Source organism: Mytilus californianus, unplaced genomic scaffold (assembly GCF_021869535.1).
Source record: "Mytilus californianus isolate M0D057914Y unplaced genomic scaffold, xbMytCali1.0.p SCAF_6, whole genome shotgun sequence".
NCBI classification, from domain to species: domain Eukaryota; kingdom Metazoa; phylum Mollusca; class Bivalvia; order Mytilida; family Mytilidae; genus Mytilus; species Mytilus californianus.
Window position 1 is genome coordinate 52861995 of NW_026262712.1, and position 144179 is coordinate 53006173.

The 144179-nt window shown below is 32.4% G+C and overlaps 5 protein-coding genes across 7 annotated transcripts; 4 read left to right on the forward strand and 1 right to left on the reverse strand.

Moving 5' to 3' along the window:
* Window positions 1-6354: 6354 nt before the first annotated feature.
* On the reverse strand, window positions 6355-16616 carry LOC127706224 (fucolectin-6-like). The gene is made up of 3 exons (XM_052210706.1): window positions 16382-16616; window positions 13336-13554; window positions 6355-6668 (listed from the first exon to the last, which is right to left on the reverse strand). The coding sequence occupies exons 1-3, from the start codon at window positions 16551-16553 to the stop codon at window positions 6451-6453; spliced, it is 609 nt and encodes a 202-aa protein (XP_052066666.1). The 5' UTR covers window positions 16554-16616; the 3' UTR covers window positions 6355-6450.
* Window positions 16617-29530: 12914 nt separating this feature from the next.
* On the forward strand, window positions 29531-31007 carry LOC127705820 (cysteine-rich, acidic integral membrane protein-like). Its single transcript, XM_052210175.1, has 2 exons — window positions 29531-30884; window positions 30994-31007. The coding sequence occupies exons 1-2, from the start codon at window positions 29531-29533 to the stop codon at window positions 31005-31007; spliced, it is 1368 nt and encodes a 455-aa protein (XP_052066135.1).
* Window positions 31008-31018: 11 nt separating this feature from the next.
* On the forward strand, window positions 31019-109692 carry LOC127706219 (zinc finger protein 883-like). Of its 3 annotated transcripts, none has more exons than XM_052210699.1 (3): window positions 70965-71049; window positions 94060-94398; window positions 106217-109692. In XM_052210699.1, exons 1-3 carry the CDS (start codon window positions 71025-71027, stop codon window positions 107647-107649), a joined length of 1797 nt encoding a protein of 598 aa, XP_052066659.1. In that variant the 5' UTR covers window positions 70965-71024; the 3' UTR covers window positions 107650-109692. The 3 variants fall into 3 exon arrangements, with proteins under 3 accessions (XP_052066661.1, XP_052066659.1, XP_052066660.1); XM_052210700.1 differs by lacking the exon at window positions 70965-71049 and adding an exon at window positions 89631-89668; XM_052210701.1 differs by lacking the exons at window positions 70965-71049; window positions 94060-94398 and adding an exon at window positions 31019-31307.
* On the forward strand, window positions 42059-48986 carry LOC127706221 (microfibril-associated glycoprotein 4-like). The gene is made up of 6 exons (XM_052210702.1): window positions 42059-42222; window positions 42803-42874; window positions 43387-43514; window positions 45275-45371; window positions 46657-46821; window positions 48687-48986. Exons 1-6 carry the CDS (start codon window positions 42114-42116, stop codon window positions 48938-48940), a joined length of 825 nt encoding a protein of 274 aa, XP_052066662.1. The 5' UTR covers window positions 42059-42113; the 3' UTR covers window positions 48941-48986.
* LOC127706223 (fucolectin-6-like) lies at window positions 56764-61801 on the forward strand. The gene is made up of 3 exons (XM_052210705.1): window positions 56764-57071; window positions 59121-59354; window positions 61474-61801. The coding sequence occupies exons 1-3, from the start codon at window positions 56855-56857 to the stop codon at window positions 61680-61682; spliced, it is 660 nt and encodes a 219-aa protein (XP_052066665.1). The 5' UTR covers window positions 56764-56854; the 3' UTR covers window positions 61683-61801.
* Window positions 109693-144179: the final 34487 nt, after the last annotated feature.

Below are 144179 nucleotides of genomic sequence, written 5' to 3' on the forward strand. Positions count from 1 at the left end.
TAACAAAATAAATGTGTATTGACAAATTTAGTATGGTTTTGTTTGGAATCCTGCATAAATATCTCTGATTGTGAAATAACGAATTCATAAGTTTTCTCCCTTGTTGGTATATGAGGACATACGTCACTTCATCTTCAGCTAAAAATCTGCAGAGAATTTTGAAAATTCATTTGGACTTTCGTTGTCGGGTGTGTGTAGAAGGAGATTATTTTTGGTTTGGACTTCTTCAAAATTATATTTGACGTTTGGGAAGAACTTAACAGATGGATGTATAAAAAGAACAAATTGGACTAAGGCATAGTTTTATTTGAGATATTAGAAAAAAACTGGAAAAAAACATAAGAAACCCCATTATGTTGTTAACTAAATATCATATATACAGAACAAAAATGAAAAGCGGACAAGTAAATATTGTAGCTTTAAAAAAATATCTTAGAGAAAATGTGTTAATTGAAAAAAATCATATTTATAAAAATAAAGCATCACAAAGAGCGTCCTCTTGCAGGAACCCCTGGCTCTGACTAATAGAATAATTAAACAAGTAAACTTTTAAGAAATAAAAATATTCTCCCAATCCGGACTGTCTGGGTTTTTACCATTTATTTATTAGTTTGTCAAATGATTCAAAGAACCAACTATATGTATTTGTCTTGATTTTGCCGATGTAACTATGGATTATATTAATTACCGTAAAATTATTTATAATTTATACCATTAATATTTATACATGTATTTTTGCCAATAAACACATTACAATAAAAAAGATTTTATTTTTTATTACGGTTTATCTCTGATATCTCTGATATATTTTGATATCATAAATCTACCACACAAATAAAACAATTCCAATTGTTTATACATGTATATTAGATACTTGACTGGTATTAATAATAATACATTCATTTCAATGCATTTTACTGAATTGATACTGTAAAAATATAATTCCATTTTTTTTTTTTTTATGAACATGGATATTGTAGATACATACCTTAATTAACGGACTTTTTCCGTTTGAATGGTTTTACGCTAGTAATTTTTTGGGGCCCTTTATAGCTTGCTGTTCGGTGTGAGCCAATGCTCCGTGTTGAAGGCCGTACCTTGACCTATAATGGTTTATTTTTATAAATTGTAACTTGGATGAAGAGTTGTCTCATTGGCACTCATACCACATCTTCCTATATCTATTTGATATTCAGAGTGCCACATTCATTCCGAAATTTATATCTTTATTTACTTCTCCATGTTTCTTTTTTTTTAATCATCCCCAATCTAATCAGTTTTTATATCCCTTATAATGATTCCTTGTTAGTTTTTTTATAATTACACTTTCAAATCAACATTCTACTTGTCTAATTTTATAAGTTTTATATGTGAAATATTCGAAATTTTTCCCATTGGGTAAATTCTAATAATCACGTTGTGAAATAATTCGTTTCTGTTTAAACTTGAGACATTTCTCTTCTTTTACTTCTTTTTCTCACTAAATACATCATAAAGTTTGGTAACTATGTTGAACGCATCTATACTATCGAACTTAACAAAGAATGCAACAGATACAGTTAAGTTTGCATCATTTCTTGACTTACGTCTAAAAATTGACAATGAGGATCGATTGAGAACAAATCCTTCTGACAAAAAAGATGATTTCAGCTTCCCAATCGTGAACTTTCCATTTCTATGTACCATATGGAGTATATATCTTCCATTTGATACGTTCCAAGTTTAAAGTTAAAATCATTCCTTCGAAAATTTTACGGGCGTCATCACGAGTTGGTTGACTTTTAAGGAATATCTGTTTCACAGATAACGACAGATATGTTCCAATTGTCTTGACTACAACCCCGTCCTCCTTTCCTCGAATTTGATCTACCGAGCCCCCGAATTAGACTTACCACCTGGGGTGTACTCATAGGAGCAACACAACGGGTGCCATATGTAGTACAGGATCTGCTTACCGTTCCGAAACACCTGAGATCACCCCTAGTTTGCTTAAAAGGGGTTCGTGTTGCTCTTGCCATAGTTTTGATGTTGGGGTTCGTGCTTTTTAAGTTTCAAATGTCTGTGTTGTTTATACCGTGTATCATATGTCTTGAAATACGTGTTTCTATTTTAAAATGTCATAGTCAGTCAAATTTCAGGGATAGGACATTTACTTGAGAGATGATTTATTACTTTGGAGATGTCTTACGGAGTCAATTACCAATCCGCTATTTTGTGATTCCTAATAATTTGATAAAACTTATAAACGTATTTTATAGAAGTAACACGACGGTTGTCGTATACGGAGCAGGATATGCTAACCCTTCTGAACACCTGAGATCACTCCCGGTTTTTGGTGGGGTTCGTGTTGCTCAGTTTTTAGTTCTCTATGTTATGTTTTGTGTACTCCTGTTTGTCTTTTTGTCGTTTTTCGTTTGTTTTTTGCATAGCATTGTCAGTTTGTTTTTGTTTAATGAGTTTGAATATTTCATTGGTATCATTCGCCTCTTTTTCACGTTTCGTCGAATAAGACTTATCACCGGGTTTATACTTGCATAAGCAACACAACGGGTGCCACATGTGAAGCAGGATCTGCTTACCCTTCCGGAGCACCTGAAATCACCCCGGTTTTTGTTGGGGTTCGTGTTGCACAGTCTTGTGTTTTCTATATTGTGTTGTGTATACTGTTGTTTGTCTTTTGGTCTTTTTATTTTTTTGCCATGGCGTTGTCAGTTTATTTTCGACTTTTTAGTTTGAATGACCCTTTGATATCTTTCGTTTCTCTTTTACAAAAAAGTCTTACTAGTAACATGAAAATGTAAGCAATACACCAGTCACTTTATGCTCGCGTGGGAAATCCAACTGATAATATACGCTTTGACAATTAGCTATTCTTAATTGAATAAGTCAGTCAGTGACATATAGTGGAGATATATTTACATTTACTTCCTGTTTCACAGTAGTTGCAAACTCTGCATGAATTGTCTTGAAGTGAAGATCTTAGACGACTATTTTCAGCCATTTTAAAATGATTACAAATTCAAGTACGTCATTAGTGTGCCTAAACCTAAAAACCTAAAATCTTGCCTGGGGTAGACAAAACCTTAGTAATTCAAATTGTTTAGAACTTTAATATTAGCAATAAATATACAGAAAATGATGTATCAGAGATATTTCATGCCAGCAAGGAAGCGCTGAATAATGGCATGGACAGGTGATACTCTCGATGACAAAGCGTCCATCAGCATGCAAGTGATTCTAAATCTCATGAAAGATACCAGATTTATAATTTAGTACGTCAGTAGATAGATATAAGAAGATGTGGTATGAGTTCCAATGAGACAACTCTCCATCCAAGACACAATTTGTAAAAGTAAACCACTATAGGTCAAAGTACGGCCTTCAACACGGAGCCTTGACTCACACCGAACAGCAAGCTATAAAGGGCCCCAAAATGACTTGTGTAAAACCATAGTGTAAAACATACGTTTCGTCTACATAAAAGTCATTAATGGCACTAGAATCAACATTTGAAGGGCCAAATCAATAACGAAGTTAAAGGGCTTTTAATTGTGAGTGCTTGCAATTCAGTTTGTTACATTGTCTAACTTTCTAAAAACAGTTGAAATTGAATATTTCAACACTAACTGAAAGAAATGTTAAGTTAAGTGTCCCGCGGACTTAATAAGCTGTGTCACAATGTTCCTGACTTTTTAAAATTTTCTACCGGAAATGACTTTGAAAACGTATGATATATCAGGAAGTATGAGTGCTACCATTTCGTTTCATCTGGACTAAAATTCTGTTTAGAATTCATGCGATTATGATTTTTACCACCATATATCCCCCTCCTAATTACGTTTCTATTTACATTTGTATACCATCTTTTTATAGATAAATGCACTTAAATGATAATACACTTAAAACACTTAAATTATAATATTACATTTTAAAAATAACATGACGCTAGTTCAGGTATACATAATAATTAGATTAAAGATTTAGGGTGCATGTGTTGTTTATTTTTGTGTTATATATTTGCCATTTGTCATTTCAAAGGTTTTTCAGCTGTTTTGCCGTTATTTAACTTGTTTCGTCTAACTACTGTATTTCGAGTTATATTTGCGTTGTGTTTTGTTGCAGTTTAGGTCCTACGGTCCTACACAGGGTAGCTACATTCTTGCTCTTGTACAAAATATTTAAATAACTAGTGAAATATTTGCATTATTTTGAGTTAATATCTTGATAAAATGGATACAATAAACATAGCGAAAATTTAAAACAAGCGGAATTTCCGGGTAATTAAAAATGCACCGTTATATAAAAGCCATGAAATCATAATTTTACATTATTCAGTATTGTGCTCAGCCTTTATTTGAAGATAGCATCATTCTTCTCATTGTCATTGTGAAACTCTTGTAGCCACCATTTCCCCATCACTTTCTTTCATTCTTTATTATTTTTTCAAATTAAATTTTTAAATTTAGTCTTCCTTTAATCATAAGAAAAAAACACCATCTTAGGCCAGAATTTTTTAATTTGTTGGTTACGGATCCGCCGACCCTTTTTTTCCGATTTTCAGGGAAAAAATATGCTTTTTTATTCCCGCCGACCCTAACAAATACATTGTCCCTGAAATAAAAATATAAATATCTGTAGCAACTTTTTCCCGATATTAAGTGCATTATTTTAGCATGTTAAAACGTCTTAAAAAATATTAAAAACTCTAAAAATAATCCGATGTGTTTGTGTGCCTAAAAATAGACAATCAAAACTGACCGTGAAATGTTGTTTACGCAAATAGTTTTGCGAAACGGAATCTATGTTAAAAGCCAATTACACATGTACCATAAGTTTGGTTTCCCACTTTTTTCATAATTCCGTAAAATTTTTCATCTCATAGATGAAATGGACAATGGACCCGTCCAAACGGGAAAGACGTCAATTTAAAAGTAACAACCAATTTGGAATCTTCAAGTTTTCCGTTTGGATATCAAAGCGAAATTGCCTGCCAACGGATGAAACCGGTATCCTCGTTTTTCCATTGGACGCGTCTACTTCGTTTACGACATGGATGGTCAAGTTTTACTTTCGTGCGACGTGTTTTCAACTTTTATTTCACATGTTTTCGTGCTTGAAGTTTATTAATATATTTCCTGAAAGTTTATAAAAAGCAACCAGTAGCTGGTTTGAACTTTTTTTTTCGTTCGTGAAATGACCATTTGTTTCCTGATTGCCCGTGGACATACCCCCTTTTTACAAATTTATGTGGCGGTGGTATGCATTGTACGTTTGAAACAGCTGTGCAATAATGTTTGGAACTAAAAATTAAGAAAAAGCGTACCAAAACTATTGTTAGTAAGCTGAAATATTTATCAAATTTATACATATTTTTCTGCCTTGAAAGAATTTTTTGTTTATTTTTTTTTCCGACCGCCTGACCCGACATTTTCACATGAAAAATTCGTAAACCAACACATTAAAAAACCCTGGCCAGAGAGTACAACATATTATATCAACCATCAACACTGGCTCCTACGACAAAATTCCAGAGAGTACAACATAGGCAACCAACAATAATAAAAGATGGTCTATATAATAATAAGGAGATGTGGTATGATTGCCTATGAGACAACTATCCACCAAAGTTCAAATGAAGTGGATGTTAGCAATTATAGGCAACCGTACGGCCTTCAACAATGAGAAAAACCCATACCGTATGGTCGGCTATAAAAGGCCCCGACATGAAAAATATAAAACAATTCAATTGAGAAAAATAACGGCCTAATTTATAACAAAGCAATTTACGAAAAACAAATATGACGGACATGAACCAACGACAACCACTGAACTACAGGCTCCTGACTTGGGACAGGCACATAAAGAATGTGGCGGGGTTAAACATATTTGTGAGCGCTCAACCCTACCCTAACCTGGGACAGTGGTGTAACAGTACAACATAAGAACAAAATATAGCTTGCTTTTGGACTGGCAAACATGAGGTGGGAATAAACCAGTTTTACGTGCACACAAACCTTCTCGTTTTTTTTTCTATCTAAAACGTGTGTCGTAAAATAATAACACACTGTAAAACCTTTAATAATGAAATGAAAGTGCACTTGTTTGAAATGCGAATTATAATCAATGCTTCTTTTGTAATAGGCAAACTAATGTCCTCATCAAATTATAACACGTCAGATATATTATATCTATACTTAAAAGGCTTCTTTTTTACTTCAAAAACACATTTTCTAGGCAAATTTTCTCATCAAAATATAAATTCACTAGATGTTTTAGATTGTAGACCAATGTCCTAACCTAGATCCATCTAATCAATACTCGTTTAAGCTTGAATGATAAACTCAATAACAAATGCAAAGCTGAAATAATTTTATTATTCTAATGGACAACGTGATTTTTCCAAGATCATGAATATGCAGCTACTCTGTTCTTTGTATTTCTAGATCTTATTTAGCTAGATCTGTCATCCACTGCATAAACTTTGACCTCTGCGACATGCAAGTAATCTCTTCTTTTCAACATCAGTTTTACATAACGTGCATTTTCGTCATGTCCACATTCAAATCGAAGATGAGCTCCGAGTAGTGCCGGTCCAACGTAATGGGCACATAGATGCATTTCATTGTGTGATCGGCCAACAATAATGTCCAAGTTACGAAGACGTTCTCCTAAAACAAAATAATATATTATACATGTTATAGGAAATTTTTAACTGAAAAAAAATAATTATGCAACATCTTGTTTTAACTGCTTATATACTAATTTACCCAGCATTAAGTAATGTGTTCGACCAGCTTGTATTAGGATATGGATTATATAAAGGAGTACACATAAGTGCCATGACTGGGTTACTTTTTTTCATTTGGTATGTCAAATATATCAATTGGGTGCAATTTAACGGATTTTATATAACAATGCGTAGAAATTAATATGTCAATGGGTCATAATTTTTTTTTATGAGATGTCTGTACAAACTGTGTCCTGACCTTTTTATGTAATTAATAATAATGACCCCGTGTGGTTAACATCTTATTATGTCATGTGCAGATTGTATGTCTATATACATATATATATATATATATATATATATATGAATGGGTTATGATTAAGTCCCAGCTGGACATCTAGATCTGTTCCCACATTTGTATATATATATATATATAGATTGCCTAACAATGTAATTTTAACACACTATTTAGTATGTAAATATAAGAATGTTTAAAATATTTACAAAATGATGAAAATAAACGCAATATTTCGCTAGACTAACTAGCTTCATCAAGCGTGCATCTATCCAGGTGAAATCGGATGTAGATGATAAGAAACGTTTGCAGCTCAATGTATATGTTGCACTTGAATTTAGCTGCCTTGAAAATAATACATAATTTGGATGAAGTTCAAGATTTTTACAAAATTGGTAGTTGAAGTTAGCAACGTCCATTGGCCAATATTACAGTATAAAAAGGACGATGCTGTGTACTAAATTATTCTTTATCTTTCCTGTATCTTTTCTCATCTTTTTCGTTAAGACCATCAGGTTCTAAAGTGTGGAGTTGGTGGATCCAAAAATTTTCTCTTCTCCTTCTCGCCGTGGTGTCCCACTCGGTGTTGACTTCTATGATTTGGAAGGTAACATTATCAAAAGAATGTTTCGTTGAACGAAGATGTCTTGTGAGAGGACAGTTTTTGTTGGTTTTGTACCATGAACGATGGTTATTGAGCCGAATATTAAATTTGTCCATTGTTTCTCCCACATACTGAATGCCACATGTGTCACATGTTAATATATAAATTGAGTTCTCCGTTTTACAGTTGGAATTTGAGTAGATGGTATAATTTTGTTTAGTAACGGAGCTGATGAAAGAACTGCTTGTATTGGCAGCTTTACAACACAAGCAGTTCCTTCGACCACATTGTTTGTAGCAACCGGGAGATGGAGTAGGCTGCTTTGCTAATACAGATGTCACTAATTTGTCACGGATGTTTTTAGGTCTTCTGAAGGCCATGACTAGTGGTGAGGAAAATACTTTTTTAAGATTTGAATCATTTTCTATAATTTTCCAATGCTTCTGAACAATGGAAGACACAGTTTTAAAATCAGGATGGTAAGTGAGTATAAGGGGTGTTCTGTTAGCCGCTTTATTCTTATCTTTGTACTCTAGAAGTTCTTGGCGACTAGTTTTGTTTGCTCTTTCGAAAGCGCTATCAATGATGTTGTTATTGTATCCTCGAACAACTAGATGTTTACGTAGTTGTCCAAGTCTAGCATTTTGCGTATTTTCAGTAGAGCATATTCTCTTGATTCGCAATGCCTGGCTGAATGGGATGCCACGGGAGCAGTGTTTAGGATGGCAACTTTTAGGAGAAAGGAATTGATGTTTGTCCGTTTGTTTGGTATGAAGGTCCGTTATAATGGTTCCATTCTTGATGTAACTCGTAGTGTCGAGGAAGTTTATTTTCTCCATAGATGATTCATATGTAAATTTTATTGAATGGTGGAAAGAGTTACAGTGTCCTAGAAATTCATTAAGATGTTCTTGTGAATCTGTCCATTTGAAATCAATATCGTCAATGAATCGGAACCATGATAAGGGCTGGTATGGAGCACTAGCCAAGAGGCGTTTTTCAAGTTGGCCCATAAATATGTTGGCATATGACGGGGCCATTTTTGTGCCCATAGTAGTACCGTCTATCTGGAGATAATGTTTTTCATTGAAAGAGAAGTTGTTGTTCTCTAGCACTAGTTTCAGAAGTGTAACAAGGCACTCAGTTGGAGGATTTTTTTCACTACGAGTGTTCCATACCTCTTCACACGCTGCTATTCCTTCGTCTTGTGGAATGTTGGTATATAAAGAAGACACGTCCATGGATGCAAGTATAGTATTGCTTGGTAGAGGATTGAGGCTTTCCATTTTCTTTAGATAATCAGTCGTATCTTGGATGTAAACTGTAAAACGGAGAACTCAATTTATATATTAACATGTGACACATGTGGCATTCAGTATGTGGGAGAAACAATGGACAAATTTAATATTCGGCTCAATAACCATCGTTCATGGTACAAAACCAACAAAAACTGTCCTCTCACAAGACATCTTCGTTCAACGAAACATTCTTTTGATAATGTTACCTTCCAAATCATAGAAGTCAACACCGAGTGGGACACAACGGCGAGAAGGAGAAGAGAAAATTTTTGAATCCACCAACTCCACACTTTAGAACCTGATGGTCTTAACGAAAAAGATGAGAAAAGATACAGGAAAGATAAAGAATAATTTAGTACACAGCATCGTCCTTTTTATACTGTAATATTGGCCAATGGACGTTGCTAACTTCAACTACCAATTTTGTAAAAATCTTGAACTTCATCCAAATTATGTATTATTTTCAAGGCAGCTAAATTCAAGTGCAACATATACATTGAGCTGCAAAAGTTTCTTATCATCTACATCCGATTTCACCTGGATAGATGCACGCTTGATGAAGCTAGTTAGTCTAGCGAAATATTGCGTTTATTTTCATCATTTTGTAAATATTTTAAACATTCTTATATTTACATACTAAATAGTGTGTTAAAATTACATTGTTAGGCAATCTATAATTTTATTTGTGTAATTGAATTAATCTCTGTACTGATTATTCCACACTCCCATAGATTTGTATGTCATGTGCTGCTATTTATAGGCACTTATATTATTATCTTCAGTAGTACGCATTTCACAAATGTTTGTGTAATCCATTCAAATCTATCGCTATCTTTACAACATGGATAGAGCACTGCATTTCAAGAAATTAAGATCTTTAACTAAAAAGAAACTACAAACTGAACATCATTTATCAAACTTAAAAAAATATATTCAAAGTAGAACTGTACCAAAAGGTTTAAACATCAAAGTGAGTCCCCAGGCACCGGGACATAAATCCAAAAGATTCATGAGCCGTTGGAATGAAATTCTGTTTAACTGTTCAATCCAGCTACTTCAACTGTTACTTTCTTTTACAACCACAAATTACAAACAAATTGTAAATGAAATATCAGATATCATCAACAATAGTAACATTTCACGTGACGATTTACCAATAATTAAACGTCGCCTCGCAGATATTGAAAAAATTGAACTATCCAAACATAAAGAAAAACAAAGGAATAAATTTCAAAGAGATAAAATTCACACTGTCTATTTAAATCAGGATATGAATGATATCAATACAACAAACCATAAGGTCCCTAGAAAAAGAAAATTCAAAAGACGGAAACAAAAAACTGAAAGCATTGTTGTAAATTTGTCATCTAAAGAACTTACACGTGCTGAAGAATCTCTTTTAAGTAAAGGTTTAAACTTCTGTCCTATCCCATCAAATGTAAATAACTTTCAGCTAGACGAGGACTTAGACCAATTCGCTAGACGTTTACGCTTGAAAGATTTTTTCTACAATAGGGGCAAGAAAAACCTTGAAGAAGCTGGATTAACAGATTCAGATACTGACACCAATGAAGAAGTCACGCCCATCCCAAAATTTAAGAAAAAAAGTTCATGGAAACCACCTAAGAGTAAAAATGATAACTTGGAGTCATTCATTAACTACGTGAGGTCTGATATAAAGTCCTGTATAACAAATACAAGAAATTATAATTTATCCAAGTCAGAAAGCATTGCTTTGAAAGCGTTAAAAGATCAAGAGGATATCGTAATAAAACCTGCCGACAAAGGGGGCGCTGTGGTTGTCATGAATAAAACAGATTACATAGCAGAGGGAAATCGCCAACTTTCAAACTCCATTTTTTATAAACAATTAACCACAGATCCAACACTAAATAATATTCGAAGGATCAACACCATCCTTCAAGAGATGTTCGACAAAAAGCATATAGACAATGACACCTTTGATTATCTCCGACCTCTTGAGAACGAAGCAAAGGCCGGAAGATTCTATATGTTGCCTAAAATACATAAAACGGGCAATCCAGGTCGACCAATTGTTTCAGCAAATAGTCATCCAACTGAAAAGATATCAGAATTTTTAGACCATCATCTAAGACCTCATGTGAAAGAACTACCCTCTTACATCCAAGATACGACTGATTATCTAAAGAAAATGGAAAGCCTCAATCCTCTACCAAGCAATACTATACTTGCATCCATGGACGTGTCTTCTTTATATACCAACATTCCACAAGACGAAGGAATAGCAGCGTGTGAAGAGGTATGGAACACTCGTAGTGAAAAAAATCCTCCAACTGAGTGCCTTGTTACACTTCTGAAACTAGTGCTAGAGAACAACAACTTCTCTTTCAATGAAAAACATTATCTCCAGATAGACGGTACTACTATGGGCACAAAAATGGCCCCATCATATGCCAACATATTTATGGGCCAACTTGAAAAACGCCTCTTGGCTAGTGCTCCATACCAGCCCTTATCATGGTTCCGATTCATTGACGATATTGATTTCAAATGGACAGATTCACAAGAACATCTTAATGAATTTCTAGGACACTGTAACTCTTTCCACCATTCAATAAAATTTACATATGAATCATCTATGGAGAAAATAAACTTCCTCGACACTACGAGTTACATCAAGAACGGAACCATTATAACGGACCTTCATACCAAACAAACGGACATACATCAATTCCTTTCTCCTAAAAGTTGCCATCCTAAACACTGCTCCCGTGGCATCCCATTCAGCCAGGCATTGCGAATCAAGAGAATATGCTCTACTGAAAATACGCAAAATGCTAGACTTGGACAACTACGTAAACATCTAGTTGTTCGAGGATACAATAACAACATCATTGATAGCGCTTTCGAAAGAGCAAACAAAACTAGTCGCCAAGAACTTCTAGAGTACAAAGATAAGAATAAAGCGGCTAACAGAACACCCCTTGTACTCACTTACCATCCTGATTTTAAAACTGTGTCTTCCATTGTTCAGAAGCATTGGAAAATTATAGAAAATGATTCAAATCTTAAAAAAGTATTTTCCTCACCACCAGTCATGGCCTTCAGAAGACCTAAAAACATCCGTGACAAATTAGTGACATCTGTATTAGCAAAGCAGCCTACTCCATCTCCCGGTTGCTACAAACAATGTGGTCGAAGGAACTGCTTGTGTTGTAAAGCTGCCAATACAAGCAGTTCTTTCATCAGCTCCGTTACTAAACAAAATTATACCATCTACTCAAATTCCAACTGTAAAACGGAGAACTCAATTTATATATTAACATGTGACACATGTGGCATTCAGTATGTGGGAGAAACAATGGACAAATTTAATATTCGGCTCAATAACCATCGTTCATGGTACAAAACCAACAAAAACTGTCCTCTCACAAGACATCTTCGTTCAACGAAACATTCTTTTGATAATGTTACCTTCCAAATCATAGAAGTCAACACCGAGTGGGACACCACGGCGAGAAGGAGAAGAGAAAATTTTTGGATCCACCAACTCCACACTTTAGAACCTGATGGTCTTAACGAAGAAGATGAGAAAAGATACAGGAAAGATAAAGAATAATTTAGTACACAGCATCGTCCTTTTTATACTGTAATATTGGCCAATGGACGTTGCTAACTTCAACTACCAATTTTGTAAAAATCTTGAACTTCATCCAAATTATGTATTATTTTCAAGGCAGCTAAATTCAAGTGCAACATATACATTGAGCTGCAAACGTTTCTTATCATCTACATCCGATTTCACCTGGATAGATGCACGCTTGATGAAGCTAGTTAGTCTAGCGAAATATTGCGTTTATTTTCATCATTTTGTAAATATTTTAAACATTCTTATATTTACATACTTAATAGTGTGTTAAAATTACATTGTTAGGCAATCTATAATTTTATTTGTGTAATTGAATTAATCTCTGTACTGATTAATCCACACTCCCATAGATTTGTATGTCATGTGCTGCTATTTATAGGCACTTATATATATATATATATATATATATATATATATATTGAGACCCTCCGTGCATCCTAACTGACTAAGTTCTGTCGACATTTAAAAAAAAATGTGTAGGTTGTAACAGGTTTAGCAGCTCGACAAACATTACCGTGAATGGAAGTCAATCAGTTCCAATTCTAAATGAGTTTTAGAGTGAATGGATATACGTGTGTAGGGGTCCTTCATTTTTCTATTCTTTAACTTTTTAGACCATTTTTCTCTATTCTTTGTCTATTTTGCCCATTATTTTCCATTCTTTGTATTTCTGCACCCCATTGTTCTCTATTCTTTATTTGTTGGTATATTTTCCCTTATCTTTTATTTTTTACTCTTTAAGTTATTGTTACATGTTCATGTGCAGGTACTTTTACTCACCTGTTGATTTGGATCCTTCATTTCTGTTGAAGATTTCAATCCACTTTATTTGATAATTTTTGCCCAAGTCAACCATCCAATAAGGGGATTGCTCTATGTTTGTGTGCATATATGTGTTCACACTTCCATCAACAGCTTTAGATGCAGACAGCCCGGAATGGACTGAACTTTGTTCAGATGGTTTTCCGTAAGCAACTTCCCTTAATATAGTCCTGCTTTCTGAAAATAAACCAACCGCTTCATTTAGTCTAGAATAAATTACATTGTACTGAAATCTACTGCTCACAAAATATGTCTCGTTTTTCGTCGTTTCCTTTTTTGGTCGAAAAACAAACATCAATATAACTATTATTATGTATTGAAATGTATGAGGGTCTGTATGGGGGATCTTTATTTCTGTATTCTTTAATTTTTATGCCATTTTTCTCTATTCTTTATACTTTTTGCCCATTATTTTCTATTCTTTATATTTTAGCACCTCATTATTCTTTCTCTATTCTTTATTTTTTTATCCATTTTTCTCTATGCTTTTTTTTTTGCCCATTATTCCCTATTCTGTTAACCCCCATCCACACTCTCATGTATCAGATAAGATAAGATCAGATCAGATATTGTATTAATAGTATAAAATCCAAACAATCGGATTGCTACTAAATACAAACACAAATAAACAATAAACTATACAATAAAATTGAGGATGGAAATGGGAAATGTGTCAAAGAGACAACAACCCGACCAAAGAGCAGAAAACAGCAAATATGTTACATTTACAAAAATATTAAAATGTTAGACGACATGCCTTCCCTTTAAATTAGCATAAAATCATTAGCAGAAAATGTGTCAAGCAGACGAACAATATTTTATTTATACTATTAACTTATACCAGAAGTCCATTACTAGAGTCCTAGTAATGGACTTCTGCTTATACTGATTCATCAATGAAAGAGTCTTCAACGTACACATCATGTAAATGTAACATAAATATTAAGGCCGATGATTGGGTGATATATTAAAAAGTTATTTGATTATGCTTTATATAAGCCCAATAAACTAAGTCGGCCTTTATACGTGTACTTGTTCAGATCTTTAGGAATATTTTTATTAGACAATAACAGTCGAAGGACAACTATAAATGGAGATATTCATATTTGAATAGAAACACACCCAAACAGAAACATACATGAACAAATTGCTTTCAAATCGTGTTCAAATCTCTTTCAAATCGTGATTCTGCGATTGGTTAGTACCATTTTCTTGCGATTCTTTAAAGAAATTATAATAAACAAATCAGAATTCGCCAAATTCCTCCAACCTGATTTCTTTGTGATTTCTTTCAATTTTATGATTTGTAAGCAATTTGTTTCTGTTTTGACGTGATTTCTTTATGATTTGTTTACTTAGAATATCGTATGAAATGATTTGAAAAAGATTTGTTAATTTTGTAAGCTATGATGTGTGATTTATTTATGATTTGTTTACTTAGAATATCATATGAAATGATTTGAAAATGATTTAATTCTGTTAGCTATCATAGTGTGATTCATTGATGATTTGCTACAATGAATACAATTTTGTTGGATTCTTATTATCATGATTAACTTCTGATTTGTTAAAAATTTTCTGGGTTTATGTATATCTCTGACTTCCGGTTGAGCTCAAATTCAAATTACAAATACTGTTCTACATTAACTGAACGAAGAAGACTGCAAGATGAGGAGTAAGTAATACTATCAATGATGACAGTGGTAAGGAATCTCAGTTATTTATTTATAATTTCACACATTCAATTAATACTATTCAAACATGTCAAAGGTGTTGACCTTTTAAATTCGGAAACTGTGTTCGGAAAATTTCTTGTAATCATTTTGTACTGCCAGGAATTAATTTTCAAAATTAAAATGTGTAAAAGAAGTGTAAACAGATCGAGACATGCAATTAAAGACTAGCTCCCTGAGTCAGAAGACGAAATTCACTGGCAAGTTCTATGTTTTTATTTTTCATGATGTTTACTGGCGAGGTCCAGGGCTGTAGGGGCACAGCTACATTAGCAGATTTGGACCAAGACTAAGACCCATCGCCTATTCGATATCCTTCTAGTAAACGTGGTTGCCCATGTGTTTGTCAAATCTCGTAAGATTAACATTCGGGAGAAGTAAGAGAAACCTTTCACAAAGGGAACACTTCGTCCCTCGTGGCAACCAGAGATAGTAATCCCTTAACAATGAGAGGAGGAGCTAAGGTAAAATGAAGACAAATGCACTTCAAAGTTTGGGGGTCTCAGAAGCAGAACATATTTTGATCTAGATGTAAATAATTTAATCTGTAAATTGATTATTGATGTCAATTTGTTGACGATCTGCTTGTGATTTGCTTGAGGTAGGAAGATGATTTACTTCTGATTTGTTTAAGATTTGATAACAATTTGTTGATAATTTCTTCATAATTTGAAAACAATTTGTTTGTGACTTGCTTGAGGTATAAATATGATTTACTTCTGATTTGTTAAAGATTTGATAACAATTTGTTGATAATTTCTTCATAATTTGAAAACAATTTGTTTGTGATTTGCTTGAAGTAGGAAAGAAATTACCTCTGATTTGTTAATGATTTCAAAACGATTTCTTGAAAATTTGTTTGTGATTCGCTTATGAATTGGAAACAATTTGTTTGTGATTTGTTGCTGTGATTTGTTAGCTCATTTGCATGTGAAATTTTATCACTTTCAAATCATAAAGAAATCATACGATTTGGTTATCATTTGTTACCATGATTTGTTCCTCAATTTTTTTTTGTTAGGGCAGACAATTGGTATGGATACTAGTTTGTGTGTATTAAAATGATATCTACGGAGATTTTTAGAAAGGTAGGAATTAAATCATGGAAGATCCGAAGCTGTACCAGCTGTCCACTTGCAGCGATATCGACCCAGTGCTAGAAAATGAAAAGAACAGGTTGTAATTGTGGTGTATCCGGAGCTTTTCCCTCTTTAAAATGAAAGAAAGCAAATCATATACAATGCTAAAATTGTTTAAACAAATATAATTACCTGTTTTCATCTTCCTAAGAATTTCATGTAAGATTTTAGTATTCTGATCTATCTTTGCTTCCAGATTTCCACATACACCATGTACACCAGAATGAAGCGCCAATACATTTTGAATCAAAAGTAAAATGAACAGTAGTGGAAACTGAATTACGACTGTTTTCGCCATCATCATTCCAAGAGCTAGATATTTTGATTAATTTTCTATAATTTTATATCATATGTATGTACGTGTTAGAAATACTTTTTGACGGAACTCGCGGATTTCCGACTTAAACTGCGATGTTATGTGGTTTTGTTGTGATAATTTGAAACATACATTTAGAGAAGATTGATACAACGAGTTTGATCTCACCATTGAACTTTTTTTCCGTATTATTTGTTCGTATTCCCGGCCACTTGGTAATATTGAACGAGACGTAAAATCGAGCTCTATTCAGATCGTACAGATTATAAGGGAAAAGATATATGCGAAGGGACATAACTCTTAAAGTTCACATGTCAGGACTGTTAGATTTGTGTCTTCCTTTTTCATAAACATATATTGTAACTTGCTAAGAATCGCAGACAATCGTAATTCTTTCCTTATCAAATGGTCATATTCCTTTTTTCAATCCGAAGAGCAATGATCAGACTCTCTGTGTCCTGGTTGTTTGTTATTCTGTCTCTTGTAAGTCTATGACGTGCATTTTATTGAGAAATACAATTTTATTTTGGAATGCCTCGTGACTTTTTTCAGCCAATCAAAAGTACGGATTCTTATGATGTTATTATAAGAAATTATTTTTAAATTTGTATAGTTTGCAATTTTTAAATTGTTCTGCATTGAACATTGAAACTTTTTTTATTCTGAGCTTTGCACAACATCGTGGTTTCCCATACTGGTTGTTCTGTTTTAATGACACCGATGTAAGAATGTAGAACGGTGTGAGTTCGTATCAGCATATATGCAGGTCACTATACAAATAAGGATTATGTGGTATGATTGCCTATTAAACAACTATCCAACAGTGACCAACATGCGAGGCTGTTAACTACTATAGGACACCATACAATCTTCAACAATGAACAAAGAAACCTATACGGTATAGTAAGATGTAAAAGTACCCGGCATGACGCAATGTGAAATGATTCAAAAGAGAAAACCGTGTTAAAACAAAAAACAGATATAACAGACCGTAACCAACGACGATCACTGAATTACAGGCTCCCGAATTGAAGAAGTCACACAAAGAATGTGGTAAAGTTACTATAAACTATGGGTTTATGGCTAGGTTTTGACAATAGAGAGGCGCGTTTCTAAAAAATATTGGGCACTTAAGCGCGTGCAAGCAACTTAGGAGCCTTTACATATTACTTGTATTATGAAAAGAATAAAAAGAACCATGATCATATCTTTCTAAACTTAATGTAGAAGGTGTGATCAGTGCTCATTATGATATATTTTTACGATGGAAATTATTGTAAGTGCAGTCTAATGCGATGTGGTATCATTTCAAATGAGACGAATGTTCAACATAGTCCAAATAGCGCGGATTTAAGCAACTATAGGTTACCGTACGGCCTCCAATAATGAGCAAAACCCGTATGTCGTTTAGTCAGCCATTAAAGGCCCCGACATGACAAAACGTTGAACAATTCAATTGAGAAAAAAAGACATCCATATTTATTACAAAACAATTACAAAACAATAAACGAAAAATAAAAATGACAGACAGCATCCATCAACAACCACTAGGCTTGACCTTCTCCTAACCTGAAACAGTCAGTGGCGGATCCAGGGGGGGGGGGGGATTCCAGGGGTTGGAATCTCCCCTTTTTTTGACGATCAATGCATTTGAATGGGGACATATAGTTGGAACCCCCCTTTATCCTGGGTTGGGACCCCCCCTTTTAAAAATGGCTGGATCCTCCCCTGAACAGTGGTGTTAAAGCACACCCTCCCCTGAACAGTGGTGTTAAAGCACACCATAACAAAACTGTAAAAATCAGTTAGAAATGGGAGTGGCTTGACTCATTAGATTGGCACGAAGCACGACAAAAAAAAAAACAAACCCAAAACACATCTAACACAAAGACGAACGACACTATAAGTCTCGATCTTATAGTCTAGTCAATTTAGTGAACAACCTGCAACTAATTGCAACACAAAGTTTTTCTCTGAAAAAACAAGTCTGTTACTATTTATGAACAACATACTAAAACTATACAAAAATATATTTTGCGGAAAGTGGTGTAATTTATAAAAATGTTTTGTAGTAAAAGTAAGGTTATATGAGTTGCTTCCCCTTATTTGCCAAAGTTGGAAAAAAAAATTATACAAAAAATGTTCTGTATTTTTTAAAACAGTTGAAATAATACAATACAATACATGATTATTTCAATTTAAAAGAATAATATTACAAATGAATCACTTTCCTGTCTCAAAATTTGTATATTTGAATAAAGATATAGACCGAGATTGTGTTCTGCTATTTTACAATCCAAGAATCTAATTCTCGAACATAGTGTTGGTAAGTTACCTATAAATGGAAAACTGTACTGAATTAAAGTAACCAATTTAGTCACATTCTTACTTGGTATTTGAAATAATTCTGCTCCTGTGTTAAAGGCACAGACAGTTTATATTTTGTTGGAGGAGGGGTTCCAGAAACACATGTTTTGTTCTTTATAAAAAAAAATGTTATTGCAAGATTTAAAGTCTTTAATGTATTTTTTCTCCAGAACTTTAGAAAGAAAACAATATATTTTTTTCATTTACCTTTTGGAACAAACATGTTAAGGTTAAGAATCCAACAATGTTTCATAAAAAAATAAGAATGATGAGTGTTAAAATTTTTTATGTTAAATATGTTTTCACAAATGAAAATTTCAGGCTCCTCGAAGCAAATAGCTACTCATGTAATTTGAGACGATCTCAGTACTCACACACCATATAAATAAAGCTTTGACTGTAACACTGAATCCACTTTTCTTTTTGGTTACTAATCGGATGTGTACTTATTTATATTTTAGTCGGTGCCAACAGTATTTATTCATCAACTGTAATTACTAAGCTTTGAACTAGCTATGAGAACTCAGTGTCTTTTTGTTAATTGGTTATATACACCGTGCTGATCTTTTTTAGTTGAGCCCTTTCCAACTGGGTTTTACAATTTGTTCTTACGTTGTTTGCAATTTAAATCAAATTGAGAATGGAAATGGGGAATACTGTATGTCAAAGAGACAACAACCCGACTAGATCAAGAGCAGATAACAGCCGAAGGCCACCAATGGGTCTTCAACGCAACGAGAAAATCCCGCACCAGGAGGTGGTCCTCAGTCGGCCCCTAAATAAAAACTGTTCCTGATTATTGGAGGGTTGAGTGCTCACAAACAGGGTTAACCCTGCACACTATGAATATGATTATCACAAGTCAGTGGCCCTTTATTACATGGTTGTTATTGTTTGCTGTCTGTCATATTTGTTTTTCCGTTTATTGTTTAAACATTAATCAGGCCTTTGAGTTTCTCGTTTGACTTGTTTTATATTTTGACGATGAGCTATAGTTGTTTACATCCACACCCACATCATTGATATCTCTTGTGGAAAGTTTTCTCATTGGCAATCATACAGCATCTTCTAATGTTTTTAAAGTGGGGAGGTTTTATAATAAGTGATGGTTTCATTGGCAAGCGATCAAACTTACTATCAAGAGATCACTGATAGAGTGTTGTGGTCCTTAAAAGCTAAACATTTATATATTTAAATATTTTTATAGTTTCGTTCAAATGAGTTGAATACAGGTCAGCATCCCGGAAGCAGAAAACAGCGTCTTTAACATTGATATATCTGTAATAGAGTATATTTATAAATAAAGAGAGATTTGAGGTTTTTAAAGTCAATGAGAAAGCAAGCCAAACGACTAACAAAAACCAACAGACATACTTTCTGATTAGACTTGACTATCTAACCGCTATCTCTGGCCATCAAAGTCGCCCACAGACACTACAAATTTTAATTCATACACAGATGATGCATGATCATTTTGTTACAGTTCTTAGGCTAAAGCTGATTACCTTTTATTAAATTAATTCAATGAGATATATTAAATAAAGAATTTGGTAATGCTTTTCTTTATATACTAGTAAGTATATATATATATATCTTTGACCATAATATTTTCATATAGCAGACAACCCATGTTAGTTCTTTGTCATTACCATTTGGTTGATGTTTCAGACCACCATGCACATACATGCAGGTTTATAGGATACACACATAAGGCGCTATTGCTATTAACACTTCCTTCAGGAAGTGATCCCATTAATACATTCAACAGTGCTTATCTCATTTTCAACATCCAAAATTGGACCACTTTAGTACAATTACTATTAAAATTCAAGCTCTTGATGTAAACGTATAATCGTATTGACAAAGCTGCTCTTGAAATTGCCTTAAACAATATCAGATCTACATTCAATTTTCGATCTATGAGTTTGACTGTCCCTCTGGTATCTTTTGTCCCTCTTTTAATGCTATAATTCAGTGAACTAGTATATGTTCCTAAATTTAAAAAGGTTATATATCTGAAATTAAACGTGGATATTGATAGAGCTTGCTAAATAAAATTAGCAACACATTAAGAGAAATCTGCATTCACATCGTCGGTGTTTAACTGTGACTTTATGCAATTCAAATATTGTAAAAGTAGCTAATGAAAAAATACACAAAAAGGACTACAGTCAATGACGATGCAAGGACACTAGAAAAATGACTTTTCCAGCAATTAACATGACAAAATCAAAGTCAGTAACCAAACTGATTTACAGTTATTTTTGAACACAATCATTTTTTGTATACTATTATACCTACACGTATAATTACTATAAATACATAACCGAAACATAAGATAAAATTTCAAACTTCCACAAAATGCACATATTTAAAACTGAGTTTTACTGTGTGTTTGTTTATTCTATATTGTCTAGAGAAACTAGGGGAGGGTTGAGTTCTCACACAACATGTTTTACCCCTGCCACATTATTGCAGCTATCCCAAGTCAGGAACCTCTAGCCTTTGTTTTTCTTGTGTGTGTTTTTTTTTTGTGATAATTTTGGTTCATTTGTATGTACTGGAGTTTAGGATGGTGTCCATTTTGCTGAACAAGTGTACAAAATAAATAAGGGGTCAGCTGAAGCCCACCTCCGTGTGCCGGATTTAGTTGCTATGTTAAAGACCCATTAGTGGCCTTGTTTTCTCTTTGACACATTCCCTGTTTCCATTCTCCATTTTTTCGTTTTTAAAAATCAAACTAGAAATAACCAAGATTTTAAAATTTTCATTTTATATGCCCCTCACTTAGTGGCATTATTTTTTTTTCTGTCTGTGCGTCTGTTCGTTCGTCCGTCTGTCCTGCTTCAGATTAAAGTTTTTTGTTAAAGTTTTTGGTCAAGGTTTTTTTTTGATGAAGTCCAATCATATTGAAACTTAGTACAAATGTTCCCTATGATAAGATCTTTCTAATTTTATGCCAAATTAGAGTTTTGATCCAATTTCACAGTCCACTGAACATAGAAAATGATAGTGCGGGTAGGGCATCCGTGTACTATGGATATATATTCTTGTTTTGAAGTTAGTGTGTAAAACAAAATATTTCAGACAACAAATTGATTATTATTGATATCGATAACTAGAGGATTACATACATGCATGTGATAAACATAAGATAATATAGTCTGTCTATAAAGATCCTATGTTAAAAGTTTTAGCCATGAATAATCGAGTTTTTTATTTCCATTTTTTCACAATTTTTCTCTACAAATCACATTTTACACAAGAATTACAATTTTTTAAATACTTATTACTATAGGACTTCTTAAGATAAACATCAGATAGTATTCTCTATTTTCTGTTTAGATCCCAATTTGAAAGTTTTAACCATCAATAACCGAGATATTTTCATTTCCAGTTTTCCGGGTTTTCGGTCTTAAAACATATATTCAACCAAAAGTACCCAAATATTAATATTGATAACTAAAGGACTTCACAAATAAAACATAAAATAGTATGTTCTTTTTTCTATATAGATCAAATTTCAAAAATATTAACCATTAACAACGGAGATTTTCTACATGTCCAGTTTTCAGCGTTTTTCACTAAAAAATCACTCATTTTACCTCAAAATTACTTCAATATGAATAATAATAACTAGAGGACTACATAATACTCTATTAAGATAAACTTTCCTGTCTTCAACAAGCTTTATCCTCGATGATTGGAATTTCATTACCCTTACTCGAAACGGAAGAAAAAAATCACAACCTTGGAGCAAATATTATCCACTGTGAATGTAAATATTCTTTACTTATTTGCAAACAGTCTGATACATTTAATTGATGAATAGCTTCAGAAACATGGTCAATCTGTATATGTTTCATATTGTGACCCGATTCCGTAAAATAAGTAGACATGCTTGTAAGTTCGTGACCTTTGTCTTTGGCGGTGGCTTTTGCGCATGTGCAACAATATATAGGTCAGGCCTATTGTATTATGTATTTGAACATTACAGAATAAATTTGAGATCAAATAATAAATGAATATCTCGAAAAAAAGAGAAATTAGGACATACTAACTTTTTATTCTCCTTTCAAAGATTATTCTAATTTTTACTCGTGATTTCAATGGTCAATTCAAAAGTCCAGAATTAAACACTTTAAACACGTTAAAGATAACTATAACGATGTCACAATGTCATTAATGCATCAAATTATTTTTTCATACAATTTGCATTCAATGGCATAAGATTAAATTACATTTACGAGCCAATATTCGGCAGGTTTTGTTTTCATCAAAATATATCAAATCATTTTCTGATCTTAAAAAATCCACTCACATACAGACTTTAAAAAATACTACTCTTGGCCTTAAAAAAAGGAATAAGAGGCCACATAACCTAAAAATAGATGATGACTCATTGTTGAGATGTCAATAACATTGCTGAAAGGATTTTCCCAAGAATTCAACGAAATTCTAGGAGAGGAATAAAACAGTAGTAGTGGAAATAGACGTTTAAACAAATAATATGCTTGAACATACACAACTTTTCTTTTTCAAGCCGATATTAGTGAAAATGCATTGAAAAATATTCGGTTAAGTTTTTTGAAGAAGCACGTTGCCGATGATAAATACTTTTGCATGACGTCACGAATAAAGTGGAAATCCCCAAATGTCACGAACTTGCAAGCATAACGAACTTGCAATCATCGACGATAAGTCTAAAAATGTAACCATAAATAACAATTTTTCTTCTTTTCCAGCTTTCAGCATTTTTTCTCTTAAAACCACATATTTCACCCCAAAATAACCTTTTCCGCAAATTATATCAATGTATAGTTTTAGTATGTTGTTAGTACAAGTCTATATTATAATTTGCACTAAAATAACCTTGTGTTGCAATTAGTTGCAGGTTGAGCGATTTTAGAGCTAAATTGACTACGCTAATTAGAGTACTATCAGTGAGTCCGATTGGCAGGCTAGTGCCGACTATGGGACTTACTGATGGGTATTCTTTTGTTACATCTTTAATTTTAATCTATCAAGTTGGGATTCTGTGTTAATTGCAGATCTTTGAAATGCAGTATGAAATTCATTCACAAAGGCCCTGTTGGATAGCTGCTCGGTGCCTATAAAAATATGTTATATCGATAAGATAGTTATATTTGCTTTCTTGATGACATTAGTCGGATGTGCAGACCCCATTGATTGATTGATTGATTGATTGATTAATTGATTGGTTGATTGATTGACTGATTAAATTGCATATGCATATAGTACGACATAAGGTACGAATTAACATTTATGTGCTCCCACTCCCAAGAGGAAGATACAGAAAGAAGAAGAAGCTAACCACATAATCAGTTACTTACAAGTCCTTCCCCAGACACTATATCGTATATGTCCCTTTTAATAACAAAGAAATATCTGGGTAAACTGGTCAAGAACGCCTATGGTAAATGCCGGCATGTCTTACGGCCTTCTAAAGTAGAAATCCAATGGCTATTTCGAATGACTGGTCGTGATAGTTGTCACTAGTTTATTATAAGCGTATTTTTTTTAGATTTTGTTATACATCTCAGATCATCATCTGATCTACCCTGTGCAAAGTGATGAACAGGGTAAAACTTTCAACAATAGTTATAAACTCATCTTTTTTTCAATTGATGATTAACTGGTCAGGCTATGAATCATCACCAGGGGCTGTTAATTATGTGCTTTGGTATATCTTTTATTTTACAATGTTTTACAAAGTCTGTGTGTTGGGTTGGCATGGTGTCCTAAGCTTATTAAGGGGAAACATTAATTTCAACGCTATTTAAAAAGTATTCCCCCAACAATGTTAATTTAAAGACATGCCTCCCCTACAAAAGATGATTGATACCATAAAAGATATATCATTTATAAAACGTTGTTGTATTTTTTGTAAGACTTATAGGTTACTACATGTAAATTATATAACTAACATGTAGGTATATTTTTTGTTTCAATTGCCAATATATATAGAATAATGACATTTTTGTTTTTGATACTAACTTTTATATATTCAAGCTGATGAAGTTAGTATCAAAAAATAAAATTTATGCCATTATTCTTTTTATCAGCAATTCTTTACAAAAGTTTTTTGTTTGTTTAGCATGTTTAGAATAATAAAAAAATAAATTAGTTAGTAAAACAACTTTTACGGGTACAAAATGTGATAGCTGTTCGGTTGTATGAATAAAGTCACGTGCATTTCATTGATAAATTGACACTGATGGTTTGAACACGCGACGCTGCTGCACTGATAATTTCAATGGATATGTGACATGATCATTGCCTAGTATTTTGAGTATCAAGTTCTGTCCATAATCTTAATAGAAATTAGTCAGTCAGATCAAAGTAAAAATGTGCAAATTGCCGATAATAAGGAATATCTAGTCATAAACGAGTGCTACAATATAAAATCAAGTTGGTACATCAAAAAGTTACGCTAAAATATATATGATTGTTATAATGGAGAAAAATGCAGAACTGCAAACCTTCCCCCTTTATCAATGATTATGCGGGATATCCACCATGAGAGGTGTTGACCTGACCCTTATAAAACTCAATTATTTAATTAGACTAAATACTTAAGCAAAAATTAAGGCATTCAGAAAAAATTTGAATACATGTATACATATTCAAAACACAGATCTCCCCCCCCCCCCCTTGTCAAAGAGGTTTTGATCCACCCTGTATGTTATAAACTTTTAATTTTATTACAATGGATATGTTGTCACAGTAAAGATAAATCATAAAGATAAAGATATTTCTTAGTATTAAATCCATACAATAGGATTGTTTCTAAATACACAATGACGAGTAACATGAATAAACAATAAACAATACAAATATATATATGTATCATTGACAAAAAAACCCAAAAATCTAAGTTTGTTTGTTTATTTTTTCATTTTTCCTTAGATGCTAGACAACATGCCTCTCCTCAAATAAGCATAACAATTATTATATTTAGAAAGAAGAAATGCTGCTAACCTCTATTATGTATTTATTCATATACAAGAGGGTGTGCATGAGGGTTTACAGAATAGAGAATATTAAAATGGTAAAAAAATATAAAGAATAGAGAAAACTGGACCAAAAAAATAAGCAATAGAGAATAATCATGGTAATGAGGTGCTAAAATATAAAGAATTGAAAATAATGGGCAAAAAGTATAAAGAATAGAGAAAAATGGCCTAAAAAATTTAAGAATAAAGAAATGAAAGAACACCCCCCCTCCCATCATACAAACTAAATTTAAATTAACTAAAATAGAAAAGATATTCATATAAAACCGAACATGCGACCATGTATAATACACATATGTAAAATTGTAAATATTTGTTTCTGTAATTATACATTTCACTTTAAAGCGGCATTAGCTGTCAAATTCATGTTCACCAATTTGACTCAAATTCTCATATTTGATTTATAACAAGCTAAAACATATATAAAAATTACAAAAAGTCTAAAATAAACAATTAACAATGCATGGACTCGATAATATGTATCAACATTGCGTGTGTGTTTTTGTCTAGATGTCATCTAATTAACCATCGAGATGACCTACGAAGACTGCCAACGGTCATATAACCCGATAAAACATAAACTGATAGCGACCACTTGCAATTGAATTGTGTTAGGTCTGTTTGATTTCATATTGTAGGTTAAAAAGTATGTTTATCATCGTTTTTGCCTGTGTTAGAATAATTTTTTTGTGGATAGAATCAGTCAACCAAATAATTCATCCTTGTTTCACTTTCAATGTTGACATTCTTTTCCTTTTGATAGCTGAATACCTGTATAACCCATCTCCAGCTAAGGGGTTAAATTAAAGGTCACATGAATACGGATTTAAAGAGGTCGAATTATTCACTTGCAATTGAATAATTTATCAGCAATAATAGTTATCTTATATTGACAAAATTGAACTAAATTTGCTGCTAAAAGCAAATTAGTATTTTACTATATCACTTTCATTAATGATTGAACCAAAAAAAAAATCGATGTTTTATATTTTTGTATATCAAGTAGTAAATGCACATTTAATATGCCATTTACAATAATAATCAATATGTCAAAATTTTCACAAGAATATTATTTTTTTCATTACTCTTTTGAAATAAGATTAGGAACAATATTAGACTTTGAGAAATTTCATTATTCATAAAATTTTCATTCTTGAGCTATTGAGTTGTCAGTCAGGAGTAATACTTACACAAGTGTTTTTAATTTACTGGTGCAGGTAAATTATTTTGGAGGTAGAGTTATATCCCTTAGACCATGTAGACAGTAAGATTTTTTTAAACTTATTTAAGTAAAAGGTCTTATTTTTTTCTATTCTTGAATTTCTCTTGACTACATCAATTTGCTCTAACAGAGTGTTTAACTGTCTGTCATTAATAGTTGTCTTTACTATTCATAAAAGTCCATTGTAAATTTCATGGACAATGAAAATTTCATTTGTCTGTTCCCGTACGAAATAAGTAGTAGGATTCCACCTAGACACTAGTAGGAATGTAGTAGGAATCCACATAGAATCAAAGATTCTATATAGAAAGTAGGCGGACATGGAAAATGAACAAAATTCTGACTGGATTTTTTATTTTCTCCACTTGCAAAATCCTACCATCTAGCTGGAATTTTAAAAGTCTGTATGGATTTTTTTCTGTTTTGAAAATCTTAAATGGGAATTTGGACAGAAAATATGATAGGATTATTCATTTTCCTACTACAAGATTCCTACCAGAATTAATTTTATTCCTACTAGAAAATCTTTCTACATGGAATCTTTTTAATTATCTTAAACTGGATTCCTGTTTGCTAATGACACAAATTTTGCTGTGTTAAATGCAAACAAGTTCCAGTTCACTAATTCACAAGTTGGAGAGTAGAAATATGAAAAGTTGTGTTGCACCATATGCTGCAAGGGTTAAACAACTACAATATTGAAATATGGGAAAATATGGCCCATGTAAATTGAAGGTAAATTTTATACTTTTAAGATGAAATTTTTGATATGTTTGCCAATATATTTAGTAATCAGTTAATTCAACAATAGTGCATTATTTTACATATTAATTGTTCATAACTCTTTAACTTCATCTTAGAATCAACATTTTTGCCCATTTACATATATGTTTGGATATATCACAGCTTCCTCATACATTTCAAAAGTCAACTTTTTTTAAAATGAATATATTCCATGCATTTCCTTTGTTTTTTGTTGTTGAGATTCAAACTTAAATGATTGACCCAGTTGTGTATTTGTGAATATACACTTACATTTTGTATATTTTTAGATTCCTACTAGAAAATATTTTTTTCTATGTGGAATTTTGAAAAATTCCTGCCAGGTTTTCTAGTAGGAATTTTATTTTCCTACCAAATTATTCCTGCTAATTTAAATATTCCTGGTAGGAATATACAATATTCCTACTAAGAAAGTCCTGCTAATTTAAATATTTTGGCTATTTTCCGTGTGGATTCCTACTTCTGTCTGACTAGAATATCACTCTTTTCTGGTAGGAATTCAATGCAATATTCCTACTATATTCCGTGTACATTCTGTGTGGAATATTTCATACATTTTATCGTCAAAATACAACTAAGCCTCCAGAGAGCAATTTATGAAGGCCTTGTGCAGTTACTTAACATCGCTGCGCAATAGATTTGTTTTGCTTTGTGTTTGAGATAAAAGGTTGAACTGTACTTAAAAATTAATAAGCAAACCAGAAAAATTCTCTTAAACATTTTAGAGGGTCAAAAGCAGTCAAATTCATGATCATTGATTTTACTTATATTCTCAAATTTGATTCATAACATACATGACATATTAAAATGTATTTATCCAAATTACAAAAAGTCCAAAAGAAACATTTAACAGTGCATGGTCTCTGTTTATACTTCAGCATTTCATGCATATTTTAGTCTAACTGCCATCTAAGAAACCATTGAGTTGACCTACGAAGACTGCCTATGGTCATATGACCAAATATTAACATAGATATAAATAGACAAGCAGTGCAATGGTTAAATGATGATTTTCTAGGTCTGTTTGATTGCATGTCATAGATTAAAAATGTGTAAATAATTGCTTAACCTGTATACATGACATATGAATGATTTTTTTGTAAAGCCTATTCAGCCAAAAAAATTGGTTTTCCTGGTGGCTCCCTTGTATCACTTTTCAATGTCGATATTCTTTTCTTTTCAATAAGTTATAAAGCTAAGCACATGCATATTCCATCTCCTGAGAAGGGCCAAATTAAACGTTGCAAGAATATATGCAGAGACGGATTCAAATGAGGTTGAATTATTGACTTGCAAGCCAATGATACATAAGCGATGTATTTGAGCTTATGTTGACAAAAGTGACTGCAAATCATGCTAATATTGAAAAATTACACTTTGATAATGCTTGAAAAAAATTTAATTCTATTCTGTCTAAATAATAGTTTATTATATTAAGCCCCTTAAATCTGGTTGAATTGTAGCATTAATACATGTACATGTATCCATTAAGTGTTGCATTTCTGCACACTTCTGCACACTCTCAGTCACTGAAATTTGTGTGCATTTTTTGTGCTATGAAAAACAATAAAAGTTTATTGATTTCATATTTAGATTTGTCTATATCAGAAGTGGATGAAAAACATCCTAAATTTGATGAAGGTGGTAACCAGATGGATGATTGTCACAGTCAGACAGACATGAGACCACATTTAGATGGGAATCAGATGGATGATTGTCACAGTCAGACAGACATGAGACCACATTTAGATGGGAATCAGATGGATGATTGTCACAGTCAGACAGACATGAGACCACATTTAGATGGGAATCAGATGGATGATTGTCACAGTCAGACAGACATGAGACCACATTTAGATGGGAATCAGATGGATGATTGTCACAGTCAGACAGACATGAGACCACATCTAGATGGGAATCAGATGGATGATTGTCACAGTCAGACAGACATGATACCACATTTAGATGGGAATCAGATGGATGATTGTCACAGTCAGACAGACATAAGACCACATTTAGATGGGAATCAGATGGATGATTGTCACAGTCAGACAGACATGAGACCACATTTAGATGGGAATCAGATGGATGATTGTCACAGTCAGACAGACATAAGACCACATTTAGATGGGAATCAGATGGATGATTGTCACAGTCAAACAGACATGAGACCACATTTAGATGGTAGTCAGATGGATGATTGTCACAGTCAGACAGACATAAGACCACATTTAGATGGGAATCAGATGGATGATTGTCACAGTCAGACAGACATGAGACCACATTTAGATGGGAATCAGATGGATGATTGTCACAGTCAGACAGACATGAGACCACATTTAGATGGGAATCAGATGGATGATTGTCACAGTCAAACAGACATGAGACCACATTTAGATGGTAGTCAGATGGATGATTGTCACAGTCAGACAGACATGAGACCACATTTAGATGGGAATCAGATGGATGATTGTCACAGTCAAACAGACATGAGACCACATTTAGATGGTAGTCAGATGGATGATTGTCACAGTCAGACAGACATGAGACCACATTTAGATGGGAATCAGATGGATGATTGTCACAGTCAGACAGACATGAGACCACATTTAGATGGGAATCAGATGGATGATTGTCACAGTCAGACAGACATGAGACCACATCTAGATGGGAATCAGATGGATGATTGTAACAGTCAGACAGACATGAGACCACATTTAGATGGGAATCAGATGGATGATTGTCACAGTCAAACAGACATGAGACCACATTTAGATGGTAGTCAGATGGATGATTGTCACAGTCAGACAGACATAAGACCACATTTAGATGGGAATCAGATGGATGATTGTCACAGTCAGACAGACATGATACCACATTTAGATGGGAATCAGATGGATGATTGTCACAGTCAGACAGACATGAGACCACATTTAGATGGGAATCAGATGGATGATTGTCACAGTCAAACAGACATGAGACCACATTTAGATGGTAGTCAGATGGATGATTGTCACAGTCAGACAGACATAAGACCACATTTAGATGGGAATCAGATGGATGATTGTCACAGTCAGACAGACATGAGACCACATTTAGATGGGAATCAGATGGATGATTGTCACAGTCAGACAGACATGAGACCACATTTAGATGGGAATCTGATGGAAGATAGTGAAAGTCACACATGTATAGGAATATATCCAGGAGGCAACCAGATTCCTGATTGTCACAGTCACACACACACAGAAACACAAAAAGATGGTAGTCAGATGGATAATTGTAACAGTCAGACAGACACAAGTACACTTCCAGGTGCTAAACCTTGCATAGGTAAATTTTGTAGTAAGAACCTAAGCATGTTAAAGAAGACAGAACGTTAACCTATAGTTCTTCAAAAAAGTTGACAGTTAAAAATACTTTAAGTACATCATTTCATAGAAAAAGGAAATAGTGTTTGGTCTTTATGTTAGGATTAATGATATATAAATAATATTTTACCATAAATTATGTTAACATGGTTAATGTCCACTTTAAAACAATGTTTTGTAACATTTTGGTCATCATTACCTAAATGTAATCCATGAGCATGTCATGATGGGTGAGTGGCAACATTATCCCGTTATGTCACCCAAGTGGCTTTATGTATTTGTATTTTGAATAACCTGGTGGTACAGGTAAATCTACAGGAGGGAATCTAGAACAAAAATGAGAAACATGTACTAGGGGTGTCCTGGTGTCTAAAAATCTCAAAATATTACAGCTCAGATTGATTGAACATTGTTTGCTTAACATCCATTGGCAAATATTTCCTGCATATTGTGAAAAATTTAAACAGCTTTTGAGTTATGGAAATTTGTAAATCATTTATACACTCTGGCTTCCTCCACCAATAAAAACTGGCCACCACCAATTAAAACTGGCCACCACCGAATAACCAATAGTGTTTAAGTGGCGTTAAAACGCAAAAAATCAATCAATAAATCAGTTATAATTATTACATAACTATTTATTTGTGTCTATTACGTCAAGTTAGCGCTACCTTTTAAAAATACAATGATGGTGTCATTAAAAGGCTTGAAACTGGGTATTAACCACATAAAATCCGTGACATGCTATTTATTAGTCCAATTCCTACTCTCTATACAACAGATTGACAAAACTTCTTGAAAATAAGGTTTATATTTTGTGTACTTTGGTCAATTTCTTCAACATGTCTATCAATGAACAGTATTTTGGGCGACAAGTTTTATTACATCTTGATGGATGGATATTATTTCAGTATATGTCCGTTTCAAAAACAAATTGGTCATAAACTAACAACAATATGGAAATTGATAAACAAAGGAAAACGCAAGTATTTATTTAGAAAACAATGACAATTCTTTAAAAAGTTGCTATCATTTGAGCAGTAAAATCAGCAAACACCATGAGAATTAGAAATATGGCAGTTTACAAATACTAATAAGGAGAGACAAATAAAACATCTGGGGAACGCATAACAGTATAAATACAATTCATGCATTGATCAAACAACTTTTACTCATTAAAACTCCCCTAGACAGGAGTTGGCCTGGATCCTAATGTTGAAATGTTGATGGAAGTTGACCAAAGATTTACACCCCATGCCAATCTTCACTGTTGGCCCATGGCAATGACAAAATCCGCATGAGCCTGAGTGTATTGTGGAACATTTTTTTTAACACAATTTATCTTGCCATATCTGTAGTTGTGGATTGAATACTTTTCCACAATATGTAAACACAAAGCCATAAATGCATTATTAATTGTTAGGAATTTCATTACTCATAACCCAAATAATTCAGTCGTTATATTCCGATGATCTACGATTACTTCATTAACGCCTGAATTAATGCATAGACAATGAAAAATCTTCGATCGATTATGGAGAGGGACTGAATTATTCGGGTTACATTACTCATATCAATTCTAACTTGTATGGTAACAATATGAAGACAGATAACAATATTTAAATCTCTGCCATAAACAGTCTTGTCTTAGTTTTTTGTAGTTGTGATGATTCTCTCGTTCAGCAAATTCAGACTCTGTTTACTTATTCAAAATTTTCTATTTGTTTTTTATAGTTAATTCTAAAGAGTATTCTAAGATTGATTTACATGGTAAGGATCATCAAAATGGTGGCTCTCTGATGCAGCTTGATGAACACACACGTGAGTATTTCTTTGGCTAATCAACCTGAGCAAATATCAAGATTATTCCATATTGAAGGTCTTACTGTGACTTTGAAATGAAGGATGTATGCCCCCTTTGATTTGAAAATATATGATTTTTAGCATGAATTGTCCGAAAGTTGTTGTATCGCACCGCTTGGCAGTATACATAAAATTTACTGATATTATTCCCCCTTTAAAAAACCTGGATACCCCTGCTTTTAATTACTATATTCATCAATTATTGTCAAATCAAGGAAATATTTTTCTTTTAGGTTATTTTGAGCAATAACGCCTTTAAATTTTAAAGCAAAGATTTAAAAAAATGAGGCCTTAAAGAATTTGTGTGCTTAGGGCTTTTTCCTTCCTAAAAATTATAGGGTTGGTTAGTCAGAAAACTTTTAAATTTTGTATACAACATTTTTGTTGTTGTTGTTGTAATCTTGGAATTTTTTTAATTTTCTCTGAGCCTGATTCCTGTATTAAACCCTTTAATAGAACTCAACCGTTTGTAAATTGTCATAACACATTCAAGTTGTTTTATTAATTCTGTCATGTATTTTGATGAAATAAGTTTACTTAGCAGTAGCATCAACTTAAGTGTTGGTGAACAGTTTTTGAAGGAATGCTCATAAAAATGTTGGGAGTTGATCAGGAAACCCACAGGCACTTGTCTCAGAAAAAAAATTTCCTATATACCTTAATATAACAGTGTTATATTAAGGTATATCGGAATTTTTTTTTCTGAGACAAGTGCCTGTGAGGAAACCCCAAACACATACCTTTCTTTTGTGTCTACAGATTTTTTTTTTTTTTAATTTGTATTTTAGGTAAAGTTGCTGAAACATTGGTGATTAATAAATTTGGAAATTTGTTACCACAGACTGGAATCTCCCAAGCAAATATAGACAAACCATATAAATGTGATGTATGTGGTAAAGGGTTTGGCAAAAACGAATTCTTACAGAAACACACTAGAATTCATACCAGTACTAGAAGTTTTAAATGTGGTGTATGCGGAAAAGGATTTTATGAAAACAGTGACCTAGAGAATCACATCATAAAACATAACGGTGAAAAACCGTATAAGTGTAAAATATGTGGGAAAGCGTTTGTTCATTTTTGCCTTCTACAGAAACACATCAAAACACATAACGTTGAAAAAAGTTTTAAATGTGATCTATGTGGACGAGGGTTTGTTGAGAATAGTGACTTACAGAAACACATTAGAATACATACGGGTGAGAAACCATATAAATGTCACAGTGGTATTTCCAATAAAGATTTTAGCCGAAGTTGTGCTTTACAGACACACATGCGAATACATTCTGGAGAAAAACCATATAGATGTGTCAATTGCAATAAAGAGTTTAATGATAGTAGTAGTTTGCATGTTCATATGAGAACACATACTGGTGATAAACCTTACATATGTGAAATATGTAAAAAGGGGTTTAGCACTAGGAGCAATTTAAAAACTCATGAGAGATCACATACAGGGTTAAAACCAGTTCATTGTGAGATATGTGGTAAGGGGTTTACTCGTAAAACCGTCTTGGACAATCACATGAAATACATATAGGTAGAAAAGTGTTTACGTGTGATGTGTGTAAGAAGGAATATACTACAAACAGTACGATACAGAAACACATGAGAACACACACTGGTAATAAACCATATGAATGTGAAGTGTGTAAAAGGAGAGTCCAGGACAAAAGTGCTTTCAGTCAACATATGAGAACTCATACTGGTGAGAAGCCTCATAAATGTGAAGAATGTGGCAGAGGTTTTAGCTGTAGTAGTAATCTTCATGCTCATATGAGAACCCACACTGGTGAAAAACCTTATAAATGTGATTTATGCATCAAATGCTTCCGTTACAAATGCGTCTTACAGATTCACATTAGAACACATACAGGTGAAAAACCCTTTAAATGCAGTTTTTGTGGTTAAGGTTATAGTAGGACAGATGTTTTGTATGTACATATGAGAAATCACACTGGTGATCATGTACACATGAGAAGTCACACTGGCGATCAACCTTAAGAATGTGAATTTTGTGGAAAAGCTTTTGTAACAAAAGAAGTTATAGAACACATGTAAGAACACATACCGGTGATCATCCTTACAAATGTGATTCATGTGGTAAAGGGTTTTGTCAGAATGGTACTTTACAGAAACATATGCACTGACATAACATTGACAATTTACCTTCAGAACCAGTGTACATGGTTGAAGTTTGTAACAATCTTGTACAGAATGACATAAAACAAGAACCACTTGACATCTGTTAAGTGTATTGTGCAATATCCATTATGATTTGATTAAACACAATTGTAGGTCAATGTCAGAAAAAAATCAACTTTTTATATGAGGCATAGAGACTGAGAAAGTGTTATGTTTACTTAGCTCTTCAACAGTTTCCTGCTGAATAAAGTTGATGATATTTTTCTGACATTGATCAAAATTGATTTATAGTTTGCAGCTTAAAATGGCTACAATTTTAGGAATGAAAATGTTAAAACAAAAATAACACTTATTTTCCATCCCTAAACGAGCTCCGAATTTTGATAAAAAAAAATGATGTGACATAAAATTGACATTGCACAAAATATCCCTTTGTTGCTATATTTGGAAGATAAAACAATAGGAAGTGTTCTAGCTGCAGTATAAATAAATGTATATGATACAAATATCTGAATTGGCACTACAATGTATTTAACATGTTTAAGACTAAGGAGAAGTGGTATGATTGCATATGAGACAATTTTCGACATTATAGATCATAGGGTACTGCACTGGCCTTTGAACTGAACTAACGCCATACTTTAAAGTAATGATATGTGAATGACATGTTTCTGAAATAACCTTGAGAACTGTAATCATGGTATTGTGGTATATTTAAAAAGGAATGTTTCTGGAAAATAGTCCGTTATTAGTATTTTTTTCATGTTTTTGGATAATCAGTCTGTTATCAAGTAAATGATCAGATGTTGTACAGTTTGCAATTTTTTTATTGTTTGCAACATGTGCATTGTATTGTAATATATGTCTAAATGTGCATTGTATTGTAATATATGTCATGTAAATGAAACTAAATATTAATGTTAAGGATATCTGCTGCTAAAATTCAAAATGACAACATTCTTTTTTAATTGATAATCACAGATAGATAGTCATAGAAAAGAATTTTTGAAAATTTATCATATGGAACATGTACACAAATAAACATTGAACAAATGAGTTTTAAATTGATTCAAATAGATACGACTTGGATGGAGAGTTGTCTCATTGGCACTTATACCACATCTTCTTATTTCTACGAAATTCAATGTATTTGTACAAGCTAGAATTTGAAAAGTTGTAAAATAATACTGAGACATGTAGGGATAATGCCCTGTAACATGTAAATAAGTCCATGAGAATGTGATGGACATGTTGATCTGAATGAAGTCCTTCCTTTTTTTTATTTTTTAATTGTTTAGGTCATTTTTTTATATTCTTAAAATTTTTTGCTCATTAATCTCTTTTCTTTATGTTTTATAAGCACCCCATTATTCTCTATTCTTAATTGTTTGCCTTGTTTCCTGTATTCTTTGAATTTTCTACCTTTATTTCACACTTTTTGCCTTTTATTTTCTATTCTGTAAACCCCATTTAGACTTGAGACATGCCTAAGTAGATTGTTCCCCTGAAAAAAAGTGTCAATTTTAAATTTGTTGATTTTTTTGCCAGATTTTTGTTTAGTACAAGAGGGTAACATTAATGTTACTCTTGTATTTATCAATAAAAATGACATTTTGTCATGTAAATGTTGAATGTATATTATTGTATAAGGTTGCAAACATGCATATTTGGCATAACACTACCCTGTCAACACTGAAGTTGTGAGTTTGAACCCCGCAGGTGGCAGGTGCGTTAGACTCCAATCTTATGACTAGGAAAGTCAGTTATCTTCCGAATGTTTGTGTTTCTCTCTGGGCACACATGTATCCTCCGCCAATAAAAACAGACCCATTAAACATGTGTTAAAAGGCCAATAATGCTGAAAGTGGTGTTAAACAGCATGGTTTTTTCCTAAAAAAATATTCTGATCCCCTATTTGATGAAAAAAAATATTGTGGTCAGGCATTCTGAATCCAGATTTTCCCCATACCTTATAGTGTTAAATTTTGAAAAAAATAGTTTGATTGATAGCGTGGAAAAACTAAAAAAAATGTTTGCACTTTGTGGGAAAAAAAATTCCTGCCTCAGGCAAAAAAACATACCCCCCCCCCTTGAAATTAAATGGTTGCTCCCTAAGCAATAGCTCAAATGTATTTGGTGTCTAAATAAGTTGTAAGGTGTATATGTCTGTCGGAAAGATTTATCTGACCATGACCTCATTCTCATAGATCTTTTAAAATGTCAAGTTTATGAGAAACTTTTAGTAAAACCTTTATCTTTAAGACTTCCAACATAAAATCAATGGTCAGTAAAGCAGGTAAGACATTTCAGCATGTGCACTCTTGTGTTTATATATATATATACATATATATATTGACGTGACGCTTGACTTTTTAATTATTAACATTTAAAAGAAGAAAATCTAGTTAGGGCACTTCTTTCCTTCAGCCCAGTGTAGCCACAGGACACATTCGAACTACTACCATCTGTTGATGTCAATCTTGTATGTTTGATACTTTTCTTTCTTGTGACAAATTTTAAAAAAAGTTGTGAAAGCAGGACCTAGCCATACGGGTACCAACAGAACAAGGGGTGCACGTGCGTGATTTCATAATTTAAAAAAAGACGGAGACCAAAATGGACAGTTGTGTTGGTGTTGCTCGCTAGGAAATAAAATAAAACTAACTTAAAAGTAAGTTTACATTTTTCAATTCATTTTTAGCTCATCTGGCCCTTAGTGCCAGTGTTAGCTTTTGCCATCATTTGGGCATGGCGTCCGTTGTGTGTTGTCGTAGTCGTCTGTTGTCGTCATCGTCTGTAAACTTTTACAAAGATCATCTCCTCTGAAACAACTTTGCTAAATTTAACCAAACTTTGCCACGATCATCAATGGGGTATCTCGTTAAAAAATATGTCCGATGACAAACAATTATTTTTTTTCACTTTGCCTATTATCTCGAAAATTATAAAGATAGACAGAAACTTTAAATAGCAAAAATGATCAACAAGACAAGGTCTAAAAATTAGTCAACATGATCGAAATCGTCAGTCAACACCTGACTGAAGTTATTGCCCTTCAATGATGATTTTTACCAATTTTTGAAATTTTGCCTATTAATATCTTGAAAACTATAATAGATTGATAAAAAGTTTTAGTAGCAAAAAATTATCAGCAAGACGAGATCTACAAATAAGTCAGCATGACCGAAATCGTTAGTCGACTCCTTATTGAAGCAAGGGTTTGCATAGTATTACTACATGTATACAAATCCTTGATTGAAGTAATTGCCCTTCACGTAGAGTTATTTCCAATTTTGTCTTTTTTGTCAATTATCTGTAAAATATAATGATAGACAGAAACTTTAAATAACAAAAATGATCAGCAAGACCAGATTTTCAATAAAGTCAACCATAATCGCTAGTCTCCTCCTTATTGAAGTTATTGCCCTTTAATGACTATTTTTCCCAATTTTTGTCATCTTTTGCCTATTATCTTGAAAACTAAAATTGATAGATAGAAACTTTAAATAGCAAAAATGATCAGCAAGATAAGATCTACAAATAAAGCATCATGGCCGAAATTTCCAGTCGACTCATATTTGGAGTTATTGCTTTTTAATATAATTTTCACCATTAATTTGCGTTATTTGCTTATTATGAATTTATCTGGAAAATATTAAGATTACATAGAAACTTTACAAAAGGAAAAATGATCAGCAGGATAAGATCTATAAACACGTCAACGTGACTGAAATTGTCAGTTAATTGTTGATAGAGTAATTCCCTTTAAAAGATTATTTTTACTAAAAAGTGACCAAGATACAGGTGAGAGACACAGGCTCTTTAGAGCCTCTAGCTTTATGTGAAACAGTTGGTTTTCTTGACTGACATGTGTGTTTTATCAAGTCAAAATAGCTGCCTTTCAAACGTGAATTTTGAGTCTACTTCGACCTTCAAAAGTTCTAAATTTTCCTATAAGAATCTTATTAATTCTATCATGCCAACCTCTGTGCTTGTATTAATATGAGTAGGCATTATATTTGTCAACATTTTACAGCTCGCTAAAGCTCTGTATAAAGATAATGATAATTATAATGCCTACCCTTGTTTATATGAACAAAGAGAATGGCACGAAATAATTATTTCGTAAGCAAACCCCATTCCGTATTGTAAGCTTTATAAGAGACCTAGAAATGACAAAATGTGAAAAAAATTCCAAGGAGAAAACCAACGGCCTGACTTATGATAAGAAAACCAACAATAATTACAGAAAGCAACCACTAAATAATAGGCTAATGATTTGGGAGAGGCAGATACAGAATATTGCGGGATTAAACATCTTTGTTAGATCAAGTCCTCCCCTATCATGCCATGCATATTTAACTCACAATTTAATAGTCCAAAGAAAGACAATCGCATGAAATAAGAGATAATTTTGACACAACTGGCAATATCAATTGTTGCTAACATTTCGGAGAAGCTGCGCAAATCAATTTAAAGGTAAATTAAACCTGGTTTAAAAGGCCGCGAATTGAACCGACGAATCCCAATGCTTGAGATGAGCTTGCTTCAGTTAGAATTCAAATATGATTGAATATTATCTTTAAACTTTAACGGACTCGGGTCCTTTTTTTTCGTTTTTCGTCATTTAAAAAAGAAAAATAAGGTAATTAAAAATTAAACCTGGTTTTATAGCTATCTAAACCTCTCACTTGTATGACAGTCGTATTGAATTCCATTATATTACAACAATATGTGAGCAAAACAAACAGACATAATAGGTAAAAACGTTAACAATTGGGATATAGCAGTCAACATTGTAATATAATCTTAATCACTATAAAAAATAATAACTGTTTCAACAAAGAAAAACAAAATGGCATATAGACAAAGTACATAATTAAGCAAAAATGAAAAACAAGAAATACAAAATTGACCATAGCACATTAACACAATGGCGGGATGTATAAGTACCGAACCACGTCATAAGTATATATTAACTAAAAATGGACGAAACATTAAAGGTTAAATATATACAAGGACAAATAAGAAGAACACTACAACACGTAAGTAAGATGACAAACAACGCCAGTACCTGAAACTATATACATGTATCAAGACCATCATGTATTATTTGAATTTCTGAATGAAAATTTCCAATGTCAGAATCAAAATGCCTAATATTGTAAAAATGTATCAATACCTTTGTCAAACCTTCATGGAATTTTAGGAAATTTGGACAAAGGCTTGTTTATGACCAAAAGACAGTATCCAGGGCAAAATGTTGAACATATTCATTTTCAATTTTCCGTATTCTACTGATAAATGGACTTAGTTTTGTATAAATTTGACAAATTGATACAGTCTGTGGTTAAAGTTTGTTGCACATCAATTACTTAATCAAACCTTCATAGAATTTTATGTAACTTTGGCAGAATCTTTTTTATGATTAAGAGATAATGTCTCAAGCAAACTTTTGAAAATGTATTTTTTTCATTTTCATTTTTTTTCTGATAGGTTGACTTAGTTATTACAGTTTACATTTACAGACAGTCTGGGATTAAACCTTTTCGACATGATAAATTTGTAAAACTTCATGGATTGTTTATTAATCTAGGCTCAGCTATAAAACCCGGTTTAATCCACCATTTTCAATATAAGGAAATGCCTGTACTAAGTCAGAAATATGACAGTTGTTTTCCATTCGTTAGATGTGTTTGGGCTTTTGATTTTGCCATTTTATGAAGGACTTTCCGTTTTGAATTTCCTTTGGAGTTCGGTATTTTTGTCACTAGTATTTTAATTTTTGGACAGAACCTAATCAATAGCATCTAAAGAAAAAGTTAGATTTTATTTTTAAAAATCTGTATTTTACTGATAAATGGACTCACTTTTTAGCTCACCGGGGCCCGAAGGGCCCAATGTCAGCTTATGCCATCACTTGGCGTCCGTCGTCGTCCGTCGTCTGTCGTTAACTATTTCAAAAATCTTCTCCTCTGAAACTACTGGGCCAAATACCTTCAAACTTTAACTAAATGTTCCTTAGGGTATCTAGTTTATAAATAGTATCCGAAGTTTTGATCCATCGACAAACATGGCCGCCATGGCTAAAAATAGAACATAGGGGTCAAATGCAGTTTTTGGCTTATATCTCAAAAACTAAAGCTTTTAGAGCAAATCTGACAGTGGTAAAATTGTTCAATTGGTCAAGATCTATCAGCTCTGAAATTTTCAGACAAATCGAACAACCCATTGTTGGGTTGCTGCCACCGAATTGGTAGTTTTAACAAAATTTTGCAGTTTTTTGTTATTATTTTGAATATTACTATAGATATATGTAAACTGTAAGCAGCAATAATGTTCAGCAAAGTAAGATCTACAAAAAAGTTAATATGACCCCTTAAGGAGTTATTGCCCTTTAAAGACAATTTTACACAATTTGTTCATCAAGTTTGCTAACATTTAAAAATCTTCTCCTCTGAAACACAGGTGAGCGATTCAGGCTCTTGAGAGCCTCTTGTTAAGTCAACATTACACTTTTAGACTGACAGCAGCAATAAAGAGCGAGACACAGGGTTCCACGGAACCTTTTCTCAAATTTTTATTATCTAAATCCCGACAATATGATTGTATATATAATTAAAGATGATCTTTCAATCATGTAATTGGAAAACCGGTAAATTTCATTGTCGGAAATCATGTTTTCCGATTATGTTGTATACATAATCTACGCATTTTCAAATCTGCGTATAAATGCTACGTGTTAAGAAAAGGCTATCATATGAATGAACCGAGAATTCGAACTCAGACCAAAATGGTCCTGATGAAAAAAATATACATATGTGTCTTCCTTGTTTCGTTTTTGGTTGGTGAAACTACTCAAGAACCTGGTAAGTAATTATTACATAACAAGTCTATACTTTGTAGGCATCTAATAAGGAAATGATAATTTCAAAATTCAGAAATATAGCACGGTTGGTACTTGACGAGAAAAAATATTGAACAGGCAAATTATGTATTGTTAGATAGAGTGAATAACATGTTCGTTACATGTATTGCTTTGAGAGACGTTACTTGCAACCTGTATGACTTTATGTAATGCATTGTATGCGTGACAAATGAAGAATAAATATCTTTACGTCCAAACCTGCGTTTTCGACAGCGACACAACAACACGTACAACATATATAATAACGAATAAAATAGCAGTTACTACGGGCCCAACTCATCAGGTCGGTACTGTAATTGTGTTAGCCAATTTTCTCCATTTTTAATTATATCTGATTAATTATTCCCTAATCTTTCTATTCTAAACCCTACTTCACTCTATTCTTGATTATGTTCACCCATTTTTTCTCTATTCTTTGTTCTTCTTTCCCATTATTTCTATTGTGTAAACACAATCCAGATCCTCATAATGTAAGTCTAGGTAAATTCAAATATAGATTCACATAAGGTTTTTATTTTTAGGGATATGTTTTTATGGAGAAGAAGCATGGACACAGGCAAAGGATTATTTCACACAACCATCAACTTGCCATGGTAATAATATTTATTAACTATGGATCACAAGGATTGTTCCCCTTAAAGGTCTATTTGTATTTCTAAAGTATGTTTCACTATAGAACAGATACAGGGGAATTTGATGTTTAAATGGAATCTTCTTTTGTTGTTTATTTTCTAACTAAAATAACGAATAAACAGTGCACCAATCATAGCTAGCTATATATTGTGCTAATTGTTGGCATTTAGAATGGGTTTTGGACTCCGTCATTCCTAATAGGGGTTGTGGTATACATGTAGAACATTTTTCGTCCAAAGCCAACAATATTAAAGATTAAATTAAAAATTAAAATGTGTGGCATGATTTATATCATTTCTTTCACTAGTATTTTTTCTGAACAATGCTATTGATGATTTCATATTTTATCTAATTTAAAAAATTATAATTGATTTAATACATAAAGATAGCAGTGCATACTTTAAGCTTCAATAAAAAATGTAAGGTACAATTTTTCTATCAATTTTTTTTTCTTTATTTTATCTCCCTTTAGAAGGAAGACCTATTGACTGTAATGATATTCCTGGCAAATGTCCAAGTGGAGTATATAAGGTGTTTCCAAAGCAAACACAAGGAATTGATGTTTATTGTGAAATGAATTTAGACGAAGGACACTGGACGGTGAGTTAGATTTAAAAAAAATGACAAAATAAAAAGCATTTCACAACAGATCCTTTTAATGTTATAATAAAATAACTAATGAATTTGATAGTTCCAAATATTTAGTTTTCCCATTCCCCTCACTCAAAAAAATATATAGCATTTGACATTTGGTTTTTCCCAGAACACTAGGCTTTTATGTGTAAAATGCACAGATCACGATCATGATAATCGTAGATTAATTTATTTTCATGGTCTCAGAAATCTCTTATCCTCTTTTTTTTTAGCTATTTATTTTGGTCATTTGTCATTTTTTGTTAAACAAAAAAAAGTATCACACTTCCGGAAAAGATGTATCGAGCTTTGTTTACCTTAAAATTGTCTGAAAACAGACTGGTTATAAATGGACTAAGAGAACAAAAAAAAAAAACCCAAACCCACAAGTCAACGAAAAACAGAGAAGTCAAAGGCCTAAAGGAAATACAAAGAAAGAAACACCTTCAACAGTACACCTGAACAAATTCTTCTTTCAAAAAATAAAGATTGAACGGCACCAGGGAAAACTCAAAATGGTCTGCAGTTACTGTTTCAAAAAATTTTCAATGATATCATACTCTGATCAAATATAAAATAATACTCTTCTTCATTGACTTTGAGGCAATAAACTTGCTACTGTCCGAATAGCCAGTAAGTAAGTTTTAATATCATAAAGTACGAGAAAATGCCTGCTTCCATTAAGTATTTTTTTAAACTATAAACTGGTTAATAGTCTTTTTATGGGACAGTGTTTGCTTCCAGTATATATTTCATACCCAGTTGATAGACAAGTTCGTGAAAATAGTAAAGGAGAATGTTCGGTAAGGGTCATATTTGGCCCCGAATATAAAGTTCAATGTTACTGATTTATACAATAAAATGATGCTTTAAGTTGACTTAAAGACATGCGAGAAAGTTATATAGAACTATTTCTGTCAAAGTTTTATTCTAAAGCGTTGGTTTTTACATCCCAATAAGGTCAAAATAAAGGATTTTGGCGAAATCTGATAAAATCGGCTGGATTTCAGCCAGAACCAGGAAACACAGAGCGCAGGCGTCGACAAACTAAACATTCAAGTTAGGCCTGTAAAATGTCATTACAATCATTATTTTCATAGATCTTTTTTTGTCGACGTATGCGCTCTATGTTTCCTGTCCAATAATCAATTGAAATTTACCCATTTTTATTGATTTTTCATGGAAAATCAAAATGAGGACTATTTGTGACGTCATGAATAAAATGCAGGAACGTAAATTTTCAACAAAAAGACTTATTCCTATCTAGTCACTGTATTAGCTATGATTCATTGTGATATTTGTCAATAAATCCTAATTCGAAATTTAAGCTAAAAAAGGGGTCCATTTCAGGGCCTTATCGAACCTACTCCTTTATTCATCTATAATTCAATAAAACAATCATATACTGAGGTATAATAACTACAGCTAAAAAATTGCAAATTGAACATCGAAAATTGAAAGACAAAATACTACGGTTGTGTAAACAACTAACGGTATCCTGCTAATTTTGTATTGTTAGAAATGTAATTTAGTGACAATATTCAAACGTTTCGCATGAGTCTTTCGATTGTTACTACATTTCAGAGAACAAGACGTATTTTGATATTGACATGATATAAGTTTTCACATATTCTTACTGAGAAATGTAAACCTTTGGTTACCGAACCTCTTCCGAAATTTTGTATTGCACTGCTCCTCGTATTAAATTGTCATATATCTTTTTTCAGGTTTTTCAAAGACGAGAAAATGGCTATGTTGACTTTTACCGCGGATGGAATGACTACAAATCAGGATTTGGGAACCCGAAGAATGAGTTTTGGCTCGGTTAGTTTGCATATGATTTAAATGCATTTTACCATTAACATAACCACCAGTCAAAAGTTAAATCAATTGTCTTTTTTTTTCAAATCAGGTCATTTTTTAGTTTGCGTACATTGATTGAATAATACACCTAGTCTTTACCAAACTACAGTCGGGAATATCCTTTGGAATATTACCGACTTTTGAATCCGGAGTTTATATTTTTTCGACAGGTTACCTACTCTGTGGAAGAACATCCTGGTGCTGGTCAAGTAAATGAATAAAATTAAGCTTTCACTCGGTACAATTTATGGGGAAAATTAACTGCTTTACATTTTCACGAAAACTGCTTTATATATATACATTTGATCACGAAATCAAAATACTTTAAGCAATTAATATATAAAATGTTTCATTGAAGTGCATAGGGTCATGATTTAATCTTCAATTTAATGAAATTTTGAACTTTGTTGCATTATAAACAGCTACGCCACGAGCGCATGATACGCCCGTCGTCTTGTGTGTGACGTTTTATGCAATAATCATAAATCGTTTCTGATATACGGCGCGACATGTGAAAACCCCCCTTTTTTATAAAAAAAGTATACAGATCCCGCTGTTTTAGTTACAAAGCCCCGTTACTCAGGAAGTTTTAATCTTATCTTCGCCAAAAAGTATACAGATCGTTTGACCATCTTAAGAAACAACTATGAAAAGTTTCACGGATAAGACGTTCTCAAGTTACGGTACGACATGTGGACGCCGGACAGACGGACAGATGGACGCCGGACATTTGTATACCATAATACGTCCCTTCAAAGTTTTATTTTGACGGGCGTATAAAAACAAACATTAGGTCATGGTGGTCTCTTACTTGTGTGCTCACCTCCTGTGGGAGAGGTGTAGGTTTTATTTCAGACAAGGTGAAACCAATTACTGTAAAATTGACATTTGCGCTATGTTCACAGCATCTGGGAATTAAGGTATAATAGCAAATTTTTACTGATCGGCTAGGATTCAGACAATCATGTGTCATTGTAGGGTGTGACATGTCTATCCGAGGAAAATAGAATATTCCATGCAACGGAAGGTAAAAAATTACGGCAATTACGGCAAGGTTTGAACTATAATGCATGGACATGTACGTCAATTTTACGGAAATTTTTGGAGTACTTTTTTGGAGAAGATGTTACTAAGTTGTCAAATTTGTGTCTGATCCAATATATTTGTCATTTTGAACACAACAATACCGATATATTTAAACTAATCATCCCATATCTTTTTATATTTTATTTTGTGTTATTTTTAGGCAACGAAAATTTGCACTCTCTAACATCACAACACAACTATGAAATGAGGATCGATTTAATCGATTTCGATGGAAACGCGGCATTTGCAAAATATAAAGTTTTTGCAATTGGAGATGAGAGTTCGAAGTTCAAACTAACCGTAAATGGATATCATGGCACTGCAGGTACAAATTTGATCATATTTCATGTTTAAGGTATTTTGATATTCTTAGTTTTTTTAGTTGTATGGGTTCACTGTACTTAAACTCGATTTGATGAATACGAAACGTGAATAACTTTATTTATTAATAGAATGTCGATTTTTTTATTAAAGTTTTACTTCATGGTTCTTAATTAAAGTAAAACAAATAGCTTGGGATTAAAAAAAACCCAACAGTTAATTATATGGGCGCATGGCATTCAGTGCGCCATTTTTTACAAAATCCAATCTGTCATTTGCGCCACAAGGTTATATTTCATTTGCACCAAAAAATAAAACTACATTTGCGCAATTTTACAGGTGATATAGCGAAAAAGTTTAAAATATTCATTGCTTCATCGTGAATAAGATTTTTTTTTAAGTATTCCACCAAGTACGTAACTATGCAAGTTTAAACTCAATTTCTAATATTGAACTGAGAGTCACTTAATGATAACATGTTTTATGTGTCAAGATAGACATTATCAATTCTGAGACAAACAAGCCGTTATTTTTTCAATTGGATTGTTTCATATTTTTCATTTCGGGGATGTTTATATCCGACTATATGGTATGGCTTTTTTCTCATTTTTGAATGCCTACAATTGCTTTCATCCACTTCATTAATTTTGGTGAATAGTTGTTTTATTGGCAATTAAACCACATTTGGTTATTTTTATGTAGAGAAAATAAGTCTGTATTTTTTATGACCACACATATAGGTTATCCAGTGTACATGAGTACGTCCGAGCCGTTGCTAAAAAGTCTTGTTTCAGAACGAACTTTTGGTTTTACTCCAGTGTATAGCGCTTACTTTTAGGTTTTATGATCTCTTTAATTTATAACAGAACTGTGTTTTAACATTATCATGAAAAGTCTCTTATTATAACGTATCAGTATATATATATATATATATATATATAGTGCTTTCATTATAGTTAGTAATACGATGATTTCAGAGGAATATGTTTTATTATGTAATCAAATAATGTGTTTTAAAGTTATTATTAAAAGTCTCTTTTGAATAAAACTAGTTCTTATACTATTTACCTGTATTATTGGCGCAAATGAAATGTTTTATTTTGGCGCAAATGAAAAATGGTTTGTGGCGCAAATGAAAGATTAGTTTGGCGCAAATGAAATGCAAAGCACTGAATTATGTAACAAGGTGGGTACTGACATATCTTCCTAAAGAATTTATACCTTGATTAACTATTATTATAAGAATACTGAATAGAAAATCAAATATCAAAATTGAGCAATACAAACCCTAACAAAACGGGTTTTTCAACCAGCTTCTAGCTGTATAAGCAACTGATATTGATTGATAAAAGATATGCATGATACCGTTATATTGTTGTTCTGTTACTACTCGTTCTATTCTGATTAAAGTAATCGACCTACCTAATAAATTGGTATGTACTGATTAACTGTGAAGGCTGATGTTCCAGAAAACCAACAAAAAATCGTATAAACATTAACAAAAACCGACTACTAAGCACTTCAATGAAACGGAGTTTATATGAAATATCATACATTTATTGTACATTTGGCTCTTTTAATGTTCTTCTAAAAATAAGAGCAAAAAGATAGTAACCGTATAAACAAAACGATTATCAGCAAATACTGCGCTTTTCCTTGCTTCAATTTGTTTTTTCTATATCTTATTATCGTGTTTACGGAACATCCGCACTCTATGCATGATTCTAATCATACATACTTCTTGGAGACAGAAAGCTGTAAAGTTCAGGAGATGCTTGTAGCATTAGTACAATAAACTTGATAACGTTAATCATGATTCGTAAGAATACTTATATGGTTCAATTCTTGATAGAATATTTGTATTTTCAGGTAACAGCATGGAATACCACAGCGGCCATGGTTTCTCAACAAAGGATAGCGATAACGATAACCATTCTAGTCACTGTGCTTTAGTGTATTCTGGAGCCTGGTGGTTTAATGCCTGTGTAAAAGCTGATCTAAATGGTCAGTATTTTCTGAAGACACCAGACTCCGCCCATCGAGGTGTTTACTGGCGTGCCTGGAAAGGATCAAACTATTCTTTGAAAGGCTCATTGATGATGATACGTAGAGTGTCAATTTAGAATTCACACATTATAAGAATTTTGAATAAATTATTAGTATTGTGTATTTCCCCCTCTTTATATCACTTTCACAAAGCAGTAGTGAGTCAAGTGGACTAAGACTTGAAATTATTTTTTTTTTATTTCTTTTCTTGTGTCGTTTTATAAATACAGTAAGAGAGTGTTTTAACTTATGATTGTGAGTCCCCGAGGGTATCACTAGCCAAGTAGCCAGTGGCATGAAAAGACGGGTAATTTTTTAAACCCCCGCAATTGAAAGTTGAGGGGCATATTGTTTTACCCCTGTATGTTCGTCCTTCCGTCTGTTCTTCCGTCCGTCCGGTTATGGGTATATAGTAATTCCAGATAACTCCTCCTACAGTTTGAATGCTAGGAAGGTTTTTCGTTGCTGGATGTATGTACATTTATTGAAGGTGTGCATGTGGTCAGGGGTTTTATTTTTATTGACATTTGCTCCTTTAGGAGATAGTTTAACTTTGTCATTTTTGCTCTTTTGGTAGATAGTTGAACTTAGTCACTTAGAATTTACTTTCATAGGAGGTTCATAGCGTTTTCGGATAACTCCTCCTACAGTGAACCATAGACTTACCTATATGCTCCAATACTCAACTTTGTGTATTTAACAATAACACTTTGCATTTGTGGGTGCATCATATGTGTCTCCAAAACACAATATTATCTCAAAGAAAGTCCTACGTTGGCTTTGTTATGATATAGTTATTTCAGAGTTGAGTGCGGGGGCATTAATTTGTCTAGTTTTAATTTGCCTAAATTAAATGTCGAAATAATCTAAAATAAATAATTTATCTCCTTCATGCATGCCTCTGATTCCTTGTTCGTGTTTGGTTTGATCTTTGGTCCTTTTAAGTTTTATCAGCACTTCGGCGTTTGTATTAGAACATACTCACCCATTCTTGTCCAATGGAAAATCAGAATTTTTCCTTTCTATTTATCATAGTACATGGCTTTCCATGCACTATAAAATGCTATACATTAATGACTTTTCATTGTTCATGTGTAGATTAGTTATGAACGTGAACTCTTAAAAACTGCACTAACGAAATGTACAATCCCCCAAGGCAATTTCCAAAGGAAAAGAGTAAACGAACAAAATAATGAGTAGTGTTGTTTGTCTAGTATATACTACTAAAATAACGAGGTCCAATTTGTTAGCCAGCATGACATAAAAACGACGCATCAAAGAATCCGACTTTAGATTTAACTAATATAGGATAACGGTGTTGGTTAAAAATTACACCAAACCAGGCCCTTTGTTTTCCACATTATTAATACGACCAATAATAAACAAGTTCCGGGTCGAATCCGATACAGATACCAATAAATGCCAGTTATCTGTTACCTAATCTGTACGTTCCGCCTCTGTCAGGCGTACCAGCAAACGGTGTATTTGGGATTTGTTATATACACGTGTCATATTCACACATGAACTTCGTCACAGGGATTCCCGCTACTAAAATCAACCATTGACAAAAAAAAATATATGTCACATGAAGTGTCTAGGTGTTATGAGCAAACCAGGACGGATTCAAACAGAAAGATTCTTTTAGGGTTATTTAAAATTTTGAAATCAGAGAAAACTGTGCACCTAAATATGATCAGCATGACTTTATCAGATGACAATACGAATACTCAAATCCAGACTAAAAATAAGGCGTAAGTACTTTAGTTCAGTCACGGACCCGTGTGTGTGTTCTAGTCATTATAAATGAAACAGAATAGAACTATAATAAATGCATTTTAAGTTGAGATTTTAACATTATTAAAGTTATCTAATGGTAAATATATAGAACCCCCCCCCCCCTTCCCCTAGAAATAAGAATTGAAAAGGGGACACAGATGTGGGTAAAATACATGAAGTATTTAATCTAATTTTTATAAGAGACCTTAAAAATCAATGTTTTTAGAAACAGTGACTGTTGATAAAAAAATCAAAGAAAGTTTTTGAAAATAAAACACAATATAAAAAAGCAAGCATCTGATGTTGAAACGATTGTAAATTAAAATTTATTGATGATGATTCAAGTAACATTGTGTGATTTTTAAAATGAAGGATTTCTATACATTAAACTGTGCCTGTAGCAGAGAAATTACCATTTTTTAATAATTTATTGTTTTGTTATCACAAAACTATATCTCATTGCTCTTTCATTTCATTAGTTGAAATCACCATAAATATTAATATCCCTTTTACTAAACATGTTAAGTTAACATTAAAAATTTGAGTATTACAATGAGATTATGAGAGGCTTATTTTGTTATGTCATTCGAAGGTGTGAATATGTTCTAAATTTACCAGACAATACTTGGTCATGTTTTATGAACATTTAAATCACTCGGCTAGGTATCGGGCTTTAAATGTTCATAAAACATGACCAAGTATTATCTAACCTATAATTAGGTTTTTGGACTTTTCAATATTTTGGCCTGAAGCAGCACTGAAGATTAATTGTCGTAATGTGTTTTTATTATTAACAGTGTGGTAGGAAAACACAGGTCGATATTTTAATCATTTTCCCAGATTAAATAATATAGATCAAGATTTAAGAAGGAATGTCAAAATTTTGGAATTGACAATTTTAACTTGCGGTAGTATTCAAAGCTATCAAAGTTATCGATTCTACTGTAAATCTTTTAGTTTTCTTAACGATCCATTTAAAAAAGTTTTTTTTTTTAATTATTGAGTATGATGATTTTTTTTCAACTCGCTAATTTTAGCAAGACCAGTGGCGGATCCAGAACTTTTTATAAGGGGGCCCACTGACTGCAATAAGAGGGGGCCCGCTACAGTCATGCTTCAGTGATTATGTATATAATCAACCAAATGTTTCCCACGAAAGGGGGACCTGGGCCCCATGAACCCCCCTCCCCTGGATCCGCCTATGAAGACTAAAAGATTCCGTATGATTTTCTGGATTGAATTCTACTCATGAAGGTGTTTTGGGAATTAACAAGATCGTGTACCGTTTATATCGTTGCAGGGTAAAATCTACTGAGAACTACCAACTGAGTATTGGACGGCACAATTTTATAAACCCAATTCATCCTATATAGAAAATGTTCTTTCACTGAATAATGAATAATACATATTTTGTTCGTTGGACTCGGTGAAAATCATATCTCTGGGGTTGGTAATCATTGTATCAACCTGGTCAAAAGTCCATAATTGTATAGTATCGTCCTGCATACGCAGTTTATATAAGCAGCTTGACGTTAAAAAAAATCTGTAGACATCAATCAATCATAAAATATATCCATATACGATTATAAGGATTCATAAAGATGTGTATTTATAGAAAATAGAAATAAGCATACTAGTAGTATAAAGTAAGTGCAATGTTCATATACCCCGGCTCCTAAATTCCCAGTTGGTGTGCTCAGTTTAAAACGTTTTCTTACCTTCATCACAAAATTAAAGTAAGTACGATTTTGAAAATAAAGGAAAAAGTAAAATAACAAAAAGTACCGAACTCCGAAGAAAATTCAAAACGGAAAGTCCCTAATCAAATGGCAAAATCAAAAGCTCAAACACATCAAACGAATGGATAACAACTGTCATATTCCTGAATTGGTACAGGCATTTTCATGTAGAAAATGGTGGCTTAAACCTGGTTTTATAGCTGGCTAAACCTCTCACTTGTATGGAATCAAGAGAACATGTTCATTATCAGTGCTGTTACATTATAGATAAGACTACTCGTTCAAAAAGATATTGGATTTGTATAATTTGATAAGATTTGAAATGATTTCATACCATTTTGTATGTAATGTAAAGAAATATTTTAATTTTAAAAATAAAATTATGACAATATTTGATATGCATGACGCAGGGGACACAGATATATTTTTGATTGATATACAGTTAACAATTTTGACTTTCTTCGTAGAAAAAATACATTTCGTTGAATCTTGATTTTAAGTGGAAATATTTTATTTTATAAAAATGTGAAATTTTGAATCACAAGGATAGATAAGACCACATTCGAATGTAAGAGTATTAAACCTACGAGTTGATGTCGTCTAGATCATATTTTAGTCTCTGATGCATGATTGTTTATTATTAATTGTGTTTTGCTTTTCACTAGCTTTCAGTAACTGCGTGTACTCTCAAATCGTACTTTCGTGTTAATTTGACCTGTTGATACAATGTGTAATGCATTTTTGTTATTTTTGTTATTTAATGTTTACTTATTTAGTGTTATATCTCGTCTCTTTATTTTTTATATTATATACCAGCAAGTGTTTGGTATGAATATAAATTTTCACTTCTGTTTTCTTACTATGAATAACAAAATTATTTATTTTGTAAAACAATATTTCCGTACTCCATGACTGTATATCTTACAACAAAATTATTTTTATTTACCTGTGTACGTTATTTTTTTTGGCGGCATTTTGTCCAAGGTTATGCTTGTCTTTCTGACATTGTTTAACATCTCACCCCTTATTTTATTTATTTTGTATTTACATTGTGTCATAGATCAGATTTATTCGTTCAGTGTATGTTCACTTGTTTGTTAATTATATGTCTTTTGATTGAGTAAAGCCATTTCAATTGATATTTATTAGTGTGTCTTTCTATGTTGTGATGTTACACTATTGTTTCAGGTTAGTACCTATTAAAACGTTTAAACCCGCTGTTTTTGTTTGGACCTGTCCTAAGTCAGGAATCTGATGTTCAATGGTTGTCTTTTGTTGATGTGGTGCATACGTGTTTCTCGTTTCTCGTGTTTTATATAGATTAGACCGTTGTTTTTCCTGTTTGAATGGTTTTATACTAGTCATTTTTAGGGCCCTTTATTGGTTGCTGTTCGGTGTGAGCCAAGGCTCCGTGTTGAAGACCGTACTTTGACCTATAATGGTTTACTTTTACAAATTGTGACTTGGATAGAGAGTTGTCTCATTGGCACTCATACAACATCTTCTTATATTATCAGTAATAGTATATTTTAGTTGGTTTTCTTACATAATTGATTAAGGCTTTGAAACTTCTTTGATTAAAGGGAAAATTACAATGTAGTGTAAAATTACTTAAGTTTAATCCTTTAGCAGAACATTTTTCACAAATAGTGTCTATTATATCACAGAGAATTTGTTGGTAAGCAATTTGAAACTTTTTAATAGAGAACCTTAGGTTTTTGACGTACTTACAGCTATTTTCCTAATGCTTGTAGTGTAAAAGTTTTGTTGGCTTGCTTTGTTTGTATGAATGTTTGCTCAAGTGTTGTAATTAAGATTGAAATCTGCAAATACTATAAATAGGCAGAGTAAGACCTGTCAATCAAATGATCAAATCTAACGATAATGTATGCAGGTTTAACACCGCCTATTTATAGTGTTTGCAGATGTCAATCTTAATTACAAACGTTTACACCAATAAAGCAAGCAAGCCAACCAAAGTCTTATTCTACAAGCTTTAGGAAATAAGCTCTAAACGTAATGTATCTTCTGCTGGTGAACTATCAGTCCCCGAGGGTATCATTCAGCTCAGTAGTCAGTACTTCGGTACTGACATGATTTATAACAAATTTCTAAAATTGTCCGTTTATAAATTTCGAAATTATTAAGAAACTAAGGTTTCAACTCTCTCAGGCAAAGTTGACCTTAGATGAATTTGGCTATTATTTTAGGTATTTTTGTCATAAAGCTCTTCAACTGTTTCGGTACTTATACATCTTCGGATTTCAAATGTTTTGCTTTAAACAAAAATCGTAAAACGCCTAAGCTTGATCGTTGTAAAATTGTGTTTGTCTCCCTTTCTCATTATTTATTTTAAAATAGCGTGTTCTACGATGGAGAGAGTTTTCACTTATATTTGAATATACGAAAGTGCAAACTTTGTTCGCAGGGGATACAGGTATATTTCAAATGATATGCAGTTAACAATTTTTCCTATATTCGCAGAAAAAAAGTTTCTTGTCAACAAATTTGTCAATATAGCTTGACGCGTTAAAAGAGTATACTGGAATAGGAGTTTCTGGGCGTATTTCTTCAAAAACAGATAAAGTTGATCAACGTTAATAACACAAGTTCAGTAATATAAATAAATATATACCTTTCGATTATTAAGCAATCAAAATACCCTGATTATTTGATTTTCAGATCGTTTTGGTTGATTATTTGATTGCCATTAAGTGTTTTTGTTGATATTTGTAAGATTACCAAACATGAGTTTTTTTTGTTTGTTTTTTTTTTTTGGTCTTATTGATAACTCAATTATTCTTTGTTAGAATGAATGATCTGTGTCATGTGTGTGGAATTAGAAATAATCTGTCAAATCTATCAAGAAAAGCAGTTTGAAAACTTTAACCTAGGAAGTCTAATTATGGCAAGTGAAAATAGAACATCTCGCCGGCGGTGTGATAAATTTGCCATGTTTAAAATCCCTGGAAGGATGCATATTCAAGAGTGTCAACAAGGGTGTAACGAGCGGACGGACCAACGGACAGGCAGAAGGATTAAATCAAGCCTTGTGTCACTATTACCTTTTGAAGCATTGCTAAGGAAAGATAAGAGCTCGGAAAAAAAGAAAGTTGTCACGGGAGGATAAACGGAATGAAAATATTGACTTTCAAGTACCGAACACGTTTGTGGTAAATTACTTTTTATATAAATGTGTTATTTTCTAATTCTTTTTTTATTTTATTCTCTCTTTTATGAATTCTCATGAATTCCAGTCCTACCTGTTTATTTCAAATTTATTCTAAGCCCCCTCCCCAAAATATCAAATGATTGTTGTCTAAGGTTTATTCAAATAGATATGATTGTATATGGGAGAACCTTGTGTTTTTTGGCAAGCTTCGCGGGCCAGATTATGTTAATATAAGAAAATTTTGTGTTGAACATTATCTAATGGCAAAATGTGGGCCATCTCTTTTTTTAACTCAAGTGCTGGCCAACAGTGAAATTAATTTCATTTCAGTCAAAATCAGGGCTAAATTATTTTCATCTTAAAACCCCCAGATTTTGTTAATTGAATACGAACATCAGCATTACCCAATCAAATCCCGGATTTATGGCTTTCTAACTTTCGCCGAAATCAATATGTAATTGTACAAGGTTTGGATACCTTTCAAGATAACAAATGATAGCGCTTATCATACACCATCCTGTCACCTCTGTGTTAAAGTATCGGTAACGCAAATATGACTAACACAAATGTGGTGTAAAATTCAGTATCCCAGCTACATAATAAAACAAAATACATGTTAGTACATTGTTTTGTTTCAATAATAGACGTGTATGAATACGATATTTTAATCTTAGACCCTAATTCTCCTGGAAACTTATTAGGTTGTCAATAAACTCCACAAGTAAGATAAAAGAATAACACTAAGGTTAAAGCAAAGCCACCTCTCAAATGTATTTGAAAGTAAACATTTATGTCAAATGATATACAATTATGTTCTTATTTCTGTTGTATGGCAATGCGTGAACTTTTGGGTTTAGTGTCCCCCTTTTTGGTATCTTCTAATTCTTTTTAATTTGTTTAATAATACTTTAAGATGCCTATATTGATTTTGTACCAAATGAGAGCTAACAAAAAAATAAGTAATACGGTAATTTTACCATGATGCAAAGTAAAGGTATTGTTTACTGGTCTTTTGTTTCACAACATATTATGCGCGGGGAAAAAAAATCAAACCCGAATAGATAGATTAATCTATTATTTTACAATTTGGAATAAGAATTTAACTTTGTTTGCGTTTTTGGCAAACAATATAGTGTATGACTGTATTTAATCAATATTGTAACAATATATGAACAGTTTGTCACTATAGAATTAACTATTCGCGTGTCTTTCCGTTTCAGTTCGTATGTTATTTCAATCAATCGATTGGAACAAATTCTCCTGGATTTTTGTCTTTGAAGTGTACGTAGAAATGTAACAAAAACATGTTCTTGAGAAAATCTAGTTCAAGTCATATTTCGACTACTTTTTTACTATTTACTATGGGAGAAGTTATTGGCAAAGAAATGTATAGCCGTTTGGAATTAAGACTTGATAGCAACACAGAGGCATTAGAAGACAACAATATCAAGTTGAACAAGAATACCAAAAGCATAAACCGTAATGCTAAAATACTGGAAGATATTCTAAAATTCCTTAAAGGTACGGCTTAATCTATTGAAGAATATCATGTCGTGAGGGTAAAAAATCGGCATCATATTTGTTAGGATCACAGGTCAACTTTGATGCTTGTAGACTATGAGGGGTAAGAGTTCAATAAGGCACCCCACCATACTAAAAGAACACAATAATGTATTACAGTTCATTCCGTTGGGGTGCAATATGAAACTCTTTCCCATAAACTATCTTATTGTACTTAATATTATCAATATAATCTAAGGTTGCAACTCTATCAGGCAAATTTTACTTTATGTAGTTTTTGGCTAATCTGGTATTGATAGTTTTCATTCTGTGAAACGTTTGATATAGACAAGGAAGCACTTCTCATGATTTAGTTGATTATGATTAATCCCGCTGTAAATAGTTTGCCACATAAATATTATTTCATAATGATGTATTATCGATTTTATATCAGAATTAGTATATGATTAAACGCCCTTTAAAAGGAATTTATTAGTGTTTAAACTGGACCAATTCACTCACAAACAAATAGAAGTCCGAAGGACTTTATGATTTGTTTGTGAGTGACTTGGTCCTGTTTATACACCAATAAATTCCTTTAAAAATGCGTTTAATCCTTTTATTTCTTTAAAATTGGAGATTAGGAATTTTAATTTCCCCACTCGTAACATCTATCACACGTAAATTGTATATTTGTGTCATTTAATTGGCCTTGTGTATGATTTATTTATTTGGTTAATGCATAAAAATGTACTCCATGAAATTTGCTATCTGATTAAAAGTAAACTACAAAAATATCTTATTATCATTCAAATGAATGTTTGTGTTTATTGTTTAATTTAACGATGAACGAGAAGTGAAAATAAATATTTTAAACGTCGAGCCGGTTTGTGTTACATGTATTATCGCCGCCATCTTGTTTACATTAGTTGCGAAAAGTAGTTCCGTCAACGTCGTCTATCGAAAAATAAATAACGTCAAGAGCCACTTCTGGGAGCCCTTTCTACCAATCATATAAACGTATTCCGTAATATGCAAATCATATAAGAATTATAACAAATTACCTCACAAAACAACAAATGATATATACAATAAAAGGTTCTAATACAAAACTCCTCCAGTAGGGTAATCAGGTACATCAGCTAAAAATCGTCATTTCGCAAGTAATTCGGTGAAAATTACTACAATTTAGGTAGTCCAGAACATACAGCCCATAATGTTTTGTTTATTTTTTACGAGCAGCTGCCTTACTCTATCAAGTATCAAGATTTATGACTTTCTTGTATCTTATGTTTTGTAGTTTTTATTCTATTCAACGTTTTATATCTTTGTCATTCTACTTTCTCGTAGTTTGGTGTTCTGACCCTTTTAAGTGGTATTCTCTTAAAGTGGATTAACTGTATACCGCTATCTGTAAAATAGCAGTACTGTACACAATCGGTCTAGTTCTTTGCTTCAATCGGCAATTTTTTTTTTTTACAGAATATCGATTAATGTGTAAAATTGTTTATTCAATAAAAAATAGTGACTGTTTTACCAATACCGAATATTTGTTTTTGGTTGATTCAATTTTTCAAGTCATAATACTTTTCAACCATATAACGAAAATAACTTTTATAGTTTTGTTTTTATTAAGGAATGTTAATGAAGTTTTTATTTTACTCTTTTAGAAAGAAAAAGTTCTATGACACCATTTTTTCTTATATAACTATCTATCTATCCCATTGATTTCTTTCACGAATACAATGTGTATGTGTCGAAAATCATTAGCGACATAACTTCGCAGTCTTAGATCTTTAGATACCAGAATAGTCATCTGTAATTTACCGATTATGTACATATTTCTGTGTCTGAATTGACATGTCTGGTGATGCATGTATAGCAGGAGTCGTTTATTTTATCGAAGAAACTGGTCTCGGTTGTTTTAAGTTTATTAATTCCCTTTGTTTTCGTAAGTTTGTTACCTTAATTTGTAACAATTGTAATGAATTTATGAGATTTGAACATCGGTACACTACGGTTGCCCTCATGCATTCATGTTTACACACAAATATCATTCTTCATTTGTAGATTCAAACCTGTCTTCTATAAAACAAGAAAAAACACTTCTGGAAGTGGCCCAAGGCAAACGAACATACCAAAGTTCAACACATGACTCTATGTATGCTTCTAAATTTGCTGTCGACGGACGTTTGAATACAATTCAGCACACAAAGAAGCAACATTTTCCGTACTGGGTAGTAGATATTGGCACCATATATAACATAGAACGAATCGAAATTTACAATGAACCAGACTGTTGTGGTAAGTCAATTCTTATAAACTTTTTGAAAAAAAAGTAATGGTTTTGTAAAACTAAAGAAACAATTAAATAATTAAGAATTGAAATGTACCTTAATGATATTGAACTACTTTAAGCCCTACAAAAAGTTATCTTCAGTATGAATACTTATAATGCAAGGCATTGTGTCACTGTTAGAGATTCTATACAATACAGAAACACTACTAAATATGAACAAGAATAGATTTGCTGTTCAAACACATGCATTTTCTTGCAACTTTTCACGGAACTAAATAAAAAAAACCTCATGCTTTGTATTTCCTACTACTTCATCTATTATATAAAAAATGACCGCCCCTCAAACGTAGACACGGAATGTTAATGTTTAGTTCCAAAACTGACTAAATCGATAAATATTTGATAAAATTGAGAATGGAAATGGGGAATGTGTCAAAGAGACAACAATCCGACCAAAGAGCAGAAAACAGCCCAAGGCCACCAATGGGTCTTCAACTCAGCGAGACAATTCTGCAACCGGAGGCGGACTTCAGCTGGCCCCTAAACCAAAATGTGTACTAGTTCAATGAAAATGGACGTCAAACTAAACTCCGAAACATATAGATTAACTAAAATTTAAAAAAGCATACAAGACTAACAAAAGCCAGAGGCTCCTTACTTGAGACAGGCGCAAAAAAGCGCTGGGTTAAACATGTTTTGTGAGATCTCAACCTCCCCTATACCTCTAGCCAATGTAGAATAAACAAACACACAGCAATACGCACAGTAAAACTCAATTTAAAGGAAGTCCGAGTTCGATGTCAAAATAGGTAACAGAAGAAACTAAGCAAAATGACAATGATACATAAATTAACAAAGAACTACTAGCAGTTACTGACATGCCAGCTCCAGACCTCAATTAAACTGATTGAAAGATTATGTCTTCATCATATGAAAATCAAGCATAATCACTTCCGTTAGGGGTTTAGTATCATACGATCATAAAATATATGAGAACAACATAACCAGTATTATGCCAACAACTGGTTTTAGAATAAATGTGTTTATGTTCGATGCAAAGACCTTATGAGTAAATTTAATATTAATTCCAAAAAATGCCATCTTTAATGACCTGACAACAGTATCGTAACTATATCCTTTCTGAATAAGTCTGTTAAAAGGTCTTTTTTTTTAGCTTTTGGGGTGAATGACGACATTGTTGTGCTTTGTAAAGAATATTACCATAAAATATAGGATGTGAAATGCCTGAACGTGTAAGATGTCTGCATGTTGATTTATATTTACGAATAATGTCCTCGTACCGATAATAAAATTTAGTAAATGTTTGACTAGTTTGTGATATCGAAAACCCTGGTGTAATAATTTTTCAGTAATACAGAGATTTCTTTTGTTAAAATCAAATACGTTGTTACATACACGAGCGAATCGAACAAGTTGAGATATATAAACACCATAAGATGGTGACAAGGGAACGTCACCATCTAAAAATGGATAATTAACAATAGGAAATGAAAATATCATCTCTTTTGTCGTACATTTTGGTATAAAGCTTTCCGTTAAAGATATAGATATCAAGTTCCAGGAAAGGACAGTGTTCATTGTTAGTATTAGTTTTATTTAAAATCACTTCCGCAGGATAAATCTCTTTAGTGTACATACTGAAGTCGTCATTATTGAGAGCCAATATATCATCCAAATATCTAAAAGTGTTATTAAATATTTGTATCAAATGTTGTTTCGATGGGTCTTTACTGATTTTAGTCATAAATTGTAACTCATAACAATACAGAAATAGGTCCACAATAAGTGGTGCACAGTTAGTCCCCATTGGAATTCCGATAACTTGACGATATACGGAATCTCCATAGCGAACAAATGTTTTCTAGTAAAAATTCAAGTGCAGTCATCGTATCAAAGCAGGTCCAAATGTCATAGTTCTTAAGTTTATTTATAAATCAACTTTCAAGAAACAATAACGTGGAGCCTGTCTGACCTATAAGAAAATGTACGCTTTTGTATATTCACGTACAATGTTCATGGAAAACAAAGCTAAATAGTACTGGAGAGCAAAGAGATTTATAATACAATATAAATGTTTATATTCTAACTTTAATTGTTTTGTAGGAGAACGTCTTCGTGATTTAGATATCTTAATTGGACCGTACCATAATGCTATGAAATTATGTGCACACTATGCAGGGCCAAGTCATACAGGAGATCATCTTGTGTTTAAATGTGGTGGAATCTTACCAGGGAGATATGTTAAACTTATGATGAGGAGAACAGAATATCTCCATGTAGCTGAAGTGAAAGTGTTTGCTAGGATAGAATGAATTGTTGTTTTCTTAATATCATTGTTATCATATTATTCTGATAAGAGTTTATATACGCACTAGAGTAATACATGTAAGAAAATAATAAAAAGGCATATCGTCTTCAAATTTAAAATTTAGGGCATGTTTCACAACTTAATCATTGCTGTCGTGATGTATCAAGGTAAGAATTCTCGACCCAACTTAAAAAGGCTTTTAAATGGTTCCATTTTCCCGCATTTTATTCTTAAAATGTTATGTACCAAGTCAGGAAAATGGCTATTGTTATCTTATTGTTAGTTTATGTGTGTGTTGCATTTTAGAGTTTCTGTTGTGTCTCCTCTTATATTTAATGTGTTTCCCTCAGTTTTAGTTTGTAACCCGGATTTGTTTTTTCTCAATCGATTTATGAATTTCGAACAGCGGTATACTACAATATAATGTGAGTGACTGAGGATTATGAGATCTCCAGAGGTCATTGACGATCAAAACTGTAATCACCAATTTCATCACCTTACCAAGGCCACAACAAGAGACACCATCTTGAAAAATAATTGAAAAAATTACATTTTCGTAATCCAGGTTGTGCAAAGAGACTTTTAATTTAGCTCACACACTAGATAATACACATCCACATTGAGCTCACGTTCGACAGAAAAGAGGGACGAAAGATACCAGAGGGACGGTCAAACTCATAGATCGAAAACAAACTGACAACGCCATGGCCAAAAATAAAAAGACAAACAGACAAATAATAGTACAGATGACACAACATAGAAAACCAAAGACTAAGCAACACGAACCCCACCAAAATCTGGGGGTGATCTCAAGTGCTCCGGAAGGGTAAGCAGATCCTGCTCCACATGTGGCACCCGTCATGTTGCTTATGTTATTACAAATCCGGTAAATAGTCTAATTCGGTAAGTCACATTCGTGAAACGGGAGGGTATTGTAGTTACGACATAAGGAACATATCCGATATCATCTGTGAAACGGTTATTCCATAACGGTCAACCAACTCGTGATGGCGTCCGTAAAATTTACGAAGGGATGACTCCAACTTCACCATTTGGAACTCTTGGTTTAATAGCTTCCTTGTGAGCAGCAATCCTCTATCAAGGAAATCATGATAGGAAATACAAGCCCGGGAATATCGTATCAATTGGGAGATATATACTCCGTATGCAGGCGCTGCTGGAATGTTGCTACATAGAAATGGAAAGTTCACAATTGGGAAGCTTAAATCATCTCTTTTGTCGTAAAGTTTTGTTTTCAATCGACCCTCATTGTCAATTTTTAGATGTAAGTCAAAATATGAGGCAGACTTAACTGTATCTGTAGTATCCTTTATCTCTTAGTTCGATGGGATAGATTCGTTCAACATAGTCACCAAATTTTGTATTATTTAGTGAGAGAACATCATCTATATAGCGGAACGTAGACAGAACTTTTTGGACCTTTTAATGCGTTTTTAACATTATTCCACGAGCATCTTTGTCATAGTCTTCTAAATTACTGAGTGGCAAAGTAACCTGTGTATAAACATTTTTATTTATCATTAGTGCCTTTATTGACTTTTTAAAATATCCGCATAATTTCAATTTAATAGATGTTTTGATCGTCGTTGACCTCTGGAGATCACATAATCCTGTCACTCACATTGAACATGGCAAAGGAAATGAAAGCAAGAAATAGTGGTTGTAATGAATTAAGCTGTGAACGAACAATTAGCAAAAGATATACTACACGAAATAGAAATAGCTTATCAACAAATGAACAAAGTGTGCCATCAAAACAATCAGGTACAATACAAAAACATGTCCCATACACAACCACCTTTTAAAAGCTGCGTCACGTAAAATCGATGCATCAAATAGGGTATTAGATATAGAAACTGAGGTTAAGTTTAACAACATTATTCAGACATTTACTGCAGGGGCTTATGAACAATTTAAATCTGCTCTGAGTGGAAGCATCATTGTAGCAAAACTAAACACGACAACAACCACAAAACAAAACCGACAGGGTCTAATCGTTGAAGAGTCAATCTCAGTCGTCCAAGAGATCAGGAGAACAGTCACTTTAGAATTATGAAAAATGGAAATCGCAAACTTAGGTCAACCCAGAGACAACTAGAAGCGGTAGCCAGAAAACAAAAGTTTGAAAACATCATGACAGCTAGGGAAGATGACCAAAAACTCTTCTTTAAGTTGGTAAATGATCAACGAAGAACCGGTATGGAAAAAACATCGCAACTGAAATTTAAGAATGGTATCTATGACAACCCTGATTCAATAAGGAAAAGGTGGGCTGAGTATTTTGATGAACTAGCAATACATTCAAGCTCTTACAGCGAAGATGTTCTATACAACAACCAAATAGAGTTAGACTGTCTGTTATTTGAAGATACATATATCTCAAAGTTGCAAAATAGCGAAAAAATATCTGCAACTGAAGTGCAGGTCGAAAAGGTTATTAGCACTTTAAAGAACGGAAAAACAGCCGATTGTGCAAACTTGCCAAGTGAACCTTTTAAGAATGGAGGTCAAATAATAATATCAGCAGGGACAAAACTAATCAATATGATCTTTAATGTATGTTCAATACCAGATTTATTCAAACTCAGTATAGCAACGCCAGTGTATAAGCGTAAAGGGAAGCCACTGGATGACCCAAACTCATATAGGAAAATAACTGTATCCAGCATTCTAAATAAAATACTAGAAAAATATATTTAGAAAAGAAAGATGAAACACTCAAAAATGTACAGAGCCCACTACAACGGGGTTTCACTAGGGGTGTATCTGGACTTTATGCAGCTTTGATACTGAATGAATTAATTACAGAGGCGCAGGACCTGCACATGCCATTATATGTTGCCTTTCTTGACGCCCAGAAGGCATTTGACTTAGTTTGGAACAGTTCATTACTGCGAAAGCTACATCAAAGTAGTATTGAAAGTGACTCGTGGCTTATGTTCAAGGAATGGTATAAAGATTTAACCTCACGAATAAAATGGGAAAGTTAACTATCAAAAATCTTCTCTGAAAATCAAGGGGTACGACAAGATGGAGTAACCTCCCCTGCAGCATATAAATTTTTTATCAACCCAATGCTGGATCATATAGAGACTCAAAATTTAGGAAATTATATTGGGCCAATTTATTGTGGCACTCCAACAGTAGCAGATGATGTATGTCCGGTCTCGAACAACCCAGAGGATCTACAAGCAATGCTTGACATACAAGGGGATTATGCAAATAAAGAACACTACTGTATACGTAAAACAAAATCATCTGTGTTTCAAATTGATGACAAACAATCCAGAAACATGAGAAATTTCACTCTGAACTAGGAAGAGATTCCAACGTCACAATCTGCTGTTCATCTAGGTATTGAAAGAGATAACTCATCAAAGTTTGGCACAAAGAATGTTAGCAATTCAAGGATCAGTGCTGCAAGAAAGGCAACCTTTGCACTGATGGGAGCCGGCCTGCACGGTCTGAACGGACTAAACCCCACTTTATCTATCCATATTATCCGTATATTTATAATACCAAGACTCATACCTGGACTTGAAGTAGTTAGATTAATGGTTAGTGATACAAAAGCACTGTCATTTTATTTTAAACAATTGTTAAAACGTATCCAACATCTACCAGAAAGAACAGCTGATTCAGCAACTTACCTTTTGTCTGGTCAGATGCCAATAGAAGCGGAAATTGATAAAAAAAACTTTAACTTTGTTCGGAAATATTATAAGAAACCCAAATACAGTGGAGTTTAAACTCGCACAGAGACAATTAGCTATCAAAGACAAAAGTTCCAAAGGCTGGTTTATCTGTGTTCAACAGCTATTGGAGAAATATAACCTACCTTCATCATCAGCACTGCTACAAGAACCACCAGGAAAATTCACATGGAAAACCTTAGTATCTAAATCTGTAAAATTATATTGGACAAACAAAATACATTCTGAAGCCCGTGAAAAATCGACTCTACAATATATAAACTTTGACCAATTAACTTTTGATAATCCACATCTAGTATGGAAAAGTGCAAAATTTGAATAGTTCTCAATCCAGAGGGCAGGTATCAAATGCACACTCATGTTAGACACTTATCTACTTCAAATCCATAAACAAAAATTTATAAGTATGAAGTAGACTCAACCTATTTATTATGTCATAATTGTGCTGAGGATAGGAAACCTTTTTTAATTCAATGTTTCGCTTTTGACAGTATAAGAAGTCCATTCTTGAAACTATTACATGGAAAAACCACTAAAAGATGTGAAACTCACTGATGCAATCTTTGAACAGCCGGATGAGTAGTTGTCTTTGATTCTTGATTGTACAGGATATAAAGTTATCCTCCATCTAGACATGAAGAATTTGAGGCAGTGAGCATAGGCCTGTGCTTTGCATTACACATTGAGAGGAGTAATAGGATTAAGACTTTACAATAACTGTTGTCCTAGCAGAAGTGCGATATGGTGTCACAGGGTGACAGGAACATTAATTTTCAATGTATAGTGAGAGTATACATAGGGTTACTGTGAGTGTACGGAGGATTATTGATCTCATTAGAGGGATTTTGAAACATTTTTCATTCTAGGATTTATAATTTTATTAATAACTATCTCCCTGGACGATTAGATGGTGTTTCGGCCCATAATTGAAGAACAGTAGTGGACGTATTACGTTGTAAACTCAACGGTTCTCCAAGATAGTGGAGGAATACTACAAAAACAGAACAGATAAGAGAGTACAACATACAGATACATCTAATTTAATACACAATACAATATAAGACCAATACATAAATATATATTTATTAAAGATAAAAGGCATGAATTTGACAGATACAATATATATATTACAATGACACAGATATAGCACTAGACATAGTTCATAGACACTAAAATGATTTACATGTTTACTAAATATTTTAATTTAAAAAAAAATTATGAAAATGTTCATGATATTTTAATAATATGAATAGATTAGATTAAATAATGAGTGAAATTCAAATTGACTAGATTTTCACTGTAGCCTAATATCTTAGGATGACCCACAAAAGTTATCAAAACTTATTTCCAGTGTGGTCCTTTTATGACGAGACTTCTAGTTTACACAAAGGGTTGACACATAGAAATACAAACACAAATCATTTAGAATTTATCACAGATAAATGGTCAAAGTCCCAGTATAATTAATAAAAAACAAAATTCACTATTAAAGATGGATTTGAATTTATCCATCAAAAATTTTTCACTTGTACTTTAAAATTATATTTTTGGAGCAACTTTTAATCATGTCTGGTAACGAATTCCAGTCGTTTATCCCATTATAAAAGAAAGTGATGGATTCACACCCTTTAATTCCTGGTATATAATAGTTTTTACTACTAGATCTTGTATTGAAAGATGTTTCATTTCTAACAAAATTAGTATGAAAATAATTTGGGCATATATTGTTAAAAATGTTGAAAACATGATTGAGTCTTAGTTGTTTGACTCTATTACTAATATCAAAAAGCCCAATTTCTTAAATTAAAAATATGTCACACTATTTCTGGGATGTAATTGCAGAATAAATCTCACAATCTTATTTTGTGCCACTCGAAGTTTATTCTTCATTTGGTTTTGATAAACCTTCGTACCAGCATGCACATGCATAGTCAAAATGACATGGAATCAGAGAAGAGAACAATGTTTTCCTAGATTGAAAATTTAGACACTTATTTTTCTTATATAAAAATTTAAGCCTTTGATTGACTTTTTTCACTTTAGAGTTGACAATAAAATCACCAGTTAGAAACTGATCAATTATTATTCCCAAATATTTTACAAAAGTTTTGGATTCAATATTAATACCATAACAGAAGATAGCAAAATCACCCGATATTAAAGACCGAAGTTTTCGACCAGGACCAAAAATTATACTCTCCGTCTTTCCCAAATGTAGGGACAATTTGTTGTCAGTTACCCAATCATAGCATGATTCCAGCATTCTGGATAATTTATGCTAGATGACCCCAGTGTCTATATGGGGAAATTTCAGTATCATCTGCATATATCAAAACTTTACAATCTGAGTCGATGCCAGTTTCAACATCATTGACATAGATTAAAAACAATAGTGGACCCAGTAGCTACCTTGAGGGACACCACATGTAATATTACATACTTCTGAAATCACCCCATTTACACTTACAACCTGTTTTCTGTTTGTCAAATATGACTCAAACCAAGGTATAGATCTAACCCCAATCACTTCTAATTTTTCACATAATATCTTGTGATCTACTGTGTCAAATGCCTTCTGAAGGTCTACTAGGACCATGCCTGTAAAAAGACCTTTGGCTGTTTGAGTTTTAATGTGATCTATCAAGTGAATGAGACAAGAATCAGTTGAATATGAACTTCTAAATCCTGATTGAAATTCAAATAATAAATTATTTGAAATCAAAAATTTTACAAGTTGCTTATAGGCAGCTTTTTCTAGAATTTTAGAAACAATACTTAAAATGCTAACAGGCCTGCAATTTTCATGCTTAAGTTCGTCATTTTTCTTAAATAGGGGCTTGACCATAGCAATTTTCAGATCGTCAGGTACCGTACCTTCAGATAGATAAATTTATCAAGAAAGTAATGGGTATTTTCAGAATTGGGGCTGCATCCTTAAGAAACCTTGCTGGAATACCATCTAGGCCTATGCTCTTACTTATATCTAAACATAGTTCTTTATACACAAATTCCTCTGTTACATGCTTTAGGTTAAAAAAATATCTAATTTCCTTCTCTGAACATAAAAGGATCTAACAATATTTGTAGTGGCACTATATAAACCCTTTGCAGTTGGTAGTTTTTCTACCTGTTTTGCAGCTATAGTTGTAAAAAATATGTTAAAATTATTTGATATTTTTTTGTTATCGTGACAGTTTTGCCCATCAATATTTAATACTATTTAGGATATGATTTAGGATCTTTTCGATATCCTAAATTTTTAAAACTTTTCCAAAGTTGTTTTGAATTATTTCTATTTTCTTTAATTTCACTCCTGTAATAATCAGATTTTGCAGTTTTGCGTGATCTTTGAACATGATTTCTAAGTAGCTAAACTTTTTGAAGTCTTCAGGATTTTTAGAAATCTTAAAAGTCAGATAAAAATGTGTCTCTCTGCTAAATATATATCAAAATTTCAGCTGACATCCATGGTTCTGTTCTTTGTTTAATACAAACTTCTTTAAGAGGGGCAACGCTGTCAAGAATATCCATAAAAATTTCTTTAAAAAATGACCAGGCCTCATTTATGTCTGAGGCACTGCAACACCTTTCCCATTTTGCTTTAGTAAGCTTAGCTATAAATTCCTCTTCATTATAAGATTTCACAGATCTAACTTTAACTTTACTGTGCTTATTATATACAGAATTTGCTTTTTTTTCTAGTACAATATACCATACAATGATCACTAAAACCAATATTTAGTACACCAGACTGAGAGATTTTCTCAGTATTATTACATAAAATATGATCTATAATAATATATTACAGATGCTGTAAATTCTGTAATTCTTGTTGGCTCTTTAATAATTTGACTTAAATTAAACAATTTTAAAAGCTCATTAAAAGATTTATACAGTGATCCACTCTGATCTTTAAAACATATGTTCAAATCACCAAGTAATATAATTTCACAATCCTCTCTTAGCTGAGACAAAACTTTTTCAAATTTCTCAACAAAATTACAATTTTGAGGGGGTCGATAACAAGTCCCGACAAAAATAGGTTTAGATTTTGGTAATAATAATTCAATACACAAAAATTCATCATTATTGTTTATTTCGTCCAAATTCATTGGTGTAAACGCAAGATTTTTTTTTAATGTACATACACACACAACCTCCACATCTGTTACGGTCTTTTCTGATAATAGTGTATCCAGGGATGTTAGCCTCTGTATTGGTTATCGTTTCATCAAACCAGGTCTCGGTTACAGATATCACTGCTGCGTTTTTTTAAAACGCAATAGTCTGTAGCTCAGGATTTTTTGTAAGTAACGAGCGGGCATTCAGGTGAATAAAGTGCATTCCCTTCTGGAAACATTTAAAGACTTCATCAGAATGTATATTGTCATTTTTTGGAGCTTCGTATTTAACTGCACACCTACACATATTACTGTCATTACACTTTGAACAATGGATGAAGCGATTCCTAAATGCGTCGGACTAATACATGCTATAAAAACAACAGAAACTGTCAATTAAACAAAAATTTTAAAAATGTATCCAATATTGTAAATATCAAATAAAAGTTTTCAAGTTTTATTTTAATACATATTTCTAGTCCCATCGTACATTGAAGTGCATTGAATAAATGACGACGTAACAATAACGCAATGTAACCGTAGACACATATATTATTGTTACATTCGTAATTAATCGACTCCTTACCCAACCCTGTATTCCGGCAATTATTCTCCAATGTAACAATAATTATTTTATTATTGTTACATTTCCATGTAACCGCAGTCAGTGCTTTTTTTAAATTTTCGTAAGTTGTTTTGCATCAGATAATTTTCAACTGATAAGTCATTAATTTTCAAATGTGCTATGTTCGTACTGGCATATTGTCCTAGATCTTCAGCTTTAACAAGTACTTGCCCATAGTAATGGTATAAAAAGGAGAGAAAAATTTAGCCATGGCATCTTGGCTTAACCGGAAGTTGCGATTCTTTGTTTCTTTGTTCATTGCAGATCTATGAAATCTATTAAATTCATTCACAAAGGCCTTGGAGATTATCTTCTTGTAATGACGGGCAATGAATAGCTACTGGGTGACTAAAAAAAAATGTTATATGATCGATATGGTATTTATATATATATTGTTTCCTTGATGACATTAGCCGATTGATTTGTAACCGGAGAGCATGATTCTACTTGCAAAATCGTATGTCTCCACCGGGACTCGAACCCGGGACCTCTGTGTTACAAGGCAGCGCGTATACCGACTGAGCTAAAGAAGTACTTCCTTAGCTCAACCGCTTACGGCTGAGTAAGTATCTACTAATGAAGGGAAGCAATCCCGTCACAGATTGATTGATTGATTGATTGATTGATTGATTGATTGATTGATTGATTGATTGAATGATTGATTGATTTGCATATGCATATTCAAACGGTACCAGATAAGGTACAAATTAACATTTATGTGCTCCCACTCCCAGGAGGAAAATACAGATATAAAGAAGAAGAAGCTACCATTAGAGGAAATTACTTACAAGTCTTTCCCCAGATTTTATATGTCCCTTTTTATAGAGGAAATATCTGGTACACTGACCAAGAATGCCTGAACGTCCATGGTAAATGCCGGCATGTCAGCAGGTAACAGCCCAGAAAGTAGATATCCAATGACAATGTCGAATGACTGGACAAAGATAGTGGTCACTAGTTTTTTATAAGCGTATTTTTTAAAACTTTGTCATAGATCTTAGTCCTATACTCAGTATAGCCTATAGTATAACAAATGACTTCGCATTCTTATTCAATTTTTTACATTTTTATACTGATATTTTCTTTTTTTCTTTATTTTTTTAATGCGAACATGTCTAGAGCATAAAGACATGATAAAAAAAGTAATGCTAGAATATATAAATAAAAAAAACTTTCCCCCTTTATGTTCACCTGACCCTTATAAAACTCAATTGAATTATAAGACTTAATACTGAAAACAAAAAAGGAAACTAAGAAAAAATTAAACACGTATACTTACAAAAAACTTCGATGTTCTAATTAAGTACTATAATGAAATGTATAGGTATGCACCAAACATCACCCTGACTCTCTATGATCATGTCTACATATCTAAACAACTACTACAAAAAATTTCCATGGACCCCCTCCTACCCCACTGTAGGTGGTTGGATTGGGCATTAAGTTTTACCCTACAATGTCTGTCTATACATATGTACATAAGTCTGTACATCCCGAAATTAGTTTCTGTTCTCTAACTTTAGTTTGCCTCGAACGATTGTTATGAAACTTATACACAATGCTTATTACCACAAAACACAGATCAAGTTTGAATTTTGGTAGCTTCACTTTTACTGTTCTTGAGTAACACCCCTTTACAAATGGAAAAATTGCTGAATTTTTCGTTTCTGTTCTCTAAAGTTTGCCTCAATCAAATGTTATGAAACTTATAAATACACGTTATACACAATGCATGCTTATTACCACAAAACTCAGATCGAGAAGAATTTGGGTAACGTCACTTATACAGTTCTTGACTCATGTCCCTTTATAACTTTTTATGCAAGCGGGGGCATCATCTGTGTCCAATGAACACACCCTCATTTATTTTAGATAACAGTAAGCATGGTACATGTAAGTACTTCGATTTTCCCAACCATCAGAAAAATTCATTTTGGATCATCAACATGGTAAAATTTTGATTTTTAAATCGAATACTTCCCGCATTTGCAGGTAAACTTTATAAACATTATCATGTTTTTTTGTTAAGACTCGTTTGACATTGTTAGACATGTTAGAGCTTATAATACTGTAAATTCAGAAACTATTTCATGCATTTGAACAATGATGGGGGGGGGGGGGGGGGGAACTAGAAAGTTAACATGTGGATTGATACTTGTAAAAAGTCTATGTGTCTATGCAGTTATCATGTTTATCATTTATGTAACTCCATAAGGAGAGGAAGCGTGTGCCCCCTTTCCCCCCCCTCCCCCATTTTCCCAATGCTTGTTCATTAAAAAAAAACCTCAAAATCGATCTATATCATGTTTATGTTGTCTGACAATCAATACAAGATTACAGAAAAAAAAATGATATTGTCTTCATCTGACTCTCTAAAGGGAGACATAGCGATCCTAGATTCAGTTGTTGATGGCGGCGTAGTTGGCGTCAACATTTAGGTTCAGTCTGTGGTAAAACTTGTTAAAGTTTTTTTGGACATCAATAAATCTATCAAACATACATGGAATTTATGAAATTGGGACAGAAACTTATTTATGACCAAAAAACAGTATCCAGGGCAAAATTTTGAAATATTATTTTCTTTTTTCCCTATTTTATTAATAAATGGACTTTATTTGTTTGTAACACATCAATTACTTTGTCAAACCTTCATAGGGTTTTATGAAACCTTGGCAGTAGTAATCTTAATGATTAAGACATGTAAGAGATATTGTCTGAAGCAAAACTGTGAAAATATATTTTTTCATTTTTGGTATTTTTCTGATGGATGTATTTCATTTTTTACAGTTTAAATGTAAACACAGTCTGGGATAAAAAAAAAGATTTACATGATAAAATTGTGAACCTTCATGGATTGTTATGAAATTTGTACAGAAGCTCATTTTCAAGACCAAAAAATAGCATTTAAAGAATTTTTTTTCTTTTAAAGTCTATTTTACTGATAAATGGACTCACTTTTTAAGTCAACATAACACTTTGACACTGACAGCAGCAATCACAGGTGAGACCCAGGTTCTGTGGAACCCCTTATGAAGTTTTTATAAGCTGTCAAATTCATGATCATTGATTTGACTTAAATTCTAATATTCGACTTATAAATACAATAACTGTCATATTAAAACGTATATATCCGAATTACAAAAACTCAAAAAAAAAAAATTAACAGTGTATAGACTTGTTATAATGTATCAACATTCAGATGTGCATCCAGGATTTTGAAAAAGTTCTAAATTAACCATAAATTTAGCTCCATAGACCACCCCCCCCCCTCTCCCCCTCCAAAAAAAACCAAAAAACTCTGGCATTTTGTGAATATTTTAGACATATTTGAGATAACCCAATCAGTAAAATCAAAATATATTACAAGTGAAAATAGTTTATATAAACAATTAAAAAGAAAATCAAAATGATAAACTACATGTACGTAGGGGGAATTTATCCAAGACACTCCCACTCAGGGGCACCCAAAGGTAATCATGTTCACACTTACCTTCATGGAATCTAGAATCTACAATAAATAATAATCAGCTGGCTTTCTGTTTGTAGTTTTATCACTACTCTATTAATAATGTTTTGATTAGTAATTACATTAAAAACTGAGGAACTTATATCAATTACAAATTATAACTGATAACAAGTTTGTTGTTTCAACAATTAATTTTTTTTTTTTTTAAAAGTCATTTACTTGCAAAACATAATCTGTTAATTTTGGGTGCCGAATTAACCAGGAACCCCCTTTTAAAATGGCTAAAAAAAGTCAGGATAAACTAATAGCTGACTGTGCGGTATGGGCTTTGCTCATATTTGAAAGCTGTACAGTGACCTATAGTTGTTAATTTCTGTGTCCTTTGGTCTCTTGTGGAGAGTTGTCTCTTTGGCAATCATACCACATCTCCTTTTTTATAATAAAAAGAATGGCAGGACCAAATTGAGTGAAAAATAAAAAGGAAGGACAGAGATTACAACTAAAAAAAAAAAATTTAGGACAACAATTTTCATCTGAGCCCTCCCCCCTTAAAACCCAAATTGTAGTCCCCTATTTTATTTTTCACTTCCCTTTTTTCGTGATAATCAAACAGTTGATAAAAAGGCAATATTAAAATATATATTCTTGCAGGGGAAAGTCTAGCTGCAGAACTCATGGAACTGTAGTTCCGTAAATAGTCAAAAAATATTATAAGGACCTAAGCTACTGTTCGGCAGCTAGGGAAAGTCCTGCTTCTTCCACGGAAACTTTTTAAAAGTCAAGCAGAAATTAAGCTGTAAATTGAACTGGTCTAGTTCAAAGCTCTGAAACTTCAATTTTACAGAAACAAAGAGAAGTTTATGTATAATTATCTTACTTTTATTTAATATACAAATGATTCTCAATTTCTGAATTAATAGAATTAAAAGTTCATGAATTATTCATGATTCACAATATATGATCAGGCCATTGAAAATAGAATGCTGATTTTCCCTATTCACAAAGGAAAATTTCAAAGGGTAATTTTTTTTAAAAGTCATATGAAAGGATAGTCCAAATAATTATGACGTCTTTCAAGGCAACTAAATTTTTTTTTCTGTGACGCCTCCCTACGACGTCATAACGTGATTACACTTAAGCCATTTTTTCTGTTTGGACTTTGAGAGAGAGTTTTGGGGGGAACTTTGAGACCCAATTTTGGCATGAAATCTTCATTGCCGGCTAGAAAATTTTGCATAGTTACAAAGTCTTACCTTACCTTTTTTGTGCTTATTGATGCAAAATATTTCCAGAAATATCCAAAAGAAATGATAAAATAAGATACGATTCCATTTGAGGTGAACAAATATTTACTTTTATTCAGTTCTGCCAAATTTTACCAAGTTTGATATTTTTGTCTCGCCTTGACGAAGTCAAAAAGCGAGACATAGGTATGCTGTTTCCTGTGTCGGTGGCGGTGGCGGCGTCAACAATGTATTAGTTTGCGATTAGGTCTAGTTTATGGTGCCCCACTAGTGGTAGATCAATGATATTTGATATGCAGTTGTATAAGCATTGGCACATCTCATTACCATGGAGATTATTTGGCCCCACCCCTCAGTTATGGGCTATTGGCTTTGAAACTTTGCTTAGTTTACATGTATTAGTTTATGATTAGGTCAGTTTATGGGGAACCACTAATGCTAAGATAATGATAATTGGTATGCTGTTGTATAAGCGTTGGCATATCTCATTTCCATGGAGGTTATTTGGCCCCGCCCCCTCAGTCATGGTATATTGACTTTGAAACTTTTGCTTAGTTTTCATGTATTAGTTTGTGATTAGGTCAGTTTATGGGGAACCACTAGTGGTAGGTCTATGTTATTTGGTATGCAGTTGTATCAGCATTGGCATATCTCATTACCATGGAGATTATTTGGCCCCGCCCCCTCAGTTATGGTTTATTGACTTTGAAACTTTTGCTTAGTTTCCATGTATTAGTTTGTGATTAGGTCAGTTTATGGGGAACCACTAGTGGTAGGTCAATGATATTTGGTATGCAGATGTATTAGCATTGGCACATCTCATTACCATAGAGATTATGTGCCCCCTCCCCCTCAGTTATAGTCTATTGACTTTGATAATTTTGTTTAGTTTACATGTATAATATTACTTAGTGTTTAGGTTTGTTAAAGGGAACTACTTATGATAAGACATAGTTTTTGGTATGCAGTTGTATTAGCATTGGCACATCTCATTTCCATGGAGATTGTTTAGCCATGTACCTTCAGTCATGGTTCATTGACATTGAATACTTGCAAAACTTACATGTTAAAGTGTTGTTATTTTAATTTCAACATTTGCATTATAGAAATTATAAAAAGGCGAGACATATCTCTGTGTTAACAGTTTATATACCTATGATGTCTGTTTGTTTTGTTCACACATCATTGTCAATATAATGAAATTTGATGCGACTGTCATACTAGTGAAAGGTTTAGCTAGCTATAAAACCAGGTTTATATAATCAACAATTTTCTACATAAGAACATTCCTGTACCAAGTCAGGAATATGATAGTTGTTATCCATTCGTTTGATGTGTTCGAGCTTTTGATATTGCCATTTGATTAGGGACTTTCCTTTTTGAAATTTCCTCAAAGTTCTGTTTTTCTGTGATTTTACTTTTTAGCTCACTGTCCCGAAGGAACTGTGAGCTTTAGCCATCACATGGCGTCCGTCGTCGTCGTTGTCGTCCGTCTGATGTAAACTATTTTAAACATCTTCTCCTCTGAAACTACTGAACCAATTCCAACCAAACTTAAGTTGAATGATCTTTAGGGTATCTAGAATAAAGTTAATGCTTTATTTTCTATTTCGTCAAAAAACATGGCCGCTATGGCTAAAAATAGAACATAGGGGTAAAATGCAGTTTTTGGCTAATATCTCAAAAATCAAAGCAGTTAGGACAAATCTGACATGGGGTAAAAGTGTTCATAAGGTAAAGTTCTATCAGCCCTGAAATTTTCAGATGAATCTAATAACCAATTGTTGGGTTGCTGCTACTAAATTGGTAATTTTAAGGAAATTTTGCAGTTTTTGGTTATCTTGAATAGTATTAATGATAAAAATAAACTGTAAACAGCAAATATGTTCAGCAAAGTACGATCTACAAATAAGTTTATATGACCAAAATTGTCAATTGACCCCTTAAGGAGTATTGGCCTTTGAGGACAATTTTACACAATTTGTTTATCATGTTTTCTAACTTTAAAAAATCTTCTCCTCTGAAACTACTGAACCAATTCCAACCAAATTTAAGCTGAATGATCCTTAGGGTATATAGAATTAAGTTTGTGTTTTATTTTCGGTTTAGTCAAAAAAACATGGCCACCATGGCTAAAATTAGAACATAGGGGTAAAATGCAGTTTTTGGCTAATATATCTCTAACACTTAAAGCAATTAGAGCAAATCTGATGAGAGGTTAAAATGTTCATTAGGCCAAGTTCTATCAGCCATGAAATTTTCAGACGAATCTAACAGTCCATTGTTTGGTTGCTGCCACAAAATTGGTAATTTTAAGGAATTTTGCAGTTTTTGGTTATTATCTTGAATATTATTAATGATAAAGATAAACTGTGAACAGCAAAGTAAGATCTACAAATAAGTTAATATGACCAAAATTGTCAAATGTGTTCTTATATAAGGAGTTATTGCCCTTTAAAGACAATTTTTCACAATTTGTTCATCTAGTTTGCTTACTTTAAATAATCTTCTCCTTTGAAACAGCTGAATCAATTTCAGCCAAACTTGGGCTGAATGAGTTTCAGAGTATCTAGTATAAATTTTGTATTTTATTTTCTTGTACGTCAAGAAACATAGCCACTATGGCTAAAATGGAACATAGCGATTCAGGCTCTTGAGAGCCTCTTGTTCCTTGGTCGATTTTTCCACCTTAAAGTCATATGAAACTTCAAATTAAAAAAAAAATGATGAATGATATGTTTTTTTATAACTAAATGGTTAGTTTTCATTATAAAACTTATGTACATATACTTTTTTTCTGAAGAAAATTCTTTAATTTGTTCAAATTTAGAAGAAATTTACTTTTTCTGAATTGTTACCATTCACCGAAAAGTTTTCCGTATGCAGTTACCTCAGCATGACCTTTATCATAAAAATCCGGTGATTGCAATTACGCTGGAGCGTCTTTTTACCACAGAACACTCAAAATATACCACAGAACTACACAAATTACAATTAAACTACTGAAATATACCACAGAACATTACAATTACTTTATAAAACGCAAATCTAATAATTCAGAATTATATTATTTCTTTAATTAGGGTTATACCAATGACATGATGATTGACTGGATGAGATAAAAATGATCAAAGCCTTTTTGTTATTTGGCATTTTTTGTTTTACATTTGGAGACCTTTGAGACACTACAGTAAACTCTGTGGAGTTTATTAAATATGTTGTTTAATAACAATAAAAACTTTATATAAATAAAACTTGTTTTTCTACAAAAAAAGTTGATCTGAAGGATTTTACCAGGGTATAATACGCTATGAATAATATTGATCTGATTGACAGAAAGTGCTTATATCGTTTTTTTAAACATTTTTTCAATGAATTAAGAAATCTGCGAGATTGATGAATATTCTCTATGAAAATATAACCATTATAGTAAATAAATTGTTTTTCTACAAAAAATGTTGACCTGACAGATTTTACCTGCGCGAATCATGCTATGAATAATATTAACTTGATTGACAGAAAGAGTTGATATTTTTCATATGTAACTTTTTTTCTGTGAAGTTAATAAACGTATAAAACAATAATTTTATTTCTTTAACTAAATTTTTGGTCATCATCGGCTCTCATTTTAATCTTAAATTTTTATTATTATAAAAATTGCATTCTTGAAATTATTTAACAATAATTAGAACAGGAAGACTGCTGTCAACATTCTATTTAATATAATATTTATATCATTAATAATGAAATATTTACAAAATTCTTCATTGTTTGGATTCTAGCTAGCTAGTTGCAACTTGATTATATAAGGTAATTCAATTTTTATGTATTTGATGTCTCAGGTCAGAGACATATACACACATGTGTATATATGTCTCTGCTCAGGTGTGAAAACTTAAATGACATGTTAATTGGCTTGATTGGTGATTACTTAGATAATCTAAGTAAATTTTGGTGCTATAATTGTGTCAGTGAACTTGCTACGGTCAACATTTTCGGACTCAAAAATATATATAATAGAATCTATACGTAAATGCTACATATACCAGTTTTTTTTTTTATGTAAAGTCCTAGTTCAATAAATGCATACAAAATTTGGCAAAAATCTGAAATATTAATTGTCAAATGATTGGAGAAGATACACGCACAACATATGAATCCAAAAACAGAGTTATCTTTGTATGCTTCCATTATTATAAATTAAATGATTTGTAGAGTTATAGCTGAGGCACTTTCTAAATACACAAGAAGTGTCAGAAATTATATTATAGCAAGCAAAAACGTTTTCTTTATGTAGTTGACAAAACATCAAGTACACTATAAAACATTAAGATAAATCTGAACCAAAACCAACTACTATTTAAAGGCTTTATAATATCAATCTGAATTGTATTTTCTATCTAAAACAGAAAATTGTAAGATTTGTGTAATACAGTAAAGATGTATATTTTGATACGATATTTGGTATTTTTGGAGTTGGGTCATTTTAGAGCTTTGGGCACAATTTCTAAGAAAACCAACGGACCTAGTAATTCCTTATTAGTATTCTGCAAGAAGTAGAACTTAAATTCAAATGATGACAAAGACGTATTTTCTTCAAAGGTCAGTCGTACAAGAATATGGACAGATTTTGAAAAAGACCCATAAAAAAAAATGAATTTAACAAATAATTACGTAATGCATCTAAACATTCTCAAAAATGAATTGAAAATTACAAAAAAGATTAACATGTATTAAGATATAAATGTCACAAACATAAATAATCTTTGTATATTATGGTTTTAATAGCTAGGGATTATCGGTATGATCCCAATTATTGGCCATTCAGTTTTGGGCGTACCAATAGTGAGTCGACCTTAAATAGAAAAAATAAATTTATTTGAATAATAAATGTCAAATCATAAAAGAATGAACAATAACACGATAGCTGTAGTATTAATATTGCGAAGTTCTGTGGTAAATTTAGGGTGTTCTGTGGTATTCTGTGGTGTTCTGTGGTAAAAAGACGCTCCCCAATTACGCAAGTGCGAAGGGGAAAACCAAATTGGCAGAGAGAGTCAACAAACGTAGAAATTTTATCGCAACGTCATCGAAATAATAATCTTTATCGTTTTGTACATGTTATACACGTGCTTACCTGAATATCCATGCTTCTTTGTTGATTGTTTACAAAGGTGACAATCGGTAAACTTCGGCTTCTAAACACGACCATTAATTATCTGCCATATTTTCACAACAACACTGACCGAGTGAAATATTTTTTTGACGATTATACGAAATGGAAGCGTGAAGATAAAATCGTGCACAGAAGACGAAGTTTATGATATATATGCATGCATATCTTCAAGAGTTGGATTAACATTATTTTCCAACAGTCACTCGTTTCATTAGTCCAAATAATTATGACATCTTGCAAGGCTATTTTTGTCGAGCCTGCGACTTTTGTCGCAGAAAGCTCGACATAGGGATAGTGATCCGGCGGCTACGGCGGCGTTACCTAACTTCTTAAAAGCTTTATATTTTAGAAGCTAGAAGACCTGGATGCTTCATACTATGTATATAGATGCCTTATGTTACGAAGTTTCCGTCTGTCATATGTCCATTGTCCTTGACCTCATTTTCATGGTTCAGTGACTACTTGAAAAAAAATCAACTTTTTTTGTAATGTTAATTTCTTTCTTATTATGAGTGATAGGATAACTATATTTAGTATGTGCGTACCTCTCAATGTCCATTTTCATGGTTCAGTGGTCAAAGTTAAGTTTTTGAGTTTTGGTCTTTTTTTCTAATACTATATGCAATAGGTCAACTATATTTGGTGTATGGAAATATTTTATGATGTACATGTCAGTCTCGTAGGTTTTATTTGACCTTGACCTCATTTTCACGATTCATTTCTCAGTGTTAAGTTTTTGTGTTTTGGTCTGTTTTTCTTCAACTATAAGCAATAGATCAACTATATTTGTTGTATGGAAGGATTGTAAGGTTGTCTGTATGGCAAGTATCATCTTACCTTGACCTCATTTTCATGGTTTATTGGTCAATGTTAAGTTTTCATGGTTAAGTTTGTTTCTTAGATATTATAAGCAATAGGTCAACTATATTTAATGCATAGATTGATTGTAAGGTGTACATGTCTGTCTGGCAAGGTTCATCTGACCTTGACCTCATTTTCATGGTTCATTGGTCAATGTTAAGTTTTCTTGGTTAAGACTGTTTCTTAGAAACTATAAGCAATAGGTCAACTATGTTTGGTTTATTGAATGATTGTAAGGTGTACATGTATTTCTCGTTTGGTTTATCTGAGCTTGACCTCATTTTCTTGGATCATGTTAAGTTTATGCGTTACTTGTAGTAAAGCTTTATATTTAGGACTATCAACATAAAATCAATGGTTAGTAAAGAAGGCGAGACATTTCAGCGTGTGCACTCTTGTAATTTTTTTCTGTGACGCCTTCATATTAGGTTGAGTTTTAGGTTGGATTGGTCGATCCGACAGGCTGAGAGCGTAGTAAGACCGCGGTATGAACGTACGTGGTATAATCTTGGTAAGAGCGGGCTATAATCGTAATAGAAGCATGGTAAGATCGTGTTGTAATCGGAGAATTCGTGGTATGGTCGTAGATAGAACAAGATCGTGATAATCGTAGTGAGATCGCAGAATAAGCGTGGTGAGAACGTGGAATAATCGTAGCGGGATCGTGAAAACAACGAAAATTTACAGTTTCATGCCGTTCATACCGCGACCTCACCACGATCTGAATTTATTTAAGATTGCGGTGAGCGTGGTGCGATCGTGGTTTTACTGGTCAGTTACAGTTAAAAATGAGTAAGTAAGTGTATAAGTTTGAAAGGGCTTGACTCATCCGGTCACAACTAGACACCAAATAGATAACAATAATAAAAAGACATCAGTTTATTCTATTTTACCTATGGCACCATGGAATTATTGTATTTCTTAAATAATTTTTATTTGTTTTGGATGAATAATATCTTTCAGACAGAAAATTTAAAAGCTCATATTGTCTAAAAACCAATGGAAAATCATCTGAACCTTACCTAAAAAATGTAAGCTAATTTAAAAGCTGAAAATGGTCTGAACCCTTCCTGAACAATAGCTGGAGACTGAACAATGGCTGAGTATAGATTCTTTCAAATTTTTACTGAACATTTGCTTAAATATCCCTCTGTTTGTTGAACATAATAAAAAGAAATGCTGAAAAGCTTCTGAATATTTGTCAAAACAGTCTTAGTTGAATTTTTACTGAAAATATGCTGAAAATCTACTGGAATGTGCCAAATTCAGCCATTTTCAAGTAAAGGGTATTTTCAGAGGTTCTGAATATTTTAGCAAGGTGTTCAGAAAAGTTCAGAATTAATGCTGAATTATTTCTGAATATTGCTGAATATTTACTGAAAACGACTGGCTGAATATTTACTGAAAATTTGCTGAAAACCGGCTGGAACATGCCAAATTCAGGCATTTTTAAGGAAAGGGTTTACTAAATGTTTTCAGTTAAATTCCAGCATCGTGTTCAGAAAAAAATCAGAAATTTTTTTTAATGAGGAATCATGGAATAAGAAACCACCAAAAAGTAATTTACTGAAATATATACATAATACGCTAGTTGGAAGTAGATCTAGTCTTTGGTGAAAATCTACACTGAAAAAATGACAATATACATGTACTAATAGTAAGATGTAGTATGATTGCCAATAAGACAACTCTACACCAGAATTTTAATATATAAATAGAAGATATAGACGCTCTCTCACTAGCCAAACACCCGAACTGCAAAATTAAAGTACATACACCATAGGCACTAAGTGTCATAAATAGGTACATGTAAAATGTGTATTACAAACACTTGTGGCATGAAGTTTTGACAATAACAAGATATTATTTAAAACAAATAAATGATCATATTTTATAGCTCAAGGAGTGACCAATCTGACAAGTCATGTTTACTGTTATGTCCAATTACTATGATGGAAAAGGTGACAATTTTATCGAGACTAACATAACTAACGACTAAACTGAAATTTTGCGTCATTTGTCTAAATAATTGAATAATGTTCAACAATTTTTCCACGGCCTTGGACTTTTCAATTTTCTCAAATCAGTGTGTAGGGACCGTCTAAAAAGAGTTCAACTTTGTTGCATGTTAAAGGACTTTATGAGATGAAGAACAGCATTAAAACACTTTTCCTTCACTGGGTTTTGTCATAAGTGGGACAATAAATGAAAAATCAGAACCTATCCTAACATTTCAGTGATATTTTTCGTCCATCAAACTTTTTACAAGATGGGAAAATGATCCTGGTGAGGAAAACTTTGATTTAAATTTGATCGTCAGGCAAATTGCAGAAGTTTGTCATCACAATTTTTTTTTTTATCCAATGCATCTTTTTTACTAATGATTTGAATTATTATCCAAATGCATAACGGGGACATGACCTGACCAAAAGAATGAAAAAACAATGTATGACAAATCTATGAATAAGAGGACATTTGAAGATAACGGGAATGAAACAGCAACCCAGCGGCACAAAAATACCAGAAGACAACATAATTGTGTATGTCTTATAACACTGATCAAAGCATTGGATGTTTCCAGGATTTCGACCCCTTTTTGGTATCAATCCCATACATTTAGTATCTATTAATAATTCAACATAATAACAAACTGTAGTCCCTCCTCTTTCGTAATTAACATCTCCATTGTTTACAACTTTACATTATACGTCATTAGTCAATTCCTCCAATACACGATACATAGTGCATGTATAGGTAAACCACACTTAGACATGAGATGCATGACTAATAGTTAGGTCTTATTCATGTTACAATCCTTCAATAATTGTGTGTTTACAATTATTAGCTCATTTTACAGCTGAAATTATGGTATGTCGTTTTCGTTTACTTGTCGATTTTTTTCGAAGAATTGTTTCGGAGATTGCTCCCCGAAATTTATTATCGATTTATTTCCCCATAGTAGGTTATTGTTTTGATCTGACAAAAATCCCTTTATTGAATGAACTAGATTACAGTTCTGGGCTAAGTGGTTTATACTGTTAGATTTGAGTAAGTCCTTCTATTTCTTTAATTTTGTCAACACAGATCTCTAATGATATCACAGTTGTAGTATTGGTCATTGTTGGTAGGAATGAGATAAAAAAAAGTTATAAAATGCATGTTCACATTGTTTCAATGTTTTTGATTTGTTTAATGAACAAATATTTGATGTATTATTAATGTTTTCCTCCTACTGAAGACTCAATATTTTTTTTGTATACCAATTTTCCATGGTTGAGGATAAATATTTAGTATTTTTTTGATATTTTTTTTGTGGTTTTATTTTTATTGATATTACAAGCATTTTATTTATCTTTTTACAACAATTATTATGTTCTTAGTTTGAACAAAATTATTGTCACCTTTACCACAGTGTATGGTTGCCCCCGAAATCATGTGCATAATTTATTTTTCCTTTAAATTATCCTGGACAATTTCTGGCATCTAATTTATGTCTTTGAAAACATGTTTATTCTTAATTAAATTTTGCTCCTCAACCATTTTGTGAAACGTCTTAAATCACTTGCGGTTTTCCGCACTGTGTTGTCGTTTTCAAACAAATTCCCGGAAATGCACGAAGTTGTATGAGATAAACGTCACGGACATTAACGGGAAGGCATATGATAATATTTCGGAAGCAGTCAATAAAGGTTTGTTTATCAGCTCGCCGAGGCAATTCTTAGGAATCTGGTCAATAAATATAGTAATCATTTCATAACTTTTTAATATTATTAGATGTTATTGAACTGTGAAATTGAAGTAATATTTTATACAAGTATGTGATAAAATTTATTGTTTGATATCTACACGATCTAAAACATTTATATGTACCTACAACCAAATGGAATTATCTTTTACAAACATAGAGGCGGACAGAAAAGTCAGTCAAAACTATAAGTTGAGATTTCAACATTTGCGATTTAAAAATGATTTCTATATAGATATACAGATAATTGTATGTGCAATATAAAATAAGTAGATGTGGTATATGATTGCCATATGAAACATTTCTTTACAAGACCAAGAAACAAAGATGTGAGCAATTACAGGTCACCATAAAGTATTCTACAATGAGCAAAACCCATATATATTGATAGCTGTAATACTAAATGACAAAATGTTAATTTAGGCCAACGTTTTTTTTATTATCTGTTTTACGAGATTTTTTCTGAGAACTTAGGGTCGGGGGTCGGAATGAAAATAAAAATAAAAGAATAAATTTGTTTGAGTTGAAAAAAAAGTGGTTTTAACCATTTCTTTTTAAGCCCCCGCCGTAATTAAGTTTTACCCTTGCCCGTCTGTACGTATGTACGTAGTCAGCACTTCTGTGTTGACATGAATTATCATTGATATGATCATATTTATAAATTAACTGTTCATAAAACTTTGAATTTTTGAAATACTAAGGCTTTTCTACCTCAGGAATAGATTACCTTAGCTGTATTTGGCAAAACTTTAAGGAGTTTTTGGTCCTCAATGCTATTCATTGAACTTCGTACTTTATTTAGCCTTTTTAACTTTTTTGATTCGAGCGTCACTGATGAGTCTTTTGTAGACGAAACGCGCGTCTGGCGCAAATACAAATTTACATCCTGGTATCTATGATGAGTTTACGTACGTACGTACGTCCCAAAATTGGTTTCCGTTATCTATCTTGAGTTTGCCTCAACCAAATGTAATGAAACTTATACACAATGCTTATTACCACAAAACACAGATCAAGTTTGAATTTTGGTGGTGTCACTTTATCCGTTCTAGAGTTATGTCCCTTTATAAATGGAAAAATTGCAAAATTTTTAGTTTCCGTTCTCTAACTTAAGTTTGCCTCAACCAAATGCTATGAAACTTATACACAATGCTTACTACCACAAAACACAGATCAAGTTTGAATTTTGGTGGCGTCACTTTAACAACTCTAGAGTTATGTCCCTTTATAAATGGAAAAATTGCAAAAAAATTATTTTCTAAATATCAAGTAAATTTTAGTCCCCTACCGACGAAGTCGAAGGGGACTTTAAGTTTGCACTCTGTCCGTCTGTCTGTCTGTCTGTCCGTCCGTCCGTCTGTCCATCCGTCAGTCCGGCAACTCAGCTTTCCACACTTTTTTTCTTCGTTCTTGAAGATATTGATTTGATATTTGGTATATAGTTTTATCATGACAAGTTATAGATCAAGTTCGAATTTTGTTCCGGTCTGATGATTTAGTCCAGAGTTATGGTCCATGAAAAAACTCCATAACTAATGTTAGAGTACTATGTTAAACCATATAATCTATACAAAGGGAGATAACTCATTTTTTAAAAGACATTCTTTGGTAAATTGTTTGAGGAATTTTGTGGCAGGTTTATATATTATTTTGTATAAACTAATTTTCTGAATGCTACATGTATATATATGTATATTTTTTTATTAAGTGAAATCCTTTAATTAGATAATAATCTATTTTTATTAAGGTATATATTTCATTACATTGCTTTGTGTAGATAAAAGTTGTTGACATTTTATAGGTAAGTTACAAATCTATATTATTTAGTTTGTGACAAATGAAAGAAAAATTATTTGGAACTATTAATTATATTTGATTGTAATTTGAAAATAGATATACATTGTATTACATCATATCTAATGTTAAAATGTTGTAGGTTTTCCACACTTTTTTTCATCATGCTTGAAAATATTGATTGACAATTGGTAAATAGTTTTATCATGACAAGTTACAGAATACAGATCAAGTTCAAATTTTTGTTTCGGTCTGATAATTTTGTGCAGAGTTATGGTCCTTGGAATTTAAAAATTCACTCATATATTCAGTTTTCCACCCTGTTTTTAGTCATGTTTGAAGATATTGACTTGATATTTTCTTTTTGTTTAAACCATGACAAGTTATAGGACAAGTTAGCATTTTGTTCCAGTATAATGAATTTTTACCCGGTAGGGGACTATGTATTGCCATGCAATGATGAAAAGCTTCTGAATATTTGTCAAAACAGTCTTTAGTTGAATTTGTACTGAAAATATGCTGAAAATCTACTGGAATGTGCCAAATTCAGCCATTTTCAAGTAAAGGGTATTTTCAGAGGTTCTGAATATTTTAGCAAGGTGTTCAGAAAAGTTCAGAATTAATGCTGAATATTGCTGAATATTTACTGAAAACGACTGGCTGAATATTTACTGAAAATTTGCTGAAAACCGGCTGGAACATGCCAAATTCAGGCATTTTTTAGGAAAGGGTTTACTAAATGTTTTCAGTTAAATTCCAGCATCGTGTTCAGAAAAAAATCAGAAAAATATTTTTATGAGGAATCATGGAATAAGAAACCACCAAAAAGTAATTTACTGACATATATACATAATACGCAAGTTGGAAGTAGATCTAGTCTTTGGTGAAAATCTACACTGAAAAAATGACAATATACATGTACTAATAGTAAGATGTAGTATGATTGCCAATAAGACAACTCTACACCAGAATTTTAATATATAAATAGAAGATATAGACGCTCTCTCACTAGCCAAACACCCGAACTGCAAAATTAGAGTACATACACCATAGGCACTAAGTGTCATAAATAGGTACATGTAAAATGTGTATTACAAACACTTATGGCATGAAGTTTTGACAATAACAAGATATAATTTATAACAAATAAATGATCATATTTTATAGCTCAAGGTGTGACCAATCTGACAAGTCACGTTTACTGTTAATGTCCAATTACTATGATGGAAAAGGTGACAATTTTATCGAGACTAACATAACTAACGACTAAACTGAAATTTTGCGTCAGTTGTCTAAATAATTGAATAATGTTCAACAATTTTTCCACGGCCTTGGACTTTTCAATTTTCTCAAATCAGTGTGTAGGGACTGTCTAAAAAGAGTTCAACTAGGTGCAGGCCGTTTCGTAACTAGTCGATTCGTAACTTACTAGGTCGTTTCTTACCTGGGACGTTTTGTAACCTTATATCAATATATAATAACAATATAAGTCGTAGGTTACGTAAAAAATAATAAAAAAGACTTATTGATGTATATTTATGTATATTTATTTATTAAATAATTGATTGCACATAATTTTACACTTTACACGTACAGTTTTGCACACATGCGAATAGAACAGTGGAATTTAAATTGTTCATCATCATTTAGATGTACCCCGTCTTTATCAAAGTATTTAGTCTTCTGCCACGTGCTTTGATGTCAGGACATACAAGGACGCATTTTCTTATTCTGGGATAAATACACTCAAAACCAGATGTCATGTAGTACATTGTTAACGAGGTGTGCCGCAGTTTTGTTTACGGACCAACTGCTGCTGCTGCTCCGGCCAACTAAGACTTTGTTCATGTTTATACCAGGGTTTTTCGGATGAAAAATCAGGCTTTATGCCAGTATAAAGATGCAAACAAAGGACAACATAGTGATGTATCTGAAAGAAAGAAAAAAAAAATAGAGTAAGATAAAGTGTTCTAAAAAATAAACTTTTGACTCCCCTTACGCCGGTCCCCAGCCCGGCTGAAAAAGGAGGAGGGTTATGCAATTGCATGTAAAAGTGAAAAAAAAGGAGAAAATAATAATTTTTTCAGGTCGTGTGCCATAGGTCGTGTGCCATTAATCTACTTAATAACTTTACACGTACTGTAATTACTTTTTATTACCTGTCATTAAGTTGTCATAAATCCACTAAAGCTGTCACCGAGCGTAATTACCAATCAGCCAATTAGCCAATAATTAAAAAGATTTAAGAAAGTTTTAAATTAAAAATATTACAGTATTGTTTTTATTAGATGAACAATTTGATCATTTTAAATAATAACTTTAACTGTTTCATTTAAACTAATTAATGTAAACTAACACTTTATAACCATATATAATTACACCAGGTACGAAACGTCTCAGTTACAAAAAAACGTAGTTACGAATCGACCAGGTACAAAACGACCAGGTTACGAAACGACATGCATTCGTTCAACTTTGTTACATGTTAAAGGACTTTATGAGATGAAGAACAGCATTAGAAACACTTTTCCTTCACTGGGTTTTGTCCTAAGTGGGACATTAGGTTGATAAATAAAAAATCAGAAGCTATCCTAACATTTCAGTGATATTTTTCGTCCATCAAACTCTTTACAAGATGGGAAAATGATCCTGGCGAGGAAAACTTTGATTTAAATTAGATCGTCAGGCAAATTGCAGAAGTTTGTCACAAATGCTTTTTATCCATCTTTTTTACTAATGATTTGAATTATTATCCAAATGCCTAACGGGGCCATAACCTGACCAAAAGAATGAAAAAAACAATGTATGACAAACCTATGATAAGAGGATATTTGAAGTTAACGGGAATGAAACAGCAACCCAGCGGCACGAAAATACCAGAATACAACAAAATTGTGTATGCCTTATAACACTGATCAAAACATTGGATGTTTCCAGGATTTCGACCCCTTTTAAATTTTGGTATCAATCCCATACATTTAGTATCTATTAATAATTCAACATAATAACAAACTGTAGTCCCTCCGCTTTCGTAATTAACATCTCCATTGTTTACAACTTTACATTACGTCATTAGTCAATTCCTCCAATACACGATACATAGTGCATGTATAGGTAAACCACACTTAGACATGAGATGCATGACTAATAGTAAGGTCGTATTCATGTTACAATCCTTAAATAATTGTGTGTTTACAAAAGCTCATTTTACAGCTGAAATTATGGTATGTCGTTTTCGTTTACTTGTCGATTTTTTTCGAAGAATTGTTTCGGAGATTGCTCCCCGAAATTTATTATCGATTTATTTCCCCATAGTAGGTTATTGTTTTGATCTGACAAAAATCCCTTTATTGAATGAACTAGATTACAGTTCTGGGCTAAGTGGTTTATACTGTTAGATTTGAGTAAGTCCTTCTATTTCTTTAATTTTGTCAACACAGATCTCTAATGATATCACAGTTGTAGTATTGGTCATTGTTGGTAGGAATGAGATAAAAAAAAGTTATAAAATGCATTTTCACATTGTTTCAATGTTTTTGATTTGTTTAATGAACAAATATTTGATGTATTATTAATGTTTTCCTCCTACTGAAGACTCAATATTTTTTTTGTATACCAATTTTCCATGGTTGAGGATAAATATTTAGTATTTTTTTGTTATTTTTTTTGTGGTTTTATTTTTATTGATATTACAAGCATTTTATTTATCTTTTTACAACAATTATTATGTTCTTAGTTTGAACAAAATTATTGTCACCTTTACCACAGTGTATGGTTGCCCCCGAAATCATGTGCATAATTTATTTTTCCTTTAAATTATCCTGGACAATTTCTGGCATCTAATTTATGTCTTTGAAAACATGTTTATTCTTAATTAAATTTTGCTCCTCAACCATTTTGTGAAACGTCTTAAATCACTTGCGGTTTTCCGCACTGTGTTGTCGTTTTCAAACAAATTCCCGGAAATGCACGAAGTTGTATGAGATAAACGTCACGGACATTAACGGGAAGGCATATGATAATATTTCGGAAGCAGTCAATAAAGGTTTGTTTATCAGCTCGCCGAGGCAATTCTTAGGAATCTGGTCAATAAATATAGTAATCATTTCATAACTTTTTAATATTATTAGATGTTATTGAACTGTGAAATTGAAGTAATATTTTATACAAGTATGTGATAAAATTTATTGTTTGATATCTACACGATCTAAAACATTTATATGTACCTACAACCAAATGGAATTATCTTTTACAAACATAGAGGCGGACAGAAAAGTCAGTCAAAACTATAAGTTGAGATTTCAACATTTGCGATTTAAAAATGATTTCTATATAGATATACAGATAATTGTATATGCAATATAAAATAAGTAGATGTGGTATATGATTGCCATATGAAACATTTCTTTACAAGACCAAGAAACAAAGATGTGAGCAATTACAGGTCACCATAAAGTATTCTACAATGAGCAAAACCCATATATATTGATAGCTGTAATACTAAATGACAAAATGTTAATTTAGGCCAACGTTTTTTATTATTATCTGTTTTACGAGATTTTTTCTGAGAACTTAGGGTCGGGGGTCGGAATGAAAATAAAAATAAAAGAATAAATTTGTTTGAGTTGAAAAAAAAGTGGTTTTAACCATTTCTTTTTATGCCCCCGCCGTAATTAAGTTTTACCCTTGCCCGTCTGTACGTATGTACGTAGTCAGCACTTCTGTGTTGACATGAATTATCATTGATATGATCATATTTATAAATTAACTGTTCATAAAACTTTGAATTTTTGAAATACTAAGGCTTTTCTACCTCAGGAATAGATTACCTTAGCTGTATTTGGCAAAACTTTAAGGAGTTTTTGGTCCTCAATGCTTTTCATTGAACTTCGTACTTTATTTAGCCTTTTTAACTTTTTTGATTCGAGCGTCACTGATGAGTCTTTTGTAGACGAAACGCGCGTCTGGCGCAAATACAAATTTACATCCTGGTATCTATGATGAGTTTACGTACGTACGTACGTCCCAAAATTGGTTTCCGTTATCTATCTTGAGTTTGCCTCAACCAAATGTAATGAAACTTATACACAATATTTATTACCACAAAACACAGATCAAGTTTGAATTTTGGTGGTGTCACTTTATCCGTTCTAGAGTTATGTCCCTTTATAAATGGAAAAATTGCAAAATTTTTAGTTTCCGTTCTCTAACTTAAGTTTGCCTCAACCAAATGCTATGAAACTTATACACAATGCTTACTACCACAAAACACAGATCAAGTTTGAATTTTGGTGGCGTCACTTTAACAACTCTAGAGTTATGTCCCTTTATAAATGGAAAAATTGCAAAAAAATTATTTTCTAAATATCAAGTAAATTTTAGTCCCCTACCGACGAAGTCGAAGGGGACTTTAAGTTTGCACTCTGTCCGTCTGTCTGTCTGTCTGTCCGTCCGTCCGTCTGTCCATCCGTCAGTCCGGCAACTCAGCTTTCCACACTTTTTTTCTTCGTTCTTGAAGATATTGATTTGATATTTGGTATATAGTTTTATCATGACAAGTTATAGATCAAGTTCGAATTTTGTTCCGGTCTGATGATTTAGTCCAGAGTTATGGTCCATGAAAAAACTCCATAACTAATGTTAGAGTACTATGTTAAACCATATAATCTATACAAAGGGAGATAACTCATTTTTTAAAAGACATTCTTTGGTAAATTGTTTGAGGAATTTTGTGGCAGGTTTATATATTATTTTGTATAAACTAATTTTCTGAATGCTACATGTATATATATGTATATTTTTTTATTAAGTGAAATCCTTTAATTAGATAATAATCTATTTTTATTAAGGTATATATTTCATTACATTGCTTTGTGTAGATAAAAGTTGTTGACATTTTATAGGTAAGTTACAAATCTATATTATTTAGTTTGTGACAAATGAAAGAAAAATTATTTGGAACTATTAATTATATTTGATTGTAATTTGAAAATAGATATACATTGTATTACATCATATCTAATGTTAGAATGTTGTAGGTTTTCCACACTTTTTTTCATCATGCTTGAAAATATTGATTGACAATTGGTAAATAGTTTTATCATGACAAGTTACAGAATACAGATCAAGTTCAAATTTTTGTTTCGGTCTGATAATTTTGTGCAGAGTTATGGTCCTTGGAATTTAAAAATTCACTCATATATTCAGTTTTCCACCCTGTTTTTAGTCATGTTTGAAGATATTGACTTGATATTTTCTTTTTGTTTAAACCATGACAAGTTATAGGACAAGTTAGCATTTTGTTCCGGTATAATGAATTTTTACCCGGTAGGGGACTATGTATTGCCATGCAATACTCTCAGAATGCTTGATAAAATTGGAGTTATCTTCCTTTGTCCATGATTATAGTTGAATCAACTACAATCAATACTTTATACAATGCAATGTTTAATTTTGACCTCCACTGATAAAACACAGATCAAGTTGAATTTGGGTAGTGTCACTTTAACCATTATTGAGTTATGCCCCTTTATAAATCGAAAGATTGCGAAATTTTTAGTTTCCATTCTGTAACTTAAGTTTACCCCAACCAAACATTATGAAACCTATACACAATATTCAATACCACAAAACTAAGATCAAGTACAATTTTTTTGTTTCCGTTTTCTAACTTTAGTTTGCCTCAACCAAATGTTATGAAACTTATACATAATGCTTATTACTACATAATACAGATTAAGTACGAAATTTGGTGACGACACTTTTACCATTCTTGAGTTATGTCCCTTTATAAACATAAAAATTGCTGAATTTTTCGTTTCCGTTCTCTTGCTTTAGTTTGTCTCAACCAAATGTTATAAAACTTATACACAACCGTTCTAGAGTTATGCGTGTTTACAAATAGAAAAATTGCTGAATTTTTAGTTTCTGTTCTTTACTTAAGTTAGCCTCAACCAAATGTTATGAGACTTACACACAATGCCTATTACCAAAAATCTCAGATCAAGTTCAAATTTGGGTTGCGTCACTTTTACCGTTCTTCAGTTATGTCCCTTTATAACTATATGATATGCAAGCGGGGGCATCATCTGTGTCCACATGTGGACACTATCCACATTTATTTTATTTTTGAATATGATTTATACCCTTCTTATATTTACTTTTTTTCTTAATTTTGATATACTAATTTCATTTCCAGTTAAGTTTAGGATCAAATTACGAGTTGAATGAATATATGCATCTTCTAGCAATGCAGAGATGGATTCAAATGAGGTTGAAATATTGACCTGCAATAATACCATAAATACATTAACAATGTTTTTGAGCTCATTTTGACAAAATTTAACAAAATTTATTACTTATAGTGAAATATTACGTTTTTATAAATGCTACAAAATTTGTTTAAGCATTTTTCATCTCATAACGTATTATTCAATGCCCTTTTAATCTGACAGAATTTTAGTATTAATACATGCATCATGTGCATGACATGTATCTATTAAGCATTTTTAAGTGTAGGATTTCTGCACATTCTCACCTGCTCACAGTCACTGAAATGTGTTTGGAATTTTGTCTGCTATGAAAAAGAATGACTGTTTTTTTATTTCATATTTAGATTTGTCTATTTTAAAAATGGATGAAACAAATCCTATAAAAGTTGATGGAGCTGGTAACCAGATTGATGATTATCACAGTCAGCCAAATATGAGAACACATGAAGATGAGAATCAGATGGAAGTTGGTGAAAGTCAGACTGGTATAGGAACATATCCAGGAGGCAACCAGATTCGTGAATGTCACAGTCAGACAGACACAGGATCACATACATATGGTAGTCAGATTTATAATTGTCACAGTCAGACAAACACAGGAACACATCAATATTGTAGTAGGATGGATAATCGTCAAAGTCAGACAGACACGAGAACACATACAGGTGCTAAATCTTGCATAGGTAATTTTTGTAGTAAGAACTTGAAAGAAGACTCAAAAAGTTATCTTATACTTCATAATAATGTTGACAGTAAAAATAACTGTGAGTACACTATATCTGTGAAAAAGTTAAGATTGTTTGGTCTTTATATCATGTTTATTTGGTATATCTGTAACTTGTAGGCCTCAAATCTGCATCTTTTTCTCAGATCTGTGTCCTGTTTTTTATTGCGCCATTGATGTCATCAATGTATTAAGATTTTCTCAAATCTTTATCGTTAATGGGAAGTTTAATACCAAAATTTATGATAAAAGAGATGATTTTTGATTTCCTATTATTAATTATCCATTTTTAGATGGTGACGTTCCCTTAATCCCATAAGATGGTGTTTATATATCTCAACTTGTTCGATTTGCTCTTGTGTAGCAACATATTTGATTTTTACACCAGGGTTTTCGGTATCACAAACTAGTCAAAACATTCGCTAAATTTTATCATCGTCACAAGGACATCATTCGTAAATTTAATTTAACATGCAGACATCTGATACGTTCAGGTATTTCACATCCAATCTTTTATGGTAATATTCTTTGTTCTAAAACCAGTTGTTGGCATGATATGGGTTATGTTCTTATATTTTATGATGGTATCATACTAAAACCCTATTCCATTCACAATTTTATTATATCAGCAATGTATTGGACTAGTTTGCAAATCAGTGCTGATCAATTATTTAAAAAAAAACAGTTGCCCCCTTGGAAACATTAATTATATGGAAAATGGCATTGTTAGTGCTCTCATGTGTACAATTCTTGCCAGAATTTTATGAGACTTATATCACAGGTTTATATCAGCAATGACTTTGATGAGTGTGAAAATTAGTGCCGATCAATTATTTTTAAAAGAGTTATGTCCTTGGACATATTTATTATATGGAAAAATTCATTGTTAGCGCTCTAATGTGTTCAATTCTTGCCAGAATTTTATGAAACTTATATCACAGGTTTATATCAGCAATGTCTTTGACACTTTTGAAAAGAAGTGCTGATCAAATATTTGAACTAGTTATGCCCCTTGAAAAAAATTGTGTTTGCTCTCAAGCCTTCATTTCTCTCCGATACTTATAAAAAGTTTTCAAGAACAAACAAAAAGTGTATTTTTTTAGTTATTACCCTTGTACCATGGATAGATAAAATATGTGCCACCCGAGGAACATTGGAACTCTGTTCTTTTATATCTATTTAAATATTCTCTCTTTAGTTTTTTAATAATTTCTTATATGACATTGAGGAGTTATGGAACATTATTCTTTGGAAAAGCGACAGGCGTATCATGCGCTCATGGTCGCAGCTCTTTATCATGTTTATTAATATTTCATTCAGTAATTAAAATTGATTATTCATTTTTTTTAAAAAGAAATATTAGTGAAAATAGTAAGAATTTAAAAACTTTGTTTTCTCTCAATAAAGATACATGACATGCATTTCGTTTCCGTTCTCAAAAACTTTAGTTTGCCTCAACCAAATGTAATGAAACTTATACACAATGCTTATTACCATAAAATACAGATCAAGTTTGAATTTTGGGGGGTCACTTTAACCGTTCTAGAGTAATGCCCTTACAGTTTCTTTTTTTTAACTTTAGTTTGCCTCAACCAAATGCTATGAAACTTATAAACAATACTTATTACCACAAAATGCAGATTATGTTTGAATTTTGGGGGTGTCACTTTTATTGTCCTAGAGTTATGCCCCTGTACAAATGGAAAAATTGCTGAATATTTTGTTTTCGTTCTCTAACTTTAGTTTGCCTCAACCAAATGCTATGAAACTTATACAAAATGCTTATTACAACAAAATACAGATCAAGTTTGAATTTTGGTGGTGTGGCTTTAACTGTTCTAGAGTTATGCCCTTTTACAAATGGAAAAATTGCTGAATTTTTCGTTTCCATTCTCTAACTTAAGTTTGCCTCAACCAAATGTTATTAGACTTATACACAATTGTTATTACCACAAAACTCAAATTAAGTACAAATTTGGATAGCTTCACTTATACCGTTCTTCAGTTATGTCCCTTTATGACTTTATATGATCTGCAATCGGGGGCACCATCTGTGTCCCATGGACACATTCCCCTTTTTATTTATCTGTATTGTTTCTTTAAGCATTTTGATATTATGTTCCTGGAATGCATGGAGTTTACCTTTTTCATGTACATTTTGTAAATCAGTTATACACTCTGGCTTCCTCTACCAATAAAAACTGGCCACCACCTGTTTTTTTCCATTAAACAAAACATTTTTATATTCTATTTTATATTAGTTCAATTTAATTTTCATCATTTATTTTTATTCATCAATTTTTTTTTTTTTCCATCTTTCAAATTGTTACTCACTTTTACTTTTTATCTATATAGGTTTTTTTTTCGTATTTGTCATTTTAATTTATATCGATTGCCTGATGGTAAAAAAATAATTATTTAAATGCCCAAAAAGGCGCAAGCCAGGGACCACCGTGCTAGGACTGTATAGCCGGTCAAGGTCGTTAAAAACACCATGAGAAGTAGAAATATATAGCAGTTTACAAATACGTATAAGGAGAAAAAAAAACCCATCTGGACAGTGGGGAAACATAACAGTATATATAAATACAATTCATGTATTGATCGAACAACTTTTACTCAATCCCTAGACTGGAGTGGGCCTGGATCCCTAGCCATACATCGTTGAAACAATGATGGAAGTTGACCAAAGATTTACACCCCATGCCAATCTTCACTGTTGGCACATTGCAATGAAAAATCTACATGAGCTGGAGTGTATTGTGGAACATTTTTTTTATCACAATTTGTCTTGCCATATCTGTAGTTATGGATTGAATACTTTTCCACAATATGTAAACACAAAGCCATAAATGAAAATATATGATTTTTTGTGGAGCCTGCGACTTTTGTCGCAAAAGCGAGACATAGCGATCCTACATTCCGTCGGCGGTGGCGGCATCCACAAATATTCACTCTGTGGTTAAATTTTTTGAAATTTTAATAACTTTCTTCAACTAACCTGGATTTCTACCAAACTTGGACAGAAGCTTGTTTATGGTCATAAGATAGTATCCAGAAGTAAATTTTGTAAAAAAATAAATTCCTGTTTATCAATAATTTACCTATAAATGACTTAGTTTTTCTGCCAGTTAATATGGAACGCAAAAACTGTCTTATTATGCCCATTTTCATTGTATGATGTGCATTTAAAATTGAGAATGGAAATGGGGAATGTGTCAAAGAGACAACAACCCGACCATAGAGCAGACAACAGCCGAAGGCCATCAATGGGTCTTCAATGCAGCGAGAAACTCCCGCATCCGGAGGCGTCCTTCAGCTGGCCCCTAAACAAATATGTATACTAGTTCAGTGATAATGGATACTAAACTCCAAATTATACTCAAGAAACTAAAATTAAAAATGATACAAGACTAACAAAGGCCAGAGGCTCCTGACCTGGGACAGGCGCAAAAATGCGGCGGGGTTAAACATGTTTATATATACCTTTATATGATGTGCAAACACCTTTATATGGTGTCCAGTTGACATTATATGATGTGCAAATATCGTTATATGATGTGGAAACATCCTTATATGATGTGAAAACATACTTATATGATGTGCGAATATACTTATATGATGTGCAAAGATAATTATGTGATGTGCAAGTATACTTAAATGATGTGCAAATATATTTATATGATGTGCAAATGTACTTATATGATGTGCAAATATACCTATATGATGTGCAAATGTGCTTATATGATGTCCAAAGATCCTTATATGATCAGCATATATACTTATATGATGTGCAAATATCCTTATATGATGTGCAAATATACTTATATTATGTACAAACATCTTTATATGATGTGGTTGTGTCTTTATATTATGTGCTTGTAACATTATATGATGTGGTTCGGATTACTTCATTATATGATGTCAAAACGTACTTATATGATGTGGTTTCATCGTTGTTATGGTCAATAAAATGATCACGATTAGAAAGATTACACTCTACGTCATAATTGATTCCGACCTGCTTCTTCGAATTACTATAAACCTGTATAAATCTGTTACTATCGTTTGGAAAATTGATGAGTTTTTAAAAGAGATAAACCTTGGCACGTTGCTACCTCGTTTAAAAGATGAAAAATCCCATCTGATATTGTTAGAAAATTGTCAAAATATGAATTGCAAAGTTTAAATTTAATGGATTGGTCTACAATAATGAACATACGGTTAAAGTTATTAAATTATGGGTCCTGGAGTTCAAATAACCGATCTACCAGAATATAATCTATTATTTAGTGCCAGTTTACTGTTTCTGATCTAGCAGCTTCAGCCTTATATTATTAGCTTCAGAAAGTGCAATTTATAGAATAAATGAGACAGTGCAATTTAATAAAAATCAACGTTTCAAACATTTCGGAGGAAGATCTAGATCCATTAATACATGAGCTAGTTAAAGAATTCCCCTGCTGTGGCGAAAATATGATAAAACAACTTTTATTGCAAAAGACAGCTATACCGATATTATTGTTCCCTCTTTTGAATTGCCGCTTTATCTTAATTCATTTCCTATACCAATTAAACCAGTCATTTTAAAAAGTATTTCAAAACAATAGCTCTAAAATTTTCTACTCGTGCGTAACTATACTGGTATGGATGATTGATTGATTGAATGATTTATTTGTCTTTAACGCCACTTTCAGCACTATCGTGCTATTTCGTGGCGGTCAGTTTCTATTGTAGAGGAAGTCGGAGTGCCCGGAGAGAACCACCGACCTTCGATAGGAAAACTAACAATTCTAGTCAATTAAGATTGGAGTCGAGCGTACCTGTCACGTGCGGGATTCGAACTCACAACTTAAGTGTGGACAGGCTAGTGATACAGTTGTTTGACTACTTAGACCATTCTGCCACCGAAAAAAGATGAAACAATAATAACGGAAAAATTGGTAATGATAATGATGACGTGAATATACCGCAAATAAAATTCAATATAAGGCCATCAGGGAGCCATCTTAGATTGTTCATCAGAATTTCTCTCTGTCTGTATATAAAGAACAGCCGAAAAGGAAATGGTATACTGTCTCAATGTTATGGATCTCTATCAAAATTGTTCCACAAGGTTCCATACCACCAAAAAAAAAGTTTGGGATTAATTTTGAGGGTTATTGTCTTAACTGTTTAGGAATAAGGGGTAAACAACAATCATTTTTCTGGTTCAGAACAATAACTTGTGGTTAAGTATATGGATCTCGTTGAAATTGTACCACACGGTTCCATACCAAAAAAGGAAGGATTGATTTTGGGGGTTATGGCCCTAACTGTGTAGGAATTAGGGACCAAAAAGGGGCCAAAACAATACTTTTCTAATACTTTGTCATCTTCGCCAGCCAAGGGTTACGATCCACTTCCCTCCTCTCCACCCTTGGCAGATTAAGCCAACATTTGTGATAACAATGTTGCGCCATCTATCGGTAGATTAAAGTCACGCCCATTCCTAATACATTATTCTTGACCAATGGTAGCACTTGAACTCTTCAATTTGGAGGTAAAACCACGGTAGCGTCTAGATTCTACACACTTTGTAAAGCAGGAAACGAAAATATACGTTGACATTAATGCATTTGTGCAAGAAACATACACAGGAACTTCTATTAGTTGATTAAAAACATTCAAATTGTCACTAAATATAGTCGTATGTTTAGGGATGTAAACACTTGTGGCAATTGTTTACATACACTTTCTACATTTACACGTGATCATGTTATAGGCGCTTTTTGATTGGATGCAGTGAGTTTCGACTGCAAGCAATGAAAATCATTACCTTGTGTCTCCGAAATTCTATCTCAATCCGCCAAGGGTGGAGAGGAGAGAAGTGGATCGTAACCCTTGGCTAGCGAAGATGATACTTTGTATAAATTGCTTATTTCTTGACCAGTTTCAGTGGGGTCCAAATCAAAGTCTTGATTCGTGGGGTTCTTACATATGTTAAATCTAACCGTGTGTATTAATATTTTGGATTTTGGGCCCCGTTTTCAAATTGGTCCACATTGAGGTCCAAAGGGTTCAAAATAAAACTTTTTTTTTATTTCATCAAAAATTGAATTCTTGGTGTACTTGGATATTCTGAATCAAACCGTATATTTAGATTTTGGATATTGGACCATAATAGGTAAATGTCCAATTTCAAATGTTTAAGACATTTGACCACATTCATTCTGTGTCAGAAACCAATAAAGTGTCAAATATTTAATCACAATCTAAATTCATAGCCTTATCAAGCTTGAGTTTTGTGGCCATACTTGCCCATACTGCTCAGGGTTCGACCTCTGCGGTGGTATCAAGCTGCACCCCGCCTGCGCGGAACATATTATTAATACTTCAAAAGAGGCGGGGGTCGGGGCAATAGAAATTTGTTTACAAAATTTAAGAAATTCTGTATTTCAAAGATGCCAATAGTATAGCTTATATGATGAATACACTAAATCAGTATCTGATTATTTAGCAGGAGTATCTTACACTTGATTCAGATGTCATATCTGTATCTCTTATGTCATCATTTTTGGGTTCAATCTTAATTTCAATATTTGTTTCATGCAAGTCATGACCATCTTCTGTTTGTTTATTGGACGATATCAGATATTAATGGTTTAGTCTTTTAGTTTTTGCAGGTTTTCTCGAAGCTTTCATGATTATACTCCTTTCCATATAGCATTAAAAAACTTATAATATTCTTTAACCTACAGTAAACAAAATATTAAGTTTGGCTCGAATGACATCAATTTATTTTTGACTCGCTCCGCTCGACTCAATTTTTAAGATAAAAATGCTAAGTTTCAACAAGTTCTTCCAGGAGAGTATTTTTCATCTGAAGCTATTTTTGAATTTTGTTTCCTTCTTCAAGGTGGGGATTTGAAAAAATAAAGAGAAATCCCAATTTTTCCCCCAGATCCCCCCCTCCCCCAATGAAAGAAAATGACCAGTCCCTCGGTAGTTGATTTACAATTTCAGTAATGTTTAATTATTTATTTGTAAATCTGTTCTGGCCTACCATTTTGCAAAGAAGGTCTCTTTATAAATAAGTTATCAAGAAAATAGACAATAAAACAATAAAATTCATATGAGAGCCCAAATTGTTCAAATGGGACCTTTCCTTTAGAGCAAATTCAGACTGTTTTCATTACACCCTTTTTTTGTAAATCTATTGTAGTTTTTGTAAGATAAACGCAAAAAAAAGCCGCCCTTGCAAACTGAAACTCCCCGAACTGAACCGTTATCGAGAAATAAAAATTATTTCAAGGGTTCACAATTTTGGTATGCTTGGATGGACAAACATTTAAAAAAACACTATTTTTTCCTTGTATAAAATGTGTTAAAATTCATAACAAGATACTCGAGTCTTTTTCCAAAATCAATACGAAAAAGCTAGGGCTAACTATTTGGGCATTGCTGTAGATTGTGTATTGCTCAACATTTGAACTGTTTACAGTTTCTACCCAAAAACTCTTATGGAAAGCCAATTACTCCTACAAGGATTCATCGCCGGAATAAATTTGGTTGAAATAGGAAGTACATGTGGGAATATATCTTGACATTCTGGGGATTTTTTTTAATGAAAAAGTGGTTTGTTAATACTCTTTCCCGTTGCGTTTCAAAGGAAACTATGTGCCACTGTGACCAGTATCGGCAACCGATCAATAGTAAATGGTTATCGTTGGAAGGGGTCTCCTAATCATCAATCATGTAGAGTTTCCAAACGTATAGCTTTGCAGTTTCAGTGAAGAGGATTTTTTTTTAAATTTACCGGTCAAATTCAAAGATTGACTCTGGTAGTATTATTTCTTACCAATCGGAACTAAATGAGTTTCTTTTGTATAGGAATGTAAATACATTTTTCTTGCAAAAATTTATCAAAATTGGCTGAGTTGTTTCAGAGAAAAAGGTAAAAATCTAAAGGTGTACGGACGACGTATGCTTAATGACGAGAATAGCTCACATGGCCTTACAGGCCTGCATGACAAAAGCAGTTACTGTTGGAAAACCGGACTAAAAGCGCCGTTTCTTTGCTTTTTGTGCGTTTTTGCTGTGCATGTACTGATTTTGTGTCATGTATGGATACCCCATATCCTTTGTTTTTCTATTTTATTTGAAAAGAGATATTTTTAACATCCTTAAATCTCAAGCTTTAATAACTACGGAGCACTGATGGTCTTGAGATGTAAAGTCCAGGGAGGGAGATATAAAGTCCATGCAGCGATTGGGGTGTAATGTAAATTTATATCTACAGCGCTGGACATTATATTTACAGCGCAGGACTTTAAATATACAGCGCTAGACTTTACATCTCCAGCGCTTGACTTTAAATCTACAGCGCTAGATTTTACATCTGCAGCGCTTCATTTTAAAAAAAACACAAAACTCTTTATCGGTATGAGACCAACAGGGCTCAATAAACAATAAGTTAATGCAGTTTTTTATGTTCAGTTAGGCACCAATCTGATTAAAATACAGATCATTGGTGTCCAAGCTTTGCTTACAAGGATCTGAAAACGTTCCATTTTACTTTATCTTTTAACGAATATTTGGAATTGTCTGGTTTTGTCGGATTGATACACACCCTTCAAAAATCTGAAGGCTGAAATTTCTTTGGCTAATGTAATAATAACCAGAACAGAAAGTAAAATGGAGTGTAAGCAAAGCTTAGACACATAATCTGTATTTTATTTAGATTGGTTAGGCACCGACTTTTAATCTTTTGTTGGCGGGAGCATGTGTATTTTTTGGGCTCAGGACAAACATGTTTATCGACTTTAATAAAAAAAAAAAAATGTTTTCGACAACAAAATTAATTTTTAAATTTCATTGTTGTTTTATTTTTTCTCAAATTTTCAATGGAAACAAACTATTTTTTAGCTTCCCGTCTGAAATAAATAATGTCTTTTTCAAGAAATTCGGAATCAAGTAATTAAAAAAAAACATGCCTCTTCTCCCCAACAAAAAAAAAGAAAGATGAACGGTCGGTATCTTAGCCCTTTTAGCAGTTCGGTGCCTTGAGTCTGGAGATGTGTAAAGGCAGTTTCCTACGAAATTTAAGTCCCAAAGACCTCGGGATGTTTGTACGAAAATCCTTGTATGTTACGGGTAGCTGTCTAGTTGAAGCTGTTATAAAAATGTGAGCTAACGAAATAAAAAAAATTGCGCACAAATGTAATGATTTTTACGTGCAAATGTGATTGCAAATGTAATGCACCGAGTTAAAGTTTGTCCCATATCTCCTTTCATCCATATCGGTATAATTATGCATGCGTAGAAACGTTTATAGCTTATAATATTAAATAATATCAAAAATGACTATAATTTAATTGGCATAGAAATACAACTAAAGTTCTTTTATCATATTTTTGCATCAGCAGGGAAATTTTTCAATTAGCTCTTTTTTTAACGGGTCTAATTCTTCCTCCGAAATGTTTAAAACGTTGATTTTTGTTAAATTGCACTGTCTCATTTTTTCTATAATTTGCACTTTCGGAAGCTGACACGAGGCTGGAGCTGCTAGATCAGAAACAGTAAACTGGCATAAAAAAACAACAAAAAACTGCAGAATATTCTCTTGTAGATCAAATATTTGAACTCCAGGTACACTCGAGGACCCATAATATCAATCTAATTAAAATTCATATCTTTGTTAGCTCACGTGCTCGTACACATATGTGTATAACGAAATCAAAGAACTAATAATAATGTCTATATTTTAATTAGATTGTCATAATATCACTTTAACCGTATGTTCATTATTTTATAAACCCATCGATAAACCTAAACTTTGCAATTCTTATTTTAACCATTTTCCAACAATACTATCAGATGGGATTTTTTTCATCTTTAAAACGAGGTAGCAAAGTGCTAAGGTTTATCTCCTTAACATCTCATCAACTTTCCAAACGATAGTTACATATTTATACAGGTTTATAGTAATCCGGAGAAGCAGATCGGAATCAGTTATGACGTAGAGTGTAATCGTTCTAATCGTGATCATGTTTATTGACCATAACAACGATGAAAGTTCATCATATAAGTACGTTTTGACATCATATAATGAAGTAATCCGAACCACATCATATAATGTTACAAGCACATAATATAAAGACACAACCACATCATATAAAGATGTTTGTACATAATATAAGTATATTTGCACATCATATAAGGATATTTGCCATCATATAAGTATATTTACACATCATATAAGTATATTTGCACATCATATAAGGATCTTTGGACATCATATAAGTACATTTGCACATCATATAAGTACATTTGCACATCATATAGGTATATTTGCACATCACATAATGATCCTTGCACATCATATATTCGCACATCATATATATATGTTTGCACATCATATAAGTATATTTCCACACCATATAAGTATATTTCCACATCATATAATGATATTTGCACATCATATAATAACAACTGGACACCATATAAAGGTGTTTGCACATCATATAATGACAAGTGCACATCATATAAAGGTAAATGCACATCATATAATGAAAATGGGCATAATAAGACTGTTTGGTGTTCCATAAGTTAACATTACATTCACTCTGTGGTTAAAAGTTTTTAAAATTTTAATAACTTTCTAAAACTATCCTGGATTTCTATCAAACTTCGACAGAAGCTTGTTTATGATCATAAGATAGTATCTAGAAGGAAATTTGTAAACAAAATCCTGTTTATCCGTATTTTACTTATAAATTGACTTACTTTTTCTGCCGTTTAACATTATATTCACTCTCTTGTTAAAAGTTTTTAAAATTTTAATAACTTTCTTAAACTATCCTGGATTTGTACCAAACTTAGACAGAAGCTTGTTTATGATCAAAAGCTAGTATCTAGAAGGAAATTTGTAAACATCTATTTCCTGTTTTCCGTACATTACTTATATGTGGACTTAGTTTTTCTTCTAGTTAACATAACATACAGTCTGCAGTTAAAGTTTTTAAAACATTTATTACATTCATAAACCATCCTGGATTTTTACCAAACTTGGATAGAAGCTTCTTACAATCAAAAGATGGTATCTAGAGGAGAATTTTTAATAATTTTTTCACCATTTTTGTTGAGCCTGCGACTAATAGCAAAAGTAGGCAAGACACTGGGTTCCGCGGAACCCTTACAAATTTTTAGCATGAATTGTCCAAAAGGTTGTTGTATAACACAGCTTGGCAGTACATATAAAATTTACTAATGTTATTCCCCATCTAAAAAAACCTGAATACCCCCTGGTTTTAATAACTATATTCAACAATCATTGTCAAATAAAGGAAATATTTTTTTTAAGTTATTCTGAGCAATAACACCCTTAAATTTTACAGCAACGATTTAAAAAAAAAGAGGTCTTTAAGAATTAGTGTGCTTAGTTTCTCCTTCCTAAAAATTATAAGGTTGTTTGACGTGGTTAGTCAGAAAACTTTTAAAATTTTGTATACGATTTTGTTGTCGTTGCTGTAATCTTTGAATTTATGGTATTTTCTCTGGGCCTGATTCCCGTATTAAACACTTTAATAGAACTCTACCATTTGTAAATTGTCATAGCAAATTCATGTTTTTCATGTATTTTGATGAAATAAGTTTACTTAGCAGTAGCATCGACTTATATGTTGGTGAACAGTTTTTGAAGGAATGCTCATAAAAATGTTTGGAGTTGGTCAGAAAACCCCAAACACATATCTTTCTTTTGTGTCTAAAGAATGTTTTTGTTATTTTTATTTTAGATAAAGTTGCTGAAACATTAGTGATTAATACATTTGGAAATTTATTACCACAGATTGGAATCTCTCAAGCAAGTATAGACAAACCATGTAAATGTGATGCATGTGGTAAAGGGTTTGGTAAAAACGAATTCTTACAGAAACACAACATAATTCATACCAGTATTAGAAGTTTGAAATGTGGTGTATGCGGAAAAGGATTTTATGAAAACAGTGACCTAGAGAACCACATTGTACAACATATTGATGAAAAACCATTTAAGTGTAAAATATGTGGGAAAGTGTTTGCCTATTTTAGCCTTCTACAGAAACACATCAAAACGCATAACGATAAAAAGAGTTTTAAATGTGATCAATGTGGACGAGGGTTTGTCGAGAGTAGTGACCTAAAAAAACACATTAGAATACATACGGGTGAGAAACCATATAAATGTGGTATTTGCAGTAGAGATTTTAGCCGAAGTTGTATTTTGCAGAAACACATGAGAATACATTCTGGAGAAAAACCATATAAATGTGCTAATTGCAATAAAGATTTTAGTGATAGTGGTAGTTTGCATGTTCATATGAGAACACATACTGGTGAGAAACCTTACATATGTAAAATATGTAAAAAGGGGTTTAGCGCTGGGAGCAATTTAAAAACTCATGAGAGATCTCATACAGGATTAAAACCAGTTCATTGTGAGATATGTGGTAAAGGGTTTACTCGTAAAAAAGTCTTGGAAAATCACATGAAAAAGCATATAGATAGAAAAGTGTTTGCCTGTGATTTATGTAAGAAGGAATATCCTACCATCAGTAGTATAAAGAAACACATGAGAACACACACTGGTGTTAAACCATATGAATGTGAAGTGTGTAAAAAGGGAGTCCAGGACAAAAGTGCTTTAAGTCTACATATGAGAACTCATACTGGAGAGAAGCCTTATAAATGTGAAGAATGTGGCAGAGGTTTTAGCAGTAGTTGTAATCTACATGTTCATATGAGAACACACACTGGCGAAAAGCCTCATAAATGTGAAGAATGTGGTAGAGGTTTTAGCAGTAGTTGTAATCTACATTCTCATATGAGAACCCACACTGGCGAGAAGCCTCATAAATGTGAAGAATGTGGCAGAAGTTTTAGCAGTAGTTGTAATCTACATGCTCATATGAGAACTCATACTGGCGAGCATCCTCATAAATGTGAAGAATGTGGCAGAAGTTTTAGCACTAGTTGTAATCTACATGTTCATATGAGAATCCACACTGGTGAGAAACCTTATGAATGTGATATATGCAACAAATGGTTCCGTTACAATGGCGTCTTAAAGATTCACAGAAGAACACATACTGGTGGAAAACCTTTTAAATGCAGTTTTTGTGGTGAAGGTTATAGTAGGACAGACCTTTTACATGTACACATGAGAAGTCACACTGTCGATCAACCTTAACTTTCTTAACTTGCTTAAGAATGTGAAGAGGCTTTTGTGACAAAAGTAATTATAGAACACATGTGAGAACACATACAAGTGATCATGTTTAAAAAATGTGATACATGTGGAAAAGGCTTTTGTTATAATATCATGTTACAATTACACATGAGAACACATACACTGGTGAAAAACCATAAAAATGTAATGCATGTAAAGTCAGAATGGTAATTTACAGAAACATATGCACTCACATTACATTGACAATTTACCTTCAAAACAAATGTACATGGTTGGGGTTTGTGTAAAGCTTCTACAAAATGACATTTAACAAGAACAACTTGACATCTGTAAAGTGTATTGTGCAATAGCCATAAAACTTTGATTAAACACAATTTTAGGTCAATGTCAGAAAAATATCAACTTTTTGTATGAGGCATAGAAACTTGGGAAGTGTTAGTTTACATAGCTGTTCAACAGTTTCCAACTGAATAAAAAAAGTTGATGATGTTTTTCATTGACATTGATCCAATATTGTTTTATTGTCTGCAGCTTAAAATGGCTACAATTCTAGGAATGGAAATGTTTTTAACAAAAATAACACTTATTTTCTATCCCTAAACGAGTTCCAAATTGTGAGAAAAAAAATGACGTGACATGAAATTGACATTGCACAAAATATATCTTTGTTACTATATTTGTAAGATAAGTACAATGGGAAGTGTTCTAGCCATGCTAGCTGCAGTATAAATAAATGTATATGATACGCATATCTGTCGGAACTATTTAAGACCAAGGAGATGTGGTATGGTTGCATATGAGACAACTGTCAACTGACAACTTATAGATAAAAAAATTGAACAACCAATGGGTACTGCACTGGCCTTTAAACTGAACAAACGCTACACTTTACAGTAATGATATGTGAATGACATGTTTCTGAAATAACCTTGAGAACTGTAATCATGGTAATGTGATATATTTAAAAAAGGCTTGTTTCTGGAGAATAGTCAGTAATCAATTTTTTTTTCATTATTTTGGATAATCGGTCTGATATCAAGTGTATTTTCAGATGTTGTACAGTTTATAATTTATTTTATTGTTTGCAACAGGTGAATTGTATTGTAATATATGTCATGTAAATGAAACTGAACTAAATATTAATGTATAGGATGGTAGCTAGTCATTTCGTACCATACCCATTTCGTACCATTGCCATTTCGTACCCAAAATTACCATTTCGTACCATGCATTTGACATTTCGTACCATGACCGTAAACCATTTCGTACCATATGGATAAAAATATCTACCATTTCGTACTATATAGAAAAAATGCTTTGCCATTTGTACCATTTGGAAAAAAATGCTATATCATTTCGTACCATATGAAAATTGAACTTTACCATATCATGCTTAGTATATGAAAAATATTCAGTTTCAAATATTCGAAATTACAAAGGAATATTAGTATGAAATTGAATTTATGACGATTTAGAATACATGGGGTGAGACTCTTATAAAATATTTAATATGAAAAACGCAAACTATTATTTTCTGTGTATAAAAAAGCAAAAGAGGCAGGTATAAGAGTGTCGCTTATTAAAGATAAACTTTTTAATGATGGTGAACAGACTGTGGTTAAATCAAACAAACTAGTCAAAATTGCACGTCGTGATCAGTCAGTTGATAGAATGTCTGATAAATCGTCGGGTTCAGGGTATTCAGGGGCCGAAAAAAAAACCCGAAATGGTATACATTATAATCTTCCATATGGTACAAAATTGTATACATTTTAATTTTCCATATGGTCCGAAATTGTATACATTATAATCTTCCATCAAATATGGTACGAAATGGTATAAAATATAGTCTTCCATATGGTACGAAATGGTCATTGTACGAAATGGTTATGGTACGAAATGACTATGATTCTTTCGGATATCTGCTGGCAAAATTCAAAATGATTACATTCTTTTTTAATTGATAATTGACAAATAGTCATAGAATTTGTTTTGTGGGAATTCATCATATGAAACATGTACGGGAATAAACATTGAACAAATGAGTTTTTAGTTTATGAAAATAGATACAAATGTATTCGTAAAAGCTAGAATTTAAAAAAAGTTGTAAAATAATATTGAGACATGTTCGGATTGCTCTGTAACAAGTCTATGAGAATGTGATAGACATTCATGACATTATGGTATGGATTGGATCTTTCATTTTTATATTTTTAATTTTTTAAGAATGCTAGAAAGTTTTCACTTTGCTGGCTGTTTGTGATATATTGAAGGTTTGCATGTGGTCAGGGTTTTGATTTTTATGGATATTTGCTCTTTTGGGAGATAGTTGAACTTTTTTTTTTTGAAGTATATACTTGCATAAGTCCCATTATGGGTATAAAGTCATTCTAGACAACAACTCCTACAGTTTGAATGTTAGGAAGTTTTCAATATAGTGGAATTTAATGCGACTGTCATACAAGTGAAAGGTTTTGCTAGCTATATAAGAAAATACCTGTACCAAGTCAGGAATATGAAAATTGTTATCTTTTCGTTTGATGTGTTTGAGCTTTTGATTTTGCCATTTGATTAATGATTTCTGTTTTGAATTTTCCTCGCAGTTCAGTATTTTTGTTATTTTACTTTTCATTTTGCTGGCTGTTTGTACGTATATTGAAGGTGTCCATGTGGTCAGGGTTTTTATTTTTATTAGTATTTGCTGTTTTGGGAGATAGTTGAATTTTGTCATTTTTGGAGTATATACTTTCAAAAGTCCCATCATGGGTATATAGTTATTCTAGACAACTTCTCCTACAGTTTGAATGTTAGGAAGTGTACACTTTGTTGGCTGTTTGTACATATATTGAAGGTGTGCATGTGGTCAGGGTTTTGATTTTAATTAGTATTTGCTCTTTTGGGAAATAGTTGAATTTTGTATTTTTTGGAGTATATACTTGCATAAGTCCCGTTACTGGTATATAGTTATTCTAGACAACTCCTCCTACAGTTTGAAGGTTAGGAAGTGTTCACTTTGCTGGCTGTTTGTACATATATTGAAGGTGTGCATGTGGTTAGGGTTTTGATTTTAATTAGTATTTGCTCTTCTGGGAAATAACTGAACTTTGTCATTTTTGTTGAGCCTGCCACTTTTGTCGCAGAAAGCTCGACATAGGGATAGTGATCCGGCGGCGGCGGCGGCGTAAGCTAACTTCTTAAAAGCTTTATATTTTAGAAGGTGGAAGACCTGGATGCTTCATACTTTGTATATAGATGCCTCATGTTACGAAGTTTCAGTCAGTCTCATGTCCAATGTCCTTGACCTCATTTTCATGGTTCAGTGACTACTTGAAAAAAAAAGTTCAGATTTTTTGGAATGTTAAAATTCTCTCTTATTATAAGTAATAGGATAACTATATTTGGTATGTGCGTACCTTGCAAGGTCCTCATGCCCGTCAGACAGTTTTCACTTGACCTCGACCTCATTTCATGGATCAGTGAACAAGGTTAAGTTTTCGTGGTCAAGTCCATATCTGAGATACTATAAGCATTAGGTCTACTATATTTGATGTATGTAATGATAATAAGGTGTACATGTCCAACTGGCAGGTGTCATCTGACCTTGACCTCATTTTTATGGTTCAGTGGTTATAGTTTAGTTTTTGTGTTTTGGTCTGTTTTTCTAATACTGTATGCAATAGGTCAACTATATTTGGTGTATGGAAATATTTTACGATGTTCATGTCAGTCTGGCAGGTTTTATTTGACCTTGATCTCATTTTCAAGGTTCATTGCTAAATGTTAAGTTTTTGTGTTTTGGTCTGTTTTCCAAGTACTGTATGCAGTAGGTCAACTATATTTGGTGTATGGAAATATTTAATGATGTACATGTCAGTCTGGCAGGTTTTATTTGACCTTGACCTCATTTTCATGGTTCATTGCTTATGTTAAGTGTTTGTGTTTTGGTCTATTTTTCTTACACTTTAAGCAATAGGTCAACTATATTTGGTGTATTGAATGTTGTAAGGTGTATATGTCTGTCTGGGAGGTATCATCTGACCTTCACCTCATTTTCATGGTTGATTGGTTAATGTTCAGTTTTCCTGGTTAACTTTTTTTCTTGTATACCTTAAGCAATAGGTCAACTATATTTGGAATGATTTTAATGTGTACATGTGTGTCTGGCAGGGTTCAAATGACCTTGACTTCATTTTCATGGTTCATTGGTCAATATAGAATTTCCATTGTTTTGTCTGTTTCTTTTATACTATAAGCAATAGGTCATCTTTATTCTGTGTATGGAGAGATTGTATTAAAGGTGTACATGTATTTCCGGCTTGGTTTATCTAACCTTTGACCTCATTTTCTTGGATCATGAATGTTAATGTGATACTTGTAGTAAAACTTTATATGAAGGACTATCAACATAAAATCAATGGTCAGTATAGTAGGCGAGACATTTCAGCGTGTGCATTCTTGTTGGAGTATATACTTGCACAAGTCCCGTTATGGGTATATAGTTATTCTAGACAACTCCTCCTACAGTTTGAATGTTAGGATGTTATCTATTTGCTGGCTGTTTGTACATATATTGAAGGTTTGCATGTCGTCAGGGTTTTTATTTTTATTAGTATTTGCTCTTTTGGGAAATAATTGAACTTTGTCATTTTTGGAGTATATACTTGCATAAGTCCCGTTATGGATATATAGTTATTCTGGACAACTCCTCCTACAGTTTTAATGTTAGGATGTTTTCACTTAGCGGGCTGTTTGTACATATATTGGAGGTTTGCATGTGGTCAGGGTTTTGATTTAATATTAATATTTGCTCTTTTGGGAAATAGTTGAATTTGTCATTTTTGAAGTATATACTTGCATTGGGTGTATATTATATATAGTCATTCTAGACAACTCCTCCTAGAGTTTGAATGTTAGGAAGTTTTTCACTATAATGGAATTTGATGCGACTGTTATAAAAGTGAAAGGTTTTGCTAGCTATACAACTAGGTTTAATCCACTATTTTCTTACATAAGAAAATGCCTCTACCAAGTGAGGAATATGACAGTTGTAATCCATTCGTTTGATGTGTTTGAGCTTTTGATTTTGCCATTTGATTAGTGATTTCTGTTTTGAATTTTCCTCGCAGTTCAGTATTTTTGTAATTTTACTTTTCATTTTGCTGGCTGTTTGTACATATATTGAAGGTGTGCATGTGGTCAGGGTTTTTATTTTTATTAGTATTTGCTGTTTTGGGAGATATTTGAATTTTGTCATTTTTGGAGTATATACTTGCATAAGTCCCGTTATGGGTATATAGTTATCCTAGACAACTTCTCCTACAGTTTGAATGTTAGGAAGTTTTCACTTTGCTGGCTGATTGTACATATATTGAAGGTGTGCATGTGGTCAGGGTTTTGATTTTTATTAATACTTGTTCTTTTTGGAGATTGTTGAACTTTGTCAATTTTGGAGTAAAAACTTGCATAAGAGATGCATAGCGTTTCTGGATAAACCTCATACAGTGAACCAACGACCTTTGCACTCCTATGCTCAACTTTATGTATTTTGAAATAATACTTTGCATCTGCGGGGCATCATTTGTGTCTCCTAGACACAATAATATCTCAAAAGAAAGACCTCCATTAACTTTATTATAATACAGTTACTTCAGAGTGGCATGTGGGGGCATTACTTTGTCTAGTTTGCATTATTTTCTCTATTCTTTACATTTTCTACCTTTATTTCACACTTTTTGCCTGTTATTCTCTATTCTATAAACCCCCTTTACACCTTCAGACAAGACATTGTCTACAAATAAGTCAACGTGATCAAAATTGTTAGTCAACACCTGACTGAAGCTATTGCCTTTTAATCACGGGTTTTACCAATCTTTGAAATTTTGCTGATTATCTTGAAAACTATAAGTGTAGATAGATAAAACTTTTAATAGGAAAAAAATATCAACAAGACGAGATCTATAAATAAGTCCGAAATCGCTGGTCAACTCCTTATCGAAACATGAAATGCGGAGAGGAATTGGAAAAATCATGGAACATGGTTACATCACAAAACACCAACATCATGTTGATGGGAGACTTTAACTGTCCAGATATAAACTGGGAATCAAATACAGTAAACTTAAACGCAAATGATAAAGAAATTCATACATAATAGTATTTACATTGTTTCATAGAACAAATTTATTCGTTCAGTGTATGTTCACTTGTGTCAATATGTCGTTTGATTGAGTTAAGCCATTTGAATTGATATTTGATAGTGTGTCTTTCTATGATGTGATGTTACACTATTGTTTCAGGTAAGGATGAAGGTTGGTACCTATTAAAACGTTTAAACCCGCTGCCTTTGTTTTCACCTGTCCTAAGTCAGGAATCTGATGTTCAGTGGTTGTCGTTTGTTGATGTGGTTCATAAGTGTATCTCGTTTTTGTCGAGCCTGCGACTTTTGTCGCAGAAAGCTCGACATAGGGATAGTGATCCGGCGGCGGCGGCGGCGTTAGCTAACTTCTTAAAAGCTTTATATTTTAGAAGGTGGAAGATCTGGATGCTTCATACTTTGTATATAGATGCCTCATGTTACGAAGTTTCCTTCAGTCACATGTCCAATGTCCTTGACCTCATTTTCATGGTTCAGTGACTACTTGAAAAAAAAGTTCAGATTTTTTGGAATGTTAAATTCTCTCTTATTATAAGTAATAGAATAGCTATATTTGGTATGTGCGTACCTTGCAAGGTCCTCATGCCCGTCAGACAGTTTTCACTTGACCTCGACCTCATTTCATGGATCAGTGAACAAGGTTAAGTTTTCGTGGTCAAGTCCATATCTGAGATACTATAAGCATTAGGTCTACTATATTTGATGTATGTAATGATAGTAAGGTGTACATGTCCAATTGGTAGGTGTCATCTGACCTTGACCTCATTTTTATGGTTCAGTGGTTTTAGTTTAGTTTTTGTGTTTTGGTCTGTTTTTCTAATACTGTATGCAATAGGTCAACTATATGTGGTGTATGGAAATATTTTACGATGTTCATGTCAGTCTGGCAGGTTTTATTTGACCTTGATCTCATTTTCAAGGTTCATTGCTAAATGTTAAGTTTTTGTGTTTTGGTCTGTTTTCCAAGTACTGTATGCAGTAGGTCAACTATATTTGGTGTATGGAAATATTTAATGATGTATATGTCAGTCTGGCAGGTTTTATTTGACCTTGACCTCATTTTCATGGTTCATTGCTTATGTTAAGTGTTTGTGTTTTGGTCTGTTTTTCTTACACTTTAAGCAATAGGTCAACTATATTTGGTGTATGGAATGTTGTAAGGTGTATATGTCTGTCTGGGAAGTATCATCTGACCTTCACCTCATTTTCATGGTTGATTGGTTAATGTTCAGTTTTCCTGGTTAACTTTTTTTCTTGTATACCTTAAGCAATAGGTCAACTATATTTGGAATGATTTTAATGTGTACATGTGTGTCTGGCAGGGTTCAAATGACCTTGACTTCATTTTCATGGTTCATTGGTCAATATAGAATTTCCATGGTTTGGTCTGTTTCTTTTATACTATAAGCAATAGGTCATCTATATTCTGTGTATGGAGAGATTGTATTAAAGGTGTACATGTATTTCCGGCTTGGTTTATCTAACCTTGACCTCATTTTCTTGGATCATAAATGTTAATGTGATACTTGTAGTAAAACTTTATATGAAGGACTATCAACATAAAATCAATGGTCAGTATAGTAGGCGAGACATTTCAGCGTGTGCACTCTTGTTGGAGTATATACTTGCACAAGTCCCGTTATGGGTATATAGTTATTCTAGAGAACTCCTCCTACAGTTTGAATGTTAGGATGTTATCTATTTGCTGGCTGTTTGTACATATATTGGAAGTTTGCATGTCGTCAGGGTTTTTATTTTTATTAGTATTTGCTCTTTTGGGAAATAATTGAACTTTGTCATTTTTGGAGTATATACTTGCATAAGTCCCATTATGGGTGTATATTATATATAGTTATTCTAGACAACTCCTCCTACAGTTTGAATGTTAGGAAGTTTTCACTATAATGGAATTTGATTCGACTGTTATACAAGTGAAAGGTTTTGCTAGCTATACAACTAGTTTTAATCCTCCATTTTCTACATAAGAAAATGCCTCTACCAAATGAGGAATATGACAGTTGTAATCCATTCGTTTGATGTGTTTGAGCTTTTGATTTTGCCATTTGATTAGTGATTTCTGTTTTGAATTTTCCTCGCAGTTCAGTATTTTTGTAATTTTACTTTTCATCTGCTGGCTGTTTGTACATATATTGAAGGTGTGCATATGGTCAGGGTTTTTATTTTTATTAGTATTTGCTGTTTTGGGAGATAGTTGAATTTTGTCATTTTTGGAGTATATACTTGCATAAGTCCCGTTATGGGTATATAGTTATCCTAGACAACTACTCCTACAGTTTGAATGTTAGGAAGTTTTCACTTTGCTGGCTGTTTGTACATATATTGAAGGTGTGCATGTGGTCAGGGTTTTGATTTTTATTAACACTTGTTCTTTTTGGAGATTGTTGAACTTTGTCAATTTTGGAGTAAAAACTTGCATAAGAGATGCATAGCGTTTCTGGATAAACCTCATACAGTGAACCAACGACCTTTGCACTCCTATGCTCAACTTTATGTATTTTGAAATAATACTTTGCATCTGCGGGGCATCATTTGTGTCTCCCAGACACAATAATATCTCAAAGAAAGACCTCCATTGACTTTATTATAATACAGTTACTTCAGAGTGGCATGTGGGGGCATTACTTTGTCTAGTTTGCATTATTTTCTCTATTCTTTACATTTTCTACCTTTATTTCACACTTTTTGCCAGTTATTCTCTATTCTATAAACCCTCTTTACACCTTCAGACAAGACATTGTCTACAAATAAGTCAACGTGATCAAAATTGTTAGTCAACACCTGACTGAAGCTATTGCCTTTTAATCACGGGTTTTACCAATCTTTGAAATTTTGCTGATTATCTTGAAAACTATAATAAGTGTAGATAGATAAAACTTTTAATAGGAAAAAAATATCAACAAGACGAGATCTATAAATAAGTCCGAAATCGTTGGTCAACTCCTTATCGAAACATGAAATGCGGAGAGGAATTGGAAAAATCATGGAACATGGTTACATCACAAAACACCAACATCATGTTGATGGGAGACTTTAACTGTCCAGATATAAACTGGGAATCAAATACAGTAAACTTAAACGAAAATGATAAAGAAATTCATACATAATAGTATTTACATTGTTTCATAGATCAAATTTATTTGTTCAGTGTATGTTCACTTGTGTTAATATGTCGTTTGATTGAGTTAAGCCATTTGAATTGATATTTGATAGTGTGTCTTTCTATGATGTGATGTTACAATATTGTTTCAGGTAAGGATGAAGGTTGGTACCTATTAAAACGTTTAAACCCGCTGCCTTTGTTTTCACCTGTCCTAAGTCAGGAATCTGATGTTCAGTGGTTGTCGTTTGTTGATGTGGTTCATAAGTGTATCTCGTTTTTGTCGAGCCTGCGACTTTTGTCGCAGAAATCTCGACATAGGGATAGTGATCCGGCGACGGCGGCGGCGTTAGCTAACTTCTTAAAAGCTTTATATTTTAGAAGGTGGAAGATCTGGATGCTTCATACTTTGTATATAGATGCCTCATGTTACGAAGTTTCCTTCAGTCACATGTCCAATGTCCTTGACCTCATTTTCATGGTTCAGTGACTACTTGAAAAAAAAGTTCAGATTTTTTGTAATGTTAAATTCTCTCTTATTATAAGTAATAGGATAACTATATTTGGTATGTGCGTACCTTGCAAGGTCCTCATGCCCGTCAGACAGTTTTCACTTGACCTCGACCTCATTTCATGGATCAGTGAACAAGGTTAAGTTTTCGTGGTCAAGTCCATATCTCAGATACTATAAGCAATAGGTCTAGTATATTCGGTGTATGGAAGGACTGTAAGGTGTACATGGTCTAGCTGGCAGGTGGCATGGTTCAGTGGTCAAAATTAAGTATTTGAGTTTTGTTTTTTTCTAATACTATATGCAATAGTTCAACTATAGTTGGTGTATGGAAGTATTTTATGATCTTTATGTCAGTCACGCAGGTTTTATTTGACCTTGACCTCATTTTCAAGGTTCATTGCTCAGTGTTAAGTTTTTGTGTTTTGGTCTGTTTTTCTTAAACTATAAGCAATAGGTCAACTGTATTTGTTGTATGGAAGAATTGTTAGCTGTACATGCCTGTCTAGCATGGTTCATCTGACCTTGACCTCATGTTCATGGTTCATTGGTCAATGTTTAGTTTACTTGGTTAATATTAAGTTTATGTGACAGTTGTAATAAACCTTTATATTTAGGACTATCAACATAATATCAATGATTAGTAAGAAGGCGAGACATTTCAGCGTGTGTACTCTTATTTAAAATAGATTAGAGCGTTTGTTTTCCTGTTTGAATGGATTTACAATAGTCATTTTGTGGCCCTTTATAGCTTTCTGTTCGGTGTGAGCCATTGCTCCATGTTGAAGACCGTACTTTGACTAATAATCATGATAATGGTTTACTTTTACAAATTGTGACTTGGATGGAGAGTTGTCTCATTTGCACTCATACCACATCGTCTCATTATATCTAATAACTCATGGAACTAACAGCATCTTTTTCAATTTACAAGAAATTCATGAACTACTTACAAGAGAGAACAATCTTCTTGATGAAGTATTAACTTCAAATCCATCTCTTGTAAAATCATCCAAAAATGCGCCAGGCATATCAGACCACGAAAAGGTAGTAACATACTGCAACACTAAGCCATACTATCAGCGCAGTAAACCAAGTAGTCTGTAGCTATTCAAAGGCCAATTGAGAGACACTAAATGAAGGTATCACCAAAACATCATCAAAGATAAAACAGATGTACAATGAAGGCTCAAATGCCCAAGAAATGAGTGACACCTTTAAAAACGAACTATTCCAAAGCATTGACAAGCACATACCATCCAAAGAACAGCCTCCCTTTGGGTAGCTCAAAAAATAAAGGAGCTATTTAAAAAATAAAGCAGACTTTACCAACAAGCAAATCGCACAAAAAACTGGACTTAATATAGACACTTCCAAAAAGAAACCAAAAGACAGATAAGGAAAGTTGAATGGGCACATCCATATCAATAATACCATACTAAAAGGTTAAAAAATAACACCAAACCGTTCTGGAAATACATCAAAACCAGGGGAAATGACAACATTGGAGTGTCTCCATTAAAGAACAACGGCAAACTCATCAACGACAGTAAAGGAAAAGTAGAAATACTATTAATTAAACAATTTAAATCTGTCTTCACAATAGACAAATCCACAACCATACCAAAACATATCGAGGACTTCATACCTAACTACTAATAAAACATCTAGAAAGGCACGAATTTTTAACATCATTAAACCATGGTTTCAAATCTGGTTTTTCATGGAAAACCCAATTACTAGTCACCCTAAACGACTTCATGAAAAAACATGAAGAAGGTCTCCTAACTGAAATTGCCATCTTAGATTTCTCTAAAGCTTTCGACACAATACCCCATGGCTATAAGAAACTCCTGTCAAAAATGGGCAAATATGGATTAAGAGGGTCAATAAACAACTGGCTGAATGTAATCTTGACAAATAGAAAAATGAAAGTCGTAGTAGAAGGAGAACAATCCGAAGAAGTAACGATTGACGCTGGTGTCCCACAAGCTTAAGACACGGTCCTTTGACCTTACTCTTCCTTTGTCATATAAATGAACTCCAAGACACAGTCAGTTCGTCAGTTCAACTATTCATAGATGACTGCCTACTCGACAGATCCATAAAGACACAGATCAGAAAGATCATGACATCCTCCAAGAGGATCTGCTACACCCTAAGCATAAAAAAGCCAAAAACTATACAGTTTGAACGGACATAAGTCATAACATAGAAATCTTAAAAGACCAAAAATGGACTACCCGTATTCCAACGTAGCGAATAAGGCTAACTCAACATTGGGCTTTCTGATAATTAGTTTTAATATTGTCAACAAGAATGCAAGAAAACAGCATATATTTCGCTTGTCAGGTCAACAATGGAGGATGGAGCAATAGTATGGGACCCCTACACATCTACAAACATCAACAAGCTTGAAAGGATACATCGACAAACATCAAGATTTTTTTATAACGGGAGACTACGAATCCAGAGAAGATGGTTGCGTCTCAAATAAGAATTACGAGATCTACAGACAAGAAGCTAATATTTCTGTACAAAGTGGTTGAGGAGCTAGTTCCTGCTTTAGAACCAAACGAATATTAAAAAACAAAACACGTTCAAAAAGAACAATTACTGCCAAGAAATTTGACAATAACCAGACAAAAAACATTGTGGAAAAACAAGTTAAAAACAACACAAAGTGTTTTGAGAATCCAACTAGCAATACATCACAATACTCAAACTCATTCTTCGTGAAAACAGTGATCGAGTGGAACCACCTTGAAGATTCTATACTGCTCGCATCGAGCGTTTCAAGCTTTAAAACTGCTCTCGCGCACCGTCAATGTATCGGCACATTGTACTCATACAGATACAGATATAGAGACAAATTATTGAAACTTTTGCCCTTCACCTACGGGTTTTCCAATTTTGTCTTTTTTGTCTATTATCTGAAATAGATAGACAGATACATTGAATAACAAAATGATCAGCAAGTCCAGATTTTCAAAATAAGTCAATCTGATGGATTTCTTTTGCAAATTTTGCCGATTATCTTGAAAACTTTAATAGGTAGCAAAAATGATCAGCAAGACAAGATCTTCAAATAAGTTGGCGTGACCTTAATCGTTAGTCGACTCCTTATTGAAGTTATAGCCCTTTAATGACGATTTTTCCCATTTTTGTCGATCCTGCGAAATTTATTTTTCGAAAGCGAAACAAGGCGATCATAGATTCCGTCGTCGGCGTCAACATTTAGGTTCAGTGTTAGGTTTAAGTTTTTTGTAGACATCAATAACTTTGTCAAACTTACATAGAAATTTATGATATTTGGACACAGACTTGTTTATGACCAAAAGACAGTATCCAGGGCAACATTTTGAAAATATTTATTTTCATTTTGCCGTATTCTACTGATAAATAGACTTATTTTTGTTTACATTTAACAAACAGATACAGTCTGGTTTTAAAGTTAGTTGCACATCAATTACTTCATCAAACCTTCATAGAATCTTATGTTACTTTGGAAGAATCTTTCCATGATTAAGAGATAATGTTTGCAGCAAACTTTTGAAAATGTTTTTTTTTATTTTCAATTTTTTGTTTGTTCTAAAAGATGGACTTATTTTTTTACAGTCAACATTTACAGACAGTCTGGGATCAAACCTTTTTGACATGATGCATTTGTAAAACGTCATAGATTGTTTATGAAGCTAGCTATAAAACCAGGTTTAATCCGCCATATTCGACATAAGGAAATGCCTGTACCAAGTCAGAAATATGACATTTTTTTCCATTCGGTTGATGTGTTTGAACTTTTGATTTTGCCATTCCATGACTTTCCGTTGTGAATTTCCCTTGTAGTTCGGTATTTTTGCTTTTTAGACTGAAGCTAATCTTCAAGTCCATGAAATATCATCTAAATAAAAGTTAATCTTTTTTAGAAAACTGTATTTTACTAGTAAATGGTTTCTCTTTTTATGTCAACATTACACTTTTACACTGACAGCAGCAATCTAAGGTGAGACAAAGTGTTCTACGGAACCCTTTCTCAAATTTTATTATCTAAAACCTGACAATGTGATTTTATATATAATTAAAGATGATCTTTAAATCATGTTATTTGAAAACCGGTAAATTTCCTTGTCGGAAATCTTGTTTTCCGATGATGTTCTATACTTTATCTACGCATTTCAAAATCTGCGTATAAATACAATGTGTAACGAAAAGCTATCATATGAATGTATAGAGATTTCTAACTCAGTGCAAAATGGTCCTGATAAAAACAATATCTATAAGTGTCTTAACTCCTTGTTTCGTTATTGGTTGGTGAAACTACTCAAGAACCTGGTAAGTAACCATTACATAATAAGTCTATACTTAGAATGCATAGCATCAGGAAATGGTAATTTTAAATTTCAGAAAGAGGCTGAACTTCAAATTAAGCAGGGCTGGTGCTTGACGGGAATAATATTTCACCGGAGAATAATGGTTTGTATTGTTAGTAAAGTGAAGGACATATAATAATAAGAAGATATGGTATGATTGCCAATGAGACAATTCTCCACCAGAGATCAAATGACACAAAAATTAACAAGCCCATACCGCATAGTCAGCCATTAAAGACCCCAAAATGATAAAATTAATGTAAAACAAAATGTATTTGTGTCTCGAAAGCGAAACAAAGTGATTCTAGATTCCGTTGGCGTCGGCGATGGGGCGTCAACATTTAGGTTCAGTCAATGGTTTAATTTTTTTAAGACAGCAATAACTTTGTCAATCCTTCATTGAAGTTATGAAATGAGGACGGAAGCTTGTTCATGACCAAAATACAGTATATGTATAAAAAGCAAAATGTTGAAAATATTTATTCTCGCTTTTTCGTATTTTACTGATAAATGGACTTAAATATTTGCTACAATTAACAAATTGAAACAGTCTTGCGTTACAGTTTGTTACACATCAACTAATTTATCAAACCTTTATAGAATTTTATGAAACTTTGGCAGAAACTTTTTTATGATTAAGAGATAATTTCCGAAGCAAACAGTTGAAAATATTATTTTTTTTTAATTTTCAATGTTGTTTTTTTTTTGTAGATGGACTTAGTTTTTTACATTTACCATTTACAGGCAATCAGGGTTTTAACCTTTTTCGACATGTTAAATTTGTAAATCATCATGGATTGTTATGAAACTTGGACAGAAGCTAATCTTCAAGACTATGACATAGCATTTAAAGAAAAAGTTTGATTTGTTTGTTTTCATTCTGTATTTTACAGTGATAAATGGACTCACTGTTTAAGTCAACATTACACGTTTACAATGACAGCAGCAATCGCAGGCGAGACACAGGGTTCCGGGGAACCCCTTACGATTTTTTTCTAAACAATTCCATAGATGATTTTTTTTTCTAATTCATGTATAAAAATGACTATTGATTTAATACATAAAGATAAAAGTGCATCCATTAAGCTTCAATAAAAATGTAAGGTACACTTTTGACATCATTTTTTTAATAGTATTTGTGTTCTTCTGTTTATATGCAAAATTATAATGCGTTCCAATCATCCTAAATTTTACACCACTTGCTTTGAGGGACACTGGACAATAAGTTAGATTTTATAGATAGAAGGTATTTCCAACAAACCTTTTTTTAAGGGTAAAACTAACTTTCATCTTTATTTGTATGTCTCATTTTAGAAGGGAGACCTATTGACTGTAATGATATTCCTGACAAATGCCAAAGTGGAGTATATAAGGTGTTTCCAAATCATACACAAGGATTTGATGTTTATTTTGAAATGAATTTAGACGAAGGACACTGGACGGTGAGTTAGATTTTAGAAATTGCCAAATAGAAAGCATATCAAAACAGATCCTTTTAATGATATCATAAAATAATTTTAACGAATTTAAAAGTTCCGAATATTTAGTTTTCCCATTCCCCTCCCTAAAAAAATATTATGGGCTCTTGTTGTTAATTGATTTCGAAAAAGCTTTTGATTCGATTTCTTAGGATTTCTTGCTCAATGTTTTAAAGTTCTTTAATTTTGGGGAACCAATTATCAACTGGATAAAAGCGTATTGTAATAATATCAAGTCTGCAGTTATACAGGGGGTAACCTTTCAGAATTTGTTAGCATAGGTCGGGGCTGCCGACAAGGAGATCCGCTTTCACCTTATCTTTTCATTCTATGTGCTGAGATGCTTGCACTAAAGATAAGAGGAAATAAGGAAATTTGTGGTATTGAAGTTACTCAAGTTGAGTATAAGTTGTCACAGTTTGCTGATGACACTTCATTGATTTTAGATGGTAGTGGAAAATCTTTATATGAATCCTTATCTGAATTGGACTGGTTTGCAAAAATATCTGGTTTAAATATAAATTTTGCAAAAACACAAGTTATTTGGATTGAACGTAAAAAGTATAGCAAGAAAATTTTGTGTCCTAATGTAAACCTTTCATGGGGAGAGACAAATTTAAATTACTTGGTATAAATTTTGACGTGGACTTAGAAAATATTGTCAACATTAACTATAATGATAAAATTATACAGATTAAGAACATAATAAAACAGTGGCTAAAAAGAAACCTTACTGTAATAGGTAAAATAACTGTAATAAAAACTCTTGTTTTACCTATTTTAAACCACCTTATTATTTCTTTGCCTAATCCTTCTGGCAGTGTATTCCAAAAAATTAATGAAATTTTTTATACATTTTTATGGAACTCTCCTATACACAGAGTGAAGAAGATCGTATTGATTAAAGAATATTTGGAGGGTGGATTAAAAATGATAGATATAGTTTTACTATGGCACTCAAATCATCATGGATAAGAATGATTTTTCAGAGAGATAATAAGTGGCAAAGTATTCTGATGTCTGATATTGATATTGATAAAAATAAACTTTTTAACTGTGGTGTTCAGTATATCAAACAAGTTATTATTAACCAAAAACAGTTTTTGGAAAGATGTATTCAGAGCATGGGAAATGATAATTGATTTAGAGAGAAATATGGACTAAATTTTTTTTTTATCAAGTCCTATTTGGTTTAACAATATGATCAGAATTGGTAGTAAACCTGTTTTTTATCAACATTGGTTTAATCATGGTTTACAATATGTAACTGATGTAATAGATGAAAATGGATTTTTTATTTCATTAGAATTGTTACAGCAATGTTACGATATCAATGTAATTTTTTTGAATTACATGAGTGTTATTTCTGCTTTTAAAAAAGCAGCAAATAATTACAAAAAAAAAATACACATAAGTTATGTTGTCCATTTATTCCAGCTTGCTTACAATAAAATTGAGAATGGAAATGGGGAATGTGTCAAAGAGACAACAACCCGACCACAGAACAGACAACAGCAGAAGGTCACCAACAGGTCTTCAACGCAGCGAGAAACTCCCGCACCCAGAGGCGTCCCTCAGCCGGCCCCCAAACAAATATATATACCAGTCCAGTAATAATGAACGCCACACCAAACTCCAAATTGTACACAAGAAACTAAAATTAAAAATAATACAAGACTAACAAAGGCTAGAGGCTCCTGACTTGGGACAGGCGCAAAAATGCGGCGGGGTTAAACATGTTTATGAGATCTCAACCCTCCCCCTATACCTCTAGCCAATGTAGAAAAGTAAACGCATAACAATACGCACATTAAAATTCAGTTCAAGAGAAGTCCGAGTCTGATGTCAGAAGATGTAACCAAAGAAAATAAACAAAATGACAATAATACATAAATAACAACAGACTACTAGCAGTTAACTGACATGCCAGCTCCAGACTTCAATTAAACTGATTGAAAGATTATGTCTTCATCATATGAATATCAGGCACAATCCTTCCCGTTAGGGGTTTAGTATCATACCATCATAACATATATGAGAAGAACATAACCCGTGTCATGCCAACAACTGGTTTTTAAATAAATGTGTTTAGTGCCGATGCAAAGACCCTATAAGTGAATCAATATTAACGCCAAAATATGCAATCTTTAATGACCTGACAACAGTATCGTAACTATATCCCTTCTTGATAAGTCTATTTAAAGGTTTTGTTAGTTTCAGAGGTGAATACTGACAAAGTCTTTTTTAAAAGTAAAAAAGGTTCTTAAGATATGTATAAAATACTCATTAATAATAATGTAACTCCAACAGGACAACTGAAGTGGGGTGAAATATTAGGCGAAGATCTCATTTGGAAACATATATTCAAACTACCTTTTACAGTCACTGTCAATACTAAACTACAGTGGCTTTAGTACAGAATCAACCATAGAATTTTTGCCACAAATAAATGTTTATGTAAAATCAAACTTGCTGATAACCCTTTATGTACTTTTTGTAAATTAGTAGATGAAACTGTTTAACATATTCTGTGGAATTGTAAGATTATCCAAAATATTTTACAAGATATTGATTATTGGTTTTTATCTGGTAGGGTAAGCCTGCCATTGAATAAGTTAAATTTTATTTTTTTCAAAAGATCTTTCACTCAGTGCTATAAAAGAAAAGCTAAAATATAAGTACAATCTAGAAAAAATAATAGCAGTCAAAAATAAAAAACAAGAGCCATTTGATACCATGTGGAATGCATTTAAAGAATTATTTTAATAATTCAATTTGTCATTCATATTTAACAAATACTTATTGTCAAAACTAATATAATATATTATTTCATCTAATAGCACAATTTATTATGTACTGAAATCTTACAGGATATTTTTAACCTCTTCCTTTTTCATAAAATACTTTACCCTTCTCATGTTGTACATAAACAATTAACTCAAATTATCTTTTCTTTCCGTAATTTTATTCTCTTTTCATATATATATATATATATATATATATATATATATATTTAAGAAAAATAATATAAGATAATGACGGTTTCAATTCATCACTTTTACTAGCGCTTTCACTGCTTTCACAGATCTTCAGGTAATGTGACTTGTATACATAAATGTTATAAAACAATTGATTGACGTTAATAATAGTATACATAAATGTTATAAAACAATTGATTGACGTTAATAATAGTATACATAAATGTTATAAAACAATTGATTGACACATAATTGTTATAAAACAATTGATTGACACATAAATGTTATAAAACAATTGATTGACACATAAATGTTATAAAACAATTGATTGACACTTAAAATGAATTTACAACAATGTATATTGTTATAAATAAATAGATATTCAAATGTATTGCTAATATTACTGTATATATGTTTGATGTGTTGAATTAGTTGTAATTCTTGAAAATAATAAAAATTAAAAAAAACAGGACAGAACAGAACAGAACAACCAACCAATACATACGACTTGTCATGTTTATAGTTCTCAATTCCTAATGATATGGCTTGCCATATTTAACTAGTCGCCTTTGGAATGAACACATCAACTTTGCATAAATAACGTTTACAACTTCCGGTCAGCCCATAAACAATAAAGTATAATTACTCTTTAATACATTTATATACTTAAGATTACTTTTAAATATTTTACTTCAGCATTAGAAAACACCAACTTTAATAGATACATGTCAAAGAGTAGACATATACCCAATAGACCTTTTCAACAACCCTCGACACCGACTATTGACACCTACAGTTTACAGGAGAAATAGAGGGGTCGTACCAAAGATAATAATCATTCAGGTATAACATGCATGTAACATAAACGTAGTTCTACATATTCGATTTAAACGGTATTATTTAAAAAAAGAACTGATATTGTGCAAATAGCTATTCTGGATTTTCTGTGTTTTTCCACATACTTTCATATAATACTATGTAAAAAAGAAATATTATCCATTTCACTTTCAATTCTATAAATCTTTAAAAAAAAATCGTCAATCTATTCACATCCGAATCTATTGCTTCTTCGGTAATATGATTATTGATATCTAGTTGTTCGAGTTTTCCATGGAAAACTGCTTCGCTTGCTAATAGCCGTTAACTCGTTTTTGGAATGCTATTTTATGATGCTACATTTTATCCTGCTCATAGTAACAAAGTTACGAATAGGACATTGTAACGGGACTATTTGTCTGTCCGTAACGCGTCCAAAACTCACTTGTGGACATTGTAGAGGTTGCATCTCAGCAGATCTACACTTTAAGTGTTGTATATATTGAGTATAATTGACTGTTATAAGCTGTCTTCGTCCAGAAAGAATCAGACCTTGTCCCTTTTTTCGGGATACATTTTCTCCGTTCCCGGGCATTATCATAACGGGAACGTCTAGTGTGTTGTAAGAAGCTAGAACTTCTTACCCTGTCAGAGCACTTGCGTTTATCCCAGTTTTGCGGAGTAAGTGTTTTCTCATATAACTTTGGTCTTCTATGAGAAAATTACCCTTTTCTCTTGTCCACCAATTTTTTTCCTTGATTTTTCTTTTTGTTGATCTACGCTTCGGTTTTCTTCTCTTATCTAGTTTTACTATGCGTCCTAATGGGCTTTTTATTATTTCACCTCTGAACATTCATAAATCGAGGTTAAGGGTCCGTTTATATAAGTAAAATCCCCGCCGCATATATATTATGCCCCTTTTCCAACCACGGAATGTGTTGGTAAATGGTATATTCTTTTCTCGGTAGAATATTTAGTTTACAATATTATGCTGCGGCCTTGGATTTTATCTCTTTGTTTTGCGGAAGCCGTTCAGATCTCGCTGCTTGGTATTGATTTCCCGACAATATTGAAGATCGTGCGGTAACTCTAAATATCTGTTTATGTGTTGTATTGTGTGATTTTAAGCTTTATTCGTGCTGTGTCCATTGTTCGTGTCTACCTTTTCTCATTATTGTCAAAGTCTGTTTCGTGCTATTTGAATTAAAACATTATAACCAAAATATGAAATAGGACATTCACCTTATCTAAATATTCTTTACAAATAGTCACTGAATACACATTCAAATGAGTGAATTAAAAAAAACTACAAAGTATAAAGTACATTGTGAAGGCATCCGAGGCAAAAAATAACGGACTTTGTATAGGCATGTGCCGCCTTTGCCAATAGACATGAAATAATTATCTGTGTACATATTTACAACTTTTTTTTTTCATTTTGCTAGCTTAAAGTAGCTAGAATCTCATCTTCTTAAACTATAAAATAGAATAGATTTCCCTTTTATTCATTCATGAGGGTCTGAATGGGGGTCCCTCAACTCTGTATTCTCTTTTTAAGCATTTTTCTCTATTCCACTTTTATTTTGCCCATTACACTCTATTCTTTATTGTAATATAGCACCCCAGTATTCTCCATTCTTTATTGTAATATAGCACCCCAGTATTCTCTATTCTTTATTTTTTGGGCCTATTTTTCTCTATTTTTTTCTTGTCCATTATTCTGTAGTATTGATCCATTTATGTCTTTTCTGTAAACCCCATCTAGACCCTTATTCATACTCAGTTTAAAGATAAAATTAAAAATTTTAAATCAGTAAATAGTTTATAACCAAAACAAAACAAATATCGTTGTGGTAAATACAAATAGGCAAACATTTTTTTTCTTTCAGTTCAGTTTCTGATAACAATTATATCCAACCATTACTACTTTGAGACGACCACTTACATCGTACCTGTCGTTGTCGTTGTCAACTGTAGGTGTAAATAATTGTTGAAAAGGTCTAATAAGCAGTTAGATGTTAGATCACAACGGCTTTTAATATAATTCGTGTTGCTCAATCTTCAGTTTTCAATTTTGTGTTATGTATAATGTTGTTTGTCATTTGGTTATTTTTTATTTTTGGTGTTTTTCCATGGCGTTGTCAGTTTGTCAGACTAATGGATTTGAATATCCTTTGATATCTTCAACTCTTCGTTGTTATAACTAAACACTGGAAAGTGTGGTATGATAACTATGGAAAAAACTCTTTCGTCTTATCTTTTAATAGTTTTCGTACGATCCTCGGTGCAAATTGTCGAAACGTGTGTCATTTGTATCTGTGTTAACTTTGACCTTGCAATTAATGAGACGAGTGTCACCAAACTTCATATAATTTACCGAGATGACAACATCTATACCGCGGAAGATAAAGTTAAAGGATAAAACTAAGTTTCCTTTCACTCTCTATGACAATGTCTGTCTGCAGTCTGCATCATACAAATAATGAGTACAGATGGTTTTTTTTCGTGAATTTCATATGTTTATAACTGTTTGGATACTGGTGAATAAAGACAAATATATTAGTATACTGACGTTGACTAATACTGAAATAAGGATAATGTTTAGAAACAGGAAAATGTGAGACTATATTTGCAAAATGTTTAACTCGTTTTATTTCAAGTCAATATACTATTGTTGTCATACATGTATAACCAATTTCTTTTGCTTATCTAAAAAATGAATAAAATCATTTAAGACAGTAAAGAACATCAAATCTGCTTATTTATTGCTATACTGATACAAAGAGGGGGCTATGTATACTGCAAATGTATCATGTCCCTGCACTGGTCAGTGGGTCAGAATTGTCAAAGTGAATCTGCGGATTAATTTTTGAAATAAGTTAACACGTTTTCACGTGTATAGAAATTCAACAAATGACCAGTGCATGATTTGATTTCATCCTTCTTATTAGTCAATGATCTTTAGGTGTCAGCACGAGTTCATGTGTATGTGTGTACTTCCTTTTATCATCAGCTTTTGGCTTGTTAACGTGTTATTGTTATCAACAATTTGTGTGAAATTTAAATCCCTACCGCATACCTCCTTTAGTTTTATCTTTAGAAGTAAATAAGTATATATGTTTAATTTGTTAGTGTGGCAGATATTTCCCTATCACTTTTGCTGTTCTTTGCCATTTATTTAATTGATTTATATGGTACTGTAATGTTCCGTGGAAATTATCTGTCTGAGGTTTACCATTCAGTTTTGTTGTAAAATTGCTCTCATATTTTAAACGTAGATGATCCGCTGGTTGATCTCAAAGGAGTCATGAAATGTCACATTCCGTGTAAAGGTGCAATTAAAGAAAGACATTGTTTGAATGTACGCATGCTAAATGTTTATGTTTTTCATGAACTTTTCCCCATTTTTTGAAGTGGATTAATTTTAAACAATAATAAAAAAAAAAAAAATTATTGTCTGGCATTTTTATCATTATGAGAGTGCTATTATTTTACTTTTTCATGACTGTTTATATGTGAACATGTTTACTAGTATTATAAATCCCTGGTGTCATAGTCTGGCAGCCGAAGTTATACTTTTTAAATGTATTATGTCTTATATATTTCGTAAGATTCAGAAAGAAAAATTTACTCCTATGTGAATGTGTTCTTATTGAACTATTTCTGTTTACTGAATTTGAGTATGTTAAATATGACAACAGAAATAAGTCTGCAAACGTTGCAATCAAAGGCCTTATGGTAGGATCTGAAAAAAACAAATTTAAGTAACAGTCTGTTTAAACTTCTGAACGAACTAGATATCAAAATTCGTAAAAAGGTACCAGAGCGAACGATACACGGAAATATATACAGTGGTAAAGAGAAAATACAAATAGAAAGTTAAATATCAGCTATACAGAATTTTACCCAAAAAAATGCCGTAAAGACGATTTGCGAAATTGGATTTGCCGGAGGACATATTGCAACCCGTTTCCGTTTTTTAACAGAAGCCGCTAGTTATACGGGATATGATATGTGGGATCAACCTGTGAATGAGAACACTGCAATTGAATGGGTAAGAAAACAATTTAATAATCGCCGAATTACAGTTATTAAAGGTGACTCTACACAAACAGTCCCTCGATTTGAAGGTAAATATGATATTATACATATAGATGGCGCCCACCATGCACACTTCCCAGAAACAGATATGAAAAATAACCAAATAATATTAATATGGAATAACAGGAATATATCGTTTACTCCTAATATCGATTCGCCAAAAACTACGTTTATCAAAGCGAAAGTTAATAGCATGAATAATCGTTTTAATGTATCCCAATATGTTCATACAGATGCTGTTCTGATAATTTACCATGATGTTTTGATAAGGGACTCCTTATTGTCATTAATGTTATTACGATGGAGTGAAAATATAGAAAGATTAGTTGGTATTAGCAGAGAAATGCGTTTTGTTAATTCCAAAAAATAATATTTAGTTCAAGGTAAAGAATCATTCTTCGTTATAGGTTAAACAATGCTTTTTCACCGCAAGTATTTAAAAAAAATATATGCCAAATAAAACATTGGTAGATTGGAATGATAAACGGTTTTGCGAAGATATTTCAATGAATGCTTTAATTTTCAAAGAAACAAAATTGAAACCTCTATTTGTATAGATGACTGCGCATAGTTCACGTAGAGATCTCCCAGAAATAGGCGGTGCTTCTATTATAGACAAAAACTGGGCTGCTGAATATTTTGAAATTCAATTATCCTGAATCAAATGTTAATTAAAAAAAAAGCCTTTGTTTAAATGGTTTTTTTTTTAATTTGTTTTCATAGTATTTTAAAGCTTTTTTCTTAAGTGTTCATTTTATCAGTCGGTTATATATCCTTGTACATTGGATGTTTGTCTAGGTCTGTTGTCATATGTAAAATCCTTGTAATTATGAAGTTTGTCTGTCCCGATCTAATATCAAAATATGAAATTCTTATGATTGTTTGTCTCGTTTATTATTTTCAATATGATATGTCCTTGTTAATTTGAAGTTTGTCTGTCCTGGTTTGTTTCCCATTGTTCGATGTCAATCTTTTTTGTCAGATTGTCATATCTGAAATCAACAAAATGAGTTGTAACAAGAAGGTTGCAAGTTGTGTTTCTTTCGAGTTTTGCGTAATTTTATTTTTTTTTTTTTTAACTTCAGATATTTTATTTCACTATACTAATAGTTGTTAACAAAGCCCCATAGTGTTACAACAATGGCACTAAGATTCTTCCCTGTATTGTTAATTACCAATAAAACCAAGGGATTTCATTGGCAAACTTCTTATAAATATATATATATATATAACGTGGTGGTTTCAATACCAGGGGATTTCATTGGCAAACTGCTCATCAATCCATATATATATAGAACGTGTTGGTTTCAATTTACAGAGTAATTCTACAAGCATGTATACTTTTTGTGGCCTGTCGACTGAGATACAATGAAAACGAAAACGTAACTTTGACCGTATTTTGTTTAGCTTCTAGTTTCGGATTTTCAAAAAGAAAGTAAAAGCATGTTTTCTAATCTTTCGGATCGAAATGTCAGTATGATTGAATAATGATTATTTTTTTATATAGTATCTTATCATTCAAATGCATCAAACATAGAACAATTTACCATATCTGGTATTTAAATAAAAATGGAAAATGAAGAAAGGAACAGTTCTTGTTGAGACTTTTTGTTCCTTTTATTTCAATGATATTTTGTCGTACTAAGCCATCCCAATGCAAATAAAATAGATAGAGAATCAAACTTCTTAGATTTTCATTTGAAATTTTCTCAAAACTGAATTTTTTGGATGATATAAAATTTGTGTTTCAATTTTTTAGGACTGACATCATATTCACATATTAGTTCTCTTTTCTGATAAATAAAAGCATTAAATTTTATAAATCACAAAGCAAACAATTGTCATAACATGATTAAGTACAAAATATTCAACGTCTTCAATTTTGTATCGTATTACAAGATTTTTAAGACAAAAAACATGTTGACCAATATTACGATACATAAATATTTCGTGTAGTAATGTTCAATAATTTTTTATCCATGTGCATTCAAGGAAGAAATGGTTAAAGGTATCATATTTCAAACATAGCTCACTATTAACTACTTTCCAGCGGTACAGATTATGGTTGATAGCTAAAATAGTATGCAGTAGTTTCATGTGAACATTTTCAATCTATTATCTTTTTAAAAAAGAAAGGTAAAATATAGATTTTTCTTTATGAAGTAAATAACATTTTCGCCTGATAGTTGGTTTTTCCATGAGCAAAAATCTTCTGGAAGCTCTTTATTAGACCTGCTTATAATATTATAAATTTCTTTAAACTTCAGTTTCCCAGATTGTAATACAATCCATTACAAAACATTTCAAGGTCTTGTGTTATGTTAATTTTAGTATTTTTTGATATATTACTCTTTAATTTTTTGGTCCAACTTTTGGGTAGGCTTTTCGAAGAGTACATAGTTCAGCGATCCAATTTAGTTCTTTTTCAGTTTATCTAATACTTTATTAGAAATTTCTCCATCATCATCATTTACATCATTAACGAAAATTATGTTTTCCTTTACCCAAAGACTAAAATATAAACTTTTGCCATGAGTTTTTATATATTGGTTTCCCCATATTACTTATTTTCTTATATCTCTATAATTGCCAGGTACTATTGTCTTCCCCCTCCATTTTTAATCCAACATTTCAAGATTTCAAAGTAAAATGTAGGTATTGTTTTAGGTTTTCTAATGACTTATGAGAATTAAGATTCATTTTAAATATCAAATTATTATCCCCAAACTCACTGAAGTAATAGGTAGGCATGATTTTCCAGTTAGCACAAGTTTCATCCGTTAATCTTTTAACCCAGATCATTTTGATAGCCTCAATGTATGCATCAACATCCTTCATTTTCAATCCCCCTTCAATATTAAATTTTCTTAACACTGAGCTTTTAACTTTTTTTTTAGCTTTTTTCTCACTACCACCCTACCATTAATTTTTTTTTTTCAAATTGACTTATGGTCTATACATGCTCAATGCTTAGATTTATCAATGAAGCAACATATGTTATATTAGAAATAACTAGTGTTTTGATAATAGTTATCTTTCAAATGATACTCAATTTTCTTTTCTTCCAATGGTTTAGTATCTTGTCGGATTTTTCAAACTGTTTATCTATATTAAGTGTTTCAGATTCTTTTTTGTTAAGGCCGTAATAAGTACCAAGACTTTTCACTTATCTTTCCAATTGATACTTTTAAATTTGTCTGTGCAATGTTTTATATAAAAAAGAAGATGTGGTATGATTGCCAATGAGACAACTCTCCACAAGAGACCAAATGACACAGAAATTAACAACTATAGGTCACCGTACGGCCTTCAACAATGAGCAAAGCCCATACCGCACAGTCAGCTATAAAAGGCACCGAAATGACAATGTAAAACAATTCAAACGAGAAAACTAACGGCCTAATTTATGTACAAAAAATGAACGAAAAACAAATATGTAACACATAAACAAACGACAACCAGTTTAGATTACCTAGCCATATACCTTCTGTTTTGTTTTTATTGAGTATAAGTCCTTAATTTGAAAACATGAGCTCATTCAAATGTCGTTAACAAGTATAACAGAATTAATGGAAGAATTTTTTTTAACATGCCAAAATATATTTCATATCAGTGTATCTCCTAAGTTCCAATTATGAGCAATATAAGGAACATCACACATTTTTATGCCCCCATTTGGTCAACGTATCCATTTTTCAGATACGTGTACATTTAACAAAATATTTAATGTTGAAGCAATATAAGCTATATAGTTGTGAATTAGACCGGGTTTGTGATAACATGACCAACACGATGGGTGCCACATGTGGAGCAAGATCTGCTTACCCTTCCGGAGCACCTGAGATCAACCCAAGTTCTTGGTGGAGGTCGTGTTGCTTAGTCTTTAGTTTTCTATGTTGTGTTTTATGTACTATTAGTTGTCTGTTTGTCTTTTTCTTTTATAGCTATGGCCTTGTCGGTATTATTTTTGATCTATGAATGTCCCTCTGGTATCTTTCGCCCCTCTTCTTTAATTGTAAATACAATTAAAATGCGATTTCTATTTCTTTTTATTTCTTCTTTAAATGAAAATAACTTGAAATTGATGAACGAATAATAAAATTTCTGTAAATATACAAAAAAAAATAATAACTTCATGCAGAAACAATATTTAAGAACATATAAATTGTTTCAAACAAATGTGTTACTATCTCCATTTTATAGTTTACATTTTATATTTGTTGACACACACGGGTTTGGTGAAATCATCAGTAATTTCGAATTCTCAAAAACATATCTATTGATCAAACAATAATATTCAATATTATATTATTTTTTTTCGTAATTTGGTTGATGTAAAATTATTCAGAAATATTTAGAAAACGAATATGCTTTGGATCGTAAAGTTTGATTAGACACCTAAAAATAATAATTGATCTTTTTAATTGCTTACACCATATCGGTAGTAGTATACGCGTGATAAAAAACACAAAATTGTCCCTGGAATCAATTGTATATCAAACTGTCTTTGATTCTCAATATTGAATGTTGATTGTGTGTACTATAATAAAATAATGTTGTGTTTTGAATGCCTTATGACTCGTTGATTCCTTATACAGCCTTAGAGATACAGAATATGAAGTAAAATTACGCAACATGTTGTTGATTTGTACAAACTCAGTAATGATATAAAGCACAACCAATGACAATAACGGTCATAAGATTACTTTATTTTCTATTAAACTTGAAACAGCTTTATTAGATCATTACAGTAAAATTGTGTCATAATGGTTTGTTTAAAAATTTTAAAAATCTTTTAAATGTTTTGTTGATGATTTTTTTCTAATTTTCTGTGAGGCCAAAGCAATTCGAATGTCCGTCTCCTTAAGATTTAAAAAGTATAATTAATTAAGATAAATAAAAAAATCTTTGATGAATTTTACAAGCTTTTCTTACTTTGTGATTTTTTCTGAAAAATCAATAAAATCTAAGATAAAAAATAATTCATATGATGGTTATGCAAGTTTTAAACTCTATCACCCATATTTATAGATTTACTTTAAATCTACGCTAAAAATATTGCCAATTCGATTCGTTCAAAAATATCATTCAGGTGCATAGCTATAATAAATTTTATATTTCGATTCGGTAAAAGGTATTTCCTTAAATTTTGTATAATTAGTAGAATAGTTTATAAAAGTGAAAACAACAGGTTTATTTCAAAATAAGTTCGTGTAATTTTGTGGTGTTTTAATGTGTATTAAATTTTGTGTTTCAAATACATAGCTATGATGCTTACTGTATCATTTCATATATTTAAACTACTATAATAAATTGCGCATGATTAGGATATTCAACGGATTCTTTCAGGATAAGTTTACAATTTTTTTTTCTTTCTTTCTTCTTTTTTTTTTGCCATTGCGTTGTCCGTTTCTTTTTCACTTATAATTCTTGAAGTATTGAACATCCACTTTGTATTTTTTTTTGTTTTGCCTTTTTTATAGAAATCTTAGTTATTTGTTAAAAAATCTTATTTAAGTAATTATTATACGATTATCAAAATATTATTAACTAGTTCCAAGTTGACATTTCGGTGTTCCAAATTGACCTTTCAATTTTTCTATTCCAAGTTGACATTTCTCAGATCCTACTTGGAACTGAGAAATATATATATAAAGTTAGAAGTGAGAAATTCAACTTGAAAATGTGAAATCTCATGTTTGAAATTAGAGATTTTAGCAACAGCATGAAGAACATGTAGTCAATTCAATACTGATGTAGATCATGTATACGTTCTATGTATCCTATGTTTGACAAAATATTGACTGTTGATCACAACTACTTTGGAGATCAAATTTCCGTTACTTTTAAATTATCATTTCACATGAAGCATTGAAATAAATTCACATCATAAATAAATATTTGGACATTTGTATAAAATAACAGCTAAATATTTGGAAATCATATATAAATAAAAACAAAACAGGGTATACGACAATACGAATAAGCTAGAAGCAGTTTATACTATTGTGTAGAAGGAGGCCATGGTTCTTCAGCACAAATATTCAATAGACAGAAATAAAGGTAGATATCCACAATATTTCCCTCACAATGACACGCAATTGCACACCTGCTGTAGATTATCTTACAGTAGTACTATGCGGTTATCAATGAACGGGAAAGCATTTGTCATTTTTTTCTTTGACATTACAAGAAATAATCAAAGTGTGACAGGCCATGAATTGTTTATTAGCTCTTATTAGCCTAGAACTGACTTTCATTAACTCTTAGATAGAAACGTGGGGTCCTTTGTCTTGATGGTAGTTGATTTTGTGCTTCTTGCTATTGTGATAAGTCAAACAACACATTTGCCAACTGATGTTCACAGTTTGTTAGTATGGACTGCTTTAAAACTACTGTCTTGTATTTCTTATATTTATAATGATAAAAAAAACCAGTAGCAATTTAACTTTTAAAAATGATATGTAAGCTTTATCAGATGTCAGTAAAGGAAATAATTCAACTTCAACATAGGACTGTAAAGCATCGAGGTTTAGATTTGATCAATATGACATTGTTATTGCACAGGACATCAATATTGTTCAAGACAGAGTTTTTATAAACTTTCTGAAGAATTGACCCAAATATAGTCCTCTATCAAAAATACATTGGAAAAAGTGTCGTCAGGTAATCAAAGATGCTTTTTTATCCTATTATAAGAATAGGTGTAAACGGACTTAATCTAATACAGATCAGTTGATTCTTATTTGAAATAAATGTATGAATATTATATTGTGGAGATTCGCATATCACATTTCAAAAATAATTCATAAATTAATAAAAAGGTTTCTGATACTTTCATTTATACAAATATCAATGAACTTCAAATACTCGCTGAGGGTTTTGTTATTGAACTGTCTGACAAAGCTGCAATAATGTAGAATGGGTATGAACTACAGAGCAGTTATTTGTAATGAAATTTTCAATTGTTCTATATTGTGAACCCCACACAGTCAAAAAGTATACAATTATATTATTACCACATCTCAGCTTAATGTCTATTATGAGCATTTGCAGGTTCCAACTATGTTTGTGCTGGCTACCTAAACTTCGCGCAAAAAAATTTAAAAAATCAATTCATTTCGGCTTCTAGCAAGTGTATAACAATCATTATTTCGTTTTTTAATTTGTTACCTAACTACAATTAATGAACTTACTTTTGAATTTTGAAATAAAACATATGGAAACACTAATAGAGTTGACTTATTTTTGGAGGTTCTAAGACTCTTTGGATATTTTGTATAAATAACGTGCTTTCGATGGTCCTTTCAAATGTATTTGACAATGTTTGACATTCGGGGAAAAGGGGAAGGGATTGTTGTTACGACAATTGGAAAAAATCTGCTGTAATCTATGAAACGGATATTTCGTAACGGTCAACCAACTCGTGAGAGCGTCAGTAACATTTACGAAGTGATGATTTCAAATTTACCACTTGGAACTCTTGCTTTAATAGCTTTCTTGTCAGCAGCAACCCTCTATCAAGGAAATGATGATAGGAAATACAAGCCCTGGAATGTCGTATCAACTTGGAGATATATACTCCCTATGCAGGCGCTGCAACAATTGCACCCCTTAAATAACAGACTTGTTTCTATGTTGATTTGAATCATAGTTCATGGACCAACTCAGTATTGATAGAAAAATAATTCAATAACTCGCATCTCTGATGATATGTTTGCTATGGAAAATAAAGTATTCTTTAATAATACCGCAGAAATTTACCGATGGGATCTGATTTTAAATAAATCTAATGACAAAAGCAATAAAAGAGAAGCAGGAGATACCAAAGTGGAAGAAAGAAAAAACCCGACCAAAAGACCAAAAGACAAACAACATCAACAAGTCTGCAAAACACGATCACACGTGCTCTGAAAGGGTAAGCAGCTCCTTCTCTACATGTCGCACCCGTCGTGTTTTTCGTACAGGTACATATTCGTTAATAAGTCTAATTCAATGATGTCACATTTGGGGAAAAGATGACGGGATTGTGGTAAAGACAATTTATATATTGCCTTTGCCATATGTAAAACAGATATTCCATAACGGTCAACAAACTCGTAGTGGTCTCCGTAAAATGTTCGAAGAGATGATTTCAACTTCACTACTTGGACCCCTTAGTTAAATATCTGCCGCGAAACACCCGTTATTGTACTGTTTTTCTATAGCTCTACTTGGGACAAAGCCGTAAAACGGGTGGTTCACGGACACTTTTTATGAAAAGAGCCACTCATGCATTCAGTGAGTTCATAGGCACCTTTTCGTACACATTGTGACCTATTACCTTGTTTTATGAATATAATTATATGAAAAGTGTTCATAAAAATTATATTTATAAAAAAGATAACTATGTCCCAAGATACTGAAAATTAGATAAAGTCTGTACGAAGTTACTGACTGCAAGAGTAACTGCAACAATAAAATATGTCCATGTACAAACCTCTCTTGGGTTTGCTAAGCAGTTAAAAGCTGAAATCTTTTAAATCGTCTTAATCGAACTATACGGAGGATTTCTCATTTTCTCTTCTTGTTCAGGGAATTTGTTTAAGTCGAATTGTGATATCACTAATTCAGTCTCAACGTCAATAAACATCCAACCGTTTTTGATTAGGGTTGGAAAATGAAAAAAATATTGTCACGTGATCAAAACTTGGGTCTACTCGAATATCACATTACTGTAATGAGCATGAAATTAAAAAAAAAAAAAAAAAAAGAAATGATTTCCAAAATAATTTCAAACGAGACAAAATAAATTCTTTTTCATTGCACGTTATTTCCCATAAAAAAGAGAAACAGCTTTTTTTTATATTCATATATTTTGTTCTATATTTTATTGATTTTGACAATATTTATACATGTTGTATTTACATTTGTCTGATGACTCTTTCTTATTTCAATTGCATACGTCGTTGAATTTGTAAATGTCTTAAATCTGTTATTCATATTTGTGTTATTTATTTATTTTTTTAAATTTTTTTTCTTATTTTTTTTTGGGGGGGAGGGGGAAAGAGGAGGGGGATATGAGCCGGGAAAGGCTCATATTTCTTAGTTTTGGTGTTTTTTTTTTTTGTACGTATGTATGTTTTTTCTTTTGATTGTGGACATTCTGAGAGGTACATATAAATGCAGGGCGTAGGAGCCGGGAAAGGGGACAATTATCCGCATAACACATTTGCAAAGGTGAGGCAATTCATTTTGTTATTCAAATATTAAGTTTTGATAACAGGTTCCTATATAATTTTATATATTTTACAAGTATCATGATTAATATTTTATGTTATTTATTCAAAAAATAAATCTGTTGACCTTAAATATCGTCTTTTCTTGAGTTACATGAACTTTTTATGTAGTAGTGAAAGTGACTCTGACCAAAACTGAAAACTAAATTTCTAAATTTTGTTATATTACGACCATGTTAGGGGAAGTATGATTCGCAAATGTTCAAAAATGTAAACACTGACAAGTAGACATTTGCGGAAACTATGTCTATACCTAGGATTACACTTAGACTTACGATTACAGTTGACGAAAAACAAGGTGTCCTCTCAAAATAAAAAAGTAAACCCAAAAGATACACAAAATAAAATGAAATAATATTTTTTTTTATCATGCAAATAAGTCTTTTCGACGACACACAAATGCAGAAACTTATGTTTACCACAGATGTGAATCTCCACAAAGTCCCCATAACTTTGTGTGTGTTTTTTAATTCTCCGATGGCGTGGTCAACCTCTACTCTATAGTGTGTAATATATTTATTTAATTTTCTACGCTTCCTCTGCATATTCTTGGGTTTGTCTTACATAAGGTTTCAATACTGGATATCTGAACGGATATATTTTGTCGCCTAGCAAAAACAACTCAGTCGGGAAAGGTAATTCTTGTATTTCTCATCAACATATACTGCTGATGCCAAAGAAATCCGCACTCAATATACCATATCCTGTCTTCGTTAAATATGATAACTTGAGTGTGAATGCAGTGACAATGTCTGTGTCCTGAGAAATACTGTTCCTGTGGTTCCGTTATCGCCCATAAATTTTCCGTCGATAGCCCTAATGCAAACGCAAGTTTTGGCCACCCACCTTGTAAGTTCTGCCAAACATCCAAAAAAGGCCAATTAAAAAGACTGTTATATGTTTCTTGAAATAGGTATACATCTATGTGTTTTATCTTTGGTAGTCGAAACACTAGCTTCAATTATTTTAGAAGACGGGTTCGATTGCAACCATAACATAAAAAAGAATTGTGTTTCCCGGGGAAAGCGTATGATCCCGACCGGTTCAATGTCTGAAGAGACCAATAACATCGGCTACAAATTGAAATAACGTTTCAGGAGTTTCACTTGTAAAAGGAATATCAGTTGCTTGCTTAACAAGTGAACACATCGTTCAAATTCCAAAAGTGTACATGATTGCCTATAATATTTCCTTGATTGAAAGATATTGGTTTGTCGGTGGTCAAGCTAGGACTACCAGGGTTAGAATCAGACGACGAAAGAAATATATACCATAACATCTGGTGGAGGCTGCATCAGGGCAGGTAATGCTGCCATGGTTAATCTGTGTTCTTCATAACAAGGAAAATAAAATAAATGCGCAAAATACACTTATGATTTATTCATTTTTCGGTATTAATATAAAAAAGACGTGGTATGATTGCCAATGAAACAACTCTTCACAAGAGACCAAATGACACAGCAATTAACAACTATAGGTCACCGTACGGCCTTAGCAAAGCCCATACCACATAGTCAGCTATAAAAAGCCCCGAAATGACTATATAAACAATTAATAAAACAGTCGAAGAATTCTTATAAATAGTTCCACTCGCTTTACAAAAGCGGGCGGTATATTGTAAAAGGGCGTCCTTCATCTTTTATACGATTACACTTTTGTATCCACAACACAACTGCTCCCTAAACGACTAAAATAGTGTTTTTTTTTTTTTTTTAACAATAACGTTTAAATCTTGCCAAATAATATATACGGTATTTTTCTACTGGTTTTGACGTTAACGATACATGTAGTAAATATCGCGTTGGCGATTTTTTTTAAATATTACCTTATCATTTATAACTAATGAAATAGGAAAATATATCATTATAAATGATGTGTCATGTGTTTGATTAAGATTCGGATCTACTCAATTTTCGTGTGCATGTGCATATATATACATACATAGAGCATTTAAGTCAATAATGAAATAATATGATTTTATTTGATAACATATAACTAATATATTTCTAAAGCAATATAAAATTTCATAGTTTAAAAAAATTATTCGACTTGCAAAAAAATTCTTAATTGGGTTCACAGACATCCGTGTACTTTAAAAGACAACTTAAGAGCTTTGACTAGCAATACATCTAAAATTGGGTTCACAGACATCCGTGTACTTTAAAAGACAACTTAAATGCTTTGACTAGCAATACATCTAAAATTGGGTTCACAGCCATCCGTGTGCTTTAAGAATATTTGAAAGAAATTCTTGGGGATCTATACTTTGAAATGCTTGATTTAATTTAAAATTTAATGCATGTATATGTTTAATGCAACTTAAGTTACTTTATTTTTTTTAAAGGGAAAACGATGAAAAGGGCATTTAGAACCCATAAGTCGAAGAAAAAAGACTCCACCATGGTCAAAATTAATACGACGAAAATACAAATAAAAGTCCACAAAAACTCCACAAAGAAACATAGTGTTCATTTCTCGATGACGATAAAAAAAAAACAACTGATTTTGACGAATCATGATATATGTTTTCCAATTATAAGGTAACGTTTAAATAATTGACACCTCTGACATATAAGGATCATTTGACAAACCTCAATATAAATTGAATCAAGTTGACGCTAACGATAGTAGAAAATAACCATTTGGCGCATGACGGTAAAAGGCATTTTAACCATCTTGAAAGATTTCTAGGATCACTTATTACAACACGGGCCCGTATGTGTAAAGACGAATATATATATATGCTTTATATTTTCATTGCATTGAAAGATATTTGTTGTTTTATATTTCTAATTGATCTCGTTAGGCCGTCATAAATCAATTTATAGTAACAGAACTTATTGAAATTCATCAAACTTACAATTGCCATTCTTTATAATATGTGTTGGTGTACAAGTATGCTTAGTATTTTCCGTAAAATTAAAAAAAGAAATATTTTACTATTATGCGTATGCGTAACAGTTGTGCTATTTCTGTTCATTAAAACTGAACTCGTTGAAATAAGACAGGAACCTAATAAAGATGAAACGTCTAAAGCAAGTATTAGTGATAATTTGTTTAATCTTCTGAACGAATTAGATATTACAATCCGTAAAAAGGCACCTAAGAAAAAGATATATGGGAATATATACAGTGGTAAAGAGAAGATGCAAATAGAAAGTTATCTTTCAGCTATAAAGAATTTTACCAAAATGCATGAAGTAAAAACAATTTGTGAAATTGGATTTGCCGGAGGACATAGTGCAACCTTATTCCTTCGTTTGACAGACTCTGCTAGTTATATCGGATTTGATATGTGGGATCAACCTGTGTATGAGAACACTGCAATTGAATGGGTAAGACAGCAATTTAAGAATCGTCGAATCACTCTTATTAAAGGTGATTCTACAAAAACCGTTCCCCTATTTCAAGGGAAATGTGACATCATACATATAGATGGCGCCCACCATGCACACTTCCCCCAAATGGATATGAAAAACATGGCACGAGTGGCTTCAGTAAATAATTTGTTACTGATGGACGACTGTTCGAAATCATGGCCTGCTGTGCTGAAGGGTGTTGAATATTTGAAGACAAATGATCTATTAGATAACCTTAAAATGCATGTACCAGAAGGCTGGATCTACAGAGGTGCACAGAAAGGATGGTGTATTGGTAGTTATAAAGTTAAGAACCAAGCTAAGCATATCCCAAAGAGTTTTACGTTCCTAGATAAAACGTTTTGTA

Excerpts from the sequence above, each read along its gene's own strand:
- LOC127706224 (XM_052210706.1), bottom strand. The coding sequence starts at position 16,553 with ATGATGATGGCGAAAACAGTCGTAATTCAGTTTCCACTACTGTTCATT. Across the intron at positions 13,555-16,381 it reads TCTTAGGAAGATGAAAACAG|AAAGCAGGACTATATTAAGG; the intron begins GTAATTATATTT and ends GTTTATTTTCAG. Across the intron at positions 6,669-13,335 it reads TGAAGGATCCAAATCAACAG|GAGAACGTCTTCGTAACTTG; the intron begins GTGAGTAAAAGT and ends ATTTTGTTTTAG.
- LOC127705820 (XM_052210175.1), top strand. The coding sequence starts at position 29,531 with ATGAAAAACAATAAAAGTTTATTGATTTCATATTTAGATTTGTCTATA.
- LOC127706221 (XM_052210702.1), top strand. The coding sequence starts at position 42,114 with ATGAATGAACCGAGAATTCGAACTCAGACCAAAATGGTCCTGATGAAA. Across the intron at positions 42,223-42,802 it reads TGAAACTACTCAAGAACCTG|GGATATGTTTTTATGGAGAA; the intron begins GTAAGTAATTAT and ends TTTTATTTTTAG. Across the intron at positions 46,822-48,686 it reads TGGATATCATGGCACTGCAG|GTAACAGCATGGAATACCAC; the intron begins GTACAAATTTGA and ends TTGTATTTTCAG.
- LOC127706223 (XM_052210705.1), top strand. The coding sequence starts at position 56,855 with ATGTTCTTGAGAAAATCTAGTTCAAGTCATATTTCGACTACTTTTTTA. Across the intron at positions 57,072-59,120 it reads TATTCTAAAATTCCTTAAAG|ATTCAAACCTGTCTTCTATA; the intron begins GTACGGCTTAAT and ends CTTCATTTGTAG. Across the intron at positions 59,355-61,473 it reads CAATGAACCAGACTGTTGTG|GAGAACGTCTTCGTGATTTA; the intron begins GTAAGTCAATTC and ends ATTGTTTTGTAG.
- LOC127706219 (XM_052210699.1), top strand. The coding sequence starts at position 71,025 with ATGGTAAATGCCGGCATGTCAGCAG. Across the intron at positions 71,050-94,059 it reads AAATGCCGGCATGTCAGCAG|ATTTGTCTATTTTAAAAATG; the intron begins GTAACAGCCCAG and ends TTTCATATTTAG. Across the intron at positions 94,399-106,216 it reads AGGTGCTAAATCTTGCATAG|ATAAAGTTGCTGAAACATTA; the intron begins GTAATTTTTGTA and ends TTTTTATTTTAG.